General features: G+C 39.9%; 1 protein-coding gene and 1 long non-coding RNA gene across 8 annotated transcripts; one reads left to right on the top strand and one right to left on the bottom strand.

The window, feature by feature from the left end:
- The first annotated feature begins 24,293 nt into the window (after nt 1-24,293).
- Nucleotides 24,294-132,007, top strand: Nr3c1 (nuclear receptor subfamily 3 group C member 1). Of its 7 annotated transcripts, none has more exons than XM_029472041.2 (9): nt 24,294-24,485; nt 56,278-57,507; nt 113,584-113,750; nt 117,907-118,023; nt 119,683-119,958; nt 120,864-121,008; nt 121,684-121,814; nt 126,639-126,796; nt 127,874-132,007. In XM_029472041.2, the coding sequence occupies exons 2-9, from the start codon at nt 56,291-56,293 to the stop codon at nt 128,024-128,026; spliced, it is 2,364 nt and encodes a 787-aa protein (XP_029327901.1). In that variant the 5' UTR covers nt 24,294-24,485; nt 56,278-56,290; the 3' UTR covers nt 128,027-132,007. The 7 variants fall into 7 exon arrangements, with proteins under 7 accessions (XP_029327901.1, XP_029327902.1, XP_021005961.1 ...); XM_029472042.2 differs by lacking the exon at nt 24,294-24,485 and adding an exon at nt 52,537-52,638; XM_021150302.3 differs by lacking the exon at nt 24,294-24,485 and adding an exon at nt 52,831-52,932.
- Nucleotides 87,249-94,550, bottom strand: LOC147000258 (uncharacterized). The gene is made up of 4 exons (XR_015046029.1): nt 94,418-94,550; nt 90,706-90,881; nt 90,168-90,249; nt 87,249-87,308 (listed from the first exon to the last, which is right to left on the bottom strand). It is a non-coding gene; the product is annotated as an uncharacterized LOC147000258 (long non-coding RNA).
- Nucleotides 132,008-144,179: the final 12,172 nt, after the last annotated feature.

Below are 144,179 nucleotides of genomic sequence, written 5' to 3'. Positions count from 1 at the left end.
TCCATGATTAATCAGATCAGTGTAACAGAGGCTAAGAGCACAGATCCCAGAACCAGATTGCCTAGGGTTGTTTCTGGGATGGGGTACTTTCTATATTTGAAGCAGAGCAAGCTCCTTGTCTCTTCATCTCCTTATCTGTGAATTGCGGAGAATAAAACCTGAGATTTTCAAAACTTAAATAGCTATCGCTAAATGAAAGAAGCCTCTCTGGAAGATTACATACCATAAGATTTCAGCCATATCCCATTCTGGGAAAAAAGCAACTGTGGAGAGATCCAAAACATCATCACTTTCTAGAGACCAGAACAGGGCAGTAAAGATGATCTGCTTGATGCTGTAGAGGTATACATATCATTATACATACTTTCAAAAACATACAATGTGCCAAGAGTGCATCCTAGAGTAAATTGCAGACTCTGGGTAATTATGACATTTCAAGGTATGTAATTCACCACTCTGGCAACAGAAGTTGACAAAGGAAGATACTAGACCCAAGGATATATAAAATATAGCTGTACTTTCCTGCCAAATGTGCTGTGAAACTCAAACTACTTAAAAAATGAATTGTAATAAATGAAACACTCAGTGTGATGATTTGAAAATTTGTATATAAGTACTTTGATACCCTTTCTTTCAAAAAATTACAGGCTAACTCTCTTCCCCTATGCTTGCTGACCTCCTTCCGAGCTCCTTCTGGTCAACAGACTGTCACAGAGGTGACACTGCAAATTCCTGCTTCCCTTTTCTTTTGAATCACTCACTCACTAGTGGCTATGTTTGAGAGAATAAGCAACATTACGTAAAGGCCCCTGTGACAAGAAAATAAGCCATTCAGGAGATAACTATTGCAGATTATATGAGATATTTGTATGGAGTTCTAAGGTGGGTGAACAATAATAAAGTCATAGCTTTTGATGTTCTTTTGAAATATTTTAAACATACAGGAAAGCTGAGATTATAGTACAGCAAATATCCATAACCTTGATACTTATCTCTATCAATAATAGATTAACATGTATGCCTCATATTGTAAAGTTTACAGTATTTATTTAGTGGGTGTTTACATGCATGTCTGTGCATACACATGAGTGTAAGGGTGGGCACAGGCCAGCTTGCAGGAGTCAGTTCTCTCCTCCTACCATGTTGTTCCCCAGGATCAAACTCAGGTTTTAAGGTTTAGCAGCAAGCATGTGTGTTACCTGAAGCATCTCACCAACTCTACATTTTTTAGAGGTTTTAGAAACTAAATGTTAAAGATAGAGCTAAAGCCCTATGTATCCTTCCCACATCCCATTTCTACTGTGTCTTCATAGCAGTAGATAAAATCCTAAATTTTAACCTACATTTTTAAATTTTTAGTTTATATTCTAAAATTTTATTTAAGTGGTATAATCCAGTCTTTAATCCTTTTCGAGTTGCATTTTTCCAACACTGGTACTTATTTAATATCTCTCGATGTTGGAATAGGTAATTTGAACTAGCTCATATTCACCACTATGTCAGATTTGCATTATTAAATATTTATTAATTTTTTTCATCCCACTCTTTGGAGGCATTCATATTGAGTTCAAGGTCAGAGACACAAGAAAACTCAAAGATCTGTTCATAGAGGAAGTATATAGCAGAAGTATAAATAAACGGACATGATTAGGCTAAAGTCCCATAGAAGATACAGGGAACCAGAACTTCAAAAGAGATTAGAGTAGCCTCACTGGCCAGTTAGTGTAGGCTGCTGTGTTCTCTTCGTTTGCTTTCTTCAGACTCATCTGTGCAAAGACATCTACTGCAAAAGAGTCTTCTGGGGGTGTCTGCTCTTGCCACACTGTCCAGTAAGCCAACCTACGACTAATTTTTGACCAATCTCGGTACGCTTCTTGATGCACCATGATTTGCTCAGGGAAGAGCATGTGACCAAAGCTCAGCCAATCAGAATCTAGCCATTTTCCCACAGGGATAATGGAAGTTGAGAGTCTGCAGAAAAACACCTCTCCTGTCCTGTAGGGAGTGTAAGTGGGCTCAGAGGGAGCAACAGTAAAGAGCAGAAATGACAAAAGCAAAAGAAAGGTGCAGACAGAACCATCGTTTGATCGCCTACCTCTCTCACTTAAGAAACTGCCATTTTCTTTTTTTATATAAGCTGATATAGCCATTTTATTTAATTATTTATTTATTTTGTTTCTGATTCTTTTTTGTATTAGATATTTTCTTTATTTACATTTCAAAGGCTATCCCAAAAGTTCCCTATACCCTCCCCCCGGCCCTGCTCCCCTATGCACACACTCCTACTTCTTGGCCCTGGCTTTCCCCCGTACTGGGGCATATAACGTTTGCAATACTAAGGGGCCTCTCTTCCCAATGATGGCCGACTAGGCCATCTTCTGCTACATATACAGCTAGAGACACGAACTCTGGTGGGGGGAGGGTACTGGTTAGTTCATATTGTTGTTCCACCTATAAAATCCTAAATTTTAACCTACATTTTTAAATTTTTAGTTTATATTCTAAAATTTTATTTAAGTGGTATAATCCAGTCTTTAATCCTTTTCAAGTTGCATTTTTCAGCTCCTTCGGTACTTTCTCTAGCTCCTCCATTGGGGGCCCTGTGTTCCATCCTATAGATGACTGTGAGCATAAAGAGTTACAGAGACAAAGTTTGGAGCTAAGATGAAAGGATGGACCATCCAAAGACTACCCCACCCGGGAATCCATCCCATAATCAGCCACCAAACCCAGACACTATTGCATATGCCAGCAAGATTTTGCTGAAGGGACCCTGATATAGCTGTCTCGTATGAGGCTATGCCAGTGCCTGGCAAATACAGAAGTGGAAACTGCCATTTTCAATGCGTTTCCATCTTAAGCCAGTTTGGCTTGTTTTTTCTATAACTTGCAAAGGTCTTCCTCTAAGCTCATCCTCCTTCATAGTGGGCTACAGCTGCACCCCAGAGATCCCAAGTGAGTGTGTAATTGGAAATGATCGTTTATCTCAGCAAAACCATAAAAATGCCTCTAACCTTAAGCTTACTGAAGGGACTGAAGTTTGCTCTGCTCAAACCTTTAATGTGCTAACCTGCTTGAGGTTACCATACCCTGAACGGTCATCCATGCTTCCAATAATTAGTCAGCATGGCTCTTATGTCAGGTAGATGCTATATTACAACAAGAGTATCAAAGGCATGGTGGGAGTAGTAGTTTTCTAGGTATTTAGTATGAGATAGTATAATATTAATTCTCAATAGGTGGCCACTAATAAACAGTATACATTTTAGTTCCCAGAGGAAAGGCTGAAGAGTGAAGGGGGGAGTTAAATGAATAATTTTAAAATATTTTATTAGGCCAACGGGAAATAGGAAAGAATAAGTGGAGGAAGACAGAAAGACACGGGGAAAAAAGAATGACAAGATAATAGATGTACTCACAGCCTTCTCAACAATTACGCAAAAAACAAATAGGTGGGGCATTGAAAAGGCAGTGATTTTTTTTTTAAAAGCAGCTATAAGTAAAACTGGTCTGCAAAACCTATGCTTTACTCATAGGATAGTGTTAAAAGCACAACAGTTAGAAAAAACAACCTACTGTGTAAGTCATGTACTTAAGGAAATAAGTGTGGCTGCAGTCATGTCAGAGATGGTTCAACAGGATGTGCTATCAGGGAGAAGGTCAGGTACTTCAAAGAGACTAAAGGGCCCTCTCTCCCAGAGGACACAGCAAGTTACGTGTGTGTTAACTTTAAAATCAGTTTAAAACGAAGGAAGTCAATGCTTCTAGAAGTAAAGAAAAATTGAGCAAATTTATAATCAAAGTTGGAAATCATATAAGCTCCCTCTCAGTAATTGGCAAAGCATGTAGGCAAGCAGCCAACAATGGATAAAAGAAATCTCGTTATATAGAATATTCAAACACTATTAAATACCTGGACCTATACAATACTTATAGACACGATGAACCATTGCAGAAATGTATTCTTTTCAGGTGTGTATGGTGGAGATGCTACACCGGATATAGCCTACACTGTTCAATATAATTGCAAAAGATTGAAACCATTCATAACATATTCCCTGTTACAATGGAATCAAATTAGAACTCAATGGCCAACAATAGCTAGAAGATCCTAAAGTATTTTAGAAGTAAGCAGTGCTTTTTTAAGTAACACATGGAATAAGGAAGACATTATAGAGGAAATTAGGAACGATTCCAAAATGAAGATGGTGAAAATGTAGCTAAAGCAGCAGAGAATAGAATTCATGAATTTAAATGTTTACATTAGCATTAAAAAGCTTAAAAATGAGCAATCTATTTCTACCTTAAGAAGCCATAATGAGGGTCTGGGGAGGAGGATCAGTCTTAATCCTGGGGTTCACAAGAGCAAAACCAGTCCCTCAATTTTGAGCCAAATTTGAAGGAAGCTTTAATTAAATACTTACCAGAAAAACATGGGCTCTGGTCAGGTCCACCCCTGGGTTTCCAGTGAGTGGTAATATATATTGTAGGGGAATTTTAAGGACAGAACTATGAAGCCACCACATTTCCCATGTAAGATTGTTATTTTCCAAGAACTACAACTCCCAGCATTCCAGGATGTTACTTGTTTGGGGGACAGGTGGGGCTTACTGATTAACGTTGGCTCTTACATCATCTGCGTGAAGCATGAAGGAACAGGAAGAAGATTCTGAGGCATGAAAACCTGAATTCCATGCCCAGAGCCCACATAGAATTTAGAAGTGCTGGAATGATTATAGTCCTTGTTTAGGGGAGGCAGGGATAGATGAATCAACAGAAATCACTGGGCAGCCAAAATAGCTTAGTTGGCAAGCTTCAAGCCAATGAGAGATACTGTCTCAAAAAATGAGGTGGGCAGCTTCTGATGATTGATACTGGAGTTTGATCTCTGGCCTCTACAAGCACATACTTCCTTGCATATGTGCACCCTATACTTCCCAATACCACTAGGTATGATGGCCTAAGCTTGCCATCCTAGTTTCAGGCCAGTGTGAGCTACACAGCAAGACTTTGTCTCAAAACGCAGAACAAACTAGAAACAACAAGACCTTTTTAAAATCAGCAACTGGAAGGTAAATAAATAGCTTTTAAAACACTCTGCCTATATTCTGAGTCCTCTGAAAACAGAGACAAGATCAGGAGTTCAAGTCCAGTCTTGGCTTTAAAAGAAGAACACAAAGCTAGCCTGGGCTGCCCAAAATCCTATCTCAAAGTTAAACAGCAAGCAAGTTATGAAAGAAAGCCAAAATGAGATGAGCAAAATTCAAAGATATGCATGATAGCACGCTAGTGCATGTGTGACGATCACACAGAGTACAACTTAAGGTAGATTGTTCTCTACCTGTGGGGTCAGAAGTCAGGTCTTCGGGCATGGTGGCAAATGCCTTTATCTTCTGAGCCATCCTCCACCCTCTTAAGGTCGTCTTCCAGACAGATGACAAACATACAGCCATGCAATCATTGCCAACTACAACACAGAATAATTACTCTCAGAATTCCTGTAGAATTTTCTTGTAGCTAGCACAAGGAAATAGCATCTTTGTTAATGTGGTCCTGATGCTTTCAGGATTCATTCTCGTTTAGGTTTTGTTTGTTTGTTTGTTATTAAGTAAGATTCTGTTATATGACATGCTAGTGTTTTTGTTGTTTGTTGATATTTTTCTTTTTGTCAACTTGATGCAAACTAGAGTCACCTGACAAGAAAGAGTATTGATTGAGGAGTTGCTTCTCTCAACTCTCTTCTCTCCGCCTATGAACGCAGCCGAGGGATATTTTCTTAATTAATGATTGATATGGGTAGGCCCAGCCCATTGTCAGTGGTGCCAACCTTGTGCGAGAAGTTCCAGGCTGTATAAGAAAGCAATCTAATCACATGATGGGAAGCAAGATAATAAAGTGGTTTTCGTCTGTGGTCTTTGCCTCTGTGCCCGCCTCTGAGTTCCTACCTTTGGCTTCCCTCCATGACGGACTGGAATCTGTAAGTGAACTGAACCCTTTCCTCCTACTAATTGAATTAGGTCACTATTTTAACACATTTGTAGAGGAGCAAACTAGGGCAATGGATGTCCAACAATTTGCTCATCCAGTCACAGGTGGTAAACATTAGTCTTGGGTTTAAACCTTATGAATAATACGCTATGAACATTTTCATACAGGCTATCATTTCAGTAATTCGTTTGGTTTTATTGCCTTGTCTTGTCTAAAATGTCTTTAAAACCTTGAACAAAGTAACACTACTATTTCTCAATGTAATGGTCTGTCAAAAATGTTGTCTTATATGGATATATATTTTATTATGTTAATGAAAGTAACTTATATTTTTAAGTTATACATAGTTACATAAGGTCATTTTTTCACAAATATACCTTGAATATATTCCCCTACCTTACCCTGAAAAAACAGGCCATATTAGTTGGGGTTCTCTAAAGGAATAGAACCAATAGAATGTGTGCATACATACATACATACATACATACATACATGAAATGTATTTATTGAAGTGACTTATAGCCTCTGGTCTGGTTAATCCAACAGTGGCTGTCTCTAGATGGAAAGGCCAAAATCTAGTAATTGTTCCGTCCACAAGGCTGGGTATCTCAGCTGGTCTTCAGTCTACCTTACACTCCTGAAGAAGTAGGTCCAAATACCAGAAAAGCATGTCTCAGCTACAGGATAGATGAACTTGTCAGTGAGAGTGAGGAGAAGCAGGTAAAAGCAAAAGTTTCCTTTTGCCGTATCCTTTTCTATGGGTGGCCACCAAATAGGATGGCCCAGATTTAGGGTGAGTCTTCCACCTCAAATGATCCAGTCAAGAAATTCCTCACAAGCACGCCCAGCCATTTGGGTTTTAGTTGATTCTAGATGTAGTCAAGTTGACAACCAAGGCTGTCATCACACAGGCATTCATGTGGATCTGCGCCGATTTTCTGTTTGCTTAATTACCCAGGAGTGGTACTGTTAGATTGCATAGTAAGCCTTTGTTAAGCTTTATAAGAAGTGAACACTCTTCCAAAATGGGGGTGTCAGTTTGCATTCCCATCAGTAAGAGCTCCCAGTCCAGCTGAGCCTAATCCTTGCTAATATTTGAGATTTTCAGCTCATAAAATTGTCATGCTAGTATATAATTGCATCTTATTTGTGTGTGTGTGTGTGTGTGTATGTTTCCTAATGAATAGTGATGGTGAGTTTTTTAAATTGCCATATTTATCAAAACAAAGGGCTTATTTTATGAAAATCTTAAAAAAACTGATAAAATACTAGAAAGACCATTAAATAACAAAGAGAATATAAACCACCAATATTAAAATGAAGATGGGAAAATAAACAACTCGATGCCAATAGTATTTGATGTCTTGTTTTAACTGGACAAATTCTTCATGTAGCTTATACAAACTGACATGGGCAAAGTAGAAGATGAGCATGTAATCTAGGTACAGCAACTCAAGCCTGTGATCCCAGCATTTTGGAGGTAGAGGCAAGAGGAACAGGCATTCAGGGCCATCCTTGGCTACATAGTAAGTCTAGGTTCTACCTGTGTTGCCTGAGATACATCTACTGGAAAAAAATATGATTACAACTTCTACAAAAGCAAGTCAAGCTGGGTAAGAAAAAATCATAAAGGTAGGTAGATTGCTGGGATGAAAAGGGCCTGTACTGACAGTTGGAGCCGTCGAATTGTCTTCCACAGGAGGTTAGCCATTTTTGTATCGGCAAGCAGGGAAATGGGAGTGTCTGTTTCCCAACAACCTTACCAGAGAATCAGTGATGGGGCACTTTGGTTTCTTCATATCAGGACGATATGAAGAAAGCGGCAACTCAGTGTAGCTCTTCCTCAGACTAAAGCTGAGACTCTCAGGATTTGGTGTGATTGACAGCCCTCTCAAGGCCACTTCTGCTGGGCTTTCGATCTTTTTCTCCTCAGAGTCAGTCAGCCTCACATACCAGAGATGTAAACACATTCTAACGTGAATCAGTGACTAAGATGTTTTTCTGGAGTCTGGTTTATACTTACCTCCACATGCACTCTTTACGGCGCAAAGTTGTTAGAGACGTTTAGATTTTATTAATCCGTCATGAATTCTAGATTCTGAGGCATTTCTGTTTTATTGTTGTCTTTACTGCTTGTTTTTGGTTTTGTTTTGAATTGGATACAAAATTGTAAGATAGATCACATTTCAAAAAGATAGACGATTTCCATTTAATATCTGAACTTTTAGGAGTACTAAGAGACAGGTGTGGCAATTTGAATTGAGCCTGATTTAACTGACACATTTTGAATGCTTGGGAAAGCTCTGGATCCTCTCCTGGGATCACCCTCTTCTCCTTGTACCATGGATGCTGGGGTCCTGAACTCAGATCTGCAAGGTTGTGTTGCAAGCTATGATGAATGAGTCATTTCCCTGCCCCCCCAAAGTTGTCTTATGGTTCTATCGCTTTTATTTTCCAGTCAAAATAATATTTATAATCAGATAGCTGCCCAGAGTACGTGTTAGCCTTCTGTTATAATGCTGCCACCACCCCCACCAGAATTGTTTAAGAAGTCCAAATGAGACTGTGCCTTATTTTAAGAAGCACAGACAGACAGATCCACCCACAGCCCTGCTCAGTGAAGATAGTAGGTAGACAGTATGGGGGAAGGAGAGTATGACTCTCTTTAGCACTCAAAATAATTGACATGGAGTGAGACGTGAAGATGACAGACTTTCATCCTTTCATAACTGGGGTAAATTATATATACCAGTTGGAAAACCCGGTGTGACATTACCATGTGATCCAAAGTTCCATCTTTTTCCATATGAAAGAGGGACAATAATGTGGCAATAGCCAGGAAATCTTCCAGCAAAATCAAGAATAGGGCATATTGTCTGGGGCTCCTGGATCCCATCCAGAAGAAATTTGACACTAACAGCAGAAAGAGAAATAACTTAAAAGTCATACAAGCCTGGAGTGAAAGTTAACTGACGTAATCTTCCCTCTCTTATAAGTGAGAAAGAGAAAAGAAGGCCAGCAGTAGCAGGAGACAAAAGGGTTCTGAGATCTTGAAGTATGTTTAGCTGAAAGCAGTGGGGGAGCTCCAGGATGCTCTGCACTGTCCGAAGCACATGCTCCCTGGACCACTCATTGATCCTGCCCATCTGGGTGCACACGCTCCACACTGAAAGAAAGAACCCTCCAACCTGCCTCACCCTCACCTATCGTTCTCTATCCCCATCTCACTGACACAGGACCTTGTCACAGTCCCCAGACTATGCCCCCTCCGCCCCCCATCACATCCATCACATGCCTTCAACCGGCATCTGTGGGATTGTGAACTGAGTCCCTTCCTCTGTGCAGGGCTATAATCTCCATGAGACAGAAACTGTCTCTCGAATTCCTCACTGCGCATGTTCCTGCCTGGTGACACTTTAGGGAGCGATTCTGGGATGATTTCATCGGAGGAGCCTTGTCTCTGCTGAGAGAGCACGCTTGAGGAGAAGGCTGAAGCAAAGGCCTGGACACAGAAAGAATGAATTGTCTGATTGCCATTGCCGAGTCTTAAGAGACACCATAAGCCTGCGAGCAGAAGTGAGGCTCGATTAAATCCAAAACTCGAAGCAGGAACACTTTTCTTCCCAGTGTGTCTTGGGATGCTTGGGAACAAAAATGGAGAATTGTCAGTTATCTATATGTGTCCCCACAACCCAGAGCAAAGAGAAAGAAGTGTGAATGACCACGTCGTATGAGTAGAATTGTCTTAAAGCAGAATAATGCTCAAAGTCTTGGAAGGGAGCCTCTAAAGTAAAGGTTTACATTAACCTCGTTTCATATTTCTTACAGTTTACAGGAATTTGTTTCCATCTTGTCCATGCCCATCTGTTTGACGCTAACTTCACAGCCTGCAAAACATAGCTGCACCATTCCAATTTGTTCTGAAAACAGAACCCTGGCTGATATTTTATTAATTGTGGTATAAAAATCATTTTTAAATACCCATTTTTTTATTTCTGATGTTCTATAGTCTTTTTGGGAGTGGGAGAAATGATTATTAGAGAATATCGTGTTCAAATAAATAAGTAAGGCTCGTCCCTTGCTTCAGTGGCCCTACAACTTGTATATATGTGGTTTAGACATCTTGCCTGTTTCAAAGGTCTAATTCTCATATTTTTGTAGTATAAATATATAATTATATATCATAAAATTATATATAAAATATATGTACATAAAGAAAGAATATCCATATTATAATGACAGAATATAGCTTTAATGCCATATTTCATGGACCAAGTAATTCTTTGTTGAGAACAATCCTGTTCTCAGGAGGATGTTAGCAACACACGCCCATTCCTCCCACCTCACCCCTGCCTCTACTCACCACAGCCAGTAGCAGCCACCCAGCCCGTTTATAACCACACAGAAAATGACTCCAGGCATTATCAAATACCCCTGATGGCCATGGATTCCGAGGGAGGTAAAGGTAATAGCCGGTCTGTTCTCCTCACAACCTCCAGGAAAGGCACCCCTCAGTGAAATAAAGTTTGTTATCTTCTTGGTCGTTTACTGTTCCACTTACCAGTGTGGTATCATTACACCCTTTTGGATGGGTAGAGAGAAACCACGATGTACTGGTGGTAACATGGGACAAGATGGTCTCTCTGAAGTTCCCAGAGGATCCCTCCCCTCCTGGAGGAGTATACAATCAGAAGGCTATCGGCAATCCTATCAGCAGACTGTCCCTCTTACTACTGTGATCTACCAGGGCTCCCAAGTTTCTCAATCACATAATAAGGATATAATACTTGCCTTTGAAGTTAATGATTAATTGGTAAAAATAAATAAATAAATAAATAAATAAATAAATAATTAAATCAAAATTTTGTTTCTCATACATGACAGAATCAAACCACTTTTTGACGTGTCGCTTTTTCCTGACAAAATGGCTTTGTCCTTAAAGAAGGGGAGACAAACATAATGAAGCATGTCTGAAGGGCTGGTCTTTAAATGCTAACCAGCCAAAGCTCAAAGCAATTATCTCCACTTACCAGCCATGAAGTGGATAGGACAAAGGGGCACATAATCTCCGTGTTCTGGGTTCTTCATCAATAAAACGAAAGAAGCCCTCTTGTATAGAGAATTGCGAGAATTCAATTACAGAATATATGCAAGGCACTTTGTACAGAGCACAGCCTGGGCTAAGTACCCATAATCATCTGTTGCTGCTGTTACCATTGTTACTGAATAGAGAAAACTCATGCAATGTAAGGCCACTGAAAGAGACCTCGGAAACAGGTTTGCCTTTAATGTCTCTAACCCTGTCTTTAATAGAAACTTCTACTTCTATTGCTTTGTTCAGAGACAATAGTACCATGGACAGGTGTTTGAAGATACTGCCTTTTCATCCAAGGCTCCGGGACAAGAGCTCTGCTGTAGTCATGCCCTTAGACAAAGCACCCAGCACATGGCATGGCTAACCGGGATGGTCTTTCTCATGCTGGATGGATGGAATGACTGAGAATCACAATGGAGCAGCTCCAGACACTGCAGGAAAGGAGCAGAGGCAATCTGAATCAGGCACAGTCATAGAGCTTAGGGGCTCCCCAAACCACTGCCAAGATCCAAGCAAGACTCATGAAAAAACAGGTCAGAAAACTCTACCCATCCTTTTGGTCCTCCATGATTTTTCCAGAGTTATAGAGTAATTAATTAACTCACAACATTAAGAAAACCAACGTTGTAAGCATGATACTAAATGGTAGCTGACACAGCTTTAGTTTGGGAGAAATGGAAGGAACCAGCAACACGTATGGAAATAAAGAGCATGGTACCATTGATCCACAACTACAATGATGCACGTCTTGCAAAGCACCAACTGGGAGACTCCCAGATCAGTCAGAGAAGAAATGGCTTCCTTCCTTTGTTTGGTTTTTCTGATGAGGACTCATTATGAATCCCAGGCTGGCCTCAAACTCACTGTCCTCGTGCCTCAGCCTCCCCAGTGATGGGACTGTAAGCATGTGTTTTCCTCCTTGGTTTGAGAACTTATTTCTGCCTGTGAGATGCTTATGGACAATAGAGGATGGTGGATGGTCACAACGGAGATGGACTGGGTAAAGAACAGTCCTGGGAGACTCAAGTATCAGATTGCCTGGGTCCCTGAGGACCTAAGTCTCATTTAGGTATATGACAGTTTAGATGCCATCATACAAGTAGGCAATGACCACCATGACTACTCTTGATAAAGAATGTTTAATGGGTTGAGGGGTGGATCAGCCAGGGAAGGTCCTGCTTTGTAAGCACATGGACCTGATTTCTATCCCCAGAGCCCACATTAAAAAAAAAAAATGGAGCATGGGGAATGGCTTGTCATCCCATCTCTGTAGAAGTTGAGAAAGGTGGATCCCACTAGCCCACTTAGCAAGTTCTAGGCAGTGATGTGTGCTTGCTCATTCACTCTATCTATCTATCTATCTATCTATCTATCTATCTATCTATCTATCTATCTATCCATCTATCTCTATATGTGTGTGTGTGTCTGTTTCCCTCACATACACAAATACAATGTCTTTGTATCTCTGTTTTCTCTCTCACACACATATATACTTTCTGCCTCTGTCTCTGTCTCTCTCTTTATGTGTGTCTCTCTCACACACACATAAACATACAGGGAGAGAGAGAGAGAGAGAGAGAGAGAGAGAGAGAGAGAGAGAGAGAGAGAGAGAGAGACTTCAAATCTCAACTGAAATCTTCAAATTGAGAAAGCCCACATTTTATGTTCCTTCAGCTTTAGAAGACAGACAATTGCCCTCCCTGGTTATTCCAAGTGTTTGTTACTGCAAGAAGAAGCAAAGAGACCAACATTGCTCTGCATCAGTCAAGGCCTAACTCTTCAGAGAGCATCTCTAAAGGACTTGCTAACTGGCTGGAAATGCTTCTAGCCTCTGGGTACCTATCATTGGTCTGGCCTTTGGTGCCATTAATAGCAGCATCCCACGTGTGATCCAAGAGTGATCCAAATTACAGTACACCCAACTTCTCTTCCTTTAATTTACTGTTAGGGAGAGGCTGAAGAATCTGAAACATTCAGAGGAAGAGATGGAACAAACATATGACTGAAGGGAAAAGCCAAAGGGGCCAAAGGAAGATCGAGAAGGAAATCTTTAAAAATGTGGAGGATGTTGGTATCATTAACAGTAAATATAAAATGAAATTCCAAAGTGTGCATTATTTACTCCTCCAGTGGACAATAGCTGAGGAATTTTTAATAAAAGGTCTGGAACAGTTTACACACAGAGATATGCATGACTTTGTGGCTTTTATCATATGGATTTTAGAGTTTTCTAGTTCCCTCTTGGCATACTCATAAAAACAAGTATAAATTGAACTCCCCTTTAATAATCCTCATGGTATGATATTACACAATAGATTCAATTCTTTGTTTCCCACCCCATACTTATTTACCACAGAATACCATCGCCTTTATATTAGTCTTCCCTCTGGAGGGAAAGCAGGTCTAAAATACAAAGCTAGCCCTTTCTACAGACATCCTGTAATTAGCTGAGCCTTTCATCTTTTTATGGTATGATTCCCTCTGCAGAAGCAGTAAAGTTCTCTTTTCTCAATGATATTTTTGCCAAATGTTTCCACCAAAAAGAATCTGTGAAGTTTTTCCTGCACTTCTGGCAGAGATGAGTCCATCTGTAATGATGGGTCGACATGCCTCCCCTTTAATTAAGCTAATTAATTGCCTACCAGCTTCTTCATGAGGTGCACCTATTGTCTTTATGTCCCACTCAGCCATGTGTGGCCTCAAGAAGAGTCATGTTCTGTTTCTATTCACACTCACTACATATTTTCTACCGAATAAACTCCAAATAAATATTTCAGCAAAGAAAACTCAATCACAGCCAGACTTACATGGAACACTCTTGCTATGTCCCCAGTTTATTTATCTTACACTTACGTGTGATTCAGGGATTATTCTGTGGCTAAGTGGTTTTCTGTAAGCCTGAGCAGACAAGCATTGTGCCTGTATTTTGTTTGGGAATCCCAGTATTTGAGATTTGCTGCAGAATGTTTTCATGTTTTAAAAATATATATTTTCTTCTTTACTTATGATCTTACATAACTTTGTCCACATAGATTTTGTTATGCCTTAGAGGGTCTGATACATCTTTTAGCTGAGAGTTAAAAGGAAACAAAAACTGAGAGGAAAGAATTTACCTTAACCTTGTCTATGGCCAAACAACTTAGGACAACCCTACACATGTATATGTATATATATATATATATATATACATATACATATACATATACATACACATACACATACACATACACATACACATACACATACACATACACATACACATACATATACATATACATGCATGTGTGTGTGTTTGAAAACACATGAATGCACACACATACACACATATCCATTCTGTCTCCTACATCTGTTGGTAACAGATGTAAAATTTGAGATAAAACCAGAACTTGGGTCAAGGAAGATAACTTAGCTGGTAAAGCAGAACTTATTAAAAACAAACAAAAACCAGGTTTATCAGTGCAGATCTGTATCTCTAGTGCTGTGGGAGGGGGCTAAGACTGGCAGATCTTGTTGGCCATGCAGGATAGCCAAAATGGGAAGCTTCAGATAGAATGAGGGTTCCTGTCTCAAAACAGAGGTGGAGAAGTTGGGAAAACAGCTAAGCATGTGTTGTGGTTTGAATGAGAACAGCCCTCCATAGGCTCATATGTTTGAAGAGAGTGATCCAGCTGCTATTGGTCAAGTCGATCGCTGTGCACATGAGGGCTGAGAAGGCACAGCAGCAGGAGTGTGAAGCTACAGTTCGCATGAAGTCCTCACTCGGGGAGGAGTGAGCAGCAAAAGCCCTTGCTCAGCTTGCTTTCCCTTTTCATGCAGTCCTCCCAATGGCAGCCCGCTGAATGGTGCCTCTGCATTTAGAATGGCTCTCCGAAGTGCAGTTAACTTGATCTAGATGAGCTTCCACGGACATGCTCAGAGAGTGTTTCTGTGGTGATTCTAGCTCCTGTCAAGTTGACGAGCAAACACCACAGCAGCCGTACATAGAACGAAACTTGTTATATCTGGTGAAAACCACCAGGTTTAGTGACCACCTGACTTGGGGGGAAATCAGGGCACAGGGAAGTGACAAGTCACAGATGAGGCTTCAAACTTAAGTTACCAGACATGTCTACTGCTCTCCAGTATCCAACTGACCTCCTCTTCCTAAACACCAGAAACACTACATTTCCTACCCAACTTCAGACAGATTGGCACTAAGGTGAAACTCAGGAGATCCTAAGGCAGAAGTACAAGAAGCCATGTGTTCTTAAAATGAATCACCCAGTGGTTGGGAATGTTGTTTAGTGCTAGAGTGCTTGCCTAGCATACACAAGTCCTGGGCTCAAACCCTACCATCAGGGGGCAAAGACATATCACTCCAGAGACAACCCTACAACCCTATGACACACAGGGCAAAAGCCTCATTGGATTTGATGCTCTGAGTATACACTTACTTTGGCTCACCCTGGTCTCAACCTCAAGTGAGACCATGTGACAAGGCCTGGCTGGTGAGATCTAGATATCAGGAATACAGCAGAGCCAGGACTCTATTCTCTGGGCTCTAGGTCTCTGCTATAGAAATCAAGGCAGCTGGATGGCAGGGATCAGTGGATATCTCTGCAGTCTCCCTGGAGAGATCATATGATTAAGACAGAAAAAGATGTAGTATGGAGACTGACAGCCTCTGTGAAATCACCTCATCTGCTCCCTCTTATCCTTGTTATTGCTGTTGCTATTGCTGTTATAGCATTATGCCCATCAAAATCAATCACTACCTCTCTGTTGACCCAGAGGGTTTGCTGTACAAGCTGAACAGCATCCTGGTTGATTATGAGTGGGAGCGGGCTCCCTGGGAAGTGTTGTGCTGACAGAGATTATCTTCCTGTCCCCAGAGCCTAGTCCATGGTCTGGATATACTATCGGTATTCAATGGATTTTGTGCATTAAGCAAGAGTATTTGGTCTACAAGTTATAAGAAAATTTCTGCCAAGTGAAAACTATAAGCCAGTGGAAAGCCAGGAAAAATAGCTCCTATTTTCTCTCGTGTCTCTCTGAATCTCTCAGTCTTTCGGTGCCTGTATCAGCTGGGTTGTCATGGTTACCTCTCATCATCTTTGGAATATTATTAGACGCTGACCCACATTGTATCAAAACTGTACATAGACCTTGATGTGTGTTTGCCTCCCCTACCATTCCAACTGTTGTTCTCTTTTCTGGCCTCCCTCCCTCGTTCTACTGTATTTAAATTTATAAAAGACTTTACAGCATGGCTATTCACCAGAATGAGAGCTCATTCTACATTGAACTAACTCAGTGAAACTTCAAAAGAGCTAGACTCAAACTGAGAATAAGTTAGAAACTTCTTTTCTTACCAATGCACATGAGATTATAAAAAAAATTTTTAAAGACCAAGATCTCATTATATAGACTAAACTGGCCACATATCTACAGAGATCATCCTGCCTATGCCTCCTGAGCCCTGGGTTTAAAGGTGTGTACCACCATGCCGGGCTACACTTCTTTCTAAGTATGTGGGTATGGACAGTATGCAGGGTTGGACTCTGCATTCTGAAAACTTCTTTCACTTTGCTTAGCTTTCATTATCATTCTCATTGGTCCAGCTAGTGATTGATCTCTCCCTGTTAAGTTCTCTGCTACAAGAACCTCTTGAAAGAGGTGTTGTTACCAGACCTATTTTGCAGATAAGAGCAGAGAGGTTTGGTGGAGGGTGCAGAAATTATGCAAGAACACTAAGGTTAAATAGCAAAGCTAAGATGCAGCCGTGAATGCTTCCTTTCCCATGGTATCATGAGAGAGAGGTGGGGGTTATCTCAAAGGTAGCCCAACTTCTTCCGGTTTCAATGTAGACACTCAAATAAAGGCAGTATTACATTCCCAGTGGTCTGAGCAGTTCAGGACTTGGGAGAAAAGAGGAAAATTGGTAAGCCAGTCTGATGAAATCTGGATTGCATAAAACCTTCCTCTGAAAAATTACCTCCCAAGACAGACAGGAAGAATGAGCCCAAGTGTTCTACAGGATGAGATTGTGACTATAGGTTATAGAGGCCTGCTAATAAGCTAATTATCCTGATAAGGTTATTACAAAATACATTCAAGTATTGAGTGATCATGCCAAATGCTATAGATGAGTGTAATTATCATCTCTTGGTTTCCAAGAAAAAAAAGTTTTAAAGCAACTCCCAATTTCTTTATAGCCTAGAAATTTAAGATGACTGAGATACGTTTTAGGATCACATAATACATTATTTGGCAAAATGGCTTAGTGAGAGAAAATGTTTTTAAACTCACTTTTAAATGTGTGTGATAAGATTAAAAGTTAAGGAAAAGGATATGTAAATTTTTCAGGCTAGTTTGAAGTATCATACTTTGCTAAAAATAATAAATTTTCTTTCAAAAATTACCTTTTGAGTCTTTTTTATCCCAGCACTTAGTGTGTCCCAAGTTCAAAGGCAGCCTGGGCTACATTATAAGACCCTGTTTCATAAGGTGACTGGTGCAGGGAGCCAGAAGGAAAGAGGAAGAAGGGATGGCAGAAGGGAGGGGTCAGGGAAGGACCATCTCCAGTGGGATCTCTTTCATTGTTGAGCTTGAGGGTCTTCGTTGCCCATTTCTCCCCTTTGTAGTGAATTACCTAAGCACGCTTTTGTGCATTTCCTACCAACGTATGTATGTATACATAAAGCATTTGTCATGGCTTTCTGCACTTACGGAATGTTGAGGTTTTAAATTTTTCATTGATTATCAACATTTTCCCAATTTAGAGAGACAACTTTGATGCCCTAGTAATCAGGAAGGACTTTGGATGTCATAACTTGTCTCACAAATTCATTTCATGCAGTGAGAAGGCAAGGAACTCATGAGGCAACCTGCAGAAAAGTTGCTGTTTGACTCTGGCCACCATTAAGTAATAACCATGAGCTGATTTGGCTACTTTCCATACAAGGCCTAAAAGCACCTTATCAGCACTCCCATCAGGTTGCAATGCCTGGCTGGTCAGAATGGTGTTAATGTCAGCCCATAAAACCACTGCCTGTTGAAATATCAAGTGACTTGCTGCTGAGTGGAAGAACAGGAGAAGGAAGAAAGCTGGGAAGGAGATAGGAGAAGGGAGGAAGCACTGGAGTGCAGGGAGAGATTTATAAGGGTGGGCTGAGAAGGTGGCTGTGGGCAGGATGTAAAGTGACTAACAAAAATAAATTATTAGAAGAAAACTTAAAATTAGAAAAGGAAAGAATAAAATTTTAAAAAGAGAAAAAGCCACGAAGAAAGAGAAAGATGTGGGTAAATGTATGGTTAAAATAAAAGGAAAGGAGAGAAAAATACAAGCAATGTAAAATATAATTTTTAAATAAATGAAGCCCATTAACGGGTGAAGAGGTCACACATATACAATGGAGTGTTATTTAGCCATAACAAGAATGAAACTAAGACGTTACAGGAAAATGGTTAGAACCAGAGATCATGTTACATGAGCAAGGCTATATTCAAAAGGTCAAATCCTTCATGTTTCCTCTCATACGCAGAATCCGGATGTAAACACAAATATCCGTCATGCCATGAAAGTATGAGGGGAATGATATGTGCTAGCAGTTGCCTCCTATCAAAATACAACAGGAGAGCAATAGTAATTTATAACAGAAAACGTATCCCAAAGGAAGTTAGGGTAGCTCCAGCAAAGGCTGACACCCTCAGCAGTCCTGATGCTGTTTCCACGGTACTGTTTTCCTGGCCTGTCTGGGCCTCAGAGTCAAAGGAGATGGCAGGTCTTCACAGATGACCATGCCCATCACTGAGTGATGTAAGGATGTGCTTAAGAAGGAAAGCCGGTGTGAGTTATCTAAAGTCAAACGGGAAATCCTCCAGTCCTGGGAAGCACGATGCTTCTGCCAATGCCCTGAACACAGCAAAGGTCCACCTGTCATGGTTTAATGTGCTCCTTATTCTTTCAGCCAGGAGGGAGGACTGAGCCTGGGCTCAGATTTCTGTTCAGCACCTTGGTTCCGTATTATCCTACAACAAGTAAAAAGCTCCTTTGCCCTGATTTACTGCTTATTGTCTTATTTTCTATTTTGCTTTGGCAGTGGGGGCCTGGCTTCATTCTGCTCCTTTATCCTGAATGACACTCAGCATTATCAGCTCAGCTGTTTAGCATTAGTGCCAATGAGGCTGGAGCAAGTGGGCTCATCCATTGAGCTACTCACACAGCAGAACTGTTTTGGGTGTTGTACACACAACAACACAGATAAAAAGAGCCTGCCCTTGAGAGTTTGGGCTCTAGCAGGTGTGGAGGACAGAGGAAAATAAGTAAAATAATGTTGACAAAGCATTAACCGTTCAGGTAAGTTCTGTGGAGAGAAAACAGAGTAAGGAAACAGAGCAAGAGCTCACAGGGCTACAAGAGGAACCTTGTCAGTGGTGTGCACAGAATGTTATGTAGGACAATCTTTCTGATGACACAGGGCTTAAGCAAAGGCATGGGAGGTGATTTTAAGAGATAAAAAGATAGCTGAGAGATTGTGTGGACAAAGGAACTGGGGACAGTCTCATGGACAGACACACAGTGAGGGGAGGCTCAGAGGAGGAGGAGGGTGTCCAGACCTTGCAGGCTAGGTGGGCAGACATGAGGACTTTGGCTCTAAGTGAAAAGTACAAAGCCTTCTTTTACCCTGGAGTGAATTTCAGGTCATCTCATTGACCACAGAGTGGAGCAGAACACTTTCAAGGACATGGATAGGAGCATGGCTGACACTAAAGAGTATGTCTGTGGCCTAGGAAAGAGATAATGATTGGCCGTGGTAATAGTAATGAAGGGAACATGTCATAGTTCTGGGTGTTATCTTGAAGTCAGAGAGGAACAGGGCAATTCTAAGACCTTTAGTCTAAATGATTAGAAGGATGCAGGAAGGAAGTGAAACAGGCAGCATGAGAAACATGGTTATATGTTTGTTAGAAGTAGAGATGAGCAAGCGGGGTATCCTGAGTTGCTGGCTGGGATCCAGGAAGTTAAATGTGTCCAGTTGGGTATGTGATTTTAAAGTTCAGAAGAGACAGTCAGCTTACTTATGCACATGTCAGATTTTGGTGTAGAAATTATGTCTAAAACCCAAAGTTGTGGTGTTTATGGAAAAATGAAATGTCCCAAGGGGCTAAGGGGCTCCCACACTGTGACTTGGAAGAGATGAGGACCTGGAGGAGGACACCTACAAGCCGTAGCTTCGTCTATGATTCTGAACATGACAATCCTGGACCACCATAGCAGCATCTCCAGGAGACTAAAAAATGTAACGTATCTGCCCTCATTCCAGCCACACTGACTTAGAAGTCCAGGAACGAGCCCTGCAGGATGCTTTGGAACAAACTCTTCCTGTGATGTTGAAGCATGGTGAAGTCTGAGGGCCACTGGGCTCATGAGGCAGGAGACAAACTAAAGTGTAAGAGAAGCCAGGGAAGCAACATCCCTAGGGGGCTAAATCAGCACTGTGACGAGCAGGCTGGGATGAGGCACATGCACACCACCCATTGGCTGAATCCCATGGCGTCGTTAACCAATCTAATGGAGGTTCTGCTAAAAACCAGTTTGGATGGAAGAGAAAGAAGAGCCATTAGTGCGTGGGTTGGTTTGTTTGTTGGTTGGTTGGTTTTGAGGCAAGATCTTTCTATTTAGTTCTAGATGGCCTAGAACTCTCTATATAGACCAGGTTGGCCTCAAACAGAAATCTACCTGCCTCTTCCTCTTCAGTGCTAGGATTGATCATAGGGTCCCCAATGGAGGAGCTGGAGAAAGTATCCAAGGTGCTAAAGGGATCTGCAACCCTATGAACTAACCAGTACCCCCTGGAGCTCTTGACTCTAGCCTCATATGTATCAGAAGATGGCCTAGCCGGCCATCAGTGGAAAGAGAGGCCCATTGGTCATGCAAACTTTATATGCCTCAGTACAGGGGAACGCCAGGGCCAAGAAGTGGGAGTGGGTGGGTAAGGGAGTGGGGGGAGGGTATGGGGGACTTTTGGGATAGGAATGGAAATGGAAATGAGGAAAATATCTAATAAAAAATTAAAAAAAAAAAGATTTGCATCACCATGTCTGGTCCCTAAGGCTAGTTTTTAATAGATTCAAGGAAGAATTTAAGTTGAGCAATCAGAAACTATAAAAATAATAGGTTTTACCATAGGCTTGATTCTCAAGTAAGTCTGATCATCTTCATTCTGTCTTATATTTAAATGAACTACCAGTGCTCATTACAAATTTCTCTACCTTCACCACCCCAGGTCAGCTGTATTTATAGGTCAACTTGTCAATCTAAGTTCTCTGCAGTTGGGACTCATGGAGTCTGTTCTGCCTTCTTGACAGGAGTGTGGGCATCCCAGACTGAGATTAGGGCTGCAGTCACAGGTATCTACCTGTGCAATTATTTGATCATCTTTTACAATAGTTCCCAGGACTTCACATAGCTTCCAACAGCGCATATGAAAGCCTGTTGTTACCTTTAAGCCTGTAGAGAACCGTAGATGAGGAGAAGGAATGGTCAGACTGACAGATGGATGAATATGAGAAAGATAAAGGTGGGCAGAGTCTAGAGCTGGAGAGGGGGCAATCAAGTGAGAGGAAGAATGAGAAAAGATATGAAATGGCCAAACACTAAATAATTATTATGGGTTAGACAGTGAAAAATAAATGCAAGGACACAGTCACTGGACAGGGTAGAAGAACATGATGAATCTGAGGAGATTAATCAGGCCTCCTTGAACTGTCAAGGAAAGAGATTCATTGAGACGGAGGCTGTGGTGTTCATTCCCCTAACGATGATTAATAGGAGCTAAGGTCAAAGTTAGCATTAATTCTTTTTGAGAGAAAGAATGTCAACAAGAAAACACATAACATAAAAGACTATGAAGAAAACTCAAGTTCAGTGGACACAGATCCACGGAAGAGTTAAGCTACTTTGGAGCATGGAGAGGGAGGACAGCTGTCTAAATGGATTGTTCTGCCGAGTGAGGAGAGACAAGCGCAGGGCGATGCCTTTAGCTACTTATCGCTTGAAGACTTATGTAACCTGTATTTCTTCTCCGTCTGCTGCAGCTCTGAGGAACACATCTAACAGAAAGTGGAAAGTCAGGCAATTGAAAAGAGCCAAAAGCAAAGAGGAAATAATGGCAAGAAAATAAAGCCCGAGGCAGAATTAATATACACCTTCCATATACTGCCCTGATAGGGGAAGAAAAACAAAAAACAAAAAACAAAAAACAAAACAAACAAACAAACAAAAAAAAACAAGGTCAAATAGACAGTCTGTAGTCACTGGAGAGAATCTGTTAACTGGCCTCTCATCTTTCTATCCAGCAAGCACAGAAAAACAAAAATGACTGCTGCTAAAAGTCTAATCTGTCAGCAAACAGAGCATCTGCTTTCTTAGTCACACTCTTCTGTTCTTCCTAACTTGCAAGTAATCTCCATCTCTCAGCAACAATCCCCACTTGATTCTGATAACCTTTGATTTCATAGTAAACTCTTTGGGTTTTTTGTTTTTTGTTTTTTTTTTTTTTGGTTTTTCAAGACAGGGTTTCTCTGTATAGCCCTGGCTGTCCTGGAACTCACTCTGTAGACCAGGCTGGCCTCGAACTCAGAAATCTGCTTGCCTCTGCCTCCCGAGTGCTGGGATTAAAGGCGTGTGCCACCACGCCAGGCTCTCATAGTAAACTCTTGAGAACAGTTGCACATGTACCAGAAAATGATGCTTGCCACCATGGAAATGATTTGACACAGCAGTTCCTTTGTTTCCACCAGTTACACCTTTCTATAGAGTTCCCATAGAGGCTTTATGGAAAGCACTGGGGGTTTTTTGTTTTGTTTGTTTTAACAGCTCTGCCATTTAATCAGCCTAGAGAATGATCTAGAAACCAGTCTATCTGGAGGATTCTACTGAATTTAGAATTTAGTGTAACAGGAGAGAGTGGGTGAGACCCTTCTGATGGGGCCCTGAAGCCAAGAGCATTGGCTCAGCTCTGAGTGCCCAAGCCATTGCACACTGCTGTGTTGGCATGGCGTTTCTGCAGGTCATTGGTACTCTTACTGTTTTGGCCATGTAATGCATCACTCACTGTTCAACTGTGACAGGTGTGCTTAAAATGACATACCTGTTCACAGCCTATATGGTGACCAGGACCCTGAACTAACTTGGACCTTATGTCAGAGACAAAAAAAAAAAAAAAAAAAAAAAACCTAATATTTTCTTGATTTTCAAATTGGCAAGTTAAATTGTCTACCCTTGCATAGATTCTCTTCAGGCAAATGAGGAAGTACCAGTTAAAGGTAGTGTGTAAAATCAAAACAAAAATTAAACTGGCACCTGCTTGATGAACAAAAATTATAATCAATGGTAAAACTGTCTGAAGTCATTTTCATTTCCTTCCATTAAGTGGGCAGAGTTGTGGGGCTAACTCTTCTCTCCTCCCTTTCCCTCTCGGTCCTCCCCACCCCAACCCCCATGTGTCTCCCACCCTCCCTCTCTCTCTCTCTCTCTCCCCGTTTTGGTTCCTTCTTGCTCTTTTTGGGGCCTGCACAGCCCCACGAGTAGCCACTGATTACTCTCACTTCTGCTGAGGAAATGACAGCTTCTCTAAACGGTGGAACGAAAGAGAAAACAGATGTTCTGATACCAAATGGTCAGACCTTGGAGGGTTAGCAGTATTCTCAGGACCAGTAGGACCTAAAATATCTATGAGTCTGAAGAGCACTGGGGAGTCACTGGGGGTGGGACAGAAGACTAATACAAGAAAAAGGGAGGTGGGCGGATGTCTTTGTGTTATCTGCTCTACTGATCCCTCTTGCACATGATGCAACACCTACCTTTAACCCTCTTGCGATGGTTTCTATTTGGGTCTGACTTAGGGACTACCTGCTGAGTCAGTATCTCTGAGCAGAACTAAGAAATTCACCCCCAAAGAGGAGTCACTGTATTAGTCAGGGTCTCTGAACAAAGTTAGACTCAAGAAACAGAATCCTCTGGTCTGAAATGGTCTCTTGTGTGAAATTCTCTGCTTTGTACGCAAAGGAAAGAAGGCGCCGGTAGGAGCCTGCTCATCAAACGCGGTGCGAATCTAGCTTCTTCTAGAAAAAGCAGCCTGCGTCACATCGAAGCCAGATTTGGTTCTTTGCTCTGAGAGCGGTTAGGCTAGTGGAGGGGCTGGCTTCCGTGACAACTGGTACAGGGACAGGTGCAGTGTGGGTCCCACAGATATGAACTCTGATAAATCGTGCATGAGCGCCTACTCTACGCAAGAATGGAGAAGAGAGCAGCCCAGCTCCCACCCTCCTGGGGTTCCCATTGCAGCCTGATCATCTGCAGCCTTCTCAGCCAGGAAGATGTTTCAGATCCTGCTTCGTTAGAGTGTCTGGGAGGAAGGTAAGTGGTACTTTGATTCCCATTCTAAAGCTGGGTAATGTGGATTCCAACAAAATTAAATGAGGGTCACACAGAAGTCAGAGCATCTGAAAAAAAAATTATCACAAGATTTTTGATGCGCGCTGAACAGTTTAAACTGAGAAGTGAAGAAGACTTTTTTTTTTGTCGGCTTATCTAAAAGGAAATGTGCCGCTCTGAATATCTCAGTTTCATTTATTCAGCAAGTATGTAGTGAGTGATACCATAGGCAATAAAAACAGCAAACAAAATAAGGACTGATGAGGCATGTGTATGTGTGGTGTATATGTATGTGTGTGTGTATGTGTGTGTGTGTATGTGTGTGTGTATGTGTGTGTGTGTGTCTCTGTGTGTGTATGTCTGTGTCTCTGTGTAAGTCTGTGTGTGTCCATGTGTATTTATGTGTGTGTGTGTGTGTATGTGTGTGTCACATGTTAGGTGTGAAAAGTACCTTGAACAAAACCAAAACACAGCAGAGAACTAGAAAGGAATAAAGGTGCCTTGTGTAGGGAGGCAACTATTGGGCAGAGCTCTAAATAAAGGAGCAGACTGCGTGGTTGTCAAGGAACCCCAAAGAACATCAAGTGCCAGGCTGTGAGATGGGCAGGGGCAATGAAAGTTTGAAGAACAGCAACATAGGCACTAAAGCAGAGATGCAGGGCAGAGATGAGATACAGGGACAAAGAGAGAGCTGGAAGAGGGACAACCCTGGCTGTGGCAGCAGGAGAGGTGGGGTATCACTGATGTGTTTATGTCCAGGGCCACTTAGGATCTCCTGGGATCTCTCTGGCTGGAGGCAAGGCTCAGTGTATGCACATGAGCATGCCAGCAAAAGAGCTATCTAGCTGAGGCTGGCATCTGAAGGAGAGATGGACTGGGGCTGTTTTGTTTTGTTTCAACTTGTTCTAAAGTTTGTTTCCATTATCCCTTTCTACCTTCATGGCATTGGAAAATGGTGGGAAAAAATTACTAGTCATATATGGTGAAATGTAATCACAGAGTAGTAGACTGTTTGTTTTGTTTTGTTTTGTTGTTCATGTCAGTTCAAACCACCTTCCTGATATCTGAGATGGATCTTCCTAGTTATGAGCTAATTAACGTGGAACTGAAAAACAGCATGCAGTCAAACATGTGCATGTCCCAAAATGTGTTCCTGTAGTTGGATTAGCTCATAGAAATTACAGTTGACTGGATTTTATTGATCCTCCTTTTTGAACTTGTAGTAATTCATTCCTCTTCCTTAGGCCCATCGTAAATAAGAATTTCCCTCTCCAATGCCCCAAGTATTTTATTAAAAATCATAATTATATGAGAGTCTACAAAGTATGCTTGGGCTGGTTTGGGTAAATCCCTTTGATAAATAAACTTCTTTTTTAAAAAATCATTTTTTCATGATTCTATGAATCTCATGGCATCCTCACGCATCTCCATCAAATGGCAGAGGTCCAGTGATGGAGAGAGTGAAGACAGATAGCCAAGAGACTGAGCGAGGGTTGAAGGGAGGCAAACAGAGTTCCCAATCAGACCATTTAGCTGATCTTTAAGTCCATGGTTGGACATTTGTTATCCCAGGACATTTGTTATAGACAAAGGCCCCATCTTCCTCAGTCAAGGCTTTACACACAAGATAAGATGACATCTATATTTGCTGCTGGTTCACCAGCTACTATCTAAGATCTGGGCCCATGAGGATTTCCCATCTTCCATGTGTCTGCTATGTCAGCACTGATGGCTCCCCTCTGCCTCCCTCCAAAAGATGTGTTGAATGAGACTATGAGCTTGAGGCCAAATGACTTGAGGCTTATTAATAATGGCCTGAGTCATTTGTGCTGCCTTTGACATATATTATTAACAGATTCCAGGAAGTTCCCTTGCCTCCCCTCAGTGGCCTTTCACAATTAGCCTTTCTACTAAAGCACAGTGAACCCAAGGCCTCCTCCTCCGACAGAAACTGAATCCAGCGACTGTCAGTCGCTCGTCATCTTTAGTGAATTTATGTACCACACATCTGCCATTCTAGCTCACATGGGAGAAAGGAAAGACTAAATATGCATGAGAGGCCATAATCAAGTAACGGCAGATGGAGAGGAGGAGCCCCAGAGCAGGTGCCTTCATACATGGTGAACACTAGCTTGGGGTGTTTCTTGACTCTAAGAAAAATGAAATCCTTGCAAGGCAGACCCTTGGAATCATTATAGCCAGTAGCCACAGAAGTGAAATTACTTAAAGAAAAGCATCATATGATTTTAATAACCTCTGGCCAGAGTTGTTTAAATAATATCTTCCAGAACACCTCACACTTTACCAGTTATATGTGTCCCTGTGTCACCCCAGCCTTTAACAAATTCTTTTCCCTTAAGTATTTCTGGAAATGCCCAGGGGTGCTAAAGATGTGGCTGGAAATAATTCCAACGAGTGTCCTCAGCAAAGCAGGGATCCACGGGTCCAGGCTCATGTGCTTCCACTAAGACAGCACTCAGGACTAGAAGTCTGTCCCCATTTCTATAGAGTCACTGCTACCAGGAAGTCCTGCAGGACTTGAGCTGATGAATTCAGAATGCCTGCCGAATGTCTGTGTTAGAGCCTCGCATCACCTCCTTGCAAGGCAGCGTGAGACAGAGCCCATGGTGCTGCCCTTGAGAGGCAGGTGTGCTCGATCTCAGGTGCCTTGGTAGCTCACAGACCTCCCTCAAATGTTCCCATCTCTATCCATGGACTGTGGCCAGACTCCAGAGTCCTCCTCTGTTCTGTTCTTGCTGCTGTCATCCCCACCTCAGGGACAGCTAATCTATTATTCAAAGCTAAGTGTCATTCCTGGAAGCCACTCTAAGCACCCCACTGAAAAGCTGTGTGAACCCCAGTGCCACTATTTCATATAACCTATCATCCTTCCGAATCATACACACCCTTTCTCAAGGCTGAGGAGTCAACCCTTTCTCAAGTGCTCCCAGGATAGCCGAATCCAGACAAGCTCTAGTCTCAGCCTGGAGACGGTCACCCTGCTGTTGGCTGATGTCAGCCTTTCTTACTGGAATTGCACTGCCCATTTGTATCTGCTCCATGGCGTGCTCCTTTCCATCAGTCCTCCATTTGGGAGCACCCCGGGGTTTTCCGACAATGATTTGCAATTTGCCAGTGAAAAGCATTTCAGTCTTTCTCTGGAGAGTCCTAAGTCCTACTGGACCGATCTCTCTTTCTGTTTCTCTCTGTCTCTGTCTCTCTCTGTCTCTCTCTCTCTCTGTCCCTCTCTCTCATACACACAAATAAATAATAATATATAAATAAATAAATATTTAAATTATGTCAAAAGTGGGGACATCTTGTTAGTAGTTGAATATAAAGGCTCAAACCTAGCCTGAGTAGGCCCTTACTGTTGATGCAGACACCAACATATAGTATACCAACATCTTGCTCTAAAAGCATTTGTCTAAACCTGTGATGGCTGCTATTACACCACAGACCAGGCTCTTGAACAACATATCTCTCTGATACTGTCCTCTGATCCCATTATGAGTTAGGGCTGTAACCTAGGGATGTAGAAGAAGCTGCAGATCCTTAGTCTATAGCAACACGCATCATGAAAGCTTTCTTCTTAGAGAGGTAACATATTCTTGAGAAGAGAAAGATTGCTTGAGTTTGGGATTTCAAAATTAGTCGGAGTGACAAAGTGAGACCTTCTCAGAGGGGTCAGGGGAGGAAGAAGAATGAAGGGGGTGAAGAAGGAAGGATGAAGATAAGAAGAAGGAGGGAGCTAAGGTTACATTAGGAGAAGGTTTTTAAAAAGTAAAGACAAATGTAGAGGAAAATAATCCACCATCATTCTCCCTCCTATAGTTAAAATTTTAAGTTTTCTGTAAATTTATTTACTATAAATTAACACAGAGTAGGAGACAGAACATAATATAAAAGTGTAAAAATCACAGACATAACTAAAAGAAAATTGGCTTCATTGTGTGTACGTATGTAAGTACATACATACAGATAAATATACAGACTTATCATTTTTCTGTAAGGATAAGATAGACTTAACTGCCCTTTAGTGAGATAATGGTGAGTTTCTCTTCAATGTTTATTATTATTATTTTATTATTGCTATACTTCTTCTTCTTTCCTTAAGACATATTTCTCAGTAGAATGTCTTTCTTAGAGAGCTTTTGTGCGTGATTGACAGATATGATACATGTGTAGTCTAGAACATCCACGATAGACAGTGTACTAGGATTTAACACTGAATCATGGATGCTCCATTACAAAGAAATTGCCTATGGCTCCATTTCACCTCTGTTTTGCAATAGGAAGAGTGGAGAGAGACACAACCCCTGATAGTCTTCTGCCTCACAAATGTAATGTTTCCATAACACTGGCAAATTTCTTAACTTTTCATGCCTCAATTTACTAGTCTGGAGAATGAGGATTCTCTTACCTATTTAATAAACTATAAACTTCCAACCAAGGATGAGGCATTAGCTTAACCATATGATGGAGATCCATTACTTAGGCAAATTAATCAGTGCTATGTTATCAGAACTACTGTTTAATCCTAGAACTATCCTCACTATTATGACCACACATCTTGGACAAATGACATCACTTCTCTTTTCCTTAGTTTTCTCATCTATAATGTAGATAAGAAGTGCTTCCCTCCTCAGTGAGCATTAGATAGGACAGTGGGAGTACCATGTGCAGGCTGCAATCATTACCATTCCTTATGATTAGGAAGTGGATTGGGTACATCAGATGGCTGAGAGTCATTGGCTTCCCATTGCATGTTCTCTAAGAACTGTGGTAGGAGAATGTCTGCAGCATGTAGGTGTAAGAGCCATCAAAGACACAGAAGTCACCTTAGCCAAACTGCCAAATCAAAGTAGTCAGTGTTTGACAAAATGTGTGCCCCAAAGTCACAAGCCCTTGGAACAAGGAGTGTGTTCCAAGCAACTTTGATGGTCATAGGAGTATGATCGTCAGGATGGTTAGGGAATTGAGGGTTTCAATGCACACACCCCTAAACACACACACACACACACACCTACATATATACATACACACACCCTTACACACACATACCAACATCGCTTCTATTTTACAGCCAAAATTCTTAGCTGATGAACAAAGCCATTCCTTCTTGGACCCTCAACCAGACCTCATTTCCTGGGTTTCATTAAATATTACCATGTGCTCACATTGTGGGCCATATGGTTTCTGTCTCTATGGCCTAGCTCTGCCATTTCAGTGTGAAAGCAGCCACCTGAGATGCATAAATGTATGAGTGTGCTGTGTCCCAATAAAACTTTAAAAATCTTGGCTGTGGTTTGCCAACTCCTGGATGAGAGCACGGTAAGCCAAGGGTTGCACAATGAAGTTGAAAGACAGACAGACAGACAGGAGCCAATCAGGAGGCATCGTGGGATCAGAGCATTACTTCAATTTTACCCCTAGAACCTGAAGAAGTCTGAGAAGCATTTTAGAAAGGAGTGTGACTCAGTGTCGAAAACTCAGCCTTGGAGATCCAACCTGCAGCTTTCACTCACCGCATGGCCATTTTTTGTCCCTTCCTGTGTGGAGTCCCCTCCTAAAGTTCATGAGATACCAGTCTGCAGGGGCATCACAAGGTGATATTTGTCATTTTGGGGAGCTTGCCATGGCTGAGACTTTCATCCACAGCTTAGCAGACTAGGAACCCCAATCTGTGCATCCTTGTTCTCTGCCAGACTTATACTCCAAATTCAAGCAACTCCACCCTAGGTTAGAAACCCAACTTACTAATTCTCTCTTTAATTTATTTTATAATTAGTGGGTGGGGCTTTATTATGGCACTTCATAAATAGATAGATATAGATATATATCATTGTACTTTGCTCAAGTGATCCTTATGAAAAATACAGATGCCAAGTGGGAGTAGTCTATTTTCTCATCTATAACATAAAGTCCTTAGAGAAACACTAAAAGCAACCATGGTGGTTAGTGTTTATTATTATTTGTATTACCAAGCACAGTATAAACCTATCTATGCAGTTACTTTGTTTAAACCTTTAATTAATTAAGACTATTAAGTCAAAACTATAGCTAAGTCCTGTTCATAATTAAAGAAAGAGAGTATAGCCGGATGGTGGTGGCCGCACGCCTTTAATCCCAGCACTTGGGAGGCAGAGGCAAGTGGATTTCTGAGTTCAAGGCCAGCCTGGTCTTCAAAGTGAGTTCCAGGACAGCCAGGGCTACACAGAGAAACCCTGTCTCGAAAAAAGAAAGAAAGAGATGGGGGAAGGGAAGGGAAGGGAAGGGAAGGGAAGGGAAGGGAAGGGAAGGGAAGGGAAGGGAAGGGAAGGGAAGGGAAGGGAAGGGAAGGGAAGGGAAGGGAAGGGAAGGGAAGGGAAGGGAAGGGAAGGGAAGGGAAGGGAAGGGAAGGGAAGGGAAGGGAAGGGAAGGGAAGGGAAGGGAAGGGAAGGGAAGGGAAGGGAAGGGAAGGGAAGGGAAGGGAAGGGAAGGGAGAAAGAAAGAAAGAAAGAAAGAAAGAAAGAAAGAAAGGAAGGAAGGAAGGAAGGAAGGAAGGAAGGAAGGAAGGAAGGAAGGAAGGAAGGAAGGAAGGAAGGACGAAAGAATATAACTTCGTTCAGAACACAAAGCTACTGAGTGGTTGAAATAAGAGCTGAACTCTTATAGTTTAAACCAGAGTCTAACACTTAACTAGTATAACATAGCATCTTATAAGAAAAAGTTAAAGCAGCAGGAGATGTAGGGAGAAGGCAGGTGAATCCCTTTCTAATATTTTGAGGACATAGTCTGATATATACATTTCTGCTATGAGTGGCATGCCTGCAGATCATTGGCTCATAATGTCCTTTAGTTACAATGCTTTCCACTGCCATATCGACCCTAACTTTCTCACTAACAAGAGGCATCCCAGACAGTTGGGTATGTAGCTCCATGGCAGAGGATATGCCCAGCCAGCATACACAAGGCTCTGCATTCAAACCAAACACTGCATAGGGACAAAAAGCGGAATTCCCAGATTCTATAATCTCCCATCTGGTGCTGGAAGGTTACTAGAATCATGCAGTATGTGGCCGTTTATGTTTGGCTTTATCCACTTAGAACAGTGGTTCTCAACCTTCCTAGTGTTGCGGCCCTTTAATACAGGTGTATGCTGACCCCTAACCATAAAATTATTTTTGTTGCTACCTCATAAGTGTAATTTTGCTCTGGTTATGGATTCTAGGCCAAATATGTGATATGCAGGACATCTGCTATGTGATGTATAAAAGGGTTGAGACCCACAGATTGAGAGCTGCCGACTTAGAACAATATGTTAAAGACAAGATGTCTCTGCATGCCCTGGTTGGCACATCTTCCCTTTCTGTGGATCCACAGCATCTTGCTATGTGGACCACACTTGTTTTCTCCTGCATCACCTGACAGGCATTTACATTATAACCATTTGACTAATAGGGATAACATCACTGGGAACGTTCAAGTATAACATTTTGTTTAGAAATGTAGAACTTCACTCAAAAGACTTCCTTTTTATATTTTTCTTTAATTGGTTTTTGAAAATTTTATACATGAGTACTGTATATATGCCATTTCCACACCTTCCTCCCTCCCTCCATCCTTCTCCTTTCTGACATTTCCTACTCTCACTAAGATTCATGAATTCTTTAATTCTTATTACATAGATGCATAATCATACACACATATACACTATGCTGGCTGGTCTTATGTCAATTTGACATAAGCTAGAATTATCTGAAAGCAGGGAGACTCAATGGAGAAAATGCCTCCATAAGCTCCAACTATAAGGCATTTTTTAAAAACTAGCAATTGATAAGGGAGGGGTCAGTCCATTGTGGGTGGTATTATCCCTGGGAAATTGGGCTAAGAAAGCCATGAAGAGCAAGGCAGTAAGCAGCACCCCTCCATGGCCTCGGCATCAGCTCCTGTCTCCAGTCTCCTACCCTATTTGAGTTCCTATCCTGACTTCCTTCAATGATGAACAATGATATGGAAGCCAAACAAACCCTTTCCTCCTCGATTTGCCTTTTGGTCATGGCATTCCATCACAGCAATAGAAACCCTAAGACACATACATATAAATTGTCGTTGAGTTCATTTGGTGCTGTTTGTATGTTTGTGTGGGCTGATCACTTATGATTAGATAACCCAGCAGTGGCCTAGTTCTTGGAGGAGAATGATTCTTCCTCTCTCAGCAGCCATTGATTGCCTGTAGCACTTCATCTAGACGTGAGGGCATTCAAGAGTTCTGCCATCTTTGCTGACAGGTCAGTTAGTCTTTGTTATTGTGAAAATCTTGTTTGAGTAACCAAATTGTTGAGATTTTAAGGATGCAGCTTTCCTGTCATGTATGAAAATTGATATCTCACAGCAGCTATCCTGATCCCCTTGGGTTTTATAATCTTTTAACCTCCCTCTTCCATAGTGTTCTCTGAGCCTTCAGTGTAGGGGCTTTGTTATAGATGTACCAATGGACTTTGTTACAGATGTACCAATTGGGTTTGGAACCCAATGATCATTTGTCTTTGTAATTTGATTTAGGTTTAGATTTCTGAAATGCTTTCCATCTGCTGCAAAAGTAGGTATTTTTGATGAGTGGTGAGTGCTACACTTATTTGTGGATATAAAAATACGTATTTGGAATGCAGTTAGAAATTACATCGGCTTAAGAAAGAGGCAGTAGTATATCATCCTCTAGGGTTTATGACCTCACCAGCTATGGGTAGTTGGACAGGTTTATAATACCAGACATGAATTCCCTCCCACTGAGCAGGCATTGAGTCCAACTAGACAGTTGTTGGTTACCCCAACATATAAATGCCACTATTGTTCCCTTGGGGATATCTGGTCATTGTTGTGGTTGGTAGGCTTTGCATCTAGGTAGGACTATTAATTGTTCTCATCTTGGAAGCTTGCACAGCGCCTTCTGATGCTATGAGAGCTAGTCCTCAACAAGGAAGCTTCCAGGTCAGGTCCAGCTCAAGTCCTCCAAGTCTTGTTTATGAAGTATATGTGTCTTCAGTAGTAGTGCCTTACCTTCTAGTTCTGGGAGGCAACAAAGGGCAAAGGCACTAACCCATAGTGTTCTGGAGTTTCTCAAACTCTTCTAAAGATCATATAGTAAGTCTATGCTTAACTCTTTAGGGGATTGCAACATGTACTCCATAAGACTGAGCAATTTTGACACTCTATTATCACTGTGGTAGGGTTATATTTCTCCATATCCTCACCAACGCATTATATTCCTTTTCTAAAAATATGCCTAGCCTAGTAGAAATGGAATAATATCTCTTGTAGTCACAGCTAATAAGGGTACACATTCTTTAACATTTTTAAATGCTTTTAAGTAATTTATTTCCTTTAGGGAACTCTATGCAAGCCATTTGTTGTCATTTTATTATTGAGTAGCAACAGTTCTTTATATATAATAGATCTGTGCTGTATCAGATATATGATTTGCAATAGTTCCCTCACTCTGTTGGCCAACATTTTATTTTCTTCATGATATCTTTAGAAATAGAAAAGATTTTTAATTTTGATAAAATTTAGTTTGGCTATTCCTTTGATTGCCTATGCTTGATATCAGCTTTAACCATTGTATGATCCAAGATCAAAGAGACTTGCCCATATGTTTTCTCATAAGAATTTTATAATTTCACCTGTTCAATTAAGTCTGCAATCCACTTTGAATTTACTTTAGAGTATTTTATTTTCCATGTGTTTGTCCAATTATCCTAGCACTGTTTGTTGAGAAAGATTGTATGTCTTAGCATTTTGGTGAGAAATCAGTTGATCTAAGACATATGTTTCTGAACTCTTAATTCTATTCTTCATCTAAACACCTGTTCTTATGCCACCCTATTTCAATCTGTGTAGCTTTGTAGTCATTTTTAAAGTTGGTAAGTGTGAGTTCTCCAATTTTTCCTCTTCAAAAATTATTTTATTGTTTTGATTTAACAACACCTTAAGTCATTAAGTCAAGAAATGAAGCTGCAACTTAATAAAAGAAGGCCATGTTAAGAAGTCCCAGGGACCTCTGCGTGGTGTGTAGTGCTTTCTTTTGTGGAATTGATTGGTTTTCTCTCCCTTCCAGCTCTGAAAGCCAAACTAGCTTCTCTTTCAGGGTCATCTTACAAATGAGGATGGGACAAGAGACCGGTAAATACTTGGTCACATATCTAGTGAATGTCTTCTGCAGTCTGGTTTCTCAGACATGTTCTTAGATAATAAATCACACTACCTCAGATAAAGATTCCTGGAGTCTGCCCTTAGGCTGGAGGTTGGAGGTGAGCTTGGATAGCTGCACTTTAAACAAACTCTCAGGTGATCTGAATGGAAATCGGTGTTTAAGTGATGGCCATGCAAAGTAGCATAAAAGTTAAAGCAAAGCAGGGGAGAGGGAAGGCCTTGGGATCATGACATGCTTTGGGAGAAATGATAGTGACATGAAGAGAAGACAGTACTGGTAAATGGGAAGTGAGGGGGAGAAAAATACACGGTATTGACTGCTAACAACGAGGCAGGACTGACTAGCCATCAGTGACAACTTCAGCTACCTACTGTGGCCTTCCTGGCCTCACCTGCGATCATGTCACCTGCCCTGAAGGAACATGACCTTTTTCCTAGCTAATATCACTCCTACAGTTTAGAAGAAGATGAGAGTCCTATGGGCAAGTCAATGATCCCTCAAAGCAAACAAGCAAGACTCAAGAGTAACAGCTGACAGTGCTCTGTATCAGGACTGCTCATACTAATCCCATCTTCCAACAACTCCAGGGATATAAAATATGTGTACAGGCCAAACATTTGTTGACATGAAATCATAAAGAAAATTTTAGTTCCCTGTATACACACACTTTTGGAATTTATTAAAGTAAGCATATTTGCACGTTAATGAGTATATTTGTTTTTACATAAATAATTCAGCCTTAGCTGAATATTTGATACTGTCACTATAGAGCATCTTCAATTTCCAGAGGTGATCAATATTTGGATTTTACAATCATCAGTGCTGGGAGCACCACTTGTATAAACATGTAACACAAACTATGTTTAGCACCACTTCAGAAATTGTTGGAAATCCTTTCCCGATCCCAAGCTGAAACTCACTGGATACTTTCTGTGAAGTTCAAACAAATAGTGCAAATAGCAAGCTTGAAATCTAAATATATGGAATATGACCCAAAATTAGACTGATTGGATCTTTACATGCTGAGACATTTTGGTAGGGAGATATTAAAAGTCTTTGTTCTAATTAGATGACTATATTACTATAAGAGAAAACGTGGATAATAAAGACAAGCTGATGTATCATGCACTATAGTCTCCACTCTTTACCAGGATGTTTTAGGTAATACTGTTGGCCTCATGTGTGGTGTGTTCAGAAGCAAGTCTGTGGTGAAGTCATGAGACCCAATGTGGGCAGGTGCCAGCATGCTGCATGGATTCATTGGAACCTTGATTTTGAGGTTTTGGTCTTCAAGCATTCAGAAATATTCCACTGATGCTGAATTTTCAGGGCCACCCATTTAGTTATGGGCCTGAGTTAGAGCCCGGCATGGCTGCATGCTCCTGGAACCCAGCACTGTGGGTGACAGAGGCAAGAGGATCCTTGAGGCTTGCTAAACGCTCTTTTAGCTCCAGATTCAGTATGATACCATCTCAAAGGAGTGAAGTCGATAGTGACAGAGTAGGGAATGTGGCCCCTGCAGGTTTTGCACAGGTGCCCATACTCATTCAAGGTGCGGTGCATCACACACACACACACACACACACACACACACACACACACTTACTTACATCCATTCTTTTAACAAGACCATTTGAAAAACTGTACCAAAAACTCTAGAAAACTTTCTTTTCCAAAGGAGATGGTAAAGTGGGTAAAATGACCAAAGGAAATGCTTCTGCAGGTAAATGAAGACACACTCTTGATGGTTCTTATTCTTTGATGATTGTTGGAAAATAAGCAGTGAGCCGGTTATTTTCAGGGCAGGACTCAACCTCAGCACTGGCTGGCACTTGAATGGATAATTCTTTACTGTAATGGGCCACCCTGTGCACTATGGGACACCTAGCAGCATCCCTGCTGTATTAGTCACTTTTTTGTCTCCATAATAAGATTCCATGACAGACTATAAGCGACTTTGGAAAGGAAAGTGTTTACATTCAGGCCACACTTAGTAACTGAGAGAAGTCAGGGCAGGAACTCAAGGCAGGGCCTTGGAGGCAAGAAGTGAAGCAGGGGCCATGAAGGAGTGCTACATACTGACTTGGTTCTCCTGTTTCCCTATGCTTTCTAATACAACCCAAGGCCTCCTCCCAGGATTGGTACCCCCCAATACTAGCTAAGAAAATGCCCCACAGGTTTGTCTATAGGTCAAACTTGTTTTCTCAGTTGGGGTTCCCTCTTCTCAAATAACTCTAGCTATGTCAAATTGGAAGCTGGAGATGGGGGGTGGGAGGGTGGGGGGGTGGGGAATATGCATACAAGCAGGAAGCACTTTTCTGCTGAGTCACCTTCCACTTTTCTGCTGAGTCATCTAACACGTTTCTGAGTCATCCATACTTTTCTGCTGAATCATTTTGCTAGTCATTTTTTTTTCTTTCTATTTTCTTTTTAACTCATACTGCTTCAAGTCCTTTGGTGTTATTAACAAAATTTCTAGGAACTAATGAAATAGTTCCATCATTAAGAGTTCTTGCAGAGGATTCAGATTCAGTTACCAGAATCCACGTGGCCACTCTGAACTGCCAGTCACTTCAGTTTCAGGGAATCTAGCACTATCCTCTCTGCGAGTACTTACACAAACACAGTGCAGAGATACAAGCAAGGACACACACACACTATAAATACAACGAAGTATGCTACCAAGGTATAAATATGTCCTTGTCCTTGGAAGAAAGAAAAACAAGACAACAGGTCTGGTGAAAACAAACTGGTAATACTTCTATTGTTACTTTAACAAGTTATTGCTGAGTACCCTGCTAACATCAGCATATATAATCTCATTGACTGGTCACAGCAGCCTGAAAGAGAATCCGGACCTTCTGCCTGTTATAACTGATGAGGAAGCTGAGATAACTAGGTGAAGGTCATACCCAGAGAAATATACTTCCTTCTAGTTGTGATCTCATTCAAGCCAGCGCCATGGGAAATAGTCTGCCTCTCTGTATGAGGTCCCTACCTTTAGCTTCAGACTGGGGTTGCCCCTCTCCATTCAGCGGGGAATGGTCATCTCCTCAATGTCTTCTGTCTTCCTCCTCCCACCCAAGGGTTTCTATCATAGCCGTCTTTATTACCTCCTCGTCTCCTTGTTTCTCTGATCATTCTATTCTGAGATGGCCTCAAGAAGAGGAACGCACTTTACTTATCTTCATCTTCAGTGCCTTCATGAAGGCAAACAGTAGGAAGTCATGGGATGCCAGCCAAAGCCTTGCAGCCAGTGGAAGGAAAGGGGGTCATCATTACAATTGGTTCTTTGCATCAATGAGTTCTGTACCTGTGGACTCAACTAAACGTGCACCAAGGAAAATAATGGTGTCTAGGAGCACAGGTGACTGTTCAGTTGTAAAGTGCTTGCTTCCTTGTGCTTAGGAAGCACCAGTTTAATCCCTTAGAACTCATGTCAAAGAGCTGCGTATAAAGCCTATAACCCCACCATGAGAGAGGAAATAAGCCTAGCTGAATTGGCCAATTCCATGGTTAGTGGGAGGCCCTTTCTCAAAAAATATGGAAGACACTCACTGTTGACATTTAGATTCCACACACATGTGCACATGTACATGTACATATACACACAAATATACATATACACACATGTACATGTACACCCATACCTGTACAAACTTGTACACATATATACACACAAAGAAAAATACAGTGCCAAACATACATATTGTTTTGTTGCTGTTCCCTAAGCAGTGTCTTATAACAATCATATAGTTTTCCCGTTGAGTTTTATAGTAGTACTTTATAGAAAGAACTTGAACATTTATACATTTGGGGATCCACAGAGAGCCCTGGGGCCCATCTCCAGTGGATGCAGAAGGGCAACCATACCTCTACATGGGTTAAGGGCAGTGAGGAGGGAAAGACCACAAACCTAAGCACAAGAGAAAAGTCAACCAACACAAGGAAGAAGCATGACTTAGGATCATACAGTTGAGAGGAGAGGCAGAAGAAGCATAGAGTCCTGACTTCGCATCTAGTGCAGGGTCTGCTCCACTGTACAAACTTGGGCCTTGAAGTTAAAGCTTTTGAGAGCACTGATAAAAGTAAATAAGTAAATTTGAGGATGAAAATGTCACCGGCAATAAATTCATTCTAGGTAAACAGTGGTGTCTGAAGATATATCCCTATGTATCATGTGTGAACCATTTGATGAGAAATGAGAAAGGTTTTTGTTGTTGTTGTTGTTGTTGTTCATTTTAGACCTTTAGCAAGTCAGTGAGACTCCAGACAAATCTTTTCATCCTCTGTGCTTTTCCTTCTTTTAGCTGTAGCATTCTGCCCAATCTGTGTTTTTAAAAATACCTGTCTTTATTTGATCATGCTCAGGTGGATAGTGAAATCTATAGTCTTGGTAAGTTTCATAATGATCAAACTGCACAGAGATGTAACGTGTATTGCTTGTAGAGTTACAGGACCCTATGGTTGTGATAGGCCTGGAAATCATATAGGGAAAATTAAAATACCCCGCCAGTGTCTAGCTTTCTTTTACAGAATCTTCAGCGGGTACTCAATAGCTTTGCTGCACAGCCCATGATATGAAGAGAGCAGCCTTAGTGTGAAAGATGTCATACACATGGAGACTTATCTAAGATATGTGGTGCTGGACATTGCACATCTTGTAGGGATAACAGTGGCTTTGCTCTGCATTGCTCAGGGCCAGCAACTGCTAAAGGCTTTGAAGGGACTATCTTATTTATTCTGTTGCAAGTTATCTTTTAAGACAAATATTCTTGCTATATTTCTCAGATAAGGAAACAAAAGACTCAAAGAAGTTAAACGATTTGTCAAGGATACATGTCTACTAGAATACATAGTCTGGAGTCTTCAGATCCAGTTGGAGCTGTTCATAAGAAAATAAATATTGAATGACTATAACTACCTTATCACCCATACCATATGCTTCTCTTACAGATATAAGGAAATGTAAAGTTTATGTAAATAAAATATGAATGGTGTTTGCATAGAGATTACAGATAGAATTAAACTGTGGAATTGATTTTCATATCAAAGAAGATTTCAGGCTTTGGTTTGAAGTAAACAAATGCTACTCTTTTATTATGTAATTCCAGTAGATCAAATAAACAGATAAACTGTAAGTTAATGTATTATCAAGTCTTCTGTAAACAAAGCAATAAACCATAAATTCTGGAATGACACATGCAAAAGAATAATAACTTAAGGGTTTTACACTGAAGTTAAAAAATCCATTGGCATGGATTACCACGGTTCTGTTTCTCCTTTTTCATTTGAAACATGCCCCTAATGGAGGAGTGTGTCCCATATGATTTCTTGTTAAAAGTGAAATTTTGAGGCAAATGTAGCCAGAATCAGAAAAGTAACTTCAGAATGAAAGCTCCCCATTTGTATACATTCTTAAAAAAAAAAAAAAAAAAAAGGGAGTTTACCCATCTCACCCAATTAATCATTAAGAGGAAACTCTATACAACCTGAGGTCATCTTAGATGCCCAGTAACCTTGGCCCACCTCTCTGCTCCAGTGCGAGTGGAATGCTTGTGTTCTACACCATTGGTTCTGCAAACAGCACTTGGTTAGAGGTAAAAAGTCAGACCTAACTCCGATTGGCTGCAGCAAAACAAAAATTGCTTAAAGGAAGAAAAAGAGAAGAAAAAGAGGAAGGTAAATGGGAGAGAAAAAAAGGGGGAAGCATATAATTGTTCCTAATTGAAGTATGTGACACTCACTCTCATCCAGAGATATCTAGCCCCGGTATACTGATATTCAAACTAGATGATGAAGATTCTATCTGTCTTCCAGATTTCCCTTTCTTCTCTCTCTTGTTCTATTTTATTTCAATGGTGTCTCTAAGTGGTAGACTCCAGCTGTTCTAAGACTGCATGCTCTTTTGTTTTTATTTTTGTTTTACTTTAAAAAAAAAAAGTTTCTAAGCAGTCCCAGAAGGCCTAGAATAAGGGCTCATTTGCCTCCTACCCTGTACCTATCTCTGCACTAATGTCCCGAGAAGCCAAGTCTGTCCTCCTCACATGGTGAGAGATGGTTATAGTACCTCAAACACATGGAGTTATGATGGGCTGAAGTTATGGTGCTTTATTTTACAATGAAGATTTTTGGATCAGATACCATATGTGGAAAGTTGACTCTTGGCACGAAAGCAAGGCCATCCCATCATGTGGCAATGGCACCATGGCAGGTTCAAGTTTGCTCAGGAGAACCATTATACTGTTCTTAAAGAATCCCTTGTGGGTTTCCTCTCCAAACTCAATAAACTAATTTTCTGGAACTTATTTTTACTGTAAGGATGGATTTAGCAAAGGCATGGCTGAAGCAGATACAAGGATATTCAGGTAGAACTTGTTTCTTATAACCATTTATAGGTTTATTAACTGGAGTTTTTCAAGACTCTCTATCCAAAGGAAGATTTGAGTAACAACAACAACAACAACAAAAGCTGGGGTGAACAGCTTTTCTGTAAGTGTGGCACACTGGGTATTTAGTCAGTGCATGAGCCACGTACTAGTTATTGACTACAAAAGTACTTGCATAACGATGTAAATGTGTAAATACAAGGATATTCATCTGAGCATGGCTTGCAATACTGAAAGCTTGGAAATAATTTAAATATGCAGTAATGATACATTGTAATGCACTATGCCACAATTACCTAAAAATATTCACATCAAACCCCAAGACATTTAATGAAGTTTTTTTAAAAAATACATGCAATAAAACTTCACTTTTCTTTCAAAGATAAAGAGGTTAACCAGGTAAACATTCCTGCTAGGCAAACCTGGTGAACTGAGTTCAATATCCCTCATCTACCCATATAAATATGGGTAAGAACCATTTCACAGAGTTTCACACACACACACACACACACACACACATACACACACACCTCTATCATGGCACATATGCCTGCTACACTTACACATTTTATGCACATATACACACAATAATATTTTGAATTACTACTAAACTGCGGGGGTAAATATGTATAAACTTTTGACCAGACAAAAGGCCCAAGGATGTATAACTACACCTTAATAATATCTGTAAATGGGACTAGAGGGGGGGGGGGATTCATGCACCATCCTCTTCTGCATGTCTGGGCTCTTAGAATAAGTTTATATCATTTGCTAGTACATATTACTTTAAAATTTTTAAAGACAGAAATGGCATCTACAGTGACAGTTCGTCCTTCTAATGCCACAAACATGAAGGGTACTACTTTGTTTAGGTGCCTGTCATCTTCACTTTAGAACATCTTTTGACAGTTGTTACTTTCATAACTCACACCATCAACCCCACTCTCCATTTCCTCCACAGATCATGTCTAGCAAAAGCTTATGAGAGAAAAGATGTTGCACATCACTTGTAATAAAAAAATATCAATTTTATAAAGCAGATATGGATCTACTAATACAGCAGCCAGAACAGAAGAGCTATTCAGTCACCTATCTTATCTCCTCATACATATAATATATTCTCCTACCATTTCCACAGAGTATTTGAGCCATTTCTTAATAAAGATAATTTATATAGGTAGATAAGTGATAGACAGAGAGACAGACAGACAGACAGATTTACAGATACATGTTATATAAATAACCTTGTAGGAGGACTATAACTGAGTCTTTACCCACTAATCACAGCAGGCTCTTGGTCTGATGAACAGAAATACGTGTGATGAACTCACACTGAGAGGTAAAATAGAAAAGAAAAATTAGGGCCAAAGAAGGAAGAATAAAAATATGCTGGACATCATTCAATAACTATTTGCTGATGATAATTATAGGGATGGAAAACCCATCAAGCCTATGGAGCTAAAATTAATCAGCAAGTATTCACAGACTGCCTCCTGCTTCTATTACTGGTTCTGGCTTCCTGCCTGTCTACTGCCAAGGCTGGAGACATTTGCATGACATTCAACTTATCAAGACAGAAAGAGCAGAATGGGCCAGTCGAGTCTTACAGTAGCCCGTCTGCACCCCTCATGTTTGTTGAAACCGTCTTCAATCAAGACAAATTCTTTCTGTAGAAGACTATAAAGCTAGTTTAAAACATCACTAGATGACTTGAAGAAAGCCCAGTTAAATGGAAGCACTATTCTCTAAAAGTAATAGTTCATTTGTGTACTATCTGAAATTTCAAAGTACAAATGAACATCTGATTTCTACTAAAGTCAGGATGAAACTAGTAGCACTTGTAAGCACCATTTTACTTAATTTTTAGGGGTTTATTTCCATTGTGACAAACATTTTAGGTAAAATGTCAAGTGTGGTGTTTATGTCACTGTTACATTTTGATAAGTAACTGTCACTGCAAAGATGAACCTCTCATGCTTTCTGCATGCCCCGCATCCTTTTTATTCCGATTTTAATAGTCCCAGTCATTATCAGACACCTGTGTTTGATTCCCTGTCTGTCTGTCTGTCTTTATCTCTTTCTTTCCTCCATGTCTTCCTTCTTCCTCCCTCCCACTAGCCCCTCGGGTACCTGGCAGGGTTGTCATGCAGAATATACATGCTGTTTATTCCTTGGTCTTGGTTCACGGGGCCCAACAAAACAATAAAGCCTCTTTTCAGGAAGAGGACAAAGGAGATCATTGCCAGAGAGGAGAACTCATCTCTGCTATAGGACATATTCATATAGGTAAAGAATCCTTTCCCAAGAATAAAACTACAATAGGGAAATAAAGCTAAGAGATAGAATTCAAGCCCTTTTGACATGATGTAAGTTCTTGGCTCACATCTAGCCATGCTTGAATACATATAACTCTTGCTTTAACAGTTGGGTATCATATTGTATATGTATGTGTATATGTGTATGTATATATGTATATATGTATATATATATATATCCTCATCGATTACTAATGGCAATCTTCTATTATGACTGTTTCTCCTTGAGAAATAACCAAACCACTTGAATGAGATCCATCACTCAATTCAGTGACATCTTCAGGCAGCTCTACCTGGCCTCTATTTTTTTTTTTTTTTTTTTTTTGGTTTTTGGTTTTTCGAGACAGGGTTTCTCTGTATAACCCTGGCTGTCCTGGAACTCACTCTGTAGACCAGGCTGGCCTCGAACTCAGAAATTTGCCTGCCTCTGCCAGACTCCCAAGTGCTGGAATTAAAGGTGTGTGCCACCACACCCAGCCACTGCCTCCATTTCTGTGTTCACACCAACTCTCCTACCTCTGACACTCTGGTGACTTCTTGCATATCATAGTGCCCATGTAACCACTGCAATGTTCCTCCAAGTTCACAATGCAGGATAACAACTTGTCAATCTCTCTACCTCCATTTCCTCAAAAATAGGGATTATATTACAATCTTTTAAATTGATGAGTATTTACATACTTGGGTTTTATAGACATAATAATTGAAAATTTTGTTACTTTGTTGATGGAATGAATGCAAGCATGAATGGAAGAGAAAATTAGCTGAGAAAGCCCCTTCCATCTATAAGATTTTTTGGAAAGAAATTTAATTATGCATTATTGAAGATGAAGCTTTGGTCTTAGATGTGATAGGAAAGTGCTCTCCCACTCCATTACTCCCATGCTCTGGCCTTCTTCCACTAATATTCTGTGATTCAGTGAAGCCACCTATAAAGTATCTAATGATCAGAAAACTGAAGTGAACAAATGAACATATCCAAAGGGAATCTTCAAACTGTCAGCCCTTGCTCAAGCTCTTTCTTAGGAGTTCTTTTGTGGAACATTTATATGTCTTAAAATACCATAAAGTTAACAAATATCTTTAAATATGCTAAAATGAAAACAAACAGCTTATAATACGGAATACAGTTTAGTTATAATGAATCAACCAGGGAGCATCATGACAGCCTGCCGTGTTTGCTGATAACCGTGAGGTACAAGACCCAGGTGGCTTATGGTAGGCTCTACTTATTTGCTCTGTGTCATATAGTTAAGAAAAACTTGGAATAACTACAAGCAGCTTAAAGCTGTAGCACTATCTGTGTACTCCAGGGGGGTTGAGACTTTACAGTTAAAGCAAGCCAATGCTAGACCATAGCTTTGAAACAGGATCAAGACATGGGGTGAATTAATAACTCCTCAATACATGCAGAAATCAATGAATTTCTAGATAAGAAAGAAAACACCTAAGTATGTGAACCCCAGTTTGGACACATTGAGCTTCCCTTTCCTACCCATGTGTTAAGACAATTTGACAACGAAGAAACAAACCCTTCTCTATGTGCTTCTGAAACCCCAGAACTTGCAATGTTTTTCCTATTGCTTGCTGCCCTTGGACTTCTTTTCTATGCCATCTACCACTGGCTCTTCTTAGACTTTGACAGACAGCACCTGTCCCATCCCCCAGCATAAACTGTTCCTCTGGGTTTTTTTTCTCTTATAAAAATAAATCTGTATACAGTATATTCTGATTATCGTTTCCTCTTGCCCAATTCCTCTGAGTCCCTCCCCAACTCCATTCCCAACCAGATGTTTGTGTTTATAGTGACTGGTTTGCCCTCTGTTCATCTTGCAAAGGTTTTCCTATCTTAGCCATTCCAGTCTGTTTTCACTTCCATTGCCATTTAGGTGAGAGGGGGAAATCTGTTTTTATAAGCTCATTGAAATACATTTGCATTACACAATTTATAATACATAAGGTATAGAATATTCTTTAAGAGTAACTTCTGTATGGTCAACTGATTTTCAAAGAATGATTTCAATAATCTTTCCCCTGCTTGTTTTGATGGCCATCCTATGGTTCAATACAACATCTTTGGTAAAGTCAGTCTACAAATAAACATTTAGTTAATATTCAGCTCAGCAAAACAGGCAGATACTGTTAAACTTCTAACCTGATTTTTGGCTGATATTTTCCTGCTAGTGAATGTGCCAACAGTGAAGCAACAAAGTTTTAAGACTAAAACCCTCCATGAATATGAACCAGAGAATGGTTTTCAAGTACTGGAAAAATAATTATTCATAAAATTGCATATTTTGAAATTTCATCTTCATTTATCAAAATACCCATTAGCACTGACATCTGGATATCAATAAAAACAAAGAGCTGGTTTATGATTTTTCCAATTTTTATGTTACAAAAACCTTGACCATGGTTGATTTCAAACTACCAAGATAACTTGAATAACTTTTGAATGCAGAGGCTAAGAGTTCATATGCTTTTTTTTTTAACATACCAGAAGATTCCCATTATATAACAAACATATCAAATAATAGTGAAATAATCAGAAAGTAAACTGCTCCTGAGCATTTAATATTGCTGTTGAAATGTTTTGCTGTAAGTTTGTAAATTATTTGTAATAATGAGGATGATTAGTAACTAACACAATCTTTGAAAAATTAACAGGCAGCTTTTGCAAGCTTGTATAGCTACCACTGATACAAGTTAACACCCCCTTGCCTAAAACTCTATTGCCCTGTGCACTGGATATCACATGACACAAATAAATAGGGGTAGAGATAATTGGTACTTTTGTTGCAACTTACTGATGATGCAAAACTTATGTATGCCTCTCCTGTTTTCTGAATAATTCTCAAAGTTAGAAGTCTTCTTTTCAACCCCACTTCCTGTAAGATGCATGGGTAGATATTACCTCCTGCTACAAACTGAAAGATTAAAGGACCAACTGAAGTCCATTCAAGTGTATAAACTGTGTTGGGTTTCAAATGCAGACCTTAGGTTGAAAATTAAGCAAGAGGATAGAAAAGATCTAATATTGATGCTATTTTATGAAGTGTAGCAAAATACCCTTTGCACTACTTTAGAATGTGATGTGAAGAACTTACAGATTTGGCTGCCCCTTTAGAAGTCTGCATCTGCCTGTCCATGTGTTAAAGTGCCCCCTCACATGTGTCTCTTTTTAACACTCACGCTTAAATATAGTTTAAGACACTTTAGTAAAGCTCAGCTTTGCTTTTACAAGAAACAAAATGTGGATAAATATGACCTCCAATTTAGCTTCAAATAAAACAAATACATACATTAACTAAGTAAAGGAGGTGTAAGATCTAAAACGGAAGCAGTGCCTCTCAAAACTGAGCTGAGCAACACCACCAACAAACGGGGCAGACTGAGACACCATCTACCAGAGGAGCATGGGAGAGAAAAGATTAAATCAGAAAAGGAAGAAAGCTAATGACATAATGGCCAGCCACAAATGCCACAAATGACAAACAGTGTACGTAATAGTCGCTGCAATTATTCTGTGTGCTTGCTCCAATGTCTCCAAACACTGAAAACATTAGATCTCTGCTTATGGCTACATGTATCTAATATGTCAGCTGGTGCTATACCTCCTCTTTAATCCCTTATTGCTTCAACCAAGTTCTGCTAATAGAGCGGATTTAACCAGGACAAACACCAACAGTAAATAGACAGGAAGAAGAGCTGGTATTTTAAGTTGTTTATGATGAAAGGGGAAAAAAAGGCAAAACAATAAAAAAAAAATACAGGAAAGGGAAGATGTAGCATTTCCATGCAGCATTTTCAAATTTCCATGTTAATTCTAACTAGAAAAAGAAACAAACACCAACGCAGAACTGATTCTAACAGTTTGAAATATTTGTGTGAATTTTTTATAACAAACATGTCTTTTGTAAATGGAAATATTAAAGCACACAGAAATGGGACATTCTAGTTTATCTGGGTTCCCTTTGAACCCCTTACCTGTAAAGCCTAAAGAATGTGTCTCCCAAAGTCACAATGGTCAAGAGGCATTTACTAGCTATGATGACTTCAGGTAGTTCTGACAGTGCACAAGAAAAGTTGTGTCGGATCACCATATAGCTAATAGTTTCAAAACTATTCATTAACAAGAAAGCATATTTATAATTAACATCATAGAGTTAATGGAATGGGTATAAAACAAAAAAGTGCAAGCTGAGCCATGAAAAAATGATCATAGCTGGAGGAAAATAAATTTCAAAGAAGTGTCTCTTTGTAAGAGAACTCACATGATAACCAGTAGCACAGGTGGGCCTGGAATTGCTATGTAGTCTTTCCTTGAATAAGATCTTTTCCAATAAAAGTCATAGCAACTCATCCCAGTAAGTCCAAGTTCTGTACTCTTGGTGAAAGACTTAGCACTGCTGTCCAGCCGTGCTGAACACAGAGCCAAGGTTCCTCCAGACATTTCTCTGGCTACCAGCTGAGCTCTCCAGGCTCTTGTGTTTTCCCTCATGTGTGTTTTCATATTAAGGATGAGACATGAGTATGAAAAGAAGTCGTTCTTCTATACAACCTAAATGGAAAGATGCTAGAAGTGGATTTCAGTCAAGCAGTGTGCATGGAAGATGCTTCAAAAGACGAGAAAGAATCACAAACAAGTAGAAATCTAGTTTATTCTGTAAGTGCTTTTGATATCTTTTTCTACTTTTTTGAAGAACCAGAGAAATTTGAAATTAAAATGACTAATAATTATTAGGGGAATTTGAAATTAAATGACTAATAGTTCTTAATGATAATTGAGTACATAATATGCCTCATGAATTAATATACTTCATATATAGCAAACTTGATTAATCTTTGTAATTTAAGTTGCTATTATTTTATTCTCACTTTACAAGTGGTCAAAACTAAGGTATAGTGAGTTAGGGAGCTTGTTCAACATTACCCTATATAGATGCTGGCATTAGTCCCAATACACTGTGAGAATATACCACCCAGAAAAAATAAAATAGCACTCATAAAAATGTTAGGCCTTTATTCTAAGGTGAGGCAACTAAACGTTCTCTGATGGATTTTAGGTTTTAGAAAACAAAGTTTTCAAGTTATCCATTTTGATGGTTCTCTTGCTTTCAGTATTAAATAAATAACCTTATTAAGTTTAACAAAAGACTAATCACCACTTCTAGAAGGCTTTGCCTTCTGTAAAGGACAGACAGAAGATAATAGATTTAACAGCAAAATTGGACTTGTTTCACTGCAATAGAGAGCCCCTGTATATGCTGGGTCAGGATCCTCATATGATTTGATTGATGGTTTTGAGGGGGATCACCTGACCCTTTTGTTTGGGTTATTTCAATGAGAATGAAGATAATTAAACAGATGAGCAGAAATGAAAATATCAAAACATTAAGTGATATATAAATGCTTTCCTTATTCGCCACTCATGTCATTCTTCCTTTATTGCTGCTGCTTCTGCTTCTTCCTCCTCCTCTTCTCTTCTTCTTGTTCTCCTCTCCTCTGTCTCTGTCTCTGTCTCTCTGTCTCTCCATCTCTGTGTGTGTGTGTGTGGATTGGGGGGGTGCATGTATCTGTGGGATCACATGGAGACCAGAGGAGGACTTTGGGTGTCCTGCTCTATCACTATCTTATTCCCTTAACAGGGTCTCTCATTGTATCTTGAGCTTAGGTAGAGACCAGAAAGCCCCAGTGAGTTTTCCTGTCTCTGTGCAAGGGGGTGGGGTGGGGTGGGGTGGGGGAAATTACAAGCACCTGATGCCATAACAGAATTTTTATGTGGGTTCTGTTTGAGCAGAAAGCATTTTACTTTCTGAGCAATCTTTGCAGTCCAAATGCTACGGAAATGTAAATTGCGATTTGGTTGCAGCTCAGGCTTATTAATATTTTGTTTGTCTTAGGGCATAATAGTCAATACATATTCATCAATTCACTCAATTAACACCCACTGAGCATCAATTATACACTGCATAAGAAGTGTTGAATAGGAAGTCTCTGTCTTTCAGGCTTATATTCTAGTAGGGAGAAAGAATATAACAAAAGTGCACACAACAAATGGACTACCATTCTCACATGTTACCAAATTGTGCAGGATATTGTAAAATTATAATGTGTTCTAGTTGTTTACGGGTATAGTTTGGAAATTAAAATCCACACGAATAAGCATAAAAAAATCTTGAGTAACATTCATAAACTTTGTGTTAAGTCACTTAGCCAATTCAACCCCAAGTAATATTATGCCCAGTTGATTAATTGACTCAGCATTATTATCAAAACTCTGTAAAATATTACCTTAAGGCTGATATATATGGGCTTCTGTTCCAGGGACTTAACATAATGAAAAGGATAGATCAGGTTTTTGTTGGATAAAGCCTGAATATATCAGTTTTATTCCTATCTCCTCTTATGAGATAATAAAATACATTCTCTCTGAGGTAGGGATTTATACTGTCTCTTACCTTGTAATAATACTAACTTCCTAGAGTTACTGATGAGTAAGTACCATGTTATTGAGTTAAGAGTAATGTATAAAAATATTGAATAGTGTCTGGTGGACAGATGCTTAATAGTTATTAACTATAATAAGAATCATGTTATCAAAATCTTAAACTTCACCTGTGTACAATGGACAGTTCTCCTTTTTTTTATTTTTTCAAAGAACTATTTAATTTCTTTGAAATTCATTGCTTAAATTCCATGAGTGCTTAAGTCTTTCAAGAATTAGTAATGCCCCTTCATGTAAATTATGGCATCCATGAGGAAAATCTCTCTTAACATTACTGGATTCCATCCTTAACCCTGAGGAGCTATGTGACACTGGATCAAGCTCTGTAAGTTTCAGTTCCTCATGCTGAAAAATCAAGTAGAACTAACACGTTGGACAGTTTTATGTCAACTTGATACAAGTTAAGGTAAGTTACGTGAAGGAATCCTCAGTTAAGAAAAATGCCTCCAAGCCCATTGTGGATGGTGCTTTCCCTGAGCTGGTGATCCTGGGGTCTATAAGAAAGAAGGCAGAGCAAACCAGTAAGCAATATTCCTTCATGGCTTCAGGATGAGCTCCTGCCTCCAAATTCCTGCTGTTTGAAGTGGTGTCCTTACTACTTTTAATAATGAACTGTTTGTATGGAACTGTGAATGAAATAAACCCTTTCCTCTCCATGTTGCTCTTGGTTATGGTGTTTCATCACCTCAATAGTAACCTCGACTAAGACAACTAGTGACATAGTTCATTGGCCTAGTGAGTACTTTCCTAGCATATAGTATCCCCAGTACTTCCCAAGAAGTATAATAAAATATCTATTTTATTCAACACTTCCAGCAAACTGAGCAGAAGAGTCAGTGAATGTTAAGCAAATTAATTTCATAATTATTTTTCTTACTGTGTAGATATGATTAGTTGTTGAGAGTTTAAGCATATTTTTAAAGCAATATGATGGATTAAAGCATGAGATGTTTTTCTGTTGAACTAATAGACTAAGGCATAGTTAGGCCACTAGGGAGAAAGAACTGGAAAAATTCCTATTTCTGTTCAATTTAAAATATTTGGAACTGAAATTTAAAACTTAAAATGAAGTATTCTTCTACATTAAGAATTATTAGGCATGCAAAAAAAAAGGAAAAGGAAAAATATTAAGTAGGAATTCTTGTAAAATCATAAATTATTCAAAAATAAAAGAGCACCTACCATTTACAACTCAAACATGCAAGAAAAAAAATGAAGTAGATTCTTTTGATGAGTAATTCAGCTACTTAGGTCTGTGGTATGAAAGTATACATAAAAATGATATATGTGTATAATTCTTAGTTCTTTTTAAAAGGTGATCATCATCAAGGATAAGTATGAGTTTTATTTAGAATTGAGTATCTCCCAACACGCACAAATACAGAAGAATCGGTTTGAAGTCTGGGGACCAAATTCACAAGATAGCTCATCCCAGTAGTTGAGAAATTAGCCAGCAAGGAAAGCCAAGTCATAGGTCAAAGTTCTCAATGTCCACTATGAACCTGGTTGACTTGGTTCTCTCTCTACTTAAAAGGTTTATTGTTTGTTTGTTTCCTTTCTGTTTTTTGTTTTCAACACTAATTGGTTCAAGGGCTCTTCATAACTCCTCTCCTGGAGGAGGAGGTCCACACTGGGATGGGTTTTCCTTCATGAGGTGTCAAACTTTGGCTCCTTTGCCAAGATGGCGGCCCTGGCTCCCATGGAGGTAGCGACTGTGGAGCACCTCTGGCCCAGGGGCGGTCTTACAGCCACGGCCTACCCGTGCAAAGCGGAAGACACATTGGGCAGCCTTTACATTTTCCATCCAAGAAAGGGCGCCTCGGTTTTGAAGCTAAAGAGCACCTATGCCAAAATGGTGACCGTGCGGCGTCACTGCTCTTTACCAAGATGGCGGCGAGAGACTTCCGGCACGCGCTTCCCCAATCAGAGATCTCCAAGAGGTCAGGCAGAGGAGACCGCCCTCGGAGTCTAAGTGCGGCGCGATCGGCTGTAGCTGCACGCCGGGGGAGAGGATGGGGTGGAGCCATGGCAGCCTCAGCTCCGGTCAGAAGTGCCAAGCGCTGGCACCTGTGAGGGAGCAAAAGTTACTTCCTCGCACCCCAAAGCAACACCGTAACACCTTACACCCCCCCCCCAGTCCCCTAAACCGTAGCGTGCGGGGCGAGGTAGGGGGCACGGTCCCAGAGTCGCCCCAGCCTGCCCAAAGCAGATGGCAGCTTAGGGGCACGTCCAGCGCGGCGGCTGCACTGTCACCCCCACGCCCCTCTCCTGTCCTAGGGGGACCGGCCACGTGTTTCTCTTGGAGACCCGGGGTTCGCCCTGGGAACAGCTGGAGGGAGCTAAACGCTGAGGTTGTAAAGATGCGTGTTTTGTTTTATTTGGAGGGGCAGAGGGGTCCCTGGAACTCAGAAGAAGGCAGAGCGAGGCACTGAGCCTGGAGCAGCAAATGTCAAGATTTGGGGGAGGGGCCTCCGCGGGGAGCTTGGATGCTGGCCCCGAAGGGGGTGGAAGGAGAGGTCAGGAGTTTGGGGTAAGAGGAGGGCGGACTTCGCCAGCAACTTACTATTCCGTCTGCAACTTGCTTCTAGGCCTGCACACACCCCCTCCCGCCCCGCTAGGCTTCCTTAATCACAATTTTTTTTTTCTTTTTTCTTTTTTTTTTTTTAAAGTGCAAAGAAACCCAGCTCGCTAGGAGGGTTTTGCATTCGCCGTGCAACTTCCTCCAAATGTGAGCGCGCTGGCAGGCGGGGAGGGAGCGGTGGGGGGTTGAAGTTGGCAGGCGGCGCCTCCTGCTGCCGCCGCCGCCGCCGCCGCTGCTGCCGCCGCCTCCTCTCAGACTCGGGGAAGAGGGTGGGGGACAATCGGGGCGCGGGGGAGGGTGAGTTCTGCTTTGCAACTTCTCCCGGTGGCGAGCGAGCGCGCGCGCGGCGGCGGCGGCGGCGGCGGCGGCTGCAGACGGGGCCGCCCAGACGATGCGGGGGTGGGGGACCTGGCAGCACGCGAGTCCCCCCCCGGGCTCACAGTATGTATGCGCTGACCCTCTGCTCTGCCCTCCCGTCCCCTCCCCAAGCCTCCCCCCACCCCGAGGGCGTGTCTGCCGTCCTGCCCCGAGAGCGACCGGGGCTCTGCGGCACCGTTTCCGTGCCATCCCGTAGCCCCTCTGCTAGAGTGACACACTTCGCGCAACTCGGCAGTTGGCGGGCGCGGACCACCCCTGCGGCTCTGCCGGCTGGCTGTCACCCCCTCGGGGGCTCTGGCGGCGGACCCACGGGGCGGGCTCCCGAGCGGTTCCAAGCCGCGGAGCTGGGCGGGGGCGGGAAGGAGCCAGGGAGAAGAGAAACTAAAGAAACTCGCTTTCTCTCCCAGGCCAGGTCGGCAGCCGCTGCCGCACTTTTTTTTTTCTCGTCCCTCGGGTGGGGAAAAAGGGCGAAGAAGCCGCGCGCGCCCCGGCAGTGGCGATGCCCGGAGCCGCGCGGGCTTGCAGGCGCCGTCGGGGCCGGGCTGGCGGGGCCGGCGCGCTGGGCGAGAAGAGGGCGAGGGCCGCGGGCGCCCTTGCAGTTGCCGACAGTCGCCAACAGGTTGCACCGTTCCCCGCGGCCGCCGCGCGGCCCCTCGGGCGGGGAGCGGCCGGGGGTGGAGTGGGAGCGCGTGTGTGCGAGTGTGTGCGCGCCGTAGCGCCGCCTCCGCCCGCCCCTCGCTCGGTCCCGCTCGCCTGCCGCGGCCGGGCGGCCCTTTCGCGTGTCCGCGCTCCCCCCCCTTCCCCTCCGCCTCCTCCATTTTGCGAGCTCGGAGTCAGTGCCTGGAGCCCGAGTCGCCGCCCGCCCGCCCGTCGGGGACGGATTCTAAGTGGGTGGAACGAGACGCCGCAGCCGGGCGGCGCGGCGCCGGGACGGGGGAACGCGCGCGGGGAGACGGGAGCGGCGCGGGGGCCCGGCTTGTCAGCCGGGAACGGGTGACTTTCCGCGCTAGGGGCTCTCCCCTCCCCCATGGAAAAGAGGGGGCGACTGTTGACTTCCTTCTCCGTGACACGCGCGCCTCCCGCGTCCGCACGCCGACTTGTTTATCTGGCTGCGGTGGGAGCCGCGGGCGGGCGGGCGAGCGCGCGGGTGCTGAGGTGAGCGGGGGCTGGGCGAGCGGGCGAGCGGGCGCCCGCGCTGAGGTGAGCCGGACTGGGCGCGCTCCCCGAGGGGCTCGGCAGCCGGGGCGGCGGGACTTGGCAAACTTTTGCCAGCCCGGGCTTGGGGGCGGGGGGGGGGGGTGGAGGCTGGCGAGGGCAGGGTGACGGTGACGAAAGGGCCTCGGCGGTGACAGCGCTGGCGCTTCCTCTCCCCGCACCGCCATCCCTGGCCCAGCGCGCTGCCCCGCCGTGGAGCCTCGAGCGCCCCGGCGGGAGTCTGGCGTCCTTTTTGGTTTTGCTTTTTTTTTTTCCTTTTCTTTTCTTTTTTTATTTTTGTCGCCAGCCCTCCGGTCTCCGCTGTCCTCGGGGCCGCCGGGACAGCCAGCTTTTCTCCCCGGGGGGAAGGCAGAGCGGCGGCTGCGACCCGCGGGCTCAGGGCGCGCGGCTGCGGGCTGCGGGCTTGTGGGGTGGATTCGGGGCTCGCTGCTTGCAGCCCAGACTTCGCCCGCCCGGCCTTATCTGCTAGAAGTGGGCGTGCCGCAGAGAACTCAACAGGTCTGGACACATTTCTCCCTTCACCTCGCACCTTTCTCCCTCCTTCTCCCCCAACCCCACCCCTGACAACTTGGGCACTAGCTTTGGGGCATGATTTCGTGCCTGACTTTTCTGAGTGGTCCCCTTTTAGAAAGAGATCCTCCCTAGCCACGGTTTTTTTTTTGATGCAGCGATTTTTTTTTTAAAAAAAACAAGTGCTACTTTGACATTTGAGGTTGCAGGCTCGGGAATTGCGGCCTTACCACTTAAGACCCTGGGCATGGTTCGTGTGACTAATGTCACGGGGTTATTTACAGTTTTAACTGGGGGATAAATGTCGCTTAAGGGAGCATCTTGTTTTATGAAGTGTTGTTATGGTTTCAGGCTGGAAGGGGCAGCTGTCAAAAAAGCGGGTGTGAAAATTCATTAAGGTCTATTTGATAACTAATGTTAGACCCTTCTCAAAGGCATAGGACCCCGGTTCTGAGAGGAAAGTCCTGTACAGGGAAGAATCCTACAGCAGGTCCCAGCCCTCTCTCCACCTTCCTCAAATTCCCCTTCCAGAGAAGATGGTCATACTTAGTGTCTTGGTACAGGAAAATTTCACCATTTAATGGGAGGGGATTCCAAATATATTTGTCGTAGTCTTTGCTAGCCTCTCAAAACATTTTGATTATTAATAATATACTAGCAGTCTGGAGGAATACAATAAAGGTTTAAAACTGCAGAGAAAATTATTCTGAGCATTTTCTTGAATGGGTTTTATTTGACTTTATATGTGGATTCTACAGTCCAGTTTTTCTGTTTTTCCTGGTATTTACATATTTGGAAAGAGAAATCTTTAACTTATAGATAAAATATTTTGTATTGAGCATATTAAACAATTTTTTTAAAAAAGGAATATAACTCAGTAAATCTTGGTGTTAGGAATTTTGATAAGCTCTGTTCTATTAAACTATTTAAATAGGTTAAAATTGTAGGGAAGAAGCCAGTACACACTCTACTCTGCTTTTAAAGATGTACATTTTAGGCTGTATATAATATATATTATTTCTTATATCCCAAGTTTGAAGGTAGGTGATACTAGACAGGCATATTTAGTTGAAAATGGAGTTTCAGAGTAAGCCTTTCCCTAGCCCTGCAAGACAAGCAGCCCAACACTGCTTTTTTTTTTTTTTCAAATAAAATGTGCATAATTCTTCAAGGTTGTACCTTGAAATGTTTAGATGTGTGGGGATTGACACAGGTGAAATTGTGAATCATGAGGTGTGTAAACAATTATAGTATAGCATTTATCAAACGGTTTATGTAGTGGTTTCCAGAGAGGGATCTCTCAATTGAAAGGGGTTGGGAAAAAAAAAAAAAGGTTAAATACGTTGACATCAATTTCAATTTGAACCTTTGCAATAATCACAAATAACAAATTATAATCTCCATGCTTACCAAATGTGTACATTTAGCGAGTGGCAGGATGAACAGCCAAGTTTAAATCAATTCAATGTAACTTTGCCTTCGGTCAGCCGGGCAGATGAGCTGCTTTGTGGATGGGAGCAGGGAGGTTATAGCTGTATTTTAGAAGATAGCAACTATTCTTCTGATAATGGAGACTTTGATTTGGGAGTTACCTAAAGGGTTTATTTAATAGGCTGTCTCTTACTAATCGGATCAGAGATAATGTGGTTTTAGAGCTTATTATGTCTTTTTTTTTTTTTGTAGTTAATATTTGCCAATGGACTCCAAAGAATCCTTAGCTCCCCCTGGTAGAGACGAAGTCCCCAGCAGTTTGCTTGGCCGGGGGAGGGGAAGCGTGATGGACTTTTATAAAACCCTGAGGGGAGGAGCTACAGTCAAGGTTTCTGCGCCTTCACCCTCAGTGGCTGCTGCTTCTCAGGCAGATTCCAAGCAGCAGAGGATTCTCCTTGATTTTTCAAAAGGCTCAGCAAGCAATGCGCAGCAGCAGCAGCAGCAGCAGCAGCAGCAGCAGCAGCCGCCAGATTTATCCAAAGCCGTTTCACTGTCCATGGGACTGTATATGGGAGAGACCGAAACAAAAGTGATGGGGAATGACTTGGGCTACCCACAGCAGGGCCAGCTTGGCCTCTCTTCTGGGGAAACAGACTTTCGGCTTCTGGAAGAAAGCATTGCAAACCTCAATAGGTCGACCAGCCTTCCCGAGAACCCCAAGAGTTCAACACCTGCAGCGGGGTGTGCTACCCCGACAGAGAAGGAGTTTCCCCAGACTCACTCTGATCCATCTTCAGAACAGCAAAATAGAAAAAGCCAGCCCGGCACCAACGGTGGCAGTGTGAAATTGTATACCACAGACCAAAGCACCTTTGACATCTTGCAGGATTTGGAGTTTTCTGCCGGGTCCCCAGGTAAAGAGACAAACGAGAGTCCTTGGAGGTCAGACCTGTTGATAGATGAAAACTTGCTTTCTCCTTTGGCGGGAGAAGATGATCCATTCCTTCTGGAAGGGGACGCGAATGAGGATTGCAAGCCTCTTATTTTACCGGACACTAAACCTAAAATTCAGGATACTGGAGATACAGTCTTATCAAGCCCCAGCAGTGTGGCACTGCCCCAAGTGAAAACAGAGAAAGATGATTTCATTGAACTTTGCACCCCTGGGGTAATTAAGCAAGAGAAACTGGGCCCAGTTTATTGCCAGGCAAGCTTTTCTGGGACAAATATAATTGGGAATAAAATGTCTGCCATTTCTGTTCATGGCGTGAGTACCTCTGGAGGACAGATGTACCACTATGACATGAATACAGCATCCCTTTCTCAGCAGCAGGATCAGAAGCCTGTTTTTAATGTCATTCCACCCATTCCCGTTGGTTCTGAAAACTGGAATAGGTGCCAAGGGTCTGGAGAGGACAACCTGACTTCCTTGGGGGCTATGAACTTCCCAGGCCGCTCAGTGTTTTCTAATGGATATTCAAGGTAAGTTAGCACTTTGCTGTTTCTTAAGAATGATACATTTAAGATAGTTTGATAAACTTAATTCTTTTATCGGTATGTGTTCTCTATACTCTTTTTATACTTTTGCAAATAACTCAGTACAAATGGTCTTTTGAATGTATAGGCATGTTAGAAACTGGAAAGGACTCGTCACTGCAAAAGCACTTTGGGTGTTTGGTTAAATAGCAATTGTTTCTCATTGGTCAGTGTTAAAGATTTTATTTGACCACTAAATCAGAGTTGCTCACTAACAAGTGTCTGTTAAAGTAACATTTATCATCTACAAGTATCCAAAGTCAAACGAGTATGAAATCAAGAAAATAAGATGTCTAGTCATAGGATACATTTATTGCACATATTAATCTAGCTGTTTTAGAATATATTATTGCAAGAAAATTCTTGAAGTGTTACCTTTCAATGAGAGGGTTAAGAACTGGTAGTAGTAACACTGAGTATTCGATCTGAACGGTCTGTGTTTTGAAACTGTTAGAGCATTGCAGTGTGTAGGGACCTAGACCATAGTGTTAGAGTAGCCTAAAGCAGACAGTTGGTGACTGCTCTTTCGCCTCTGTAAAGGAGCTGGTGCACGATGCGTTCGAAAGCTCCTGCAGATGCTCCAGTAGGTAATTCATGATTAGAGTTTTCAGGCTTCAGTTAGCAAGTGCCATATATGTCTCTCTTCATTTTTCTCAGTCGGTTATGAAGGATACTGATATTTCTGCCTGACCTCACAAAGGTCCGTTAGAATGGAATTACTGGGAAAAAACGTGTAAGTTAAGATAAATGGGCTGGTCGGCTTAGGTTCTTCCTGTCCCCTCATGTTCATGTTATGTAAATGTTGGCTTATATATCTGTTTTTGGTGTGATAAAAAAGAAAACGTGGATTGTAGTGATACAAGACAGATTAATCACTAGGGTTTTTGGTTTGTTTTTGTAGAAAGCAGTCCTTTAAAGCCTTGTATGTAGTCCCATCAACTGTTTTCTATTAGTGATGCTCACTGTTCCGATTAATCAGTCACTTGAGAGGACTTTACTTAAAATTCATAAGAAATGATTTCAATGCAGCCTATCACTGATCTATATTCTTATAACTCTTTAAAATTCCCTTTTTCTGAAGGCTACCCAGACACTGACAAACAAAAAGGTATCTCTTTACTCTACACATAGAAAGCTTTTATTAGAAAAAATTAGATTTAGACTAGGATCTATTTTTCTAAATAGTTTAATTGTATCTTATCAAGAGGAAGGAAAATCACCTTTTCTTTTATGTATCCTAAGAGATGGGAAGTTAATATTTATATTGCCTATTAGTAGTGACTACTAATTTATTTATTACTCAATAATTAATTGTCCCTTATTTGGGAGAAAACTATTGCAACACTTTAACTTTCTGAATTAGGGATTTAACATACTCCCAGGAAGGAAATTCAAATACTTTCTTATTGCATAAACTGTGTTTTTAAAATGTTAAGAAACAGGCTGTGCTTTAAAATTTCCAATCTGAAATTTTTGACAGTAGATTTCATGTGGTTGACTTTCATAAAGGAATAGTTAAAATTGACTTGATTATCTATAAGGAGCTGTTAAATTGGTTTATAAACATGTGATTACACGAGGACAAATAATACATTTAGAAAATTTCTTGCCCTGAAAACCATCATAAAACTTCACTTTTTATTATAAGAAAAAAATAGTGGAACCCAAACTTAACTTGCATGCACTATGAATTTTCATTAAGACTTATAAAATCTGGGATATGAACAATAAGTCTTAGCCTTAGATCATTAAATAATAATGTTAATGCTTTAACTTTTACACTTAATGACATATAAAATGTTCATGTTGGTGTTGGGCCTCTGCTCTTACAGAGATAGGCAAGGCCATGTCAGTGTGGCACTTCAGAGATTCTTTCATGTCCAGGAAATGATTAATTTTATACTGACATATGATTTGGATTTTAATCACTGTGTCTCTTCACCAGGCAGAATACCTTAACGGGACTGTGGGCGGTGCTTGCAAGTTTTACACTTAGGCACTGAGAACTGCTATTACCCAGAACAAAGCTTTACCCAAATAAATTGAGACAATGTTTCCTTTCTGAGCATTATTGAATTCTTCTATTGTTTCCAGGCAACAGCCCTGGCAGAACTGAAATTGGTTGCTCTCTATATATGATGCACGGTAGTTGCCAAACATTAGCTACGATCAGTGACCCTGAGTCACCAGCCACTAAGTCAACATGCTGCATGAGGCCACAGCTTGACTGAATGTGCTCTGACTTCAGGCAGAGAACCAGGAACGCCACTAGGAACATCGCTTGGAAGTTTTAAAGAAGGCATACATTTTAGTTTGAATTCTTAAATATTTTCTCCCTAGAATGTCAATAAAAACTACTTCATATAATATTTGAGGGAGAAGGCAATTTCTACAGATATATCAGTATACCATGACATTAGGTTAGCACATTAAAGTTAGGAATATCATGATTAAGAATTTTGTTTTGTTTTGTTTTTAAGGTTTAAGTTCACTGGTGGTAAAACAAGGTAATGGTTATTGATTGTCAGGTCTAATCTTAGTAAAATGAACTTCCGAGTCTAACGGTGCAAATTAAAATTCAGTGAGCTTAACATAAACATAATTGAAGCAGACACACTTCTGTGTAATTTGATTTCCTTCCACCATGTTTCGCCTCTGCATTAATAGTGTACATTGCAGAAGATAAGCAGGGAGAACTAAAGGGTTGTCAGTGGGATTAGAGCTTTTGGGTATGCTGTTGACATTTTGTTTGCAAGTTGACTCTTTCCTGAAAGGTTGGGTGACTAGAGAAAAAGAATAATACTGCAATACTGCAAGATAGCCCTGTAAACCCAGTGTCCATTGAGGGTAGGGCTTCGGTGAGTGGTATTTAATGAGGACACTAACTCTTGAGTCGCTTTGGACATCTCTCATTATTGGTCAGATCTGCGTCAAGTTTTATAAAAGTAATGAGATTGAAAAATTATAGCAAACATGATTTTCCCCTCTCTCATTTTGCTTATCGATCACGGGCTAGATGTTTTCTGAGACAGGGTGTAAAGGGAAGAGTGAAACTAGCCTTTTCCTTTGAGAAGTACTTGTTTAATGTCTGACCCTGTTCCTTGCCCTCTAAAGATTCTGACAGTGGGTGTTCAGTGGTGTTTTGAGTTTACTGTTTCTTGATATCCATATAATGATTTCTGGATGTGATTTGCTTTTGAGCATACACTTATTTGCTTATATATTGTTACCTTTATGGTAGAATTGCTTCCTCTTTTAAAAGATCAGTATGATTGATTTTAACAGAAATGTAAGCTATTGTGTACTCAGGTGTGTCACATTAGTATTGGAATGACTAAAACAGAGATAGGGAGTAAGCCTTTAGTCAGCGCTTAATGAAATTCTTATAATGTTTCTTTGGCTAATCCTTGTATATTTTTAATTAACAATTTAACTTGTATTCATAACGTTATTTTGTCTTTCGTCTATATGTGTCTGTAAATGAATTTGACCATTTTCCATGTATTGCTGAATGTTTATGAATTTTGTGACCTGTTCTGAAACATACTTTGTACAAATGAGGATGCAGAGCAGGTTGTCGGAGATGGACGAACAGGAAGAGAAAGCTCACGTCAGAGGCCTCTAAGATTTGCTGAGGAGAGAGATTGTATTAAGTGGTATTTTTTTCCATGGGTGTCAGTGTGAAAGGCTAAGTGTTAAATTCTTGGTGAGTTATGTAAGTCTCAGTGCACTCTAGCCTTGTTAGATTAGGAAGCCTTCATTTAGATTTCGGTTAGGTCTGCAGCATAATTCTTCAAATACATTTTTCTCTTTAATAGCTGTACATATTTAATTCTTACGAGGTTTTTGGGCTCTACTGTGTGACTAAGTTAAACAGGCATAATCAGTTCATGTTGAGTAGTATTTACTGTTTTGAAGCCATCTTGGTAATATTTTGGTCAAAAGTAAGTTAATATAATAAGTACTTGTTTCTGTAGTTCTGAGGTGCGCAGAATATAACTTGGCTAATCCCATTGTATAAAGAATTTTTAAGGAATGTGTTGTTGGAGTAAGCTACAGCCAGAAAAAAAAAATCACTCCTTGACTTTACAGAAGAGATCAATTATTTCTGTCTGTCGCTTCATTTAGCCAGCTGCTCTCATTTCTCCTACCTTGGTTTTATATTTGTCAAGTTCTCCTAAGGGGAACTTATATTTTAAAACAAATCTCTAAAGTGTTTCCGTACTTTCTATTGAGTTATGTGATCACTCCTGTATTTGGGTGTAACCTTTAAAGAACAAATTTTTTTATACATTACAAGGTTAAATGAAGCCAGTGGAGTCAACCCCTCTCCAGTAGGGGAGGGACAAAGAGAGAAGCAAAAGAGGCTTGTAATAGAGGGAGAAAGAAAATTTCAAGGACAATTACAGAAACCCATTTGGATCAACTGTTGCTTTTCTAATGTTAAAAGCCATATGCACTATCAGGAATGACAGCAACGGTGCTTTCTTGTGAGGGCTAAGAGTGATGGAAAAACGACTGCTTCTAGTTATCTTCTTTCTTGTGATGTTATCACCAAAATAAGGGCAAAATGCACAGTATACTTTGATGCCAAGATTAATTTCATATTTCCCCCATTTTAAGTGGTTATTAAAGAGAATATGATGACTTGAACTTAACATAATCACAGTGCCTTATGTTGCTACAACCAACCATTTCATAGGCCATCGTGTATTTTTACATATAAACGTGCCTTATGCTGCTATAGCCTCTTCCTATTTCATAGTGTACTTTTACTTTGAAATATCTCTTTATAAACTATCAACTGACTGTGGAGTGTAACTATTTCCTTGTGTTATAGGTTTTTCTTTTAGTATATTGAGTAAATTAGGCAAATGTCAACATAAATTATTGGATTCTGTAAGTACTAGATAGCCACTTAAACTATTTGTATTGCAATAGAATCCTTAAAACCAGTTATTTTAAATGAAAGGGTGTCATCCTTTAACTTACTCTCTGAGCCAATTTAAATATTAATAGCCTATTTTGGTTGAGCTATGTGCTTAAACATACTTATTTAGAGTAACCCAGCTATTAATTTTAAGTACTTCAGAATACTTTTTTCATTTTAGCAAGCTTCAGCAAGATTTATAGTGTCTGTGAGGCAATGTGTATAATAAGGTACTCCTTACTTTAGATTTTTTTTTCCATTCACATATAGGGGCACAATATATATATATACATACTGTGTGTGTGCGTATATGTGTGCGTGTGTAAGGAGAAGAGAAAGGTTGAATTACATGACTTACATAGCTTACATTAATTATTATTTATATATTATTTTGCCTTGAATTTTTATTTTTGTTAGTAATTTGAGTTTAATAAATGTGTAATATTTGAAACTTGCAAACTTAAAGCTTGTTATGTTTACTTTTAAAATAATAAATTAGCCTTTATTCTAGTTTATTTCATAAGTTTCCAAAATAATATTTAGCCATGGCTATTATGAAAGTATATTTGATAGCCAAATTTTGAAAGCTATTGTGAAATGATATCCAGTTTAGTACATGATTTATTATTTTATGTTGGGGCAATGCAGCGACTTATGACCTTATGATTGTCACATGAACATTAATGCTTTACTGGTTTGCTATGGCCACTTTTATGTTGTCATATTTTTATGTTTTGTTTTCTAATTGGGATTTCAGCCTTCCTTCATTTTAATTCATAAAATGTGGTTCCTTTTCCCCTACATTTCTTCCATACAATCTGATTTACATATTCGTAACAGTAATTGTAGGAAAAACAAAAACAACCTGGGCTCTAAGACTAAACTGAACCAATTTATGATTCTGGGTAACAGTGTGTTTTGAAATCAAAGATACTTTCTCTGTCAAATTTTATCAAAACACCATTGGGTCTGTGTGTCTGTATAAAAATTTGCAATTCTCTTAGTAAACTGATAGGCCATGGTATATTAAAGACCGTTTCTTGGCATTTTCTTTGTATAGTATCAAGTACAAAACAACAATGAACTTAGAGTTGAACTTTGATTAGATAGGGCTTAAAATTTTATTTTTGGTAGCACATAATATGTAAATGTTATAGTTGGACCCAAGAAGTGGGCCCTTGAGTTCTCAAGGCTTATTTTATGTGTTAGGTAAGAAATCATCTATTCCCATTCCCACACTTTCCAATGAGAAATTGAGACCATGGCAGTACTTAGGAAAGACCACATACTTCATTAGCTGTGTAGCCAGCTGGAACCACCCTATTGGCAGCTATTTAAACCTTAGCATCTAGGGCTCTTCCAGGGTCTAAAAACAATAAGTAATTGACATAATACTGAATAATAATAATATGAAGCAGGTAGTTCATAAAAGTCACTGATCCTTTCTTCCTAGTGTTAGTAGGTTCTCTAGTGATTGAACACTAATTACATGGCAGCACTATGTTACATATGCTATGCTACATACACTATATCACATACACTATATTATATACACTATGCTACATATAATATACTCCATGCACTATGCTACATACACTATGCTACAGTTCATGTTATACACTTCTCATACTTTCATGTCATGTGATGTCTTAATTCTTTGACACGCTTTATTCTGCTTATCACATTAAGTGTCTGAGTCTGTCGGCTCCATGTAGGACAAAAGCAGCTGTTACCTGAGTTTTACAACTGAGAAGTTTAAGACATTTAAAGAAAAAAACAGGAAACTGTAATGCTGATCTGAAAGGAATTAATTACTATTTGATGTTTTGTGAATCCCTCAACAATCTTTAACACCAATTGTCCAACAGTGAATGTGTGTGTGTGTGTGTGTGAATGAGAGAGAAGACCAGGCCTCTGAGATATATATATATATATTTTTTTTTTCACTTAGTGATTGCTCTAAGTTTCATTTAGAATACCCAGCATTCCTACTGGATAGAATATGTAGGTGCCAGGTGCCAGGTGCCAGGCTGTCAATGATTCAGCGGGTCAAGGGCTTCTGTGCAAGCCTGGTGACCTAGGTTTGATGGCAGAAGCCACGTAACCATGGACAATGAGAATCTATTCCATAAAGTCTTCCTCTGACTTTCATAGGTATGCTGTGGCAAACCCCATAACATATACATACACATACACAATAAAAATGATAATACTTAAAAACGTAAAAGAATTTGTAGATGCAAGTTTACTCTGAAAATTTTTTTAAAAATTATTAAGATGCAAGGTGGTAGTTTTAAAGCTCTGGCAGTTCTGTTCAGCCAAAAGCAGGATATCTCTCACTTGCTAATAATAGTTCAAGAATCTGCATCTCTGGTGTAGATATTGTCTACTAAAAAAAAGTTACTGGAAACTTTTTTATGCCTACTATGTGCAGTTTTCCCAAATTGGTTCATGACTCCATTTCATTTACACGACTATCTTTTTAAAACTCAGATAATTATCTTAATATTAATTTTTTTCAAGATATTTTTTTCTCTTTTTGTAGGGGAGTACCTCTATCAGTAACCCTATTCCATGGATTTTATTACACATTAGATATACTATCTAAATTTAGTAGCTATACTGATAAACCACATTGCTGATAAACATGAGACTATCCCCTTTCTATTTTTATTGTCTGATACTCTTAGGTAATCATGCATGCAAGGATAGTTTGTGAATTAAGGAGCTTTCAGTTTTTAAGAATAATAAATACTAACACTTTTTTCTAGGTGCATAAGTTTGGGAGGATTATGTAACTTGTTTAAAGACATTGACCAACTTTTTCTTTGATGGTGAAAAAGCTGCACTAAGGGCTGGAGAGAAGGCTTAGCATTTAAGGGTAGTTACTGCGCCTGCAGAGGGCCTGAGTTCTGTTCCCAGCACATACATTATGTGGCTCACAACTGCCTGTAAGTCCAGTTTCAGTGGCATCTGACACCTTTGGTATCTTTAGGCATCTTCACAGATGCGCACCTACCCAGATATATTTATGTATGCACATACATATACATACACACAAATGTACATATATTCATGTATATGTGTGTTTTCATTGTGTGGTCAAGTATGGAAAATAATTAAATGGCAGTTTAAATAGATACATACATTATTATAAACCTGATTTTGCAAATAGAAACATAGAAAACGTTTAATTAGAGCATTATCTGAAACATGCCATCTGAATCCCAGCTGGGTTTATGAAGGACAAAATATGAGAGCAGAATAGAGTTTTTAAAACTATTTCCCCCAAATAGAAAAACCCAGAATAATTGTTTGCTTTCTGAACCCCCACCTTGACAGGCTGTGTTATTGCCACTCTTATTTTGAAGCCATCTTGAGACACCTTGTAAACCATAAGAAGATGGACTTAGTGAACTGTAGAACTATACTAATATTCTTAGCCAGAAAATGTTAGTCCTCTGTTTGATTACTTATGTGTAAACCGTCAAAAATTTAACCAGCCTCAGGTTATAATATTTGTTTCTGTTGAGGATTATTTATGAGTTCAGCTAGGGTGTTCCCTTCCCCTCCTCTTCCTTGTCCCCCTCTCCCTTTTCCTCTATAAAACAGGCTATTGTGCAGCACAGGCTGCCCCCAAACTTGCCTTAACCTTCCACATGCCAGGCATACAACCCTTCATAGCAGAGGCCAGTTTGAATGTGCTTCCCTTCGACTCTCAAGCAGATGGTGCTCTGTAGTTAAGTCCCAGTGTATGCTTTCTTTTAAGTTATAAAGGAATTTAAGTAAACAGCTTATATACTTCTTTTTTTAGTATCGTGCAGAAAAAGTAAAGATTACTTACTTCTAAGCCTGATTTTTTTTTTTTGTCTCTCTGTTTATTTTATGTTCAAGAAAAAAGGCCTATCTTTGGCTTCAACTTGAAAGGAATTTGGTGAGTGCAGATATGGAGTCAATACAGTGTGAATTCCTACAGTAATTTCCGAAGTATTGTAGGTCCTTATTCCAGCTTCTCCATGTCCTAGAGAATTACCCATTTGTCACTACAGCCAACAGTTCCAGTTCACTGAAGTTATTTATACTAGCAGTCTGGAGTCATAGGATCAATGGGAAATTCAAATAGTTTCTACTTTTAGTCCTCAAAATGTGAAAAGGAAACTTAGCTTCTACTGACAGCCACTTAGGAACTGAACAGTCTTCATCCCGAGTCCCACGTGCATCTGCTCTCCTGTCTGTTGTTGGCAGCAGGTTAAGATGGCTGGATGCTGGCCTTTGAGACCATGGCACATGCTGCAGCAGACAGGTAGCGTGTCTTTTGTGGGATCATTGTGTTAGGACTGAAATTCTTTTGACTGAACTTCTTTATTGAGAATAGTCGAAGAACTTTTTTATACCTGTATTTAAAACCAGCTAGTTTCTTAAATTCTTATTATTCTTCCCCAAACTGTCAGATTTCAGTGGCTGAGAAAGAGGGACAAAGAGCCACCATCATGATATGGCAGTATTAAAGTCTCTGGGCACTAGAGCCTAATATAACCTAAGGAGGAATGTTGTTAAAGAAGAGGGGAAATATGCATAGTAATTCTTAGGCTTAACTTACTGATGACAAATGACCACTTGAACAATAGCATCATTAGACAGAGAGCCATGGTGTTCTAATAAGGAAGCCAAAAGGAAAAGTTAGAAAGCCACGGGGGGGGGGGGGGGCGGGGGGGGGAGAAAATGAAAATTTTTAATTTCTGTCTGGTGACTGGCTGTGTTTTGTTTTCTGTATGCCTCAGCTTCTGTATGGGCAGGGAGTCATCCCTAAGAAGCCTAGTGATGTCATTATGTTTGTAAAAGGAAGAGCTACAAAGACATTTCTAGGAAGCAGTTCTGCAGAAGGGTGGGTGGGAGGGCACTGGAGCATCACAGAGGTCTTCCAGCTGCACCTGTAGTGTCGAAGGCCTGCTGAGCTGGGTGCTGGGCACGAGTGAGATAGTGATCAGAGCCTGCTGGAGAACAGAGTGGGCAACTTTCCTACCTCTTCCTCCTTCCTTCCAATTTGCTTTTTTAAGTGTTTGCCCGAAGAAGGCTTATACCCTTGCTGGAGATGGAGTATGTGGTGAAGGGTTTGTGGGGATGAATCAGGAATGAAGGTCCATTCAGCTATTGGGAGTAAGAAAAGAGTAAGAAGGCTTGCAAGAAAGAGGATGAAAACTTAAAACTGATCCATTTATTAAGAGTGAGCAAAGGACAGATTTAAATCATCGTTAGATAGAGGAGTATGACTGCACTTGTTACCCTAAGGCTGTGCATGCAAGACCATGTTATGTTTCCTTGCCTAAGACTTGATTTTTCTTATACCTATGTGGGGGTGTCTTCGTATTCTCTAAGTGGAATATGGTTGTCAGTTTAGGTCCCCTGGCACAGGGTCTAAGCCTGGAGAACTTTTATCTGAAATATTTTCCCCAAATATCCACGTATTTCCCTGTCCTTCTTTATTTAGGTCACACTTGCATGTCACTTGCATAAGTGGGACCTCTGTCTCTATCTCAAATTGTACATCTTTCACACCTTATTTTGTCTGCTTTGATGTATTTAGGAACCTTATGTCCTCTGCATTACAGGTTTGCTCCACTGCTAAATCCCACCATCTAGAGTAGGACAGAGATGCTGAGAGTGTGAAGGAGCAAACTTGGCTCAGAAATCAGGAAGAAGGCTCAGACTTTAGTCTAAGAAAACCAGTCTTAAGACAGTAGTTGATGCAAATAGACAGAACATACATATGGTTTTAATTGTTGTCTGCTTCTAAATTTACTCTAAAACTTTAAATAGGATTGATCCTTGCAGTTTCTTAACAAGTTAGGGCAATAAAAGCTTGTAAATGATGTTTGTGAGGGCGCTTGGTTGTTTTGTTTGTTTGTTTGTTTCCTCCACTATATAACCTTCTGCTCTAGAACTTTACATTTTTTATTTATTCTTTAAAATTTTTTCATAAATGTATACAATACATCTTAATAATATTTGACCCCATTCTACCACTTCCTGGCTCCTTTCCCCAATGCTTCCCCAAGTTCTCTGCTTTATAAAAGCGGCCATGTCCAAGAAGAGATTCCCATATGCATATGGCTATCAGGATTTATTATTCTAGCAGATAAGCCAAAAAAAATGTACTCATTTATATCAACTTACCTAGAAAGGTAGGCAAGAAACCGTGGTTTGTTTTGTTGTTTTAGGTAGTTTGTAACACTGAATATTCTAGAAGAGGAGGAGTGGCCCATTTTCTCTCAATTGCTAAATTGTCTTTCTTCAGCTTACGGGTGTTTGGGGTTTGATTTATTGTACAATAAATCATCAACTTAAAAGGTTATTAGAAGGGTCTATCTTATAAGTATTTCAGATAACTGTCTAATTTGGCAAAGACAGATGATGATGATGATGAGAATAATAATAATAGTAATAATAATGCCAAGCCACACAGGGCTTAACTATTGAAAGAGAACTAGATGAGGTCTTTTAAGAGTGAACTTCTCTAGAGTTGAAGGAAAAGATGGGAACAGACCAAGGGCAGGGCTTTGGAGGGCATCCAGAAAGCAGCCACAAAAAACACTCAGTGAATATCTGGAGAATTAAGAGATAAAAATCTTAAAATGGGACGAGGAGAAAGTCTTTCATGATGTTGTATCAACTTGAGCTAAAGACATAACAGAGTTTGATGGTTACATGTGTGATGGTGTCCTTAAAACATACAAATGTCCTCAAAAATTAAGTCCTAAATGCGTCAGCAAAGCAAATGGTTAGTTTATTGTTTACAATACCTTTTAATTTGAAATATAGGTTAAAACATCTCATAGAAAATACCATTTGTCTGACGCCATGAGGCCATGAAAACTGAGATGCATTAGAAGTGAGGGCCAAAGCTAGGATCCCGAAGACAATAGATGGTGATTTGCATGTTGGTGAGTAAAGGTTCTTCGTTATCAGTGTGCCCAGAACACACATCACTAAAGAGTGTTCCATCCCTGTCGTGTGGAACATGGGGTAGAAACATGGGGTTCCAGCTGGAGGAAACCTAGACCTGACACAGTATCATATTGTACATCAGACTTCCTTGGCCTGAATCTATTAAGACCTATGTGACCTTGATCAAGTTTACAATCTATAAACCTTAGTTCCTTCGCTTTCGATATGGACACAAGGAGACACTGCTGTCGAATCATACAATACAGTCTGGCACTTACGCAGCACCCATGAGACATTAGCACTTAGTGATGTTGCTTCAGGCTGGAGAGCTTCTCGCGGCTTAAATGCTACATGGATGGTCTGTCTGGCCACAGCACCATGCCACTGCTCACAAGTGAGTCTCAGTGATAATTCTTAAGATGGGTTTATTATGGTTTTCAGAGTAATTATTATAATAAGTAGCGGTAGCCTTCACTTCTGGTAGTGTTATCAGATGTATGTTCTGACTTAAATATGAAGGGGAACTAAAAAAAAAAATGTATGTGTGATAGATGTTAAAAGGAGTGCTTCCTGTCAGGCTCTCTGCTTAACCCCTTCCATCTTCCCGCTCAACCACATGAGCTGTGGAGAGTCACTCACAAGTACAAGCATGTTTCCTTCTCCATGTTACAGTTCAAATAGCACTTTTACAAGTTTACAAATAAGGTTTGGCCATTCCCTCCCTCTCCCTTCCCTCCCTCATTCTACTTTAGTGAAGAAAATGAGATTAGATTTTAGGATAAACATTGTTGCAAAGTGCCTACTTGGTGGGATAAACACTGCTGTAGAGTGCCCTTTGGTGGGAAGCCGGAAGCCGGATTCTGAAACTTTTGTCTCACTGAATAAAACGTAGTGCGCCAGAAACTGTGCTTGGAACAGAATGAAAGCAAGCAGCTTTGGGATGGTAGCACACAACCACTTGTGTGTCAGTTTTAATGGATCCAATTTCTACAACTAAAATTTATGAGAAAGGTTAGGGGTTTGTGTCAGATAAGCACACCAGTGACCAGACATGCTAAAACATAGGGAGCCCCTCCAAAGGATTCTACTAGTCCTAAATGAAAATAAAGGAACAGAAGTGGGGAAAGAGATGTACTCAGCAGGCTGGGTAAGGCAAATAGTGTTTGCTCTGGCAGCAATGGCAAAGGTAAATGCTAAGGTTTAAGTTGCAAGGACGTCCTGCCGTCTGTAGACCACTCACTGTTGAACCTTTCAGTGATAACTCTAGAAGGGTTCATTACACTAGATCATGGAGAGAGGGAAGACAGGTGAATCATGTGGTTTCTGCTTCCCTGCCAGCTTCTCTTCTACTTTTAGGGTAAATTTTTGAAGTGTCCTTAGATGTTGAAAAAACACACTCGACTTTGTCTGTCTGTCAGTCTGCTTATTTTGATTAACCTCTGTTCTCTAGTTCTATCAGTTTTTCTGGAAATGACATGATTGTATTTTTCTTATACCTGAATAATGCTCCATAATGGAGATACACCTTATGCTATATCCATTCATCTGTTGATGGACACCTAGGCCGATCCCACAGCTCTGCTGTCCTGAATTGGACAGCACTACATTGAAGTGGGAAAGCATCTCTTCTTCCATCCACAGTCATGATGTTCATTGTATAAATACCCAGGAGTGCGGTTTGATCAAGTAGTCATTTTACCTTAGGGAAATATGCATTCTCTTTTACTGGTTTACACTCTCACCAATCTTATAGAAGGATGCCCCCTTTTCCACATCTTTTTGAGTTAACAGCCATTCTGAATTTCAGTATCGTTTTAATTTTTATTTTCCTGCTGGTTAAATATATTGAGCATTTTTTTTTAATGTTGAAACCATTTGTACTGTGGAGTGGTGACTGTTGATGTGGTTATTTCTGGCTATTACTTTGCTCTTTTGATATTAGGTTTTTCTGAGATCTTCATATAGCCTGAATTTTAATCCTTTGTCATACAAATGGTTGGCAAAGATTTTTCTCTCATGCTGTGAGCTCTCTCTACTTAGTTGATTGTTTCCTAGGCTGGGCATAGCCTTTTGAAGTTTTGTAATCTAATTCTTCAATTCCTTTGTTTCCTGTGCTACTGAGTCCTATTCAGGAATAGCCTCAGTTGAACTTTTGAAGTATTGCCCCTATCTGTGCTTCTAGTAGTTTCAAATTTTGGAGGTTTGCATTGAGGTATTTAATCTATTTTGAGTTGATTTTTTTTATATAGGGTGTGCAATAACGTGTAGTTGTAGTGGTCTTCCTGCCTGTGCCTATCCAGTGTCCCTAGCACTGCTTGTTAGAGAACCTTTTCTCCTGAGTCTGTTTTTAGCACTTTGATAGGAATCCATTGGCTGGAGCAAGTTGGATTTATTCCTGGGTCCTCTGTTGTATCCCTTTCATCTGTGTGCTTTTTTAATTTCTTTTTGTACCAGTGCTGTACTGTTCTTGTTACTGTGGCCTATGTAATTTATTTTGAAATTAACTATGTGATATCTATATCATTATATTTATTAATGATCAATACTGCTTTAGTAGACCTGTGTCTCTCTCACACACACACCTGAAATTCCAACACTCAGAAGAAGCCCATTAAAACTTTGAAGCCAGCTTGGTTGTAAAGGTACTATTTTTACCTTCTTAGTTGGGTTTATTCTGAATTTCATTCACTTATATTCTCTCTTCTCCTTCCTTCTTTCCCCTTCCTTCCTTCATTTCTTCCTGTGTCAGCTATTCCTTATTCTGTCCACTATATCAAATTTCCTCCTCAGCAAATTTATTATTGGTATATAGGAAAAGTACTGGGTTTTGTTTCCTGTTGCTTTGACGAATTTGTGTATCGGCTGCAAGAGCTCTTACGGTCTCTAGAGTCTTCCAGGTATGGAAGCAGGGCAGCGTAACTCCCTTCTTATGCATACCCAGGTCTTTTTTCTAGCTCAGTGGGTAGAGCTAAAATTCCAAGTACTACACTGAACGAAAGTGATGAGACTGGACACCCTCGTCTTGGTCCTAATTTTAGAGGAAAGTTTTTCTGTATTTCTCCATTCAGCAAGATGTTGGCTATGGGTTTGTCATACATAGTCTTTATTATTTCTGACCTATGGCTTTCCTATGTCATATTTAGTTTTCTACTGTAAAGGGTGATGGTTTTATCAAAGGCCTTTCTGCATTTGTTCATGATTATATACATTATATTCTTGATTATATTTATGTTCTGTATTGTCTTTATTTGTGTGTGTTAAACAATCCTTACATTCCTGGAATAAAACCAAATTGACATGGTATTTGATCATCTTAATGTGCTATTGAATTTACTTTGCAGTTATTTTATTAGAGGTTTTTGTAGGTGGTTCAGAAAGAGTAGTTTACAAAGTTTTGTTCTGTCTTAACAGGTCGGTTGCAGGGTAGCACTTGCTTCATAGAGTGAGGTTTGAGAAGGGTTCGTGCTCTCATTTTTGGACTCATTCGATGAGCACTGACATTTGGTTCTTTGTAGGAGTCTGCTGTATCTTACCAGAAACTCTTTAAGTAGGCTTGAGCTTTCTTTCTTAGGTGATTGTACTCTGTCCTCATTGTTTATTGTTGTTCTACTTATATCTTTATATCTTCTTGACTCTATGTTATTAGGTCCTATGTACCTAGAAAATCAACCATTTCTTTAAGATTTCCCAATCTATTCACGTATACTTTTCCAAAACATTTTCTAATAATGCTGGTATTTGTTGTTACATTTTTATTTTTGTCTCTACATTTTTAAGTGTCTTTCAGTGAGGTTGCCTCAAGGATTGTCAAGGATTGTCTTTTTGGGGAGGTGGGGGGATCTCTAAATCTTTTTTCTAGATTCATTTTATTGCTCTAAAAGGTGTGTGTCGGTGTGTGCACACATGTGCATCTAGGTCTGTGCGTGTGAGTGCTGGGCATCGGATTCCTCTGGAGCTGGAGTTAAAGGCAGCTTCGAGCTGTCCAGCATGGGTGCTGGGCATCACACTCAGGTCTTCTGCAAGAACGGTGTACATCCTTAGTCACTCAACTGTGCCGCCAGCCCTGAGACTCAATCTTGTTTCGGTTTTGCTTTGGAGTATTCTCTTGGGTTCTGCCTCTTGTATTGATGCACTCATCTTAGAATGTTTTTCCTTTTTATTGATTTTGAGTTGTTTGTCCATATTTTGGGAGACTTTGTGATGTGTTATCAAATTATTTTCATATCTGTATCCTTAATGTATGGTATACGCAGCTATAAACTTCCTCTGTGCCGTTCTTATAATGTCCCACATGGCATTCTGGAATGACACATTCCTCGGATGCAAACATTTTCCTCTTGTCTCCAGTGCCCCTCTGATCAGACGTAGACTGTAGTCCCCCATGTTTGTCATTTGCTCTTCTCCTTTAGTGTCTCAGCAAAGCTGAACGAACTCACTGTTTCATCTGAGCTGGCTGGCCAGTGAGCTCACTCCTCTTCACCAGGGTTGTGGGGTTACAGTTATCCATGTGCTACCTACCATGCTGAGTACTTCAGCCGTTCTGGGGGGTCTGACTCGGGTGTTCATGGTTGTCTACCACTATTACCAACTGAGTCATCTACCTGACTCTTTCCTGGTGTTCTTTATGTGAAATAATAATTTTCTTCTTTCATTTTGAATTGAAGGGATCTCTCTAGTACTTGTTGGAGGGCAGATCTATAAACAATACATCTTGTAGTACCTGAATTAGAATATTTGAATCCCCTTTAGTTTTCAAGTGTAGCATTGCTGGGTACAGAGGTCTTTGACATTTCATTCTTTCCATACTTTATTTCTTTTCTGTTACATTACTCTTTTTTTTCTTTCAAATAGTATTTATTGTTTTACCCCCAGCTGTCTTCTCTGAGACTCTGCTGCTCAGAAATTGTCTATGATGAATTACCTTCTCTTGCCTTCAGGATTCTCTGTCTGTAGATCTGATAGTTGAATTATGCTGTGCCTAAGTGCAGATCTTTTATGACATATTTGGAGTTCTTTGGGTGTTTGAGCGTCTCTCATTCCATGTGGGATTGTTCTGTTGATGTTGCATGTTAAGATATTTACATGTTCCCTCTCTTCATGACGTTATATTTATGTGTCTGCAGTCATAAGTGATGACATCCCACAGATCTCTCAAACTGTTGAGTGCTTTCCAGACCCTATGGCCACATACTGTCAATGGAGCTATCCGCAGGCTCACTGGTTCTCACCTCTCCTGTTCTAGCTTTAACATTTCTATCTGATTCTGTTTCATCTCTTCTAACTCTTTATTCATATTTTCAATATAGGGAGATATCAGTTTTATATTTCAGTTCTTTAGACATGGTTTTCTTCATGCCAGTGTATATATTTGAAATACTTAGCGCATAAGCTTTCCAAGCAGTATTTCTCTGTTGATTTCTTTTCTCCTGTTCATTGTCTAGCCTTTGTTTTTTTTACATCTTTTATTTTTATTGTTGTTGAAATGAGACATTTTAACATGGATTCATCCCTAAACTGAAATCCAAAATCTAATTATATTTTGAGTGCTAACATGATAGTTGTGGATTCTGGAGTATTCAGATTTCATGTTTCTGTTTTAGAGGTTTTGAGCCAGCACAGCTCTATACGTGTTTCACAGCTTGGAAAGGGAAACTCTGTAAGGGTCCCTCTGCTTGTAGTGTAGTATTGGCAGTCGGCAGTCGACATGCTTTCCTCCTTCTCCTGCATTAGTTCTTGATAAGCATTACAGACAGTGTTTAGTGTCTGTTCTCAGTTCTTCTATAAAGCTTATATTCGTGTACATTGTAAGTATCCTGACATCCCTCCTTCCCCCTCCCTCCCCCTTCCTCCCTCTCTCTCCCTCTCTGTCTCCATATATATATATATATATATATATATATATATACACACACACACACACATATATATACACATATACATATATATGCATACATATATATATATATATATATATACATACATACATAGTCACACGTATTTTAAAACTTTGTGCTCATCTAATAGTTGTACAGAAATTTCATTAAATGCCTAGGAGCAAAGCAACAGCTTCCAGTGTGTCGAGAGGTCCTGTGTTGCAGAAAGCAACACTTTCTGCTTTACCCTGCTTTGAGGGCTTTGGGTTCTCACAGTCAATAGGGATCCATAGCTTAGGTCTATCCAGGCCTTGCTGGCTGTTTACCACAGCTCTGCTCATGCTTATGGCCTCCTAGATCTCTAGGAATATGCCCATCCTCTTTAAAGCCGGACTCTCCAGCTTTTTCCAAGGGCTTTATCTAGTTTATTTACTATTCCTTGCAGCTGCAACTGTCACCTCAAGGTGCACAAACTAAGACATGTCAATAAATGTCTTCAGTAGCTCTCCTGTCCAAGTATAGCACGCTGCATCAAGCCAGTTTTATGGTAAGCAAAATAAAGATAATCGTTTTGAGGGGATCTGAACAAAGTCTAAGGAGGAATTCTGTGACTCTGTGTTACACTGAAGACTTTGGGGAAAGGCGCATTCCCTGCCAGTCACAAAGCATTGTAAGAATGTGCCGTGTTTAGGAGCAGGAAATTTCTTTGGGATTAAATCAAGATTCTTCCTTTTCTAGAAAATAACTTATAGAAAGCTTCCAGAGATATATCTCTATTCCATTTTCTTTTGTGACTCTTTTCAAATGGAAAGGTGTCTAGCCTCTGGTGTTGTAGACTGTGGGTTTAACTGAAGCAAGTGCTGCTGCCTGCTGCCTTCACGGTCATATTCTCTTCACTGACAAAAATTAGAAAAAGTCTGCACTTAGGAAAATCGATCTAAATCACGTCTGAGTTTAAAGTACAATATTCTGTTCACTGCCCGGCAAAGTGTCGGTCTAGATTTGCCTTTCAACCTGGCCGTTGTACTTTACCCCGTTCCCGTGGAGGCCATGTTGCTTTAGACTGCTGGTTTTTGCTTTGTTTCTGGTTCACTAGAGTTCAGGATGAACGTTTTCAGGTCTCCTACGGCAGTGGCTTTTAGCCTGTGGTGGAGAGGAGTGGCCACAGGCCATGTGTTTCTGTTGTCTCACTTACAGATAGCTGTGAAGAATCCCTGGGAGGCTCCAGAGAACCTTGGAACATGTAGAGGTGGATTGCTCGGCTTTCACTAAGTATTCTAGGGAGCGTTCGGACATCTAGGTGATTAGAAATACTTCTTATTGTCTTATTAAAAGTGTTATTCTATGTGGCAGCAAACATTTTGGGTTAAGCTTATTTTAGTGAACTGGTCAACAAAGGAAGCTGAAAGTTTGAGACTTAAGTCTGGCCTTGTGGCTTCAAACAGGAAACTCACAAATGTAAAACCTACCTGGGCTATAGAGAAAATTCAGGGACAGCCTGGGCTACTGTCTCTCAGAAAGTTAAAGCACTAAGGGCTTAAGCACTAGTAGAATGCTTACTCAGCATGGATAAGGCACTTACTTTAACCCTGAGAACCAAAGAAGAAATTGGAGACTATCATGTTTGCTCAAAATAGGGTTTACTGTGTATATTTGAGGTTTATAACAGTGCTAGCAATACTCATAAAAAAATAAAATGATTACTATCTTCTATCATATATAACATTGTATGTCACAATGGCAATAAAATCTACATTAAACAAAAATCTAATAAATAAAATCTTGATAGAGACTTCATGTACACATTTCTTAACTTGTTCGTTCTTTTGTGTCCTTTGACCCCCCCCCCATTGCCCTTACTCCCTTGTATATCTTTGAAACCTCTTTCTTTTTATCATGTGATCCTGTAAAGTTTTAATTTTTGCATCTGCTTATTTTATTTAGCATACTGTCTTCTTGGCCCACCCATGATGTATCCATCAACATCCTCTTTTGTGTGGCTGAATGGTGGTCTGGGAGTGTATAGTAGATTTTCTTTATCCATTTATCAGTTGATGGGCATTGTGATGCTGCAGGGACATCCTTACAAAGGGTTAATTCCATCACCCAGAAATCATTGCTGGGTTTTATAGAAGCTCTGTGTGTAACATTAGAAACCTCCATACTGTTTTTCATGTGCCTATGCCAATCTACACCCTGACCTGCTAAGAGGTCCTTTTCTATACATGGTCACCAATATATGCCTATCTCTAGTCTGTTTTGTCCTGTTTTCCTTTTCTGTCTTTTCTCTTCTCTTCTCCATTCCACCCCAATTTTGAGATTAGATCTCATTCCATAGCCCAGGCTGATTTAAACTCTGCAATCCTTCTGCTTCTCAAGAGAATTGTGTCCTTTGTGGGAGAGGGCTTTACTTAGTCTTTGCTCATTGTTGGAACTGGGTTGTTTGTTCTACTATTGAGTTGTCAAGATTTTCTTTTTAAGATGACAGTTACATTTCTCCCTTCCCTTTCTTGCCTCCAAACCCCTCCCCACTGTCCTTCGAATCCATGGCCCATTTTTCCTTTGTTATCGCATGTATACATGCATATACATATTTTTTCCTAAATATCTGTTCAGCACCACTTGGTGTGCTTTTCTCCAGGAAGGCTACCTCTACCATTCCTAGCTTTACTCAGCTGCAGATACTTCTTTGGGTATGGTTGAGGCCTCATGGGCTTTTCTCTGTCCACTTTGGCCTGTCCATTGGTACAGTTTTGGGTCAGCTCATGTTCAGGCAGTCATGCTGGTGAACCTTTGTGGATGTAGTTTCTGACATTACTAGGAGACACAGTCCCATAGCAAACCCTGTGATCCTCTGGCTCATACACAGTTCTGTAGCCCCCTCTTCCACAGCGTTCCCTGAGCCTTAGGTGTGGGAGTGTTTTCTAGATGAATCTACTGCAGTGGTTTCTGTCTGCTGCAGAGAGAAGTGTCTTTGATTGGGGCAAAGACAACACTTATCTGTGAGTAGAAGGACATATACTTACATTGGTAGGGACTATGTTGGTTTGGATTTTATAATTGGTATGTCTTTACCATATATGTGATTTGCAAATATTTTTTTACTAGTCTGTGGCCTGCTTTTGTTTTCCCCTGTATTTTATAAACTTAAGTTTAATGGAGTTAAATGTATGTACTTTTGCTTTTATAATATGAACATTTGATGATATATTCAAGTAATAACTACAAAGACCAATGTCAAAGACTTTTACCTCCATATTCTTTATGAGTTTGTGGTTTCTGATCATAGGACTTTTGTCCTATTTTAAGTTTACTTTTATCTATCATGTAAAGATACATCTAAAATTCCTTTTCCCCCCACATGCGTTCCCAGGTCTTGTTTCTATCTCTTTTTTGCCACTGTCAAAAGTCCATTTCCTTCTAGTCCATTGCCCTTCTATTTTGTCAGTGTGTGTCTGTTTTGTCTCAGTGCTGTATTGTTTTAACTGTCTGTGCAGTGTAGTAGTCAACCAGGAAGCTTCTAACTTAGTTTCTTAGTATTGATTTAGGTGTGCATTGTTTCTCGGTATGAAGTTTGGGGTTATTGTCTTCTATGGCTACCACAGTAGGAATTTTGATCGACTGCCCTAAATCTTCATTGATTGCACCATGAACATACTCAGTCTTCGTATTGTCTCTTTTATTTCTTTCCTCAATGATTTATAGTTTCCAGTGTGTACATTTTAATTTCATTGGTTAAATGTATTCCTATTCTTTAACTATAAATATCATTTTTCTTTTTTTGTAAATTGGGCTGTTACTTTAGTTTAAAAAATGGTACAAATTTTTTGTATGCTTAAAAAAAACCCAGCAAGTTTGAGAACTTGCTTTATATAGTGTTATAGCACTCACCTCTAAGGTAGATGATGTCTGTCTTCTTCTGATCTGTCTACTAATGGAACGATCAGGAGTTTCACTAGATATGACTAAGGGGGTGGGGGGGCAGGAATCTCTGGTAAAGATAATTTGTATAGCACAAGTGTTTTTAAATGTCTATTAAAAGAGTCAGTAAGAGCTGGAGAGGTGCTTTGTGGTTAAAAGCACTGGATGCTCTTCAAGAAGGTTCAATTTCCAACACTCCCATGGCAGCTCACAACCATCTGTAATTCTAGTTCCATTGGTTCTGATATATTCTTCTGGCCTTTGTGGGTACCAGGTTCACACACACAAACACACAAGCAAAACATTCATACACAAAATTTTTAAAAAGTTTTAAAATGTCAGCAAAAAGTTTGAGAGGATTAATAAAAAGATAGAACAAAATGTAAATGTGTAAATATTTCTTCCCACGAGGTGATCAGGTGGTGTTGCTAGCAAGAGGTACAGCTCCCCCGCTGCATGAACAAGAGCACCCTCAGCAGGAGATGGCTCCGCTGTGTGCAGAGGACAGCACTGTTCATTTTGCTTGGTCAGATGTTTGGTCAACACAGCATCTGCTGGTTTCTGTTACAGGTCTTGAGGTTGTAGTCAGCCATTAACCAAGGTTTCAGAGTCAGTTTTGATTCTGAAAGTCTTAACTGTCAACAGAAGCTGGGGACCTGGAGCAGGTGAGAGAAGGCCTAAGAATGCCGTAGAGACTTGGTCGCTATACTACTTACAAGAGAGGGTTGCATTATGACGGAACTGAGAAAGTGTATATTCTTCCAGGGAAGTTAACTAAGATTATATCAGCACAGCATTTTCTGCTCTGTTGAGTGTTAGGAATGCTATTTCCGAGGTGGTATTCTGCAAAACTATAAAAGGAAAAGTGTGGGTGGTGAGAGAAGAATGGGGGCACCACATCCCCGTTTGTAATTTAGGAGATGGGGTTAAGTTGCCTTTCAATAATTCAGTTAAATCTGAGGATTATAGAACTTTTGTAAAATTGTTTAGAATTTTGTACTTATTAAATAAAATACTTATCTTTCAAATTTATCCAATTTTAGCTTTTTATGCTGACATTCTCAATTTTATAGACAGTATATTCTTTCATTCAACTACCAAAGTGATTTTTTTTATTGTGTAAAATTGAAAAGTAGACACTAAAAGTGCATGTAAATAAATGGAATTACTGCTATAATTATTATATTTACTGAGTCAGATTTCAGTTTCCTTTGTGCAAATTCAAGTATGTAGCATTTGTGTCGACAAGCCACTTTGCTTTCCTGTAGCAGATACACTAATAATGCATTATAGATAGAAAACTTTCATCTCAGGGATGAATAATAGATGCTTCTGTAGCCCTTGGCTCTGAGTACGCACCTCTGCTGCTGTAGTAGGATTTTAATTTTATTATTTAACGTGTTTGGATATTTTGCCTGCATGTGTGCCTATGCACCACTTGCATGCTTAGTACCCAAGGAGGCCAGAATTGAACACTGGATCCTCTAGAACAGGAGTTAGAGACAGTTGAGAGCTGTTATCTGGGTGCCGGGGCCCAAACCCAAGTCCTCTGGAAGGGTATCCAGTACTCTTCACACTGAGATACCTCTCCAGCCCTGCCATGGAAGTATTTTTTTTTTCGTCTTGTTTATAAATTATAGCATTTTTCAGGGTGATAAATTTTGTACCTACCCAATTACTAACTCTTAGAAACTGATCAAAGTCTAATTTAGATTTTATAGCATAGTGACAATTTAGAAATACCCCATGAGTTGTGAGTCACAATTAATCTCAGCACTTTAGGTGTGTATTTATTTTTAAGCTCTTAAAAGGAATGGGCTAGTAATCTATTTCAGTGGTGGCATGCCGGCTTGCCTAGTATGTACAGCATTGGAGTCCATCCTGGCTGGGGTCAGGAGTGGTAAAGGAAAGAGAAAATGGAAAAGAGGAATGGGGAAAAGGAAAGATGAAAGTTTAACCTAAATGTGATAATTAACTATAAGCTTTTTCAGAAAACAACTACTTAGAAAATAGTTTACTATAATTTAGTAGTAAGCAGACCACATTCGCATGTGATCTCTATTTGAAAGAAACAAATCAAAAGTAAAGGCGGAAAAAGAAACACCAATCCAAGTACCGCAGAGCCTGAGCCACAAGACCACTGAAGAGAATCCACGAAGAAACATGCTCAGGGCAGGGCAGGGCAGGGCAGGGCAGGGCAGGGCAGGGCAGGGCAGGGCAGGGCAGGGCAGCCGAGATACCCACGAGCTCTGATGGGCTCAAAAACTAAAACTCAGCAGCAGCCTCATGTTGCTGATAGAGTAATTTGCTTTGCCAGTTGAACTTGGTTATTAAACATAACTGCTTATGTATGACAACAGAAATATCATGGAATGGTTTGTTTATAGTACAGTAAGAGGTGTATAAGTTCCTAAAATCTACTGGAAATTTGACTAGGAAAAAATAAATAAGGAGGAAGCTGGCAAGGTTAAATAGCACAGAGCAGTGCTTTCTGCCTGTGTTCACCAGGAGGCTGGGGGGCTTCAGGTTTTAGAAGCACCTTCCTTTTCCTACAGAACACGACCATGACGTCTGTCATTTCTGTAGTTCCTCGCCTTTTCACTGCATACATATGGCTTGAAATCATTTTCATTCCTAATATTTGTTGGTTTGCTCATAGGATTAAACTACGAAATATCTGAGACATGACCTCCTGCCTCTCGCTCATGTTAGCATTCACTAAATACTGAGGCAAGTTATCGTTTAAAGTTGTCCTCTAGTATAATAGATAAAGAGAGTTTTTATTACCTGTTCACCCCTGAATTAAACTAGACAATGAGGGATGAAAAAGGCTCTAAAGGGCTTAACACCAGTCACCATAGCTCCTGGGCGTAGACCCAAGGCACTCGGTTGTTTTTCTTGCCTACTTCTATTTTGATAATCAGAGCTTCTCTGTTTTTTACATACTCTGCTCTTTGGTTTTGTACTGTTGTGTTCATGCTAAGTACTAGTAAGAACAATTTCAATTAAATTATTTAAAGTTAAAATCTATTTTAAGGTAGATGTGTGGTCTTTAAAAAGTATAGTTAAAATTTACTTAAAATGCAGAAAAATAACCATTCTACTGTTGAGCACATTTTAAGATTGTTTATTAAAAATCACTTTAAAATGCTGGGTTATAAAAGGTGGGTTCAAAGATTTTGGAGTTCTCAAAATAATACCTACAAAGTTTAATAAAGCTCTTTTTTCTGTTAGTCTATTTTGGAAAGCATTCAGACTGTGCCTGTAAGTACTGCTTCTCTGTGATGATTGGAGGCAGGGAGTAAACAGCCTACTGTAAATGGGCCCCATGCCAGCTGGCTCCAGGCAGCCTCAAGCTTGTGACTTACAGTCAGGGTTAGGAAAATGCTTTTTAACTTGTTCATTTCCGTTTCTGTTAAATGTGGGAGGGAAGGCACATCATTTATTAAATACCATGCAAGATCTTGTAAAGCTTACATGTCTTAAAAGTTATCAGTAATATCACTGAATCTGAAATCCTCTAGCAGGAAAATGCAGAGTTTTAGAATCTATTTAACCTTCTCCTTGTTGAATGTACTTGGGGTCAGAGTTGGGAGCTGCTTTGACCTGTTTTCAATATATTCAGTTTACTGCCTAGTAGTATTTGGGGGAGAAATTATATGATATTTAAGAAATGAGGACTTTTTCATTTTGTGTGATAAAAAGCGAATTTAAAATAATTATTTTCTTATTTAAAATATGAAAAAGAGGAAAATGCTCAATTTGTTTTCACAGACATATCACACCTACAGCTTAGTTTAGAGCTGATAAACCACTTTAACTACCTAACTAGCTGAGTATCACTCCCATGATGGAAAAATGGAATCGAAGATTCTGGATAGATTTTTGTTCTTGTTGAAAAGCTAGTCAAAGGATAATGCTTTTCTTGAATATTCTGTCAATTATTTTGCAACTTGGGAAACATTTAAGTATCATATAACTAAATTATTCATTCAATTTTCTAAGATTGCTGTAGATATTTATTTACCGGAATAGGAAGTAAGGTTTTGTGTGTGTGTGTGTGTACTTGTAAAATGGAGAGTGAAATTTTTCAACATTGAAATTTCCAAATATATGAAACCTGAAATCTAAGAAAGCACTTTGTTTTAACAATAAGTTTTTAAACATGATGTAATATAGTAATTTCCATTATAGCTCTTTTACTTTTAAATACTTTATTCCATGCAGTAAAACTCTAAAAGACCAGGTTGGATTATTAGAAGCAATTAAAGCACCATGAGTTAGTGTACTTTTCAGTGACTCTAAACTAACACAGTTTCGAGATGTGCATGAAGTACACCAGGTTTTAGATGGTTGTTTTTTTCTGCTCAGTTTAAAACTATGGAAACAATTTTTAGAGGACATAGTATCTTCTAGTAAGCTGTTTATTTCTGCTTTCTGAACTAATATTTGCAAGTTTTCTTGGGTGGTATAACTCCTATTTCCCCTTGGGAGGGCAGCAGAAATGTATGGAATATAGGTTAAAATTTGGATTATTAGTTGTCATTTCATATGCTAATGTATTATTTATTAAAATTAGAATCGGTGGTGATGTAGATGATTCTAAGAAACTAGTAGACAATGTAAGGACATAATTAAGGTATTGAGTTTGAGTGACTTAAACTAATTAATTCTGACAGAGACACTAGCTAGACGTTATTTTGGTACTTTGTGCCCAAGTACTTAGCATATAAAGTACATGTTTGTCACCCCTAAGTGTGCGAAAGACCATGGTGAGTGCAAAGTGGATCCTGCAGCTAGTCACCAATTCAGTCTTCCTCACTAGCTACAGGACTTCCCAGAGCAGAATCTGGGAGACTGGTTCCCAGAAAGCCCTCATCATGTTCTGAGACTAAGATCTGAAAGGAAGATCTATGACAACAGTGGTCTGTACTGTTTATTTTGTGGCTTTAAAGAACATTTTGATAAAAACAAAGAAACATGCGAAGTTAAGATTTCTAAAATATGAATGAAAGTAACTTCTCTCTAATTGAGAACATGATAAATTCTAATTAGTAAAGAAAAAGTCATTTTGATAAAAACAAAGAAACATGCGAAGTTAAGATTTCTAAAATATGAATGAAAGTAACTTCTCTCTAATTGAGAACATGATAAATTCTAATTAGTAAAGAAAAAGTCTCTTGGCATTGTTTTATAAACCAATAAAATGCATCAGGGATAGCTAATTCTTGTTTCATGAAGTTCTGGGTTCACTATGGTAAAATTTCAAAGTATCAGTCTTGGCAAGGTAGTTTGTTTCTTTATGGTTGTTACCAGTGCAGAGTCATCTTTCCATGACTGACCCTAGGAGTCCTTTGCCACTGTCTGCCATAGAGAGTAATTCAGTACCAAGAAACAGTAGTGGGGACAGGAGCTTCTTCGCTAAGTGTTCTCTGTCATCATAGCTTGATGCCAAGCCATGTAACATACACATGCTTATGCAAAATACTGAAAAGCTGTAGTAAACTAACAAAACTAAAGTAATGGAATATGTTATACGAACATATAACATATCTTTCTTTGCCTGTGACCTTTATCACCTCTCAGATTTCTGAGAGGCCTCTAATCTGTCTGGTGTTAACCTGTCTTGAGTATGACAGTTGTGAAACTGGAAAGTCGTGGGACTGGCTAGTTCAGTGCTATAGGTTAGAATACTCGCTTCCAACTAGGAAGCACCACACACTTCCAAGATGGTTATTGCTTTAAAAGAAAAGGTATGTGTGCCTTTTTCCTCTTTCTTGTCATTGTACTTAGCTGAGAATTGAGAACCAGTGGTAATAGGATGGAAATGTTTTCTGTAACAGATTATTATTATGAAATCCATTATTAAAGTCTTAAAACACCCCCCCTTTGTTAGCCACATGTTTCACAGCACAACAAGGAATATATTTTTATGACAGATTTTTCTCTTAGATGTTGTTTATCTAGTGTTAGACTAAATAAAGACCCAGATCGTAAGAAAATGGTTCTCATCTGAGTGCCCATAATTTACATCTTGGCTCTTTAACTGTGGTTAATTTTTTAAAGCCATCATTTCGAGGCAGACTTTTGAATTGCAGGCCATATGAAGGACTTGAAGATTGAGACAAGTAGTGAGGCAGGGGTTAAATATCAAGTAGAGGGGTTGGATTTTTACCAACACTGTTAGACCTTAGGAGCCATATAAAATCATCTAACAGAACTGAGGGCAGTACTGTTAGTGTTACAAACAGCAGTGGTCTGGTCATATCTGTATGCAAGGATAGTAAGGGTTCAGAATAAAGACCTCACTGGAGTTGAGAGGGATGGTATGCATATCATAAAGGCAGCAAAGAATGATTATGCTTCTGAGCTAGACTGTTTTGCTCCATACTGTACCTTATAAATACTACTCTGGCAGTTGGATATAGGATAAACTGTATGTTTGGAGGGATATGACTATACCGCACTTTAGAGGTAAGAGTGACTTCCAGACTGCCTAAGATCTGATAAGAAACAAGGAGAGCATGAGCTAAAGTGGCCACAAAAGAAATGGGGAGCAGTTTTAGAAAGCTCTAGGAGGCAGTTGGTTAGAGCACCATTGGTTTCTATCTCTACTCATTGACTGGCTTTTCAAAAATTACTACTCGCCCGCTTGTCTCTAAATTCAGTGACACTCTCTGGTGACCTGCCATGCAGAAGTTCCATGCTATATACCAGTGTCCTGTTTATAGATTTCTTTCTAAGGTTTTTGCGATTCAGATCTCTCGATCTCCTTTAGGTTAGTTCCTTTGTTCTTCAGTGTTTGCAGAGCTCTTTCCCAGACCCTCTTCTCATTCCATCCCTCCTCCTGATAAATACCACCAGTTGCTTTATCTAGTGTCTTCCCAGCTCAAATCTAGTCTCTTACCTCCTGACCTATATGTATAACTACCTACTGGTATCTTATCTTACTGACAGGCCTCTCAAACTCAATATGTCCAAAATGCATTTCCTACTTATGGTATGTTCTAGTTCCTTTTGCTCCTTTATCCAGTACCTGAGAAGGTGCATTATGTCTTGTTAGTCCCCTGCCCGGAAGCTGAAATCTAGACAATACTCAAGTTGCCTTTTCTCCTCCCTGCCTATAGTTTTTAAGATGTGCATAAGTCCTTCATGGTGTGTGTGTGTGTGTGTGTGTGTGTGTGTGTGTGCATGGGGGGTGGGGGGAATCAAACCCAAGGCCTTACAAAAGAAAGGAAAACTTTGTACAACTGAGATACACTCCTTCATTACCACTTTGTGTCTCAATTGATCCTACCTTAAGGCAGGCTCCAATGATTTTTAAGTGGATTACTGAAACATCTTGACTGACATCCTTCCCATCTTCAGTGTGCTCCCTATTCTGTACCTATGGCTTTCAAGCATGCAGATAAGATCAGATCACTAGTGCTCGTAAGGAACAATTCAACTGCCCTTAGGTTAGTTAGACACTTTTATGTGGCTTATAAGATATTGCCTTAGTTAGGTTTATGTTGCTGAGATAAAGACCTTGATCAAAAACAACATGGGGAGGAAAGGGTTTACTTGATCTTAAGGTTGTACTCTATAAAGAAGGGAAGTCATGGCAGGAACTCAAGGCAGAAACCAGAGCAGAAGCCATGGAGGTGTGCTGCTGATGGGTTGTTCCCCCTGGCTTGCTCACTTTCCCTTTTTAAATAACCCAAGACCACCTGCTCAGGGGTGGCACCACTCATCGGGTGCTAGGTAGGCCCTTTCATATCAAATCCCACAGGCAGTCTGATAGAGGCATTTCCCAATTGAGGTTTCTTCCTCCTAGGTATCTCTCTTTGTTGGGGAGGGGGAGACTATCCAAAAATCAAAACATGACAGGTGTCATGATTTGGTAAGATTTTTATTAGATATATTTTTTCATTCCTCCTCTTCCTCCTTTCCTTCCTCTTCCTCCTCTTCCTCCTCTTCCTCCTCTTCCTCCTCTTCCTCCTCTTCCTCCTCCTCCTCCTCCTCCTCCTCACTCTTCTTCTTCTTCTTGTGTTTGGTTTTACCATAGCTCTCTGGGCTGTGTAGGCTCTGGTTCTTAGCTACGCAAGCAGCATCAGGTAAAGGTCAAATCAGACATCAGTCAGTTACTGCCACAAGGTGTGTGCCATCATCGTCCTAGCATATTAGCTACATAAGCTAAACTTCTTTCGATTCTCTCTCCTGCTGCAGTGCTTTTCCATAATACCAGTCTTTAGACTTAGTACTTGACCTCCGACCATCGTTCCTTTCCTTTCCATTCCTTCTTCATTCTCCAAAACCTAACTAAAATATCCCACAAGACCATTTCTGATGCCCTTATCTGTCCCGTCACAACACTTGCCATTCACCTGTCCTAGCATTTATCTCACTGTTTTACAGCTAAAGGAAAAAAGGGAGTGTAAGAGCCTTTTGACCTCACAGCTCCAATTGCACAGTGACTGGGAATTTGTATAAAATGTCACCAAGGGTGGGACTCACAGGGAGGGAATGCTTGGGGTTCTGTTTTCTATCAATCATCCAGTGAGCAGTCAGGGAAATACTTATTAATACATAAAAGTTTTCTGTATAATAAAACCATTTTAAATTGTCAGCAGAAGAAATTCAGTTTTTTCTTGTGTATTTGTTTGCAGCATGAGAGCTGGAACTGAGGGCCTTCTACACACTAGACAAGTACTTTATTCTATACTCAGCTACAGCCCGAGCCTGTCAGAGGATTTCATATTTTATTTAAGCTATCACTATTTTAGCAAAAAGGACAAAAATCTTTTGTCCTTTACAAAATCTTGTGAAGAGCCAGTTAAATAAATAAATGAACATATGAAAATGTTCTTGGAAAGATGGAAGAAAACTTCTAGCAAAGTTAAATGTACTACTTTCTTAAAAGTATTTTTAAAAAGAAATAAAATTTGATGTAAAACTCCCAAAGGAAGAGCAGGGGAGATGGCTCAAGGTAGGACTGTTGGTACAACTATGAGGACTTGAGTCTAGAGCCAGCTGGTTGTGGTCCTGCATGTGCATGTAACCGCAGTGCTATGGTGGGCAGAGGTGGGAGAATCACTAGGGTTTAACAGCTACTAGCCTAACACAAGTTCAGTGAGAGACCCCGACTCAAGGAAATAAGGTGGAACATGATAGAACAGGACACACTTGACATCTTCCTTTAATCTCAGCACATGCATGGGCCTGCATGCTCGCCCCCCCCCCCCCATATATACCATGCATACACACATTAAAAATAATAATAACATCAAAGTCAAACCCCTGTCTTCATTGGGTTTCTAATGTTATAATAAAACACCATCACTAAAAGCAACTTGGGAAGGAAGGTGTTTATTCCACCTTATACTTACAGCCCATCACTGAGGGAAGTCAGGACAGGACAGGGCAGGACAGGACCCTGGAGCTGATGCAGAGGTCATGACTGGCTTCTGCTTACTTCCTTGTCCCTCTTGGCTTACTCAGCCTGCATTCTTATAGAACCCAGGACCACCAGAGGGGGCACCAACCACAGTGAGCAGGGCCCTCCCATACCAATCATCAGGAAAGCAGTGTTGCCCAGTGCCAGTGCCCAAAGACATAACTTGATTTGGGTTGATATAAAACTAGCCAGTACAGCCTCTCATTTCACTAATGTTCTCATAGTTTTGTACAATCACCCTAGATATTGTGTGTCTGTACTCATACATTTATATGATATCTACCTGCAGATAAAGGACTCACTCTACCTACATGTTTTATTTATTAGGCTCTCTAACTTCCACCTATGTAGTATTTTTGTGGTGATTCCTCATGGGACTGCAACTAAGTCTATATCCGGAGTAGGCAGGCTATAGTCCCAGATCCCTCTGACACTTAAATTACCATGAACTAATGATTTTTTTTAAGGTTTATAAAATACAACAAGGAAGGAATGGCATAAGGCTCCAAAACCTTTTCCTGTGAAGTCTTTTGCTGACAGATATGGATTGATTGAGCTCTATACCATCTTTATGTAGGTGTCTAACATTGGTTTCACGTTAGCTATGTAGTTGATTTTCATTATCCATGGTAATTAGATTCTAAATGTGGGACTAAGTATACAAGAAAGACATTTATAGTATGAGAGCCTGAATACAGGAAGGCAGTACGTCTCTTTTCTCTTTGGAATGTACTTTTCAGTAAAGTTAAATTTTTTATCCCTGTGTGCTTATCTGCAGATAGTCAGGTTGACACTGCATTTTGGGTATTACAAATAAATTTTAACATATAAGCAAACTTAAGAATATAAAGTCAAGGTATAATTAAAATAAGTTGTAATCACTGTGTTAGTATCTAAAAGTAAAATTGCCACACTTTTAAGAACTTGTGGTCCTCTCTCCTTGTGTGTGTGTGTGTGTGTGTGTGTGTGTGTGTGTGTGTGTATGTGTGTGTATGTGTGTGAGACAGTCTCGTCTCATGTACCTCTTACACTAGCTTCAAACTCACTGTGTAGCTGAGGTTGCACTTGTATTCCTGATCTCTGGCAGGCACTTACCAACGACCTGGCTTCAACCATATCCTGCTTTTTAATAATTGAGTGGTATAATTTATACTTTCAGTGGACATTTATCTTAAAATTATTAGAGCTCTAAAGTATGCTAGCAGAGAGGTTAGCTGATGCATGAGAAAAAGTCAACAGATAATCTGGCAGCCAGGCACTGTAATCCCAGGACTCAAGAGACACTTTGAGAGTTCAAGGCTTGCCTGGGCTAGTGAGAGACTCTCTTGAAAACACCATTAAAGGAAAATGTTTTCAACTGGAATGGTTAAGAAACCTTGAAAGCCTAGACATGAAGTGAATAATAAAGAACCACATGCTTAATAACGCTCGTCTTATACATGGTAGGGCACAAGGCTTCAGACACACAGTCAGCAGTGGGGAAGTGTTCAAAAGGCCTCACCTGAGTGTGTGCTTAAAAGAAGGCTCTTCTGAAAGGTACACAGGACAGTGGAGCTGTACTGCTAACTGAAGGACATTATTTTCTAAAACAAAAAAGTTTGAGAGATTGCATACAAGCAACATGTTAACTCTGTCAAATATACAGTTACCTACCTGAATTTATTAATGTCTTTTCACAGTAATGGTTTGTCTTTGAGGTTTAGTCTAAATTTCTAAATGGAAATGTATTTAGGGAGAATAGCTTTTTGAAGCTGTTCCCTCAGTACCAAGTATGGAATGCCAGCAGCTGTTGGCTCTTGTTTGTTTGTATAATAAAATGGATTTCCAGAAGAGTCACTGTATATCCTCTAATAGATATTAGAAACGACACTTAGCATAATGGTATTTAAAAGTAAAGAAGACCTTTGTCACTGTGATACTCTTTAAAATAATGATCAGAGTTGGAGCTTCAAACTTAGGGCACTGGTTTAAGGTGTGAGTTTGCAGGTGCAAATGTTAAGTGTTTTTAAAATAGAAGTAAGGGGGAGATGTGACATCACCTCTAGTTTCAGTTCTTCCAAATCTTCAGGGTGAGACTGTAGAGAGGGAGTCATCTGCTCTTAGCTTCCCTTGCTCAAGATGGTAGCCACATGCAGCTGGCAGCTCATCATTTGATTGCCTTAGGATCAAGGGATGCTATTGGGCATCCTGCTTTGCTGACCAAAACTCATGTTAACTATGGAGGAAAAAATGGAATGAGATACAGTTGGGCAGTTAATCACCAGATGCAAAGGTGAATGCACCGAGTTGAGAAATGTAATCAGAGATGCTAGGAATGATGAATTGAAATAGCATATGGACACTGAAAGGTGTCTATGGATCTGATGCAGTCAATCCCTTAAAACCTTAGTGACTATTCCCAGAACTAGGACAGAAGCAATTGCAATCAATATGAAAGTACCACAGTCCCCAAACAGCCAAAGAAATCTTAAACGGAAAAGAAGATAGTACTGAGGTACAACAAAGTACCTCACTCCAAATTATATACAGGGCCAACGTAACAAACTGTCACTATACTGGTATGAAAACAAAAACTGTGGACCAGTGAACCGGAGTATCAAGAAATAAACTGATAGTAGCATAGCTGTCTATAGTCTTCTGATCCACATGGGGCCAAAACATCCAGCAACATGTCTACTGTGTTCCTTGTAGTCAAGAACAGAGTCCCTCTTAGCATCCATCTGAAACAAAAGGCAAGCCTGTGCCTGTGATCTCAGGGCTGCAGAGGTAGATACAGGACAGCTCTGGTACTGGCTGGTCATACAGTTTTTTAGCCAGCTGGTGAGTCTGAAATCCATTGAGAGACCTATCCCAAAAATAAACTGAGAAGTGATTGAGGAAGACACCAGCTCAGTGTCTGTGTTTCTGTTTGTATACAGAGTGTTCCCACAGCAAACAGTGGCAAGGATGGCAGATGGGGTACCCCTATATAGTTATATTTTGGTGATTATTCTGAGATGCGGTAATATTTATTTCTTTTAAAATGCTTTGCTAACTTTTTTCAGAATTCCATACAGTGTGTTTTGATCACCCCACCCACTCCTCCCTCTAAGTCCTCTGAGATTCACCCCTCTCAATTACGTTAACCACTAGAGCAGTCCTCAGTGCACACTCACAGGAATCAGTCAGTGTACAATAAAGGTGCCTACAACCCCATGTTTATTTTGGCACTATGCAAAATAGTCAAGTCATGAAATCACCCATTAGTGGAAGGAAAAAGAATATGTAGTATATATATATAGTCTTTGACTATGCACAGCCACTAAAAAATAAAATTGTTAAGCAAAATAAACCATACTTGGAAAAGCAAATGTCATGGTGAAACCCATTATTTTGTGTCATTAATACACATCAGTTACAATTTATATAAAAATATTTTAAAGTCTGCAACTTTAAAAATGTTACAAATTATTTCCCCTTTTATAACATGAGATTTTGAACTTTATACTATTTATCTTGGTAAAACAATTAAAATAGACCATAATTATTACAAAATATTTTTATATCTCTGAACATGTAAATATTTAAGTAATATCATATGTTGAGAAAAGAAACTGCTTGTTATAAGGAACTTCATTCTCTAGAAAGTTATAAATCAGAGCCTATATTGTAAATCATAGAAACCAATCCCATTCAAAGGCACCCTCTTATGCTGCAGTAGAAACACTAGAAATCCACTTTCAACAGCCAGGTAGCATGTCCCTGGAAAGCAATCTTACTTGATTATCTGAATCTAAATGTTTTCTGTTCATGAAGAAAATATGTCATTCCAAATATTACTCTGAACACTGAATGACTGCAGGATTTATTTTCACAATAGTTTTCCTGTGAGTGTTGGAAATTTACATCTCATCATTTTGATTTTGGTAGTAAACTCTGTTTATTATTTATTATTATTTTTACTTATTCACTTTACATCTTGCTCACTGCTCCCTCCTGGTCACCACCTCCCACAACCCTTCACCCAACACCTCCTCTGCTCTGTGTACCCTCCCCCAGGTATCCCCTCAACCCTGGTACCTCAAGTCTAGGCTCATTCTCTCCCACTGGGGCCAGACAACAAATCCCCCATATGGGCAACAGCTTTTGGGATAGCTCCTGTTCCAGTTTAGGACCCACATGAAGACCAAAGCTGCACTTCTACTACATATGTGAGGGGACCTAGGTCCAGCCCATGTATGTTCTTTGGTTGGTGGTTCAGTCTCTGAGAGCCCCAAGGGTCCAGGTTAGTTGGCTCTGTTGGTCTTCCTGTGAAGTTCCTATTGACTTCATGGCCTGCAATCCTTTCTCCTATTCTTCCATAAGAGTCCCTGAGCTCCATCCGGTGTTTGGCTGTGGATGTCTACATCTTTCTGCATTAGCTGCGGGGGGGGGGGGGGGGGCGCTTTCAGAGGACAACGTCCTCCTATCTGCAAGCATAACAGAGCATCATTAATAGTGTCAGGAATTGTTGCTTGCACATGAGATGGGTTTCAAGTTGGGCCAGTTATTGGTTGGCCATTCCCTCAGTCTCTGCTCCATCCCCTGTGCTTGCATTTCTTGCACACAGGATACATTTTGGGTCAAAAGTTTTGTGGTTGGATTGGTGTCTCTATCATTCCACTGAGGTTCCTGCCTAGCTACAGGAGGTGGCTTTTTGAGGTTTCCTACCCGCCATGCTGTGAGTCACAGCTCACATTGATTCGTGGGCACCTTCCTTACCCCAGGTCTCTGTCTAGTTCTGGATATGTGCTCTACCTCCTCACCCCTACCAGTTGCAGATTTCCATTCATTCTGATGGCCATCTCTCCTGTCCCTCCCCATACTTGATTCTGACCCCATCCCCTCCCCACCCAGCCCCCTCACTCCACCTATCTCTTATGACTATTTTATTCCTCCTTCTAAGTGAAATCCAAGCGTCCTTGTGTGAGCCTTCCTTCTTACGTTTCCTTGGGTCTGTGGAGTGCAGTATGGTTATCCTGAATTTTATGGCTAATATCCACTTATAAGTGAATACATATCATGCATGACCTTTTGAGACTGGCTTACCTCAAAAGAGGAACATTCCTCCATTGATGGTGAGAGTAAAAACTTTTACAGCCATTATAGAAATCAATTTGACACTTTCTCAGAAAACTGGGACTAGTTATACCTCAAGACCCAGCTATACCACTCCTGGGCATACACCCAAAAGGCATTCCACCATCCCATAAAGACAGCTGTTCAACTATGTTCATAGCAGTTTTATTCATAATAGCCAGAAACTGGGAACAACCTAGATATCCTTCAACTGAAGAATGGATAAAGAAAATGTGGCACAGCTATACAATGGAATACTATTCAACAGTTAAAAACAAAGACATGAATTTTGCAGGCAAATGGATGGAACTTGAAAAATATCATCCTGTTGACATATTTTAAGACTACTTCATTTTAGCCTGGTGTGATGGTGTATGCCTTTAATCCCAGCATTTAGGAGGTAAAGGTAGTCAAATCTCTGTGAGTTAAAAGCCAGCCTTGTCTCCTGTATGTAAGGAGACTCTCACCCTCTCTCCCATCCCCTCCCCTCCCCTTTCCTCTCTCTCTCTCTCTCACACACACACACAACTGGGATTAGACAGTTGATTTTTTTCTCTCTCAATCCAGAGAATGTCCGTATTTAGAAAGATTTTAATTTTCTTCATTTATAGATTGTGCTAGTGTCTGATTTCTCTCACAGTGTATATAACTTACCATTTCCTTATATCTTCTATAATGAACTGCAGAGGCTTCATAAAAACAGACCCTTGGTCTTCCTAGTTACACGACAGTCCTAAGTCACAGCCTGTTTCTTGGCTTCTGATTCAGAGCTTGATCCGTTTTCCTTGTCTCTTTGCTCAGGACCTCTGATTCAGTCCTAAACAATTTGAGGGATGTTTTCATTGTTACTGTTTTGGTAATGTAATGTCATAAAACCTTTACTAGCTATTTCCAATTTCTCTTTGAATGTGATTATCAGATATATGTCCATGGTAACTTTTATACCTATATGACAGCAACATGGAGAATGCAGTAGAAGGCAACAAACTCCTGGGCCATAGGTCTCTTCTCAGGAGCTACCAAGTTGTGCTTGGACCACTGCAACTTGGTTACTAATCTTGTCTTTGGCCCCAAAGTGGCGATATTAATATAACCCATTCTCAAAGATAATATCAGGATAAGATAATGAAGTCATTGATGCAGAGAGCATCTATATGCTGCTAGCACACAAGGTTAGAGCTGGCATCAATTAATTTTCAGGTCAGGTGAAATAACTAAAAGGAAAATACTTAAAGATTCTTAAGGCATAGTATGCTTCTGCCTACCTGGTCTCTTTGTTGTTCCTGCTGTTTTGAGCGTGTCTGTACTTTTGAACATGGCATCAGTGACAGCACTCATGACTCAACCATTGCACCATCCTAGACAAACATCAGTTGGATGTGTGCCAGGATACGTGATAAAATACAGTTCCCCTGCTTCTTCATTTTCTTTGCTATGAAACTGCTGAAGTTCAGCCCATAGCACTATATTTTAGTTGACTTCATAGTGAACATTGAAGGCATTTGCCCTATTTATTTATTGTAAACTAAATAATTCTATATTCTTCAACAATTTGGTTTTGTCTTTCCTAACAATTCTACTTTTTGAATATTCAAGAATATTTAATAGCATGTTAGTATTGAATAATGCCATCATAATTTCAACTATTTGATTAGAAATATACAGTACAGGGTACATATTCTATTAGAACAGTCTGCAGTCGGAAGACTTACTCTTTTTTAAAAGAGATAAGATTTGTGGTATTTGTGACTCTTGTATATAGATGTCTCTTAAAAACACTAGTGGTGAATAGTTATTTTTATATTATTATTGACATTCATGTTAAAAAGTACTCAGTGTAAAACTTTACAAGCTAAAGAACATTTCTAATTATTGAGTTAACAGAGTCAGCCAAGTCTTAGGTAAAGCAAAGTTGAGAGTAAGTCAGTTTACTTCCTTTAGCATTGCAGCATCCCCTTGCTCACTGAAGATGCAACTTGCTTAATACATCCTGAGTCTTTCCCTTCACCCAGGAGTACAACTTGAACTTCCTATGTCATGGGCCTCCACTGTTGCTGCTTGTATTTTCATAGAAAAAGCTTTTGAGTTTCCTGGCTGCACAGGGGGGTATGGATGGGTGAATGACAAAAGGGGAACTTCCGGTTTTGCAACAGAGACTGAAGAAAAAGAAACACTCATCTGGGAGAATAGAAAACATGTAGGGAAAAGGAAACTTCCCTCAAACTATCACTTCTATGTTTAGACATAAGAACAGCATTCATCAAATAATGACAGTGTGTTGCTTTTTAGAGAAACCTTCAGAGACTGCAACTAAGACCTTGGAAATTGCAAGGCAGTGACACAATTGAAAATCTTAACAGAACAAGTGAAACAGAAAAATAAGATGACCCAGAAGGAAAGAATATAGGAAAATAAGACCAGTCTGAGAATTCAAAAAAGAAAATGAAAAAAAAAAAAGACTTAAAACAATAGAAGGAAGGAAATCATAAAAATGAGGGTAGAAAGGATAGTGAGGAGATTTTCTGCTTATTTATTTTGAATTTTTAAAGTTAAGTGAAGTCCAATATGGTGGTGACATGCCTGTAATCTCAGTACTTGAGAGGCAGGCAGGTGCAACATAATGGTACACTGTCTCAGATAAATAAATACCACAAACAAAGCAAAAGGCTACTACTAATAAAGGATATTATGAACCAAAACATTTTTATATAAGAATATTTATGAAGCTTGAAGTTTTGGAATTCCTAGCTAGAGCAAGAAACAGCACATTACCAATACACTGGAGGATTCTGAGTGACTGTAAGATATCATCACACTCTGCTCTTTCTTTATAAAAATAACCACTACCCTGACAAATATACCCACACTATTTATATACTTAAACCTTTGTCCCTGGATTTCATGTAAATAGTTGTATGTGAATCTTATGGATGCAATGTCATTTTTTGTTTTCTTTGTCTTAACACTGCATACTGTGGTGGTTGATCCTGCAAGGACAGAACTTGATCCTCAGAGGTAGAACATGTAGATGCTTAGATATCTATTCCACAATTATGAGCTTTGCCTAGTTTCCAGTATTTTAGTCTACAGTGAAAAATGCTGCTGCCAGCATCCTTACACGTCTTGGCTACTTGTCCATTGATGGAGGTGCTGAATAACCAGACTTAACAAGATAATGTCAAACTGTCTTCCAAACTGATTGAACCTTTTAACTTCCTTCCTCCTTATTGTTTCTTTTCTACCAAGGTTCTGGGTATACAAGAGACTTTCAGTGTGGACTAAGTTTGAGACTTCATAATTACAAGTGAAGTTGAGTAACGTTTTCCCTCTTGTTTATTGGCTACTTAGAGTCCCTGTGTTAGAAGTTTATATATGTGTTGTGTTGTTTACTTGGGTTTGTTTGGGATAGGAGAAAAAGTGTCCATTTTTTTCAAGTGAGCCTTATTTTATTTGAAATCCACATTTGACTAAACCTAAAGATATTTCTATGTGGTTGGAGTGTTTTTTTTTTTTTTCCCTTAGACACAGCTTACTTATTTTTGTCTGCTCACAGGTCCCTTTTAGGGTAAATATACATATTTTACTGAACATTTGAATTTTTCATGTAAGACTTGGACCTTTTTTCAATAGAGTTGTAACCTGGCCTACCATTTCTCTAAATAGAAGCCTGTAAATGTTCTAGCTAAACTCTTGATCAACCTTTCTGATTTTGATAATTAGGTTTCTTCCTAGCTATTCCTGCTATTTAAAAACATGCCAGAAGTCTGTTTTGTAGACTATTGCTTATATCTTCTCATCTTTGAAATCATAAACCTCAAAAAATTAAAAATAAGTAGCATAGCTCTTCCAAGAACCTAGGAAAATGAGAATAAAGTTAACATGGTGTCATTTTTAGTTAGAGCAATATCTAGCTGGCCATTTTACTTTAAAGAATTGTGTACTTCAATAATAATATAGCTAGCAAAGACTGGTAGCATGTGCTCAGTATTGGTACTGAGAGCTCTATGCATTAGAGATTCATCATTAGACTTAAAATATTTTAAAATTTAAGATGAAACTTTATAGACATATCCTTAAAGGATTAAATTCTAAATAAACTAATTCTTTACAAGAGAAGGCAAGCACCACAAAATAAAAACAAGGCAATTTTTATCAACTAAACATTCAACAGACTCTTGTGAAAAGCAAATGTGTGCAAAGGCCTATATATGCTCACACATTGCCTGCTTTACTGGGATCACGTGGTAGGCAGCTTAATAATACATGGCTGGTACACACACACACACACACACACACACACACACACACACATATAGCAGAATGATATTGAATAAGTTCAAGGTGTACATAAGACTGAACTACATAAAAGACCATGTATAAAAGAAACAAGAAAAAATACCATTATGGCACATATAGAAAATCCTTAGCTGATTCATTGGATATTCTTACCTTTCTAGAAATTTAACTTAAGCAAATTAAAATTGAAGTATGACCAGTAGCTGGAGAATGATTAAACTGTATCTGAATCCCTTAACATCATGTGACCTGAGAGTGGGATGCTTGTCTTCAGCATTGATGAGGCCCTGAGTTTTATTCCCAGCAACACAGGAACCGCAGATGGTAGTACATGTCTGTAACCCTAGCATGTGAGGGGTAGAGGCAGAAGGACCAAAAGTTTGATCCTTGGCTACCTAGGGAATTCAATGCTAGCGTGGGTTAGACATCCTGAAAAAATAAGATTATCTATAGATAGAACCTTTCTCAATTTGTTAACTAAGCAAATAAACAGTGTCCCCCCGCAAAAAAGTGAGGTACACAGCAATTGCCTCTGGTTTTACATGAAACAAGTACATGCGAACTTGTGGGAAGAAGGAAGTGATGTGTATAAGAAGGTCTGCTGGTCTTCTGCAGATGAACAGAGATAGCTTTATTTTCTAAATGTTTAAACTATAATTCTAATTCAGCTTAGGTCATTTCATTATCTCTCACTGTATATTTTTAAGTGGATCTGAAGCAATATTCTGGGAGTAGATTTTGGATTGGGTACAAAGAAACAAGGAAAAAGGTTTCAGGCCTTCTGTATTCAGTAATGAGGACAAGTCATGTAGAATTTATTCCATTTTTTTTCTTCCTAACTGGATGAAAAATTGCAATTGCTTTAGCATGTATAGTTCTATACTATATGATTACTATTTATTATTAGCAAGAAGAAAAGCAAATAGTCTCTTATTCAAAATGTAATCCTGTAACCCACAAGTAGTTACCCAGCTGACTTCAGCTTCTCACTGCAGTAGTTAGGAGCCCTTGCTTCCTCGCCTGAGAGTTTCCTCAAGTTACTGTTGCTCCCCATTCTTTTTGGCTTCAGGGTTTGGGTCCATTTCAGCAATTACAGTAACTTTTTCTTCCACTGGGTTACATTCTTGAGCACTCTGAGGAAAGCCAACATTTCAAGTAAGGATGGTCCTCAGCGGGGGTCCTGCCCACTTCCCTGTTCATAGACCTGGCAGGTTCCTTCCCAATGCTAATTAAGGAGGGACCTTTCCTAACCGCCCCACTGTAAGTATAAAATAGCTTCATTTCATTACTCTCTGAACTCTCCATTGTAAAGGTTCAGATGTTACAATATAAATAAAGTCCATGATTCTGCAACCAAGATTGGCCTCAGATTCAGTTCAATCACCGTCTCAGCCTTCCAAATACTGGTGTTACAGCCATATGCCACCAACTCTAATTTTGTCTGTGGTTCTTCTTGAAAATTTTGGATCTGCTAAAAGGTAGCAGACTGTTGCAAACATGGTCTTGGTAAAGCCTAGCTCTTCACCTAACAGTTCCCAGTCCATTTGGTAATGTTTTCATGTTCTAAACAGTTGCCAGTTTTCAATATTAAAGATATGCTGGAGAATCACCAACAATAAGACATTTAGTGTCAGGCTACTAAGGATTTAAGCTCTAAATTAATGGCTTGTCCTTCATACACCAACTTATGATCCGTGCTTTAGCAAGTGGTTTTGTATCCTGTCTTAAACTTCGAATAACACTTTTGAAACCGCCATTGGTTTTTGGTGGTTCCTCCATAACCTCCACCCCCAAGAAAAGTTCTGAAATGGTTTCTTTTCACTTTATTATAGCACAATGCAGTACTTTTCACATGAACACATTTGATGTACAATTGCAGAGAAACAACCACGTAGCTTGACAAGAAAAAAATGGGCTGTAATTCAAAAGTTCACTGAGTTATTTTGATAAACTCAAAAATACTTTCTCTGTAGAAAACAGTAAAAATGATAAAATTTCCCAGTAATTTAAGCCAAAGTGAAGCTTAATTATACATAGATTGTTTTAACTTAAGAATCCCAAAGAAACCTGATCTTCATTGTTCAAAGAGCCATGTTTTACTTAAGTGATATAATTGAGGCTCCTATCGCTCCTCCTCCTTACTGTCTCATCTGTGGTAGACTTTTTCTGTAGGTGAATCCATGATCCACAAGGGGTTTTAACCATTCCATCTCAAAGTGCACACAGCATGTCGTTTTATCAGCTTGCTACAGCATTAATGCCCAAGTAGTGAATTGTTTTTTGTTATTAAAGCATATTATTTCTAATTTCACATTGTGACTTTAAATGATGATTTAATTTAAAGTTTCAGTTTTAAACATTGCTTTGGATTTTTTTTAATAGTAAAACATACTTTCAGAAAGTCCCAGGTTTGGGAGCTTCTGTTGACAAAAATGTTCTTTCTGCAGTATAGTGTCCAGTAACTTTGTTTCCTGTGTACAGAACCAACCACTCACATAAGAACACGATCTGAGAAGGCATTCTCATGGCTAATATTTACATCTTTGCACTTTTCAGTGTAAGGATTTAAAAAATATTTTAATACTTCTATGAAGTAAAACTGAGCTTTATTTGTGTCAGACAATAGAGTATTGCATTTACTTTTTAAAATTATTTTGCCTGCATGTATGTATGTATACTGTGTGCATACTTGGTGCCATGCAGGTCAGAAGAAGGTGTCAGATCACACTAGAACTGGAGTTACAGTTGGTTGTAAACCACCATGTGTGTGAAAGGAACTGAACCTGGGTCCTCTGCAAGAGCATTCAGTGGTCTTAATCCCTGAGTCAACTCTCCAGTCCCTGGGTCTACTCTTAAATATTTAAAATAGCTTGGGGGTGGGGGGCGGGGGGAACAAAGTTAAAAGCAAGCACTGTTACTATTCCTTGACTGTAAATGCTCATCACAGTTAAAGCTGCCAGACAGCACATTTCCATTGCATTACCAGGCACAGTGCCTTCTCAGAAAAGCTTCTGTGCCCCTGGAACTTTTACATTCAGAAAAAAGTCTCTAAAACAAAAAGCACACACCTATTTTTAAGTTTTTCATCTTCCTATGTTGTTTCTAAAATGGTAGTGAATTCAGTGTTAGAAGAAACACAACTTACTGTTTGAACTATAGTAATCTACACTTTATTTACTCTGAAACAAAAACAAAACTTGTTTTCTATTTTGAAATTTACAAAAGTAAAACTACATGGTAGCTTATATTGCTTATCTTCTGAATTGAGAATATATGTGGGTAAATCAGAGTTCATGTGTATAACACACAACATGTATGTGCTGCAATATTAGCCTCTATAAATTTTGATGTTTACATACCTTACCACAAGGACTTTATTTTAGAGCCTGAAATGATTTCCTTGTCTGTCATTTCACCTTTGTTGTTGTGCAGTAGATTTCTACCCTACAGTTATTACTGCATTATACATATTCTACAACACCATAGTTAGCCAAAAGTGCATACATATTCCATGTTACTCTGCTGTAGTTAGCCAAGGGTTTGTTATTGGTATGTGCTAAAAGCGAAACAGCAATCAACTTGAAATCTTGAATTCAAATTCAGATATTGCAGCCTACTAGTGATTGATGTGTAGAACATTCTGGGCCTGTGATCTTTAAAAAAATCCCTGTGTCTTAGTTGCCACACTATAAATGTGATATCTTCTCTCAGGTTGCTTCATGGGTCACAGAATCTGTGTATCAAGTACATAGCACAAAATGTTTAAATAAATGGTATCTGTTGAATATATAAATTATACTTTGATGCCCTTTAAACTGAATAATGAGAATTACATGGTTTTATCAATCTGTTCATCATCAGGTAACATGTGAATACACTCATACCGGTTTTCTAATAGTACATGTGTCTTCTATTTATAGATCTGACAGTGTGAATGGACACTTCCCTCCTCCAGCTCAGGCTGGATAATATATGCTAACTTCATTTTACTTAAATTAACTATTTAGTATCTGTTCTACTTTTAAAAATGACTTCCCTATAGCTGTTTATTTTATTTACGAATGGACTCTGAAATTCAAACTCCAGCGTCCACCCAGTACATGAGTCCAACATATAGCATACTTCAAAGCTCCCCGAGAGCAAGAATGGTGTTGAGCACATAAGACATGTCTCTGCTTCTGAGCCTCTGATGTGTAGTCTCCATGATTACAGTGTTTTAATGACTCACATGAGTTTTTAAATAAAAATGTGAAAGCAAGTGTACCAGATTAATTCAATATAATAAGGATCTAAAGAAAATGTAAATACCATGAGATGCTTTTGTATCATTAAGTTACAAATATTAAATATTTAAAAAGTAATTTGTCCCTCTCCATGTGTTCATGGCTGATCTCTACTCCTCTACTCTCTCCCTCTCTCTGCCTCTACTACCCTCTTGACTCCCTATCCCATGCCCTGAATAAACTCTATTCTATACTATTTTTTAAAAAGTAATTTCTTCTCTATTCACAGATAGGGAAGGATGTATTAGAACTGAATTTTCATATTTACTTCAGTATATCTCTTTGGTGCCCATATAATCTTAAAAACTTCATGAACCTTAAAGGCTACAACCCTCCAGACCCTACTAGGCAAATGTCAGGCATACCTGAATTCAGATCCAGGTAGTGTTTTATGATACAACTTTGATTTTTAAAAAATAGCTTAACCTCTTTATTCTCGATCTATAAATTAAACTTAGAATTATTTATGTAAGTTCCTAGTTATGGAGCTTGACATATAGAATTACAATCTGTAACTTGTAACATGGTTATTGCTGTGACGGGACATTTTGCTTAAAACCTATCAAAAACATCTTTTCAGCTGGGCAGTGGTGGCGCACACCTTTAATCCCAGCACTTGGGAGGCAGAGGTAGTCGGATTTCTGAGTTCAAGGCCAGCCTGGTCTACAGAGTGAGTTCCAGGACAGCCAGGGCTACACAGAGAAACCTGTCTTGGAAACAAAAAACAAAAACAAAAACAAAACAAAACAACATCTTTTCAGCCTTTTAGTAGCTTCTCCATCCATTCTAGAGGCTCCTTCTTTACTTCTTGATCTAGTAGTGGGAATAATGTGTCTCTATCAAATATGTATATTGTTTCTATAAATATTCAAGGGAGGAATCAGAAGACTCATTGGCACGACAGAAACTAGCAGCTCACGCTAACATGAGAATTAAACTTTAGCCTTTGATGGGGTAAAGAAAGTGATCTCAAATTAAACTGAAGCCTGTTCTGAGGGGTCTTCCCTTTCATTTGTGCGAAATATAGATATACTATTCTGTTGCTTTTTGTTCTTAGAAATACCTCTGGAAAAATTTGAAGCTATGCTAATTGTGCAGCCTGAGATATACATTAGTTTGTGGACTATTTGAAAATTTAACACAGTTATAAAATAATTCTTTGCCTTTAAAATGATAGAACTAAGCTCAGGGAATTCCCTACGTTTACTTTGTGTCACTGAGACGTAAAGGAAAAAGCACTGCTTCTCAATTTCAGGATCTGTCACCATATAGTGGCAGTACTGGATCAAGGGTTAATTTAATATAAGAAAGACCACACTGGTGTGTAGAAAGCAAGAAGGCATGATTGAACTTTACTAATTAATTGTCTAACTTAGGCAAAGCCAGTGTCTACATCTGTAATGTTAGTCCTTTTAATAAAGAATGCTGTGTAGTACTTAGCTTCAAGCTTACAGAGTTTCAGCTCTGTATTGGATATAATCTTACAAACACCTATCGTATTAGGTGCTTCAAATTCCCTCCCAGGTCAAATAGGATGTTTTATTTAGTATATTTATACATTTTAATTTTTATTAGAACCTCATACAAGAGGCCCGTCGTGTGAAGAGGGGCGCAAGCCATGGCCCTGGGCCTCTTCAAAGGAGTTACTAGTAGGAAGAATGCACACATATCTAAAGGCACCAAGGCCACTGTGTAAAATATTACATGCCAGTGATTGAGTCCCAAAATCTTATGGTTCAGAAATGCCACAGTAGATGCATCATGATAGGGGAACAGGTCTTAGCAAAGACTCCCAGGAAAACCATAGTGCATACTAGGCACTTCGTAAATATTTATACAACACGGGTTCTCTGAAATGACACACCAAATGGTTTATGTTTGTAGAAAGACACATGATTGGAAAAACAAAAGGGGCCAGACTGTGAGCCATATTGTGCTCATACTGTACACATTGGAAAAGCCCCTAGACTTTTAATTAGGACAGGACTGACTGTCGACAGTGATGGGGTTGGTCGGAATAGAAAGAGAAAAATCTCAGGATGGGACAGCTTAGGATAAATCACTGCAGTGGTGAAAGATGAATATATTTAAGGTGGTCACAGAGAGGACAAGAAAGAGAAAATTGGCATCGTGTATAAGGATAAAAAATAGAACTTGGACTATGTCTCCAAAACAAACAAACAAACAAAATAGTAATAGGTAAGATATGAGAAATGACCAACATGGCAAACTCTCTTTTATATGTAGGATACCAAGGACAGTAAATGATTCAGATCTCTCTTTAAGGGTGTGATGGTGTATACCTCTATTCCTATCATCCAGGAGGATTCTGGAGTAGGATTCAAAGTTGCAGACTGTCGCGGCTAACAAGTGTTAGTTGCAGGATGATAACTGGTATGATTTCGCAGGTTCATGTAGACTGAACCAAGTTACCATCCTATTTCGAGTTGAAGTGCACTTCAAAGATGTGAGGGTAGTAACTGACCATTGCCTCCCTCATAGCCTTGCCTTCTGTGAAGATGGCACGCTTATGATTCTACGTGAAACCTTCTACAGTTCAGATACTAGCAAATCAGTTATCCTGTGTGTTCTTAATAGTGAAGAAACATCAACTGAAGTAAAGGCACATCTTCATTCTAGAAATGACCATGCAATAAAAACTTTCATTCATTGTCCTTCCAGTCTTCCTTCATCTTATACCATTGCTCCTCCTTAAAACTTGTGCTTCTAAACCAACACTCAAGCTAACAGAACCAAGAACACTCACTGCATGAGAAAGAGAGTGCATGGAATTTACAAGATTTATAATATTTTCTCCTCTATAAAAGATGACACAGTTGCTAAGAGGTAAATTACTTAGCATAAGATTCGGGCTCAGGATTGACTGTTCATGAGGAAGAAATACATTGTTTCTTCCTTGAAGTAGATTAGACTTTAGGTGACCAATTTATTCTCAAATATAAATATATAGGACCCCAAAGTCATTTACAGATCAGAGTTTATTCTTTCTTGCTGAAACCCACTTAGAAAAGGCAGCCTGCTTATTTGGAGCATATGAGCAAAAGACTTTGATTCTTATGGTCAAGCAAATGATGCCCAGAGAACCGGCATGATTCTTGATGTACACCTAAAAGTGAAACTTTTCCCCATAAATGCAGAACAAAGAGAATAATAACCAGGCTTCCTTGTATTGCTAAAATCAGGTAAAATATGTCCTACTGAAACCACAGAACAGAAATGTGGCGAAAGTCTTCCCCTTGAGTACTTTTGTGTTTGGTCTGAAAGCTAATACATAGCGTATTATTAAACAAATCAGTAATCTTTTACCTAAAGCAAAGATAAACAGAAAGTCAGAAAATATAGTCACCTGGTGTGTGCAGCTGAATGTTTACATTTTTCCTAATGAACAGATAAGAAAAGTACAGGTTGATTTTAATGTGTAAATCCACCTTCTACTGCTAGCCCTAGAGGGGAAAATTAAATTACTGACTCAAGCTAATTCTATAGTTGATAACCAGGCCTGTAAAGTCTCTGGCTCCTACTCCATTTTGAACCTCTCTTTGGACTTGTCTGAACTCAAAACTACAGTGGCAACATCAATAGAACAATCATTTCTTTTAAAAAATTTTATTAGTTTGTGTGTGTGTGAATTTCACATATGACTACCACATAATATTATCCTCCTCTCCAACTCCACCATGTCAGCCCCTGCCCCAATTCCTTCTCTAATTCCCAGCCTCTTTTTCTTCAGTTATTAGTGGTGTGTGTGTGTATAAAACATTGCCTGCTGAGCACATTACCGCGGCTCAGATGAATGTTTCCAGGGATGACTGCTTGGTATTTGATAACCAGTTAGAGGGCATGTGCCATCACTGACAAAGACTGATCTCTTTCAGCAGTAGCCTGTAGCTTTTAATCTAGAGACTGAACTCCATGAGATATCCTCCTTCCACACTGGCATGTCAGATGGTCTTGCCATTACTTGGGTCTTATTTAGGCAACCATGCCATTGAGATTTCATGAGGACAACTGTCCTGTCCATATAGAAGATACTATCTCAGAGCTGCTCCTGTCCTCTGTCTCTTATAAACTTCCTGTTCTCTCTGCCTCGATTCTCTCTGAATCTTAGCTGTAGGGATTGTGATCTAGCTTTATCACTCCAGAATGGGCACCACACACTTTAAAAACGTTTCTGGTTCTTTTCCGATTTTATTCATCCATCCATATTAGTTTATGTGCTAGAAACGTGGGCCAAGTTTCAGGGATCTCACCACTGCTGACACCTAAGCTAGGCTGTTCTAGTAGGTGGCTGTCTGGTGCACCAGAGGGTGTTCACCACATCTTGGGCCTATTATCCCTTGCAAAACTAGCTTTTCCCCCATTGGTGAGGAATTAAAAACATCTTCAGACATTACCAGATGTCCCTAGGAACAAAATTTGCCCCTATTGAGAACTACAGTCCGATAGCATTTGTACAGAACTGACGAGCCAGTGAGAATATACGTCCTCCATTAGTGTTTGTTAAAATTAACCCAGTGATGGCAGCTGCATTTCCAGGGTTTCCCCACGATAGTTAACACTTGTTTTCTGAGGTGGGTTCTGGCACGGCATTGAAAAATTATTGATTTAAATTCTCCTAAACTGAAGGCTTAACTCAATCACAACACTGGGGTTTATAAAAGGTTAACATCTCCTGTTCTGTTAAGTTTAGTATACAATAACATTTCTTTTTACTCAGTTCATTACTATCCCATGTAGAAATAGGACAGTGGAGGATTTATAGATACTGTCTTAGTTAGGGTTTTACTGCTGTGAACAGACACCATGACCAAGGCAAGTCTTATAAAAAACAACATTTAATTGGGGCTGGCTTACAGGTTCAGAGGTTCAGTCCATTATCATCAAGGTAATGGGAGCATGGCAGCATCCAGGCAGGCATGGCACAGGCAGAGCTGAGAGTTCTACGTCTTCATCCAAAGGCTGCTAGTGGAAGACTGACCTCCAGGCAACTAGGGTGAGGATCTTATACCCACACCCACAGTGACACACCCATTCCAATCAGGTCACAGCTATTCCAACAAAGCCACACCTTCAGATGGTGCCACTCCCAGGTCCAAGGATATACAAACCATCACAGATACTAAATGATTACCATGCTCTTATATTATCACCACCCATGTTCTCCATGACAGCAATTCTCACAGTGTATTCAAATGACCCCTGAGAATCTCCAAGACCATATCAGAATATTTTTGTGATGACACTTGCACTTGTGAACTTAACATGTAGTAGTCTTTGTATTTACTATCACCTCATTTAAAGGGTGTCAAGTCCACTGAGCATCCTTGAGAAAGCAAAAAGTTGTTCTTTAAATATCAACCCATGTATCTTTAATATGTGACAAAATACTAAGAGACGTGAGTACTTGCACTATTACCAATTAATAGTGGTTATATGAAATACGCAGTTACTATAATATAACTTTAATTTCTGCCATAGCTTTTTATGAAAGATGTCTGTTATTTTCCTTGGAAATTTTGTTTGACCCTACTCCTGCTTAGTCAAATTTTTTTTTCATTTTATTAGGTATTTTCTTCATTTACATTTCCAATGCTATCCCAAAAGTCCCCCATACCCTCCCCCCAACTCTCACTTCTTGGCCCTGGCGTTCCCCTGTATTGAGGTATATAAAGTTTGCAAGACCAATGGGCCTCTCTTTCCACTGATGGCCGACTAGGCCATCTTCTGATACATATGCAACTAGAGACACGAGCTCGGAGGGGGGGGGGGGGGTGGTACTGGTTAGTTCATATTGTTGTTCCACCTATAGGGTTGCAGACCCCCCCCCCCCCCGCCAGCTCCTTGGTTACTTTCTCTAGCTCCTCCGTTGGGGGCCCTGTGATCCATCCAATAGCTGACTGTGAGCATCCACTTCTGTGTTTGCTAGGCCCAAGAATAGCCTCACAAGAGACAGCTATTTCAGGGCCCTTTCAGCAAAATCTTGCTAGTGTATGCAATGGTGTCAGCATTTGGAGGCTGATTATGGGATGGATCCCCGGGTATGGCAGTCTCTAGATGGTCCATCCTTTCGTCTCAGCTCCAAACTTTGTCTCTGTAACTCCTTCCATGGGTGTTTTGTTCCCAATTCTAAGAAGGGGCAAAGTGTCCACACTTTGATCTTCGTTCTTCCTGAGCTTCATGTGTTTCGCAAATTGTATCTTACATCTTGGGTATTCTAAGTTTCTGGGCTAATATCCACTTATCAGTGAGTACATATCATGTGAGTTCTTTTGTGATTGGGTTACCTCACTCAGGATGATGCACTCCAGGTCCATCCATTTGCCTAGGAATTTCATAAATTCATTCTTTTTAATAGATGAGTAATACTCCATTGTGTAAATGTACCACATTTTATGTATCCATTCCTCTGTTGAGGGGCATCTGGGTTCTTTCCAGCTTCTGGCTATTATAAATAAGGCTTCTATGAACATAGTGGAGCATGTGTCCTTCTTACCGGTTGGAACGTCTTCTGGATATATGCCCAGGAGAGGTATTGCTGGATCCTCTGGTAGTACTATGTCCAATTTTCTAAGGAACCGCCAGACTGATTTCCAGAGTGGTTGTACAAGCTTGCAATCCCACCAACAATGGAGGAGTGTTCCTCTTTCCCCACATCCTCGCCAGCATCTGCTGGGACACTTCATACTCATCAAAGGTAAAAATCTTCCAAGAGGAACTCTCAATTCTGAATATCTATGCTCCAAATGCAAGGGCAGCCACATTCATTAAAGACACTTTAGTAAAGCTCAAAGCACATATTGCACCTTACACAATAATAGTGGGAGACTTCAACACACCACTTTCATCAATGGACAGATCATAGAACAGAAACTAAACAGGGACACAGTGAAACTAACAGAAGTTATGAAACAAATGGATTTAACAGATATCTACAGAACATTTTATCCTAAAACAAAAGGATATACCTTCTTCTCAGCACCTCGTAGTACTTCTCCAAAACTGACCATATAATTGATCACAAAACAGGCCTCAACAGATACAAAAATATTGAAATTGTCTCATGCATTCTATCAGATCACCATGGACTAAGGCTGATCTTCAATAACAACATAAAAAATAGAAAGCCAACATTCACGTGGAAACTGAACAACACTCTTCTCAATGATACTTTGGTCAAGGAAGGAATAAAGAAAGTAATTAAAGACTTTTTAGAGTTTAATGAAAATGAAGCCACAACATGCCCAAACTTATGGGACACAATGAAAGCATTTCTAAGAGGAAAACTCATAGCTCTGAGTGCCTCCAAAAAGAAACTAGAGAGAGCACACACTAGCAGCTTGACACACCTAAAAGCTCTAGAACAAAAGGAAGCAAATTCATCCAAGAGGAGTAGAGGGCAGGAAATAATCAAACTCAGGGGCGAAATCAACCAAGTGGAAACAAGAAGAACTATTCAAATAATTAACCAAACGAGCTGGTTTTGAGAAAATCTACAAGATAGATAAACCCCTAGTCAGACTCACCAGAGGGCACAGGGTCAGCATCTTAATTAACAAAATCAGAAATGAAAAGGGAGACATAACAACAGATCCTGAAGAAATCCAAAACACCATCAGATCCTTCTACAAAAGGCTATACTCAACAAAACTGGAGAACCTGGATGAAATGGACAATTTTCTAGACAGATACCAGGTACCAAAGTTAAATCAGGATCAGATTAATGATCTAAACAGTCCTATATCCCCTAAAGAAATAGAAGCAGTCATTAATAGTCTCCCAACCAAAAAAAGCCCAGGACCAGATGGGTTTAGTACAGAGTTCTATCAGACCTTCAGAGAAGACCTACCCCTCCTTTGAAATATCATAGCAACAATATTTGCAGCTGTATTCATCTATTTCTTAGCAAAATGGTCCATATAGCCCAATCAGTTCCATTCCATGTGACAAAAGCTGGTTTTTCCCACTGATGTCTATGGCACACAGCCTTCCATGCAGCCTCCCACATACTGAGTTCTTATCCGCTGCATCTAGATGGCTCGCTGAAGCCTGACTTGGGCTCCAGATTCTTGCCTTATTTAGTTCTAACTCTGTTGCCATCTGCATAGATCACACCTCAGTGACCTGAACATAAGTTTGCATATATCCTAATTTCTATGTGATCATTTGGGGACTACTGTCCTAGATTTAAGACTTAAGTTTTGTTTTCCTTAAGAAAATAGAGCCGGGCAGTGGTAGCTCACGCCTTTAATCCCAGCACTTGGGAGGCAAAGGCAGGCAGATTTCTGAGTTTGAGCCCAGCCTGGTTTACAGAGTGAGTTCTGGATAGCCAGGGCTACACAGAGAAGCCCTGTCTTGAAGAAAAAAAAAAAAAAAAAGAAAAGAAAAGAAAGAAACAAAGAAAGAAAGGAAGAAAGAAAGAAAGAGAAAGAGAAAAAAAGAAAGAAAGAAAATAGTGAACATGTATGGTTCAATTCCGTGCTGCAAGTACTAGACATCTAAACATGTTCACAGGTGACACTTCTCAGCTTCCTGATAAAAACTAGGGCTTAACAGAGAAGATGATTCCCAAAAGCTATAGGGCTGTCAAGTCGGACTGCCCAGACCAAAACAAATCAGGATTCTCCCTGGTCAGCCACGTGCCACTGTTTACATGACCCCATCTAGGGATGGTGACATCTTATCACAAGGTTGTTCAGAGGATAAATGAGAATCCTTTATGGAAGTGTTCTGAAACCATGATGTACCTAAATACTGTTTAAAAGTCAAATATAGACATATATTTTATATATGCGAATATTATGTTTAGAACAGGTAAAGGAAACAATATAGAATTGACCTTAAAAATCTTTAAACAATGTGCTTATTTTCCATAAACTAAATATACAAGCAACTTGCTGATCCCTAAAAATAGATGTCAGATGAGAAGAGATTGGCTGCCCAGGAATAGGAGCAGAAGCTCAGAACAGAAGCTCGGGCGGGAGGTTTTGCTCCCCTAGAACATTGCTACTCTTTGTGCTCACCCCAGGACCATTGCACTTCAATGCACAACTCTGCCCCAAAGCGGCAGCTTTGCCTTACAGGCCTGCATTAACCCGAGGCTGTGCCCGACCGAAGCAGTCATGTCTGGAGAGTCTCTTCCATTAGAGGTTCACACTTTGCACTCAGTCCTCTTGCCCAAACCTAGCAAGGAATCAATACCTTGTGATATGGAAACAAGCAGACAGTCTATTGACAGTGCTCAGAGAACAATGTGAAACCTATTCCCAGAACTAGATGGTGGGAGTACTGCCCTATTGACTAAGCTACTGGATAAACAGACAGTTGGCAGCATGCAGGAAGATTCATTGGAGGATTAAATTTAGGGTGAACTTGGGTTTAATGACTTACTTAATAGCATTCTAACACATTTTTGTTCGTTTCTGTCTTTCTTGAGACGTGGTTTCACAGGGTTTCCCAGAACTGGCAGATCCCAGACCAGGCTCAATTTTATAGCAATCTTTCTGCTTCAGCCTCCTAAGTGTTAGGGTTAGAGGGATAAGTAACAACTCCCAGCTACAGTTACTATTTTTTAATTTTTGTTCCTAAAGAAGCAATTGAAAAACATTGTTATTTCTAACTAAAGAAAGAAAAATTTTTAGTTGTGAATGTATTAATCTTTTTTTTTTTTTTTTTTTTTTTTTGCATTTGAGGTTTAGCGCTTCGCTAGGCTGAAATAAAAGCATGCATAAAGGATGAAGAGACAAGCAACATCCAGTCTAGCTTATTCCGAAGTACCATCTCTTAGCTCGCAAAGTTCATAGAAAGAGAGTGTTGATGTGTGTGAACTTTCCTATATAAGTGATAAACAACATGATTTAACGTGAGGAGTTCCACACCCAACGAGTCGATACTATTCATAGTTTTTAAAGTCTGTTTGAGAGGATATAACAAGCCGAGGAATAGGCAATGTAATCAAAGCAAAAGGCTAGATTATTTTAGCGATACATATGCTTTTGTTCCAGAGTCAGCATGTATGGCAAAAGTTCCTTAGGACAATTCAGTATTGAAAGTCATTACCACTTAATACAAAATGTAATAGCTAATTTATCGCATGCCTTCGTTGTTTCAGGTAAAGGATAAATATCCATTGTTCCTCCAAATTCTCTGACAATTTAAAGACTTTGAATAGGAACTTTAAACTAATAATATATCTTGCTCGTTCCCGTGATGGTAAGAAGTTTGCAGAATGACAACGAGCCCTGGTCAGAGCAGCAGACTCAGTTTTTGTTGTGCTCTCAGGGTTTTCTGATAAAGAGAGAGCAGGATGGTTGTCCTCAGAATAGAAAACTCGAGGTTTCTTCCAATATACATGGTAATGTTTCTAAAATAATCTTTCCCACGTCATAAGAAACTATGGTTTCAGCTAGGATCAAGCTCTAAGGTGGTATGTATTATTTTTCTATAGTAGAGAGCATGGATAGAATGATAATGAGATTAATGTAAGAACTTAAGGAGAAGGAGAAGGAGACTGATGTTTAAGGGTTAGAAGGAATTTGCGGGTGCGGTAGAGATATCATCCTTTCTTGGTTTTTATGGTAATTATGGGTCTAATTCATTTTTTTAATCTTGCCAATTACACACTTAGAAAATAATGCATTTTTTAAAAATAGTAATTATATGTGAAATAGACCACAACATCATTCTGTTTAGAAGCCAGAAAACTACTTGGCTCTTGCACTTCGTATTTTATTTACTGTTGTGTGCATGTGTCACATGCGTGGGAATGTGCAAATATGTAGAGACCAGAGCAGCATATTGGGTATCTGCTATCGCTCTCCACCTTTCTGCCTTGAGACAGGCATTGAATGGTAACCTCACTGTCTGTCTGTCTGTGAGTGCTTCATATCCACTTGACTCTCTTCTTCAATGCTGGGATTATAGGCATGCACAATTACGGCCTTCTTTTTAAGAATGTGGTAAAGATTTGAACTTGGGTCCTCATGCCTGCTGGTCAAATGATCTTAACCACTGTACCATCTTGTCAGTTTAATGCATTTCATATTTCATACAGAAAAATAGTATATTTCAATATGTTGAAATCAGGTATTTTGGTGCTTGTTAGCACTTAAAAGACAGAATTCGGTGTGAACATGCTGGCGTGGAGTGAGAAGGGGAAAGAAATATATTCTGACATTCCTTTCATAATCATGCCAAGCATAACCCTGTTTATCCTTCCTATAGCCCTGGAATGAGACCAGATGTGAGCTCTCCTCCGTCCAGCTCCTCCACAGCAACGGGACCACCTCTCAAACTCTGCCTGGTGTGCTCCGATGAAGCTTCGGGATGCCATTATGGGGTGCTGACGTGTGGAAGCTGTAAAGTCTTCTTTAAAAGAGCAGTGGAAGGTAGTGTGTGTTTTGAAGAGTTTCATTTTTGTTCCTATTTCTCACAGTAAATTTTTAACTGTTCATTGTATACAAAGTCCACTAATGATAGACTAATGACAGTTCAGGTGTAAGCATGGTGGCTCTTAAATCCTCCATTGGGAAGGGACAGGAGTAAGGAGAACTAGAACAAGTTGACTGAGTTCAGTCTGAGAAAGAACTCAAGCAAGCATTGTAAGGAACGCTGCTGCAGAGACTGGCAGTACGCTGATTCTGGGCAGTTCGACAATGGTAGGTTTTCATTCCCGTAAGTAGGCTGGCTTCAAAGCTGCCAGCTACACCAGTCTGACAAAATCGGCGACCCTGGGAAGGAACAATAAGGGAGGGCAGCATTCTTTGCTTTACTTTTTTCCTGTTAAATAAATAAAGAGGTCATGTTAAGTACCACAGTGGCTGAGGCCAAATTAACAAAGTACAGAGATTATCGTATAGGTGAAGTCTGGAAATATGGTGTTTGAAAGAAGATGACTGCAAGGTGACCATGTGTTGATGGGTTCACATTCCAGAGCAGCCGGTTAATATTAGAGATACTTTATATACCCTGCCCAAAAGCATCTTAATGGAATTAAACCAGAAAATAAAGCTACATTGATCTTTCAATATACTACAATTCACAGCCCATTGTTCTTATTTAAAATGAACTCATTCCCTTATTTTAAATGAACTCATTCCCTTATTTTTATGTAAAAATAAGTATTAGTACACTATTTTTAAAATGTTTACCATTTAGTTATTTCAGCAAAGCGTGGTAGCTAGAATACATTAGTAAGGAAACCTTTAGCTGTGCACAGTGTTAATGAGTAAGCCTCTTGGCTCAGCTTCCTCTCTAACTTGAGTTTCAGTGTTCTCAAAGGCACTTTCCAGCTCTAACATTCTGTAAACCCTTGATACTCTAATTCAAGGAAAAAATTTATCTAGACTTATAAAATCCATAACATAGTTTGTAGCATTTCATTTTTAAAATTACTAAATTTTATTTGATATTACATATATTACATATTTAACATAACATTTTAACACATACTAGAAATTATACTTAAACCCTATATTGGCATTATAAATACCCAAACATACATCAGAGTTAAGTTTTATACATTTGTTATTTATATAAGACAAACCTATTTTTTAATCCAAGATCCTGGGAGTTCTCCATGTCCTTATGCCCTTCTGGTCCTTTTTACTTGTATTCATTTTACCAACAGGTATATATAACTGTATTGGTAGGCCATAAGTGGATAGTTACCAATGACTCTTCATTTGCCATGTGTGAAGTACATACATACAAAATCAATTAGTGGCCCTGTGAACACTTAGATTCTGTTAGGATCTGTGTCTGCCAGACTAGCAAACAGGTTCAGAAAGTTGAAGTGGCCAAGCTGGGATTGCAACAAAGTGGTCTCCAAATAAGGTCTTATTCTCAGCAAAGACCTTCAAAGATGCATCTGACAAGCCCTTGATATGCGCTAGATTATAATACAGGTAGATGCTGAAATAAAAGTAATCACAAGAGATTTAACTATTAGCTACTATATACTGAGTAGTTATGGTGTGTTGAACACAGTATCATCTGCATAATTACTTCCAAGCTTGGCAAAATTTCTAACAGTTCATAGAGAACAAACTCCAAAAGGTTAATGTTTCCAAGATCAGTTTCCTGGCATGCCACTATACCACTGCTACTGAGAACTGCTATAGAAGCTTAAGCTGATAGTATTAGTTTATATTTAATCTTCAGGTACTCCCAGTACAGTCTGTAGCCTGCATCTTTTACATGTGTTGTTTCCCACTTCCTATACCATGTTGTTCTATGCAACATTTTATTGGTCATAGAATCTAGCGTTGGTATGATTTTAGAAGGGATTACACTACACCTTATTAGGAGACAGATATCACTGGGTATCTTGTAAGCTGGCTGCTACACCAATCATAAATAGCAAGCCACTGTCAAGTGCTAAAAGTAGATTTAGCCAAAAGTACCAATAACCAACAGTATTACAGAGGCTTTGGATGAGCTGAAGGCTCTTCCCTTGACATTAAGAAGTTAGAAAGGAAATTTATCAGGTGGCAGAAAACAAAGGAATTCCAGATGTCTGTCTCAAAAAGACAGTTGGGAAATTAGTAATTAGTAGTACATGGCCATTCTTTTTGAAATAATGAACACTAGCTCAAATCCCATTTTTTTACAAGGAATGAATAGACTAGTGGGTCATTCTATTATAATAACCTGAGCCTATAGCTAAGATTCTCAGTTATACTACACACTGGATAAAGAAATAAATATCAGCATAATACACACAGTCAATCTTTTAGTTAGACATAAATAAAACACTGAATTTTTTTCTACTCTAGAAGTAATTTTTCCCCAGTTTTTCCAGCAACACTGATATAAGGATTCTCTGAAAGACAACGGATGTAGGGGTGTTCTTAGGGTGTAAAACTTTAGTGCTTTAACTGTGGATACAATCTGTTGTTTCTCCTTTTGCTACATGATGGAATTTTTTAAAAAGAATTTATTTAGCCTTATTTATATGTATAAATGTTTACCTGTATGAACACTGTGTGCCTGGTACCTGCAGAGCTAGAGGGCAGCTGGTTCCCTAGAATTGGAGTTATAGACAGTTGTGACCTGCTGCCATGTGGGTGCTAGGAACTGAACCAAAGTCCTTTGCAAGAGCAGCAAGTGCTCTTAATTACTGAACCATCTCTCCAGTCCCATATAATAGGATTTTATTGAGTTAGTTCTTCTATTTTGTGTTTAAGAAAACAGGAGGCTTACAAAATACAGAAAGGATTTGAAGAGCTAGCATAGATATTAAGCATGGGAAAGTAACCCTGAAATAAAGCCATTATATAACTTAACTATATAGCTATATATATATAGCTATATAGTTGTTATATAATATATATTATATATATATATGACTATTAGTCAACTTCATAACTGTATCTTCACAAAAGATTAGACTAATACAATTAACTATGTACTCCAAACTCATATTTAAACAACATCATGATTTTACATATCAGAAAAAACTAAATGTTTTTTTTAATCCAAGTCTTAGATTGCCCTAACTAATAAAGAAAAAGGTCTCTTCTTAGAAATCAGGTCTATATATGTTCCAACTGGTGAACTGACCATTACAATTCTTTCTCATTTCTTTGAATATGATTTATTCTAATAGAAGTCACACAGATTGTTAATTACTGGTGTATCTATATGGACAGTTAAGTCTTGTGTAGGGAGCTTCTATACCCCACCCTAGTCAAATAGATCCTTCAGTTGTTTTCATCAACATTTAATACTCAGATTAAAGAAGACAGTGCATGTGGGAGATAGAAACACTTTTAGCCTTTTCCTTTTTAACAGTCTTAGAATTTTTTGCCAGGAGAGAACTAAAGTTCATAATATGTTCTTCAATAGTGGATACCAGGAAATGGAGCCGCTAACTAGCATTAAGGCAGTATTTGAGGCCAAAGGCAACTCCATGCATCTTTGTATTCTAAAAGTATATTAAATAATGATCTTTGTTAGTTTGTTTAGTTTGCCACATTTGTGATTTACCTAACCAGTGGCTAGAAGTTGGTAACATTTTACTTCATTTAAAATTGGGAAGAACTTGTTTTACCTACACATGATAATGTTGAATGATGAATTAAAGTCATCTTTTTCCTTAGGGATTCCAAAAGAAAATTTAAGCCTTCTTCCTTTTAGTCACTTCGGTAATAGATCAGAATTCATAGTAAAAATAATAATTGCAAACCCCATCTATAACTGTTAAACAACTATAGAAAGCAGGTCTTAAAGTGCTGACTTTGGCACATGGGGTTAATAGCATACAATTCTGTCTCTTGATCTTAGAGTATTCTGATGATTTGTACACATCTATATATGAAATACTGTAGTAAGGGTTGTTTTCATTGACTTTAAATTTGTTAAGCAGAGCAGGTCCTCTCAACATTGTAATTGATGCAGATAAACAGACTTAACATCCTTAGTCAGTGACTTTGTGTCTTGATGATAGTCTGCTCAAAACAAAAACAGAAAGAGGATAGGCTTTTTCTTTTAAAATATCCTTACAGATCTGTGGAATTTTAACAATGCCCTTTTAATCTCTTATAGGACAGCACAATTACCTTTGTGCTGGGAGAAATGATTGCATCATTGATAAAATTCGAAGAAAAAACTGTCCAGCATGCCGCTATCGAAAATGTCTTCAAGCTGGAATGAACCTGGAAGGTAATGGGACCTTAAGGGACTGTCTACCTATCACATGGGAACTGATCGCTTTACTTTACAACAGCAAGCACGTGGAATCATGCAATGAACTCTGTATATGCTTAATTAGCAAAAGGCTGTATTAAAATGGGTTTTTTTTCCACGATCATATCATTTTGTGTGTTAATTCATCCACTTTTGTTATATACATTGAATTTGGGACAGCCATGGTGTATATTAAGTAAAGAGGTTACATAATATTGAAAATTATATAACTTGGAGCAATTTTGTTTTCATCCTTCTTACTCCTTTTTTAAGACTCAAAACCATTTCCTAAGATTGGAAAAGTATTGTACATGAGATCTGGTTCATATTCCTCTCTTACTTTGCACTTCAAAAACCACCACACCTTTTACTTGAAAACATATGTTTTATTACAACTCTGCCAACAACATTGGATGGGTTGTTTTATGGTTTAAGTATAAAAGAAAAGTAAAAACTACTTGTATGTTATAATTTGATATTCCTGCTTATATAAAAAGTTATATAATTAACACTTATTTAAAAACTTCCCTCTGGAAACGTCAGGATTTTGCTGTAGTGGAAATAGCAAGCTCTGTGAAAGGAGCATTCTTACTAACTCATGGTGTTAGTATTGACTGCTCCTGTGGTACATCATAGCAAACACTCAGCAAATATAAATAGAATACAAATTTAGTACCTAAGTCTGAGCAGCTTACTTTCTGTTTATGCTACAATGTCAATCACAAAATAGTATGGCACTCTGCAAAGGAAATACTATTACAGGATCAAGAGAGAAGGCCATCTGAGCCTGTCCTGAAAGTCAGAGACGTCATCCTGGAAGAAGTAGCACTGAGCTGTAAATACAGACCCTGAGTAGGAGTTATATAACCATGACAGAGACATGGCCATAGTTGTACTTTATAAAGAATAGTCTTTGGGATAGACAAATGGATCAGTGGCAGAGGATCCAACCTCACTTCTCAGCACCCTTATTTGCTGAGAACTCACAGCTGCCTCTAACTGGGATTTGAACTCAGGACCTCTAGAAGAGCAGTCAGTGCTCTTCACTGCTGAGCCATCTCTCCAGCCCGAGACTCAAGTTTAAGGTGAACAGTAAACTTGGTTCCCTGTTAGAGGAAACAAGTCCTGGGAGGGAAGTCCTGTAGCTCTTTCCCTTCCATGCCATGTTATCAAATTACTAATAAGAGAACCCTGGAACTGAGGGCTCCATGGGTAAAATCACTTGCTAGGCAAACATGAAAGACCCAAGTTAGGATCCCACTACCCACTTAAAAAGCCAGGTATAGCTATGCCCTTGCCTATTAGCCACAGAATTTTGAAGGATAAGGTGGAGACAGGAGTGTTTCTAGGGCTTACTTGCCTACCTCCAAGTCCAACGAGAGAGCCTGCCTCAAAAGAGTGATAGACTTGGGTACCCAACTTCTTCCCTTGGCCTTGAGTAGTGCACAGGTGTATGCACATGCACGTGTACATACACCACACTCACACATGTACACACATGTTCACATAGACATCCCAAAAATTTTAAATAGTTTACTTCTTTCAATAATAGTGTCAGAAATTAAAGACCTCTTATAACTTGAAAGTTTAGGCTACAAAGTTGATTTAGTATTTTTCTTTTTTCAATATTCACAGCTCGAAAAACGAAGAAAAAAATTAAAGGAATTCAGCAAGCCACTGCAGGAGTCTCACAAGACACTTCTGAAAACCCTAACAAAACAATAGTTCCTGCCGCGTTACCACAGCTGACCCCTACCTTGGTGTCACTGCTGGAGGTGATTGAGCCTGAGGTGTTATACGCAGGATATGACAGCTCTGTTCCAGACTCAGCATGGAGAATTATGACCACGCTCAACATGTTAGGTGGGCGCCAAGTGATTGCCGCAGTGAAATGGGCAAAGGCGATACCAGGTAAGGCATGAAGGCCGAGCCACAGCATAAATCTTTGTATTTTATTGAATAAATGCGCTCTGAGTTGGGCTTGGTGAGTAACTTAGTGACATGCAATCTGCTTATCCTACACAATCCTTGGGGTCAGTCTGCAGCGCCCTCAGAATAAAGCTGCCCTAAGACTCTAGGCTGTCTAACCTCCTGACTCACAAGGACAAAAGAGAGATCCAAAGTAAACTGGATACTGTTCCCTGACTTTCAGGTTACACAGTGTTTCATTTTACATAAGATCTTATATTATCCGAACTAAAATTCCATTCACAGCGACACCTGGAAGACAACATTTAGGAATTCCACTTCTTTCCATTCAGTTTGTTTTTGAAGTTGATAAACAGCAGATTTTGTTGACTTTGTCAAAATTTACTAACACAAAGTTATTTTAATTTTTCATTAAATGAAATGGCATCTACTGACTATAAACTTTCTTCTAATTTTAAAGGTATTTTTAAACAAGTTTCATGTTGGAACTTCGGGTGCAGCAGAGGTCAAGGTTAAGCATCCGTCCTGACCTTACAGATAGGAAAGTGGTTGGCAAGTTTATGGCTGCATACACCTAAGCTGCCATCACCCCACCTTTTTAGCAAAAGAAGTTGGGATATCAGGAAATTTAAAAAATCTAAATCCGTTAAGAAATAGGAATCCTAAGCAAAGACTCTCGGCTTTCTCTTTTACTATATATACTACTTTGTGTACACTTAAATAGACAAAATTGGCCAAAAAATAGCTATTCATAAGTCTTTTAAAATCATTAAAGAGTTTTGAGTGCCCAGGTGTTGATCTGATCAATGGCTGTCTATTAAAGGTCACATCCAAACGAGGCCAACTTGTCAACTAGAGTGTTCCTTATACCTTTATTTCCCATCTAGGATTCAGAAACTTACACCTGGATGACCAAATGACCCTTCTACAGTACTCATGGATGTTTCTCATGGCCTTTGCCCTGGGTTGGAGATCATACAGACAAGCAAGTGGAAGCCTGCTATGCTTTGCTCCTGATCTGATTATTAATGAGTAAGTTACATGGCCATAACCTGCCACAAAGAACTATAGTAACTAAGCAATGCTGACAACAGGAGAGATGGCTTTCCCCAGAGAACAATACATCAGTTGGTTATCCAGTACCATTGCTCATCCCTAGAAACATACATACAAGTAACATTATGCATACTGAGCAGGTTCCACTTACGTATTTAGGAATATATATGAATATACATGCATGTATGTAACAGCAATTAATGCACAAAGTGGCCATCAATTTGAAGGACAGCAAAAAGGGGAACGTGAAAAGGTTTAGAGAGAGGAAAGGGAAGGGAAGGGCAAAATGAAAGAATTTTATAAGAAATAAGCAGACTAAAAGACCTGTAAAAATAACCAATCCCTAATGTTTCCATAAAAGTATGCTGTAAAGATTCCAGAATTAGATAGCTTATTGAGTTCTGAATATATAAAGGATTCACAATTTTGTTGTTTCAGAACAACAAAAACCTAGTGTCACATGTAAAGGGTTATTATTGAATAGTCTCTCCATGTTCTCCAACATTCTAGTTCTATAATAGGTTATTGGGAACCGCAGTAGGTATGTTTGCAGCCATGACTGCATAAATTTAAAAACCAACCCAAAATTCAGCTGATATTTTAGACTAGCACTATTTCTTTCTAACTCACATCTGTATTTGTGTCTCCCAGGCAGAGAATGACTCTACCCTGCATGTATGACCAATGTAAACACATGCTGTTTATCTCCACTGAGTTACAAAGATTGCAAGTGTCCTATGAAGAGTATCTCTGTATGAAAACCTTACTGCTTCTCTCCTCAGGTTGGTGGATCACCTACCCACTTTTAACTTTCAGTCTAAATATGGCAAATGCATGGGAAAGTTGGATAACTATTGCGCATATGTGTGTATATATATGTGTATGTGTGTGTGTGTGTGTGTGTATACATATATATATATGCATGCCAATTTCATTGTGTTTTCCTAGTAAGATGATTTTCAGAAATGCAAACTGTCAAAAGGGTACATATATTAAGTGTTATCAATATTAGTAAAATAAATAGGTGTTGTAGATCTAGGTGTGGGATCTGCCCAGGGATCTCTGGTGATGAGGCTCCATACAGAGTCTTCCTTCTACCCATTCATCTATATCACTGTATAAGATGTGGAGAAAGAATGCCAATAGTAATGAGTCTGTCTCTCTACTCTCCGAGTGTTTATAGATAAATAGTAACAGCTACCATGAATGGGGAATAGCTGAGAAAATAATCACAGTTTGTTTTTTAGAACAACCAAATGTTTAAACTTTAAACTTTAGCAAGACTGCTTTATATTAAAAGTAAAAAAAGTTCAAAAAATTAAATAATCTTGTCTATATTGGTTAAGTAATAAAAGGAAAGTCATACCTGATATTCTCTTAAAATATACAAAGATCTCTTCAAGTCAGCAATTGAAACAATCCAGTTTTCAAGGACTGGGAATATGCAAAGATGACTTATTAAAGAAGATAGAGTAAAGACAGTAAGTCTGTCACATTCCATAAGGACATGTCTAGAATGAACCACTCCAGAGTAGTGAGTACACCAAATACTGGTTGAGGACACAGAGCACAGGAATTCTTTTTCACTGCTGAAAGAACAGCAACGTGGAATGACCATTTCAGAAGACAGTTTGGTAGTTTCCTATAAAGGCGAACATAGTCTCACCATCTGGTGTAGCAATTGCTTGATCAGTGTACAAAGGAAATGAAAACTTATGCAGCATGGATATTTATAGCCAAGCTGTTTGTATCTGGCTCAACTTAGGCGCAACGAGATATATCATCCAGTAGGCAAATCAATAAAATGATATATCCAAATGATGGTATTACTCGACACTGAAAAGAAATGGGCTGTTGTGCCAAGAAAAAAATATTATTGAATCTTAAATATATACTATTAAAAAAAGAAACTAATTTCTTAAAAAGAATCTCATCAACTCCAAGAAACAGATTGGAGGCAGATGAGGATGACTTGTGTAAAATGGAAGTTCAACATGCCCAGCAAGCCAACTTTCTTCAGAAATTTTACAGGTACTTGTGGTGAAGATAAGAGAAAAACTCTCCCATTTTTGTCGATTAGAAAGGGGGATAAACTGTTGGAGGTACATGTAGTATTTCCAAAGCAAAAGCAGGGCCTGCCCCATAAGAGAGAGAGCCTCATCAAGACCTTATCTGACGTGGAGCAAAGGCAAGTAAAGGATTCTAGACCCCTATGAGCCCTCCTGACTCATAGGGGAGAAAAGGGGAAAATGGGTTTATTTGGGCGCAGTAAAAGTGAAATGTAATCATAAGAGAAAACATTTAATTGGAGGCTTGCTTACAGTTCCCAGAGCTTAGCTTAGTTCACTATCGTGATGGCAGGCAAGCATGGTTCTGGAAAAGTAGCTGGGTGCTACACTCCGCTCGGCAAGCATAGACAGAAAGAGAGGAGCACTGGGCCTGGTGTGGACCTTTGAGACCTCTAAGCTTATCCTACAGTGTCACACAGTAACAGGGCCACACCTACTCAAATAAGAACACACCTCCTAACCCTTCTAATCCTTTCATAGCTCCCCTCCCTGGTGACTAAGCCTATGGGAACATTCTTATTCAAACCAGTGCAGATAACCCACATTAAACACAGTCCAGAGCCTAGCCAGATTACCATACTATCTTCCACAAAATGTCTTAATTTCATCAGTTCTGACACTTCTTGTCTAGCTTTCAATAAAAAACAAAGCCAGCATTAAATCTGCCCCAAACCACTGGCATTATCACATTGGAATTTAAAATAACTGCAATATTTTTGCTAAGGACACTACAGGAAAAATAAAGACCACATGAGAATTATTAATGAAGAGTCACAGAAGCTAAGGAGGTTCCTCTAAGGGAGCACTAGCAATAACAGATGCTGAACACACGGTGCTCCTAGCAGGCAGACCCTCAGTTGTCGTGCAACCAAGAAAGAGTGAACATAGGGCAGAAAAAACTCCTAGACCCAAATAAAAAGAGGGAAAAGAATAAAAAAAGGTATGGAGAGATCATAAAAAAATATTTTAAGTAATAAAAGTTCAGAAATTTCTAGAGTTAGTTATATATACCAAGATGTGGATGCAGGACGCTCAGGGATAACCAAGCAAAGAAAAACAATAACAACAAAAAAATTTATATTTTGGCATATCCTCTTCAAATTACAAAAAACCCAAAGAAAAACAAAGGGTAAAAAATCTTGAGTTATGGTTTTAAAACAGCAATGACAACAACCAACCTTCTATAACTTACACCAGACTTCTAATCAGAAAGCATGCAAGTAAGAGTGTGAAGTAAATAGCTAGAAATGAACGCAAACAACCCTCCTATCCTGAGACAGTAGATCCAACAGAATGAGCTCTCAGAAGTGAGGAAGATGGTGCCATGCACAGTAGCAGACACCTGGAATTCTAGCACTCCAGAGACTAAGGACTGAAATTCAAGCCAGCCATGGCTACCTATCAAGACTGTCTCAAGAAATAAAGTAATGGGTAAAATAAAAACATCCTCAAACAAATGTGTCTTTTTAAAGGGATTTTGTGGTCATCTTTACATCTGCCTTACATGAGCTATTTTAAAAATTGTTCAGAAGAGAGGAAAATATGTCAGAATTATGTGCTGCATAAGAAAGGGATTATAGCTGGGCAGTGGTGGCACAGGCCTTTAATCCCAGCACTCGGGAGGCAGAGGCAGGCAGATTTCTGAGTTCGAGGCCAGCCTGGTCTACAGAGTGAGTTCCAGGACAGCCAGGGCTACACAGAGAAACCCTGTCTTGGAAAAAGAAAGAAAGAAAAGGAGGGAAAGAAGGAAGGAGGAAGGGAGGGAGTGAAGGGGGGATGGAGGGAGGGAGAGAGGGAGGGATGGAGGGAGGGAGAGAGGGAGGGAGAGAGGGAGGGAGGGAGGGATTTTAATGGAAAAGGGATGCCTGAGAGTAAAATGTCTATTTTCTTCTTAATGTTACATAACGGTTATAGTACCATAATCAGGTATCATGGGGTCTGGAGAGGTGGCTCAGCAGGCCCCAGCACCCACATAACCACTCAGAACTGTCTGTAACTCAGGTCCCAGTGATGCGTTGCCTACGTCTGACTTCTGCGGTACATACTTGTGGTGCTCAAACATACATCAGGCAAAACACTCATGCACACAGACACACACACACATTTTTATTGATCTTACAAATTAACAATCGCAGACTATGTGATTGAAGTACAGGCATATGTACAATAAATGACAGAGGTATTGTAGTACATAGGAGGGAAATTCAAATACACTCTGCATTGACTTTGCCTGTTAGAGTAGTTCTAGTGTATTTTGGAAGGGAGAATAGGTTAGTTGTAAATGTATACTGCAGATGATAGAGCAGTCACTAAGAGTTCAAACTGTCAAAGGGAACACGCAATCATGAGCATGTCTGGGACACTGAAGGCTGATGGGAGTCTCCAGTAAGCCTTAGGCCAGAGTCTAGTGGTTGGAAGTGTGCACCACAGGCAGGGTACCTCAGCTTCCCAAACCTGATGCTTGGTCAGAACAGAAGCACATCTCAGGGCCAAGCTAAGTGATGAAGCTCCTGCCCCTCCTCGGGGTAAAGTTGGAAAAACTGCTACGTATGAGCAAAGGCAACCCCCAGAAACAAAAAAAGCAAAATGGATCCTTGGTGCAAAACTAGTAGGAGGCGCACAGGTCGTCTTCAGGGAGCTCCCTGGGGCTGTTTCTAAAATGTGTTCATGGGAGGCACATCTGCTAAGGAATGAAAAAACTGAAGACAGGGCAAAGGTGGACAAGAAAGAGGAATGAAAACTAGCATTTCCTCCTAGGGAGGAAACTCAGTTCACAAAAAACTTAAAGAAAGAAGGAAGGAAAAGAAAGGAGAAGAAAGCCTGGAAGAAGAATGACGGGCTTAATTCCCTGGTGACATTGCAGACGCTGGGGAGGTGTGCGGCAGCAATGATACAATTTAGGGAAAGCCTGCTGAACGGAAGGATAAGGACAGCAAGAGTTGTGCCCACAGGGATAAGGGAAAACAGGTTCAGTAAAAAGGAGAGCTGTGAAGCTTTAAAATCGGAGGAAGATGATTAATAATGAAGTGGATCTACTTCAGTGTGTTCTTGTCAATGAAGTATTTAAACAACTCCCTTCAAAGAAAAAGACTGAAATCAAAGGTTCTATAGAATTTGCTTCTAAACTCTCTAGCCGTTTGCTCTGTAATAGTTAACACACCACCTCCTACACCTTTAGACACCCTTTCCTGGAGGTACTGACCTCACCTGGTACAGTATGAAGGTTGTAAAATGGAGGATTGTTTAAAGCGGGTTCTCACTGGCACACATCACAAGTTAGCTATACACAGGATGACACGGTTTGCATCCTCAGGTGTCCTCACTGCTCCCGTTATAAGATGAGACAGTTGGATCTCCCGTGGTTATGAACCCCAATTCTCAGTTAACCTATACTTTCACTTAGCTGTAGTCCCACCATCCTTTGAGAATGCATGAATTTTAGAGTGTATTGAATGTACAGTGTAACGATGAAATATGCATGAAATGTCCTACTTAGTACAAGACAAGTATTTTAACTGACTTCATCTTACCTTTTAGTTCCTAAGGAAGGTCTGAAGAGCCAAGAGTTATTTGATGAGATTCGAATGACTTATATCAAAGAGCTAGGAAAAGCCATTGTCAAAAGGGAAGGAAACTCCAGTCAGAATTGGCAGCGGTTTTATCAACTGACAAAACTTTTGGACTCCATGCATGATGTAAGTACCAAATATAAACCCAAAACAACATCAAAAAAGAAAAAGTAGGTGGTGGGGGGAGGGAGCAAGATGCCGTTAATCACAGCAGACACAGTGGTAGAGCAAGTAGATGTCTATGAGCATGAGGCTAGGCTGGTCTACATAGGGAATGCCAGGACAGTCAAAGAGACGTAAGAGAGAGCCTAGCTCAAAAACCCAGAGACAGAAGAATTCTGTAGGTCCTAAAGTTATGTTTTAATATGTGTGTGTGTGTGTGTGTGTGTGTGTGTGTGTGTGTGTAATTATATACCAAACAGTCATTATAGTGATTATTCAAGATAATTTTTTACACATTTCTCTTAAGTCTTATTAGTCTGGTCATTTGTGAAAGGATTACTCTGTTAGTACAGTTTTATAGCTCCTGATCTTTAAGGCAGTATCCCTGAAGTACATGAATGAGCTATCAGATTGCACTAGTTTGACCTTCCTGTGTATGAGTCCTAGTCCAGGCTGCCCTCACACTCAAGTCTCCTGACTGCCGGGGTCACAGGCATGCCGGGCTTCATTCTGGACACAATTTAAGAACGTGAAGATGCCTTTTCTTCTTACCTGCTTATTTTTTTCTTATCTGAGCAATGCCAGCAAAGATTGGTATATTTGTAATCAAATTGTTAAAATGGCCAGTAGAGCAGGAATACAGGATCTATATAGCAGGTCTTCTGTGTCTACATTACCACTTTCAGTTTAGTGTGTCTGTGGGATCCGGAGTATGGGAGCCAGTAGGTCCCTGACTCTTGTTCCTTTTCTTGGGTTCTCCTTCTTTGCTTTGTCTGTCTTGTCCAACAATGTGATGGTTTTTATTTTATTTTGCTATGTTTTATTTTATTATTACCTCTTAGAAGCATGATCTTTTTAATAAGAGAAGTTGAGAGGAACTGGGGAGGAGGAGGGTAAGCCACAATCAAGATACATTACATGAAAAACAATTGATTTTCAATAAATGAAAAATATGTCAAGACTTGGTGGGGGGAGCCGAGAGATATGAGCCATTCGCAGTTATGCTTTGAAGCCTCACCGTTACCGTATCTTCTCTTGCAGGTGGTTGAAAATCTCCTTAGCTACTGCTTCCAGACATTTTTGGATAAGTCCATGAGTATTGAATTCCCAGAGATGTTAGCTGAAATCATCACTAATCAGATACCAAAATACTCAAATGGAAATATCAAAAAGCTTCTGTTCCATCAGAAATGACCGCCTGACTGAGAAAGGCCGCCTTAAAGAAAGTTGAATTCATAGCTTTTACTGTACAAACTTATCAATTTGTCTTGTAGATGTTTTGTCGTTCTTTTTGTTTCTGTCTTGTTTTGTTTTAAATACGCACTACATGTGGTTTATAGAGGGCCAAGACTTGGCAACAGAAGCAGTTGTGTCATCACTTTTCAGTGATAGGAAAGCAGACAGTGATGTGTATTGGTTGGTGTGTCACACAGAAACTAAAAACAGTTAGTGGAGACGTGTCCACTATCAGAGAAGGACCGCACTAAACCTCCAGTGCCCAAAGTCCATGTGATCAACTTTCTGCTCATACTTTCAGTTGGCTGGATAAAACTTTCTAGACTTTCTGTTGGTGTATTTTTCCCATGTATAGTTAGGATAGCATTTTGATTTATGCATGGAAACCTGAAAAAAGTTTACACGTGTATATCAGAAAAGGGAAGTTGTGCCTTTTATAGCTATTACTGTCTGGTTTTAACAATTTCCTTTATATTCAGTGAACTATGCTTGCTCGTTTTTCTTAAATAATTTTTGTATTCCAGTTACTGTACAGCTGTTTAAGATGGGCAGCTGCCTCACAGCTCTCCTAGACGCTAACATGAATTTCCGTGTGAAAATGGGTCGGTGCTCCTACCCTGATGGCACTAAGCTATCAGAAGACCACAGGTATTGACTCAGATCTCCAGTATTCTCGTCAAAAGCTCTTACTCTGTATATATCTGCTTCCATGGGGAATTATATAGGTTGTGCAGATTAACCGTCCTAACTGGTATAGAGCACCTAGTCCAGTGACCTGCTGGGTAAACTGTGGATGATGGTTACAAAAGACTAATTGTAAAACAGTACCTACCAACAGGCCCCGTTTGTACCTAATGCACCATCTCTTCAGTGGTGAGATAGCAACAAAGTTTGTAAATCAGCTCTTTCAGGACCTTCGGGAGTAGTTTGTATAACATTTTAAAATGTATTATTCCAGATAACCAGCTGTGATAAAGCCGAGAGATTGTTTTAATCAGACCAAGTAACTTCTCTCATTAAACGTTACCCTCAACTAAGTCTCTAATATGGCAAGAATGGCTAGACACCCATTTTCACATCCCACCTGTCACCAATTGGTCTAGCTTTCCTGGTGGTACAGGAAAATCAGCTACTGATTTTTTGTTATTTAGAACTGAATGTCAGGCATCCATGTTCGTCCAACTACACAGCCCTACATGTGCCATAGAATCTAACACAAGTCTTGTGAACTTCTTCACACTGAGAGTTATCATTTTAAACAAAACAGAAGCTGTAGTAGCCCTTTCTGTGTGCACCTTACCAACTTTCTGTGACTCAAAGCTTAACACACTTACTAAGCCACAAGAAATCTGATTTCTACTTAAGGTGGCCAAATTATTTGTGTAATAGAAAACTGAAAATCTAATATTAAAAATATGAAACTTCTAATATATTTTTATATTTAGTTCTAGTTTCAGATATCTATCATATTGGTATTCACTGATCTGGGAAGGGAAGGGCTACTGCACCTGTACATGCAATTTATTAACATGACTGTAAAATAGCTGTATAGTGTAAAATAAGAATGATTTTTAGATGAGATTGTTTTATCATGACATGTTATATATTTTTTGTAGGGGTCAAAGAAATGTTGATGGATATCCTATAAGATTTATAGTATATAAGAGCATCCATACAGGCCTCAGTGGTCTTGGAAATTAAAACAGGTTTGCTCTAAGCTAGGGAGAGGGAGCTGGGACTGGCCCTGTGTGCAGTGGAGGTTCTGAGGGTTTGACCCAATCAGATCACAGGGGAACTAATTCCCCACCTCCCATTCTAACCATCCTCATCCAACCATGACCCTGTCAGTGCAGGTTTGGTTTATTAAATTCCCCCTTGCGCTAACATACATAAACAGGACAGAAAGGTGGCGCTTATGTAGTTATAGGCCCCATCCAGTAACAGGGTTATTTTCACTTGCAGCCTCCCCACAGGTTAACAGAAACAGAGGCTTTAGAAGTTTGGCAATAATGTGCATAGAGGTTCCAGCAATATGTAAATACTAAAGAATCGCATAGGAAGCCGATAACACACTAATCCTCTCCATCCTACAAGAGTCCATTTCCAAGTAAGATGAGGACATGCTTATGTTTTCTTTGAATGCTTTTTGAATGTTGTTATTTTCAGTATTTTGCAGAAATTATTTAATAAAAAAAGTGTAATCATTTGCTTTTTGAATTCTCTCTAAAAGGGAATGTTCAGTTTGTAATGGTTTAAATTGGTCTCAAAGTACTTTAAGATAATTGTAACCCAGCTGGATGTGAAATTTATGGTGCCTAAGAAATACCACTTGAAGATTATCAATGACAGTGTTAAGTTTCAAAATGAGCTTCTCAAAAATAGATTATTGTACATTTATGGAATGTTATATGGTTAAACCCAAAAAGCACATCACACATAAATCTGCTTTCAGTTCCAACCAGCTTGGCTTTCAAAAATAGAGCTCCAAAAAAAAAAAAAAAAAAAAAAAAAGGCAAAAAAGATATATATGCTTTGTTATTTTGTTATTAACAGAAGGCAACAGACATTCATAAAACTACTACCGGAAGTTTTCCATTAGATGTATAAAGAGCTATGCTCCTTTGGTATGTGGGAAAGAAGAAAGCTGTCAAGGTTCTGATTGAGTATAAGTGAGAAAGATACGGTACTGTTTGAGAGCAGCCTCCTTTTCTGTGTGTGGCTTCATACCGTTCCAAACTATGTAGATTTTATAATAGCTTCAATGAGAATTGGTAACATGCCTGTAGGACTCACAACAGATCTTGAAAACTATCTTTAATTACTGGTAGGACAAAAAGGGACATTCTGGTTATTTTAGGCACTGGCTTGGAACACTGTATATGCAGAAGAAAGAAGACAGGAAATCTGGGGAAAGGAAGGGAACCTAGGAAGCACTGCCTTCTTTAAGGAAAGACAAACCAATAAATGAGATCATCCCAAAGGAACAAGGGCCACAGAGTGTGAGTCCCTAGTGATGAGTCAGGTGAGCTCTGCTGAGCTTGGAGAAGCCAGCCCCACCAGCACTGCAGAGCAGGGCAGGACAGGGATGGGACGAGATGGGACGAGAATTCCAGCTGGACACTGGTCCCAGTATTTTGCTCCCTCTTATATACCATGAGGCAGTATCACCATGGGATGAACCATGGTAGTATGTTTTGATCTGTCAGCATTCAAGGATCATGGTAGCCTTCAGGAGCTTTAGATTTTGGTAAACGATAAGCTGTAGTTGAATGTGTTTCTTATGTGCCTGGTTTCAGTGTTAGAAGGTGAAATAGAGTGTGCAAAAGACACTGCAAACCACTTCAGATGGAAGCTTTCTCATTTTTCAGACTATTTTCAGTCAGCCTGGTCTATCAAGATGGGTAGCCAGGTCTTCGGGAAAGGGTTGGCTTCTGTCTAGAACATGCCTGAAAGGATTTTATTTTCTGATAAATGGCTGTATGAAAATATCTCTCCTGAGTAACCTGCTTAACTACATAGAGATTTCAGTGCGTCAATATTCTATTTTGTATATTAAACAAATGCTATATAATGGGGACAGATCTATATTATACTGTGTATGGCATTATTAAGAAGCTTTTTCATTATTTTTTATCACAGTAATTTTTAAATGTGTAAAAATTAAAAACCAGTGACTCCTGTTTAAAAAATAAAAGTTGTAGTTTTTTATTCATGCTGAATAACCTGTAGTTTAAAAACCTGTCTTTCTACTACACAGTGAGATGTCAGACTGTAAAGTTTTGTGTGGAAATGTTTAACTTTTATTTTTCATTTCAATTTGCTGTTCTGGTATTACCAAACCACACATTTGTAATGAATTGGCAGTAAATGTTAGTCAGCCATTTACAGCAATGCCAAATATGGATAAACATCATAATAAAAATATCTGCTTTTTCATTATGTGACTCCCAACATGTTTTCATAGAACTTGTGCAGTTACAACCATTCTTGATTTTTTTTTTCCCTCTTCATTCCACTCACAGCAAAGTTGCCACTTGAAGGAACGTAAGATGCTGAGGTGGGCATGTCAGTGCCAGTGTGGCCGCAAGTGTGTGGGGAGAGATGACACTTATTCAAAAGCGTACCCTGATGCCGACAGCTCTAAAGGTCTTCTCACCCATCTGCAGAGGTCACATGGTTATGATTCCCCAGGGTAGTAAGCACAGGAGAAACTGATGCCTTGTAACTGCTTCAAATGTAACAGTCTCTATCCCAAAGATGACATTCTTGGTAAACAAATGTTATCTCATAGCAAAATGAATATCTTAGTTTAAAATCCACCATGCTCTTAGAAATACACATAAGTAAACACAGCAAATGTCTAACACAGAAGATAAAGGCGTGCGGAGTCATCATCTATTGATACACTTTACTCAGGAGCTTCTAAAACATTATGTTTTCTATATCTCCCACAGTATAGCACTATCGCTATGAAAAAGGCCATTCTAATTTAAAAAGTAAAATTGCCTTATCTCATACACTCCACTGGCTGCATGCCTACTCTATAAATATAAGGAAATGGCAACACTTAGATACTTAAGACCATGAGATTGGGATGTCTGGAGTCACCTTTCTCAGTGTCTTAAAGTACAACAGATGCGCCAGAAATGGCTCAGTGGTCTACAGTTTGCATATGCAGAGCCCAGAAGAGAATATGTCTTCCTCTATTGCTCTCTGCCTTATTCTCTTGAGACAAGGTCTCTCAGTAGTTCGGCTAGACCAACTAGCTAGTGAGCCCCCAGGATCTGCCCATCTTCCCTTCAGTGCTGGGCTTACAGGCAGATGTAGCCATGTCCAGTTTGTGGACTCTGGATATTCAAATTCAGATACCCATGCTTGAAGAGCAAGAGTTCTTACTGAGCCACACAGTTCACCCATACCTATTCTTGCTGTGCTATTTACTCTCAAGTATAAACCTGGTTTTGTAAAGTTCCTTTGCACATACTATACTAGTTAGTCTTCACTCAATGAATAAATAAAGTGAAGACATTGATGCTAGTAACTCAATTAGTAAAACTGCACTGGAAACCTGTGTGAGGAAGCCATTTGGTTACCAAGTCTCAGATAGCAAGTCTCCGGTAGCCTCTCAGACAACATATTTTCTGCTTTTCTCTACTGCTTCACTGAGTACTTACTATGTCTCAGATGCCATGTTTTTTTTTTTTAATATATCATCACATTTAATCTTTGCAGCCCTTTAAAGCAAGAGTCTTATTCTCATACATATGAGGACAGAATAGTTTGAAAAAAATTGGGTAGTCTTCCAAGACTTACAAAGCTTGAGAATAGCTAAGTAGAACGTGACACTGGGCATCTGGCTCAGGGATTCACATTCTTTTTTTTTTAATTCCTTTTTTTTTAATTGGGTATTTATTTCAATTACATTTTCAATGCTATCCCAAAAGTCCCCCACACGCTCCCCCACCCATTCCCACCTCTTGGCCTTGGTGTTCCCCCGTACTGAGGCATATAAAGTTTGCATGACCAATGGGCCTCTCTTTCCACTGATGGCCAACTAGGCCATCTTCTGATTCATATGCAGCTAGAGACACGAGCTTGGGGGGGGGCGGTATTGGATAGTTCATATTGTTGTTCCACCTATAGGATTGCAGATCCCTTCAGCTCCTTGAGTACTTTCCCTCCATTGGGGACCCTGTGATCCATCCAATAGCTGACTGTGAGCATCCACTTCTGTGTTTGCCAGGCCCCGGCATAGTCTCACAAGAGACAGCCATATCTGGGTCCTTTTAGCAAAATCTTGCTAGTGTATGCAATGGTGTCAGCATTTGGAAGCTGATTATGGGATGGATCCCTGGATATGGCAGCTTCTAGATGGTCCATCTTTTCGTCTCAGCTCCAAACTTTGTCTCTGTAACTCCTTCCATGGGTGTTTTGTTCCCAATTCTAAGGGGCTTCTTGAGTTTCATGCATTTAGCAAATTGTATCTTATATCTTGGGTATTCTAAATTTCTGGTCTAATATCTACTTATCAGTGAGTACATATTGTGTGAGTTCTTTTGTGATTGGGTTACCTCACTCAGGATGATGCCCTCCAGGTCTATCCATTTGCCTAGGAATTTCATAAATTCATTCTTTTTGATAGCTGAGTAGTGCTCCATTGTGTAAATGTACCACATTTTCTGTATCCATTCCTCTGTTGAGGGACATCTGGGTTCTTTCCAGCTTCTGGCTATTATAAATAAGGCTGCTATGAACATAGTGGAGTATGTGTCCTTACCGATTGGAACATCTTCTGGATATAGGCCCAGGAGAGGTATTGCTGGATCCTCCGGTAGTACTATGTCCAGTTTTCTGAGGAACTGCCAGACTGATTTCCAGAGTGGTTGTACAAGCTTGCAATCTTAAGCACTTCCGGGGAGAGAGGAATGTGAAGCTTCTAAATGCAGCAGCTGAGCCTGTGTCCCTGTCCTCCGACATGATCTCAATCCCATTTGCTACTGCATCCATTTTTTAAATTCTTTATTTTGAGATTGTAGTTGTGTCATTCTCCCTTCCCTCTCCTCCCTCAAGCACTTCTTTCTTTTTTTTTTAATTTTTAATATTTTTATTACATATTTTCCAAAATTACATTTCCAATGCTATCCCAAAAGTCCCCCATAGCGCCCCCCACTTCCCTACCCACCCATTCCCATTCTTTTGGCCCTGGCATTCCCCTATATTGGGGCATATAAAGTTTGCAAGTCCAATGGGCCTCTCTTTCCATTGATGGCCGACTAGGTCATCTTTCGATACATATGCAGCTAGAGACACGAGCTCCGGGGTTCTGGTTAGTACATCATGTTGTTCCAACAATAGGGTTGCAGATCCCTTTAGCTCCTTGGGTACTTTCTCTAGCTTCTCCATTGGGAGCCCTGTGATACATCCAATAGCTGACTGTGAACATCCACTCCTGTGTTTGCTAGGCCCCGGCATCGTCTCACAAGAGACAGCTATATTTGGGTCCTTTCAGCAAAATCTTGCTAGTGTATGCAATGGTGTCAGCGTTTAGAAGCTGATTATGGGATGGACCCCTGGATACGGCAGTCTCTAAATGGTCCATCCTTTCATCACAGCTACGAACTTTGTCTCTGTAACTCCTTCCCTGGGTGTTTTGTTCCCAATTCTAAGAAGGGGCACAGTGTCCACAATTTGGTCTTCATTCTTCTTGAGTTTCATGCGTTTAGCAAATTGTATCTTATATCTTGGGTATCCTAAGTTTTGGGCTAATATCCACTTATCAGTGAATACATATTGTGTGAGTTCTTTTGTGATTGTGTTACTTCACTCAAGATGATGCCCTCCAGGTCCATCCATTTGGCTAGGAATTTCATAAATTCATTCTTTTTAATAGCTGAGTAGTACTCCATTGTGTAAATGTACCATAATTTCTGTATCCATTCCTCTGTTGAGGGACATCTGGGTTCTTTCCAGCTTCTGGCTATTATAAATAGGGCTGCTATGAACATAGTGGAGCATGTGTCCTTTTTACCGGTTGGGACATCTTCTGGATATATGCCCAGGAGAGGTATTGCTGGATCCTCCGGTAGTACTATGTCCAATTTTCTGAGGAACCGCCAGACTGATTTCCAGAGTGGTTGTACAAGCTTGCAATCCCACCAACAATGGAGGAGTGTTCCTCTTTCTCCACATCCTCACCAGCATCTGCTGTCACCTGAATTTTTGATCTTAGCCATTCTGACTGGTGTGAGGTGGAATCTCAGGGTTGTTTTGATTTGCATTTCCCTGATGATTAAGGATGTTGAACATTTTTTCAGGTGCTTCTCTGCCATTCGGTATTCCTCAGGTGAGAATTCTTTGTTCAGTTCTGAGCCCCATTTTTTAATGGGGTTATTTGACTTTCTGGAGTCCACCTTCTTGAGTTCTTTATATATATTGGATATTAGTCCCTTATCTGATTTAGGATAGGTGAAGATCCTTTCCCAATCTGTTGGTGGTTTTTTTGTCTTATTGATGGTGTCTTTAGCCTTGCAGAAGCTTTGTAGTTTCATGAGGTCCCACTTGTCAATTCTCGATCTTACAGCACAAGCCATTACTGTTCTATTCAGGAATTTTTCCCCTGTGCCCATATCTTCAAGGCTTTTCCCCACTTTCTCCTCTATAAGTTTCAGTGTCTCTGGTTTTATGTGAAGTTCCTTGATCCACTTAGACTTGATCTTAGTACAAGGAGATAGGAATGGATCGATTCGCATTCTTCTACATGTTAACAACCAGTTGTGCCAGCACCATTTGTTGAAAATGCTGTCTTTCTTCCACTGGATGTTTTTAGCTCCCTTGTCGAAGATCAAGTGACCGTAGGTGTGTGGGTTCATTTCTGGGTCTTCAATTCTATTCCATTGGTCTATTTGTCTGTCACTATACCAGTACCATGCAGTTTTTATCACAATTGCTCTGTAGTAGAGCTTTAGGTCCGGCATGGTGATTCCACCAGAGGTTCTTTTATCCTTGAGAAGAGTTTTTGCTATCCTAGGTTTTTTGTTATTCCAGATGAATTTGCATATTGCACTTTCTAATTCGTTGAAGAATTGATTTGGAATTTTGATGGGGATTGCATTGAATCTGTAGATTGCTTTTGGCAATATAGCCATTTTTACAATGTTGATCCTGCCAATCCATGAGCATGGGAGATCTTTCCATCTTCTGAGATCTTTTATAATTTCTTTCTTCAGAGACTTGAAGTTTTTATTATACAGATCTTTCACTTCCTTAGTTAGAGTCATGCCAAGATATTTAATATTATTTGTGACTATTGAGAAGGGCCTTCTTTCTTTTCTTCAAACTCATAGCCTTTTTCTCATTAACGCTGTTACGTGTGTGTGTGTGTGTGTGTGTGTGTGTGTGTGTGTGTGTGTGCCGGGGCAGGTGCCATCTTTCTTAAATATGCTAGCACAACCTACTCAGTCAGACAAATGACTTGTATGTTTCCAAGGCTAACCAATTTTGGACCCTAGAGGATGAGGGTGAAAAACTAACTCTAGAGAGATTACAGAAAACTCTTTGGTTTTTCAAATATACAAGGAATCTGTGTGTCACTTAACAACGCTCACAGCAAACCAACTAACCTCCAGGCAGAAGAAGCTAAAGAGCTTACAGTTACACTGAGGAAGAGGAAAGATGTTAGCAAGTGAAAGCTCTGATGCAAGCCAAATCTGACCCCACTGTAACAACAACAAAAAGCCCTCATCTTGTGAGTGGCTCCCAACAGCTTTTATAGAATCTTCTATTATGACTCTTGTAAATTAATTCATTCGTTTTTTAAAAGTCTCTTGCCTGCAGGCTGCTTCAAGCTCCCTGTTTCTTGGTTAAAATGAGATCGTGCAGGGGTAGAAGGAACACTTTACTCTGTTCGTTTCTAGAGCTGAGGAAACTGAGCAGTTCATCTAGACCCTAGCAGATGCCTAGACGCCTCGGTCACTGGAGTAAGGGGGATTCATGGTCTATTCATCCCATGTGCCCTCATCGGGAAGCTCTAGGCAATGAGGCAGTCCCGGCAGCTTTGAAATGGCAGTGTCAGAACTGGAACCATGCACAACTAACTACAAAGGGAATCAAAGATTCAAGTTTTAAGTCAATATGTCTCCTTCCCTTCGTTTATTGGGAAATGGTTCTCTTTCTCTCTTTCTTTGATTCCTCCTTAGCTTTCTGTGTGTTCATAACAAATATACACACGCCATAAGTAACAGGAACGGTGACAGAAGATGAAAACACACAGCCGCTAGTGCTACCACTATGTCCTGCTGTCCAGCATTTATCACCCTAGATATGATTTTTATATTACATCATGTCTGGGGGGAGGTGGCCGGGCACATGCCACAGTGCACTTGTGGAGGTCTGGAGGACAGTTTGTGGGAGATGATTCTCTGTTTCCACCATGTAGGTTCCAGAGATCAAACTCAGGTTGTCCAGCTTGGCAGCAAGTCTCTTTACCTGTTGAGCCATCATACTGGCCCTCATTTTTGCTTTTAATTTGTTTCTGTTGCTCAGTCTGTCCCAGACACCTGCTCCTAGATGTAAGTACAAAAGACCTACAACTCGCTGCTCGAACAGTGTCTGTGCATACACATTCACAGCGGCATTGCTAACAAGAGCCAGGGTGTATAAGGCTCTGCTTAGTAGGTACTATCTGAAGATACCCATGGGGTTCTGATGGAAATACGAATGTAGGACATGTAAAATCTCCAAGGCTGATAAGATTCCGAGGAATAAAGAAAGTTAGTTTGAAGGGGGAGGACAGTATTCATAAAAAGCAGAGGCTCACATGAGAACATGACACAAGGAGCTTCTGATTAATTTAGTGGCCTATTATGTTGGCAAGCACGTAGCTGCTCCCACTCAAAGGCCACCAAGGCATTACGAAAAATCCATGAATACAGTCCTGCCCTCAAGGAATTCAATATGAAAGCGTAATGACTTAGCATGTCCACTTCGGTTTGTCTATTCCAATAAGAACACTTGACCATTCAAAGACCTACATGTGAATGTGCATAGCAGCAAAACAGCCAAAATGTGAAAGCAATGTAATGACTTTCCGTTGATGAACAGGAAAACATACAATATAATTATTATCTATGGCCACTAAAAGTAAAATACAGAAGCGTTTCATAACTACACGTAAGCCTCTAGAACATGCTAACAGAAGGCAGGCACATACATGGTTTTTCTTAGATACCCAGAATAGGCAAATCCATACAGCCAGACAGCTTATCAATGGTTGCCTATGGCTAGAGATAGCATCAGGACCCAATGTACTGAGTTAGTGAAACTTTTAGGTGGTGTAGTGTTCTGAAACTTATTACAGTGATGACTGCATAGCTTGGTGAAGTCAATAGAATCCCAGAACACTACTTCATCAGAAATTACACAAAACTGTGGGCTAATATCCCTTATGAACACAGATGACAAGAAGTCTAAACAAACCCTTGGCAATGCACTCTAATATTAAAGAAAGAGGGCACCATAACCAATAGGTTAACCCACAAACACAGTGCTGTGTTAACACTAAAGTCTATCAGGAGTGGCGAGATGGCTCAGGAGATAAAGGTGCTGGACACTAACCTTGGCCATCCGAGCTCCAGGCATGGGACAGACATAGGAGGAGAGAGTCAATTCTCTGACCTCCACATGCTAACAATGGTGTACACACAATGGTGTACACATATGCACACACACAAAGGAAATAAACGTGGAAGAAAGCAATTCACAGTGGTATAAAATTAAAAGAGAAAACAACGTGATGAAATATGTATCAAACATTTCCTGAAATGCCACATCCCCCGTTTTCTTTTAAAGACACTCAGTAATTATAAAGCCCTCAACCTTCTGAAAGGCGCCTACCATAAGGTATCTGTGAGCATCACGCTCAATGGAAAAAGAAAACCTTTCCTCCTAAGAGCAGTAACAAAATGTTTACATCTACTTTTACTGCTTCCATCCAACTATCATATGAGGGCTCTAGACTCTATAATAAGAAAAAGAAATAAGACATTTAATCACAAAGGAAAGAACAAAGTTATTTGTAAGTATAATCATGATATCTTAAATGGTTCTATTAAATTTCAAACGGTTGAAGAGATTTGCCATCTAGACTACTATTCTATCCTTAGTTAGATATCCAAAAGAATTGAAAGCATCTGTCCAAGTAAGGATGGTTTTTCACCCTCAGTTTCCCCAGGAGTCCAAGGATCCTGCTTAGAGTGCAGGGTTTTACACTGGAGTGACGGGAATGGCTGGAAATCAGGCAGGAAGGGCTGGCAGGTAACACTGGGTTAGGGCACATTGTCTGGTTTTGAGCAGTTTCATTATGACTTTCAGCTCAATGAACGTTATTTTTTTAAGTTACTAGGAGTAATGGCAGTTGAGGGCTGCAAGATACAGTGGGCCAACAAACCAACTTTCCTATAATTACAAAAGCGGGGCATTCCAACAGACCATTTGTTCTGCAAATTAAAATTACCATCTGACTGACTCTTAGAACATCAGATCAATATAAAAGAAATTTTACATCTATGCTATGATATTCAAGGTGGTACAGTGCTGGAAATAACTAAGTAAAATTATTTTTTAACTGACAAATTAATCCTTTAAACAGAATAGGGAGCTCAGAATTGAACCGACATAAAGGCAGTCAAGTGATGTTTGACAAAGGAGCAAAAGCTAACACAGCAAAGAAAAACCATCCACAAATGATGCTAGGAAAAGTGGGCGTCACCTGCAAAAGGTGACTCTACATGCAGACTTTCCATTCTGAACAAATATAAACTAAGTGGGAAACAGAAGTTACAAGTTTCTAAAAGACACAGAACAGTCCACATGATATGCTACCAAAGGCATTATTCATGAAAGAAAGAATAAGCTGGACTTGATTAACATTTCAAATTTCTCCTATGCAAGAGACAATATGACAAGACAAGCCACATACTGAGGGAAAATACCTGGGCCAGACCTTTCTTCACTGAGCAAACAAAGGCTCCTGAAACCCAGAAGTACGCTAGATAGACAGTGTAAAGCTGGCCAAGGAGCCTGCCCTGAGAAGATGGAAAGGTGACGGGCACATGAAAACTGCTCCCATCACAGATTATCTGGGAAATTAAAAGTTGAAGCAAAATGAGATAACACTCCATATTTTTAGAATGGCTCAAATGCACAACTATACCTCCAAATGCTGGGGAGGGCAGGGCCAACATGAACTCTTGTTTGTTGCTCATCAAAATTATGTGCGGTGTGATGGAAGATGCAGTTCTTAGAAAAATCCAGCATACTCTTACCATTTTAGCAATGAGTGGCTCTGTATTTAGACTTTAAAACACATACACACAAAAACATCTATTAGAACAACTTTGTTCATAATCACAAACACGTGGGAGCATTGATATGGCTTCCATGCATGAGTAAAAAACCAAACATCAAACTGTGGAATATGATTCAACACTAAACACCAGGCTATTGGCCATGAAAAGGCATAGAGGAACCTTGACTATACATTACAAAGGAGGGGAGCTGATCTGAAAGATGTGCATTCTGTATGATCCCCAGTGCAGGGCAGTCTGTAAAGGGCAAAACTATACAGAAAGATGTTTAGTGCTTTGAGAAGCAGAAGTTGGAAGTAGAGAGGAAGGCAAAGAACAGAGGATAGACAGGGCAGCAAAAGTTCTCCACATCTCACGGTGGACATGCTCTCACTGTCCAAATATACAGCACCAACATAGATCCTAACACACCCTATAAACTAAGAGCAATGGTGGTGTCAACATGGGGGTCCTCTACTGTAATACGTGAATTTGTAAGAAGGAGGGATATTGGTTCTAGGAGTGCTATTCATGAGGGGGCTAAGGGAGAATAGAGAAGAGCTCTGTGAACAGTTCCTACAGTAAGTTTCTCACAGTTTTATATCAATCTTAAGTTGTAACACTGGACTGACTTAGTAATAAATGCCTTTAATCCTAGCATTAGGGAGTCAGGGACAGGCAGACCTCTGTGAGTTCCAGGCCAGCCAGGACTATACACTAAGACCCTGCATCAAACAAAAACAAAACAAAACAAAACAAAAACAAACACAAAAAAAAAGCAACATCAAGATTGGGGAAGATTGGTCACTCAGTTATCAAAGTGCTTCCCACATAAGCAGAAGGACCTGAAACAAGTGAGGTAAGATGTGGGGGCGTAGAGTTGAAATCCTAATGCTGGAGAAGCAAAGACGGGGAAAACTGATGCTAACTGGCCACCCAGGCTGACCTCATCACTGAGCCCAAGGTCACAGAAAATAAGGTAGATGGTTACTTAAGAGAAGCAAGCAAGGTTGACCTCTGGCCTCCACATTCATGCTTATTTACACACATGCACACATAGAGAGAGGGAGAAAGAGAGAGAGAGGGAAAGAGAGAAAGAGGGAGGGAGGGAGGGAGGGAAGGAGGGAGGGAAGGACAGAGAGACAGAGAAATCTAATCTTTTTTTAAATGCAATGTAAAAAAAAAAAGAAATTTGTGAACAAATTCAACACATTTGTTGAAAAAGCTGCCCAAATATGTTGAAAAGAATAATCTTAGTACATGCCACCTTTATTTCATAGGCTTCCACCAAGATGTGTATCCTGCACACCAGCCCAATCCCACCTCCCACCAACTGGTTTCGTCCTGAGTGAAGCCTGCACTAGCCTCTAGACCCAGCAAGCCCTGTGCATCTTGTGCCAGAGCCTTGCCTGGCACACCCAGGTCTCACTGCAAAAATACAAACAATAAGAAAGATCAAATCCGCCAGTTCATTATCATTCTCATTCTCTCTGTGTGTTTCTGTCTCTGTCTCTGTCTCTGTCTCTCTCTTTCCTTCCCTCCCTCTCCCCCTCTCTCTCCCTCCCTCTCTCTCCATCACTCCCTCTCCCCTCCTCCCTTTCTCTCTCCCTCCCCCCCTCTCTCTTTCACACACACACACACACACACACACACACACACACACAAAATCTCTCCATTGAGAATTACCAAGATGATCCCCAAAGGCACAAAGTTTAAAAGAACAAAACTTCCTCAAAGAATTCAAGTTTACAGAAAGCCAGAAGAAACAACTCAGTGATCTTACAGAGACTACACCTGAGCAAGGCCCAGGAAAACCCTCTCATAAGGCTGAATGAAATGGCAGACAATCACTCACTTAAAAACTGAATCCAATAAAGAGCTAAACTCAGAAAAGATGGAAGCTAAAATGAAGATGTAATTGAAAAACTCAACAAAACAACTATAAAACTCAAAGGAAAGAAAAGCCTTACCAGTAAAATGATCAAGGAGAAGACAGAATATCAGGACTTAAAGATGAAGTAGATGACTTAGGCCATACGATCAAGAATGAAAAAAAAAAAATAAAGCCCACAAGAGGGGCTGGAGAGATGACTCAGAGGCTAAGAGCACTGGCTTCCCCTGCAGAGGACTCAGGTTCCATTCCCACCACCCGTGTTGCTGCTTACAATCAGGAACCAACAATTCCAAAGCACCTGACCAACCTTCCGGCTTCCAAGGGCACCAAACTCCTATCTCCTACACAGACATGCATGCAGGCTTCCAAGGGCACCAAACTCCTATCTCCTACACAGACATGCATGCAGGCTTCCAAGGGCACCAAACTCCTATCTCCTACACAGACATGCATGCAGGCTTCCAAGGGCACCAAACTCCTATCTCCTACACAGACATGCATGCAGGCAAACACTCATTCACCTGATATAAAAATAAACACACACATCCTGGAAGAGGAGCACACATGCAGAAGCTGTGGGACACCGTGAAGAGACCAAATCTTTGCATTATAAGCACAGATAAAGGAGAATAACCCCAGGTCAATGCCATAGGCCAGATCGTCAACACTGTAGAATAGAACCTCTCCAAACCAAGGGAACACACACACACATATAGGAAAGGCACAGAATCTTGGAACTACAACGGAAGTCAACTGAAGCAATCCTGAACAAAGCAAAACACAAAGCTGGAGGGATTTCCGTTCCAGATTTCAAGACATACTACAGGGACATAGTAATAACAGAGTATGACACAGGCACAAAAACAGGCCTGTAGACCAATGGAACAAAGCAGAAAACCCAAACATGAGTACATGTTAATTACAGCTATTTGATAACTGACAAAGATGTCAACATCCTACACTAGAGAAAAGACAGCATCTCTAACAAATGGCCTTAAGAAACTTAGATGTCCCGAGGTAGACAATGGAAGTTAGATGCTCATCTAGCATCTTGCCTAAAACTAATCCCAAATAGATCGGAGACCTCAATGCAAAAGCTCAAACTGCCACAAGGAAACAGGCAGAACCCTACAAAACAGAGGCATAAGCAAAGACTTTCTTACTAATACTCTATTGTTCTAGGAATTAAAGCCAAAAATTGATAAGTAGAGTCTCAAACTAAAAAGCCTTTATACCGATAAGGAAACTCTCAACTGAGTGAAGAGGAAGCCCAAGGTGGGGCAGAATCTTTGCCAGCTGAACATCTTAAAGATCTTAAAGGAGAGTAATACTCAGAATAGAATAAAGCTAAAAAACAAAAAACAAAAAACAAAAA

This window comes from Mus caroli, unplaced genomic scaffold, assembly GCF_978045245.1.
Source record: "Mus caroli unplaced genomic scaffold, Mus_caroli_1 scaffold_19, whole genome shotgun sequence".
NCBI lineage: Eukaryota > Metazoa > Chordata > Mammalia > Rodentia > Muridae > Mus > Mus caroli.
The sequence above is the reverse complement of the archived record's forward strand: the minus strand, read 5'-3'. Positions and strand labels throughout refer to the sequence as shown.

Excerpts from the sequence above, each read along its gene's own strand:
- Nr3c1 (XM_029472041.2), top strand. The coding sequence starts at position 56,291 with ATGGACTCCAAAGAATCCTTAGCTCCCCCTGGTAGAGACGAAGTCCCC. Across the intron at positions 57,508-113,583 it reads TTTTCTAATGGATATTCAAG|CCCTGGAATGAGACCAGATG; the intron begins GTAAGTTAGCAC and ends TCCTTCCTATAG. Across the intron at positions 119,959-120,863 it reads ATGGGCAAAGGCGATACCAG|GATTCAGAAACTTACACCTG; the intron begins GTAAGGCATGAA and ends TTTCCCATCTAG.